This window comes from Hyla sarda, chromosome 1 (assembly GCF_029499605.1).
Source record: "Hyla sarda isolate aHylSar1 chromosome 1, aHylSar1.hap1, whole genome shotgun sequence".
Classification (NCBI taxonomy): domain Eukaryota; kingdom Metazoa; phylum Chordata; class Amphibia; order Anura; family Hylidae; genus Hyla; species Hyla sarda.
Genome location: NC_079189.1, coordinates 314,014,076 through 314,158,254, shown reverse-complemented (window position 1 = coordinate 314,158,254; position 144,179 = coordinate 314,014,076). Strand labels below are relative to the sequence as shown.

The 144,179-nt window shown below is 43.1% G+C and overlaps 1 long non-coding RNA gene across 1 annotated transcript; it reads right to left on the bottom strand.

The window, feature by feature from the left end:
* Positions 1–43,511: 43,511 nt before the first annotated feature.
* Positions 43,512–92,346, bottom strand: LOC130272007 (uncharacterized). The gene is made up of 3 exons (XR_008843572.1): positions 92,298–92,346; positions 44,127–44,342; positions 43,512–43,635 (listed from the first exon to the last, which is right to left on the bottom strand). It is a non-coding gene; the product is annotated as an uncharacterized LOC130272007 (long non-coding RNA).
* Positions 92,347–144,179: the final 51,833 nt, after the last annotated feature.

Below are 144,179 nucleotides of genomic sequence, written 5' to 3'. Positions count from 1 at the left end.
CTGACTTTCTATGCCAGCTTAAAGGGGTATTCCGCCCCTAGACATGTTATCCTCTAGCCAAAACATAGGGGATAACATGTCTGATGACATGGGTCCAGCCACTGGGACCCCTGTGATCTCCGAGTCAGCACTGTGGTTTTCCGAATACGGAAGCCTGGGGCTAGTACACAGCGATCACGCCCCCTCCCATAGACATGAATGGAGGGGGGCGTGGTGTGATCCAGGCTTCCATTTTTGGAACACCGCAGTGCTGGCCCAGAAATCGCAGGGGGTCCCATTGGCCGAATCCCCTGCCATCAGACATGTCATCCCCTATCTTTTTGCTAGGGGAAAACTTGTCTAGAGGCAGAGTACCCTTTTAATGGTCTTTCCAAAGAAGGCACATTTTCCCTCAGACTACATCAAAGGTCTCGCTCCCACCCAGCCAGCACCCTGCTTTCTACTGATAAAGAGCAAGAATTCCCAAAAAACTGATGGGTTGTTCTTTCTTTTAGAGGATATTTTGGTTTGACTGATTTGGCTTTTTAAAGTGTGTACCACTGACTTAAAGTGAAACAACTTTCTAGCGGCACTAGAAATCCAACTATTTTTCTTCAGGACGAAAAGTACTTTGTATATGTAACTTCTGAATGGACACATGGGGGGACATTTATCAATATTTGCTGATGTATTCCTCTTTTTAGTTATTTTTTCCTTACAATTTTTTTTGCTTATGTGTGACTTATTTATCAACTGGTTTCTGACAGTTGATAAATTTCTTTCATGTAAGCAATAAAATTTAGTACGTTTTTTCATGCGATGTGACTTTTTTGCGACTTTCGCACTTGATAAATCTGTGACCGGTGCAATCAAAAATCACTTTTTGCTTTGGAAAGCAAGTTTCTTTCCTTTTTTTTTTTTTTTGCTTAGGGCACTGCACAATCAAAAAGTCGCACAAAAAAATAGAGTAGTCGCACATGCAACTTTTTTGTGACAATTTTAAGCAAAAAAAACCCTACTAAATGCTTTGATAAAAGTTCAGGAGGGGACTAGCTGCCAGGAGGGGACTAGCTGTCATCATACGGCCACCCAGGTCATTTATCCCACATTAAGGATGGTATCTTAGGGTCTGAGTGGGTGGTCCCCACCTGACAGTACATCTGATATTCCACACTAACTGGCGGTTATTGTATTACAGCTGCATATCCTTGTTAAATTTCTTTCCTACATTTGTATCCCCTGATGAACCCCGCATTACTCCACACTATCTATTTTGGAGGGGGGGAAACGCGTCGGGATTAATTACGTTGTATTTGTGTATAGTGACACAGTTGATTCTCTGTAGGATTTTGTGCTCTAATAGGTGAAGTTTTGAGCCTTATACCATTTATCTGAGCTCCTCTTCACCTGTACTTTTTACTAATTATTTTTCGTACTTTGTGGACTATTTATCTTATTACTAAATACTATTAAAAGTTAAGTTTTAAGTGAGCTAACTATTCGTCTTCTGTGAAACACTGTCCATATAGCTCGAGTCGGAATCAAGCTTATTTACTTTCAGTGAATTTTTTGGTAAAAGTTCCCCTTAGACTATTTCAAAGCACCACATTAGGCTAACATGGTCCAAAGATGGTAACGAAAGTCTTGTGGGAAACATACATTATGCCTAACTCTTTACCAAGTCCAAATCCCTTTTCAGTTTGTAAAAAAGGAAGAACAGACTGTATGGGTACAAAATTCTTGACCTCACAGTGAAACTGTAAACTGGGATATAGGGCAGCACACAAACTGATTCAAATGCAATTGAAATTTATTCATGATAGTCCTAAACATATGCAAGTATATCAATTATTCATAGGAAATGCTTTCATGAATTCCATTCTTATGCTTTTTAAATTTGAATTAAGACACATAACTGTTAATAAATCCACCACTGAATAAGTCTCTATCCAATAGTGCAAATAAGCTTCCAGGGAAGGACGCAGGGGTGAATATATTTTATATATTTGCTTTCCTAGACTTGTTATGCTTATACAGGCATATCTTAAAGTGAGATAAACCCACTGTAGATAGGATCTCCTGAAACCTGTTCACACATGACTATGCTGACTTTTTCAAAAATAACACAAATTTTAATTTTATTTGCTGGACTGGAAATAAAGCATAGGTAGGTACCTAGGGGGTCATGTTTTAGAAGGGAGGTTTGGGTGCGACAGGGCGCATGTTTTTACACTTGTTGCGTGCATGTCACATCTGGACGGTCAGGTGTTCGCCTTTTTTTTTTATACATTCTGGCTAATGTTATTGTGCGACATTGACTGTGACACAGATTTGTGCAGTAGGCCTTAAAATATAGAGTTAGCCTGCCGCGCATGATAAATACACTCCATGAGCTCAGTGCTGAGTGCTTGGCTAAGGGAGTGTAAAGTGTTTTTATAAGGGGGATGTGGGGGTGGTTTATTGTAATATTATTTTTTGGTGTCTGTGTATTTTTTACAGTCATTTTACAGGCAAACAAGCAGTATTCACTACTAAGCTGGGGCTTAGTGTTAGCCTGTATTACCCCAGTACCCACCGCCAAACAGGGATATCGGGAAGACCTGGAGTGTAAACATTTTTAAAAATCTGTACACAATAATTTCTTTGCACAAGTCCTCTAAATGAAATTAGAATTTAAAGAATTATGTCATTACTTGTGTTAAAGGGGTACTCCGGTGAAAAACTTTTTTTTAAATCAACTGGTGCCAGAAAGTTAAACAGATTTGTAAATTACTGCTATAAAAAAACTTAATCCTTCCAGCACTTATTAGCTGCTGAATACTACAGAAGAAATACTTTTCTTTTTGGAACACAGAGCTCTCTGCTGACATCACGAGCACAGTGCTCTCTGCTGACATCTCTGTCCATTTTAAGAACTGTCCCGAGTAGGAGAAAATCCCCCTAGAATACATATGCTGCTCTGGACAGTTCCTAAAATGGACAGAGATGTCAGCAGAGAGCACTGTGCTCGCGATTCAGCAGACAGCACTGTGTTCCAAAAAAAAGAAAAAAAAGAATTTCCTCTGTAGTATTTAGCAGCTAATAAGTACTGGAAGGATTAAGATTTTTAAATAGAAGTAATTTACAAATCTGTTTAACTTTCTGGCACCAGTAGATAAAAAAAAAAAAAGTTTTCTACCAGAGTACCCCTTTAAAGAATTTCCTATTTGTGCACAAACTGTGTAAATATCATAAATATACATTGCAATTGTTACGCCTAGCGCTCCGGGTCCCCGCTCCTCCCCGGAGCGCTTACGGCGTCTCTCTCTCCGCAGCGCCCCGGTCGGTCCCGCTGACCGGGAGCGCTGCACTGTCATGGCCGTCGGGGATGCGATTCGCACAGCGGGACGCGCCCGCTCGCGAATCGCATCCCAGGTCACTTACCCGTCCCGGTCCCCTGCTGTCATGTGCTGGCGCGCGCGGCTCCGCTCTCTAGGGCGCGCGCGCGCCAGCTCCCTGAGACTTAAAGGGCCAGTGCACCAATGATTGGTGCCTGGCCCAATTAGCTTAATTGGCTTCCACCTGCTCCCAGCCTATATCTGTTCTCTGTCCCTGCACTTCCCTGCCGGATCTTGTTGCCTTAGAGCCTAGTGAAAGCGTTACTGTGTTGTCCTTACTGTGTACTTGACCTCCTGCTATTACCTTACTGACTACGATCCTTGCTGCCTGCCCCGACCTTCTGCTACGTCCGACCTTGCTTTTGTCTACTCCCTTGTACCGCGCCTATCTTCAGCAGTCAGAGAGGTTGAGCCGTTGCTAGTGGATACGACCTGGTCACTACCGCCGCAGCAAGACCATCCCGCTTTGCGGCGGGCTCTGGTGAAAACCAGTAGTGACTTAGAAACGGTCCACTAGCACGGTCCACACCAATCCCTCTCTGGCACAGAGGATCCACCTCCTGCCAGCCGGCATCGTGACAGTAGATCCGGCCATGGATCCCGCTGAGGTTCCCCTGCCTTCTATCTCTGATCTCACCACGGTGGTCGCCCAGCAATCCCGACAGATCGCCCATCTAACCCACCAGCTGTCGGAAGTGTCCACCACGGTGCAGCAACTTCAGTCGCAACTTCTGCCTCTGCTACAGCAGCAACCATCTCCTCCGCCAGCTCCTGCACCCCTTCCGCAGCGAGTGGCCACTCCTAGCCTCCGCTTGTCCTTGCCGGACAAATTTAATGGGGACTCTAAGTTTTGCCGTGGCTTTCTTTCGCAATGTTCCCTGCACTTGGAGATGATGTCGGACCAGTTTCCTACTGAAAGGTCTAAGGTGGCTTTCGTAGTCAGCCTTCTGTCTGGAAAAGCCCTGTCATGGGCCACACCGCTCTGGGACCGCAATGACCCCGTCACTGCCTCTGTACACTCCTTCTTCTCGGAAATTCGAAGTGTCTTTGAGGAACCTGCCCGAGCCTCTTCTGCTGAGACTGCCCTGCTGAACCTGGTCCAGGGTAATTCTTCCGTTGGCGAGTACGCCATACAATTCCGTACTCTTGCTTCTGAACTATCCTGGAATAATGAGGCCCTCTGCGCGACCTTTAAAAAAGGCCTATCCAGCAACATTAAAGATGTTCTGGCCGCACGAGAAACTCCTGCTAACTTGCATGAACTCATTCATCTAGCCACTCGCATTGACATGCGTTTTTCTGAGAGGCATCAAGAGCTCCGCCAGGAAAAAGACTTAGATCTCTGGACACCTCTCCCACAGTCTCCATTGCAATCTGCGCCTAGGCCTCCCGCCGAGGAGGCCATGCAAGTGGATCGGTCTCGCCTGACCCTGGAAGAGAGGAATCGCCGTAGGGAAGAGAATCTTTGTCTGTACTGTGCCAGTACCGAACATTTTTTGGTGGATTGCCCTATCCGTCCTCCACGTCTGGGAATCGCACGCTCGCACCCAGCTCTCGTGGGTGTGGCGTCTCTTGATGCTAAGTCGGCTTCTCCACGTCTCACGGTGCCTGTACGGATTTCTCCTTCAGCCAACTCTTCCCTCTCAGCCGTGGCCTGCCTGGACTCTGGTGCCTCTGGGAATTTTATTCGGGAGTCCTTGGTGAATAAATTCCGCATCCCGGTGACCCGTCTCGTCAAGCCACTCCACATTTCCGCGGTCAACGGAGTCAGGTTGGATTGCACCGTGCGTTACCGCACGGAGCCCCTCCTAATGTGCATCGGACCTCATCACGAGAGAATTGAGTTTTTGGTCCTCTCCAATTGCACTTCCGAAGTTCTCCTTGGACTACCCTGGCTTCAACACCATTCCCCAACCCTGGATTGGTCCACAGGGGAGATCAAGAGCTGGGGTTCCTCTTGTTTCAAGGACTGCCTTAAACCGGTTCCCAGTACTCCCTGCCGTGACCCTGTGGTTCCCCCTGTAACCGGTCTGCCGCCCTGCCATAAGAAGTGCCTCTCCCTCCCTCCCAGTCCAGTCAGGCAAGCCTCGGTGCCTCCCCATGGCCCCCGTCCTGGTGTCACACTGCCCCGTGCCAGGCCTCGCCCTCTGCCCTCCCTCCCCATTCCCACTCCTGCTGTACTGCCTGCCCTTGAGGAAACCCTCCATTCTTTCCCGGTCTCCTCATCCCAGGGGAGGCAGTTACCGGGCAAAGAGAAGGGGAGACCTAAGGGGGGGGGTACTGTTACGCCTAGCGCTCCGGGTCCCCGCTCCTCCCCGGAGCGCTTATGGCGTCTCTCTCTCCGCAGCGCCCCGGTCGGTCCCGCTGACCGGGAGCGCTGCACTGTCATGGCCGTCGGGGATGCGATTCGCACAGCGGGACGCGCCCGCTCGCGAATCGCATCCCAGGTCACTTACCCGTCCCGGTCCCCTGCTGTCATGTGCTGGCGCGCGCGGCTCCGCTCTCTAGGGCGCGCGCGCGCCAGCTCCCTGAGACTTAAAGGGCCAGTGCACCAATGATTGGTGCCTGGCCCAATTAGCTTAATTGGCTTCCACCTGCTCCCAGCCTATATCTGTTCTCTGTCCCTGCACTTCCCTGCCGGATCTTGTTGCCTTAGAGCCTAGTGAAAGTGTTACTGTGTTGTCCTTACTGTGTACTTGACCTCCTGCTATTACCTTACTGACTACGATCCTTGCTGCCTGCCCCGACCTTCTGCTACGTCCGACCTTGCTTTTGTCTACTCCCTTGTACCGCGCCTATCTTCAGCAGTCAGAGAGGTTGAGCCGTTGCTAGTGGATACGACCTGGTCACTACCGCCGCAGCAAGACCATCCCGCTTTGCGGCGGGCTCTGGTGAAAACCAGTAGTGACTTAGAACCGGTCCACTAGCACGGTCCACGCCAATCCCTCTCTGGCACAGAGGATCCACCTCCTGCCAGCCGGCATCGTGACAGCAATTTAGAATGTGCAGGAAATTTTTGCACAAAAGCAGTGTACTTTCATTTAAAACTCTGGCATAATCCAAGGAAAGCTAGAGGATACACCCGCTTAAACTATACAGTGTCCTTGGCACATAGTGCTGTGGATTAGAGATGAGCCAACTTACAGTAAATTCGATTTGTCACAAACTTCTCGGCTCGGCAGTTGATGACTTTTCCTGCATAAATTAGTTCAGCCTTCAGGTGCTCCGGTGGGCTGGAAAAGGTGGATATAATTCCTAGGAAAGAGTCTCCTAGGACTGTATCCACCTTTTCCAGCCCACCGGAGCACCGGAAGGCTGAACTAATTTATGCAGGAAAAGTCATCAACTGCCGAGCCGAGAAGTTCGTGACAAATCGAATTTACTGTAAGTTCGCTCATCTCTACTGTGGATTCTTGCTCCAAGACTTTGAAAATCTGGTATGAATCGCCTGTGAAAATTTTGTAATACAAAAACAAAGTAAAATGTTTTCACACTTAGTTTTATTAATTCTCTCCATGTTTTGTGTCCTATCAGTCTTTGTGCATTTGCTATAAAGTAAAAGGCTGGTAAATTAAATGGGGGGGGGAGATACCATTTTTCATCCCGGGGTTGTAAATGAACTATGTCAGTTTTATAAAACATTTACACTATTCGTGGATAAGATGTTCGTTCACTAGACATGACAATTAATGCCCATCTACATATTGACCAGTAGGTGGCAGCAATATTCCTAACTATAAAAACACAAGTAGGAAGCTGGATCCAATGGGTTGGCTGCATAAATGGAAGAGGACCTGATGCTTTATTCAGCTCAGTACAGGTCATGGCCTGAAATGTCAATGTGCCTTGTGAAAAGAAATGCACCACAAGTCTAACATTAATGAGTAATTTAGCAGGACATTGGTCTACTCCAGTAAAGCCTATTTGTCTTTGTTAGCTTTTTCATGTTTCTGGTATAGCACCTCAATGACATGAATTACACCCATTTTTCAGGTCATATCCAACATTCTACAGGTTGATAAACTGTATTTCCCACTGTCCAACAATTATTCATGTAGTTGTCAAGATAATCAATAAAGGTCAATTATAATTATTGTTATTATTATTCTTTTTATTTTTTTTAATCATTATTACTACTAGTCTTATCCATAAAAGAAGCACCAACACAGGTGTCAGTAGGAAATCTTTAAAGATCACATAGCGATCACTGAATGGCTTTTCTGCATTTTACACTTATTTATTTTATATCTGTTTTACGTTAGCTCACCATAGAGAAGGAATAGTGAGTCCATCACTGGTCTCTCAGTCTTAACCCTCTCCTAGCAGCAAGCAGATGATACATAGGCAGCAGACATATGGTGCACAATGAATAGACTTCTATATTTATTAAACCTTCTTAACTAAGCAGGTGTACGAGATCATTAACTGAGCGCACCTGCTGTAACTACGCAAGGTGCCAGGTTACAGTAAATTGCCTTGTCAGTTACTATACCTCCTGTTTACTCCATACAGTTGTCTAGAATTCTCTTAGGGTGCTTTCACACCACATTTTCAGTCTACAGCTGCCGAATCCGGCTGGGGGACGGGAAAACTGTGCGCTTCCATACCCTGTTTGACTTTGGTTGGCTCATTTCTGCCCCGTATCCAGTTTTGTGACCGGACCTAAAACCGTAGTATAGTTTTAGGTCCGGTCAGAAAATCGGATATGGGTCAAAAATGAGCCGACCAGAGTCAAATGGTGACTCCGGTCTGCTCATTAACGTCAGCACCTCCTGTCCGGCTGGGGTATGGGAGCGCATGGTTTTCCCTCCCCCAGCCGGATCCGGCAACCGTAGGCTGAAAACAAGGTGTGAAAGCACACTCAGTCCTATAAAATAACTTATAATGTAGAAGTGTACTACATAGAAATGTACGAATCTTTCCAGATATGCTCCATTGATCGTGGAAAGTATGAATCATTCCGATTCACTGCAAATCTCAAACCTGGCAAATTTATTCTACAACCTCTAGTTAAAACAAACTAGTTTTTTTACAGTATTGAATACTATTTGGGAGATAATAAAAAAAAGGTTTAATAGTAAAACTGTCTGTATTGTCCATAGCAACCAATCACAGCTCAGCTTTAAAGGGGTACTCCACTGGCCAGCGTTCAGAAGTAAATGTTCCAAATGCTGTTTTCACGCTGCAGGGGTTGGCCACGCCCCTCGGCCGTCCCGCCCCCTCCCACTGACTTTTATTGAGGGGGGCGTGCCCATGAGGGGCAGCGCGAAAACAGCGTTCGGAACATGTACTTCCGAACTCTGGCCAGTGGAGTACCCCTTTAATCTTACCAGAGCTCTTTAACCCCTAGAGGACATGTAGCATACTGGTTTGCCCTGGTTGCGGATGCAAGCTGATCACGCTTCATGCCTGGTATTGACTTAACACTAATACTGGGCATCGGTGAACTCACTGATATTCGGCATTAACTCTAAAGCTGCTGCAATTAAAGTTGATCTCGGCATCTAAAGTGGTTAACCCCTTAACCCCTTAAGGACCAGGCCATTTTGCACCTTAAGGACCAGAGCGTTTTTTGCAAATCTGACCACTGTCACTTTAAACATTAATAACTCTGGAATGCTTTTAGTTATCATTCTGATTTCGAGATTGTCGTGACATTTTGTACTTTAACTTAGTGGTAAAATTTTATGATAACTTGCATCCTTTCTTGGTGAAAAATCCCCAAATTTGATGAAAAAAATGAAAATTTTGCATTTTTCTAACTTTGAAGCTCTCTGCTTGTAAGGAAAATGGATATTCAAAATACATTTTTTGGGGGTTCACATATACAATGGGGGACATTAACTAATCTAGTCTATTCTGGGTATGCTTATAGACCAGCGTATGTGGTAGTCTCCTGTCTATTGTGCTCCTAATTTATCAAAGGTCTCACAGCCCTTGATAAATTCTGTGCTCAGACTTAAGGGTCTACAGCTTAAACTGCATTTAGACCTGCTCCAACATGGTCTGACATTTCAGCGTATTTTGGGCAGATGCGACTTGTCGCACAAAAGTCGCACTTGATAAATTCAGCACCAATGCATTTTCCAATGCATTTCCGTCTAAAATAGACTTGCATGCATCATGTTCTAAAAATCCTCTACAGCAAAAGTCACAGAAAAGTCGCACATATTTAGACTGCGACTTTTTGTGCGACAAATTTAGACAGGAAAATCCAGTCTAAATCCTTTGATAAATCTCCCCCAATATGTCTACTTTATGTTTGCATCATAAAATTTATGAGTTTTTACTTTTGGAAGACACCAGAGGGCTTCAAAGTTCAGCAGCAATTTTGAAATTTTTCACAACATTTTCAAACTCACTATTTTTCAGGGACCAGTTCAGTTTTGAAGTGGATTTGAAGGGTCTTCATATTAGAAATACCCCATAAAAGACCCCATTATAAAAACTACACCCCCAAAGTATTCAAAATGACATTCAGTAAGTGTATTAACCCTTTAGGTGTTTCACAGGAATAGCAGCAAAGTGAAGATTCAAAATCTTCATTTTTTACACCCGCATGTTCTTGTAGACCCAATTTTTGAATTTTTGCAAGGGGTAAAAAGGAGAAAATTTTTACTTGTATTTGTAGCCCAATTTCTCTCGAGTAAGCACATACCTCATATGTCTATGTTAATTGTTCAGTGGGTGCAGTAGAGGGCTCAGAAGGGAAGGAGCGACAAATGGTTTTTGGGGGGCATGTCACCTTTAGGAAGCCCCTATGGTGCCAGGACAGCAAAAAAAAAAACACATGGCATACCATTTTGGAAACTAGACCCCTCGGGGAACGTAACAAGGGGTAATGTGAACCTTAATACCCTACAGGTGTTTCACGACATTTGCATATGTAAAAAATATTTTTTTTTTACCTAATATGCTTGGTTTCCCAAAATTTTTACATTTTTAAAAAGGGTTAAAGCAGAAAATACCCCCAAAAATTTGAAGCCCAATTTCTCCCGATTCAAAAAACACCCCATATGGGGTGAAAAGTGCTCTGCTTGCGCACTACAGGTCTCAGAAGAGAAGGAGTCACATTTGGCTTTTTGAAAGCAAATTTTGCTCTGGGGGCATGCCGCATTTAGGAAGCCCCTATGGTGCCAGAACAGCAAAAAAAAAAAAAAAAACACATGGCATACCATTTTGGAAACTAGACCCTCGGGGAATGTAACAAGGGGTTAAGTGAACCTTTATACCCCACAGGTGTTTCATGACTTTTGTATATGTAGAAATTTTTTTTTTTTTTTACCCAAAATGCTTGATTTCCCAAAAATTTTTAATTTTTAAAAAGGGTAATAGCAGAAAATACCCCCCCAAAATTTGTAACACAATTTCTCCTGAGTACGGCGATACCCCATATGTGGCCCTAAACTGTTGCCTTGAAATATGGCAGGGCTCCAAAGTGAGAGCGCCATGCGCATTTGAGGCTTACATTAGGGACTTGCATAGGGGTGGACATAGGGGTATTGTACACCAGTGATACCCAAACAGGGTGCCTCCAGCTGTTGTAAAACTCCCAGCATGCCTAGACAGTCAGTGGCTATCTGGCAATACTGGGAGTAGTTGTTTTGCAACAGCTGGAGGCTCCGTTCTGGAAACAGTGGCGTACCAGATGCTTTCATTTTTATTGGGGAGGGGAGGGGGGCTGTGTAGGGGTATGTGTATATGTAGTGTTTTTTACTTTTTATTTTATTTTTTGTTAGTGTAGTGTTTTTAGGGTACAGTCGCACGGGCGGGGGTTCACAGTAGTTTCTTGCTGGCAGTTTGAGCTGCGGCAGAAAATTTGCCGCAGCTCAAACTTGCAGCCAGATACTAACTGTAATCCTCCGCCCATGTGAGTGTACCCTGTGCGTTCACATTGGGGGGGGGGGGGGGAGAAACATCCAGCTGTTGCAAAACTACAACTCCCAGCATGTACGGTCTATCAGTGCATGCTGGGAGTTGTAGTTTTGCAACAGCTGGAGGCACACAGGTTGTGAAACACCGAGTTTGGTAACAAACTCAGTGTTTTGCAACCAGTGTGCCTTCAGCTGTTGCAAAAGCTACAACCCCCAGCATGTACTGACAGCGGAAGGGCATGCTGGGTCTTGTAGTTATGCAACAGCCGGAGGCATACTACTTTGGCTGGGGATGCTGGGGATTGTAGTTGTGCAACAGCTGGAGACACACTGGTTTGCTACTTAACTCAGTGTGCCTTCAGCTGTTGCAAAACTACAACTCTCAGCAGTCACCGACAGCCAACGGGCATGCTGGGAGTTATAGTTATGCAACCACCATATGCACCACTACAACTCCCAGCATGCACTTTAGCTGATTGTGCAAGCTGGGAATTGTAGTTACACAACAGCTGAAGGTACACTTTTCCATAGAAAAATGTGCCTCCAGCTGTTGCAAAACTACAAGTCCCAGCATGCCCATAAGGGCATGCTGGGAGTTGTGGTGGTCTGCCTCCTGCTGTTGCATAACTACAGCTCCCAGCATACCCTTTTTGCATGCTGGGAGCTGTTGCTAAGTAACAGCAGGAGGCTGTCACTCACCTCCTGCTGCTGCTCCACGATGCCGCCTCACATGTCAGTCCCTCGCCGCCGCCGTCGCTCCTGGGGCCCCGATCCCAACAGGGACGCCGGGGATCGGGGTCCCCAGCACCCGGGGTCTTCTGCCCGCACCCTCTCACGTCCTCCAGAAGAGGGGCGGAGCGGGTTGCGGGAGTGACACCTGCAGCAGGCGTCCTGATTGGTCGGCCGGGAAACTGGCCGACGAATCAGGGCGATCGTGAGGTGGCACCAGTGCCACCTTACCCCTGCTGGCTATGGCTGTTCGGGGCCATCAGAGACGGCCCCGATCAGCCAGTAATTCCGGGTCATCGGGTCACTGGAGACCCGATTGACCCGGAATCCGCAGCAGATCGCTGGACTGAATTGTCCAGCGATCTGCGGCAATCGCCGACATGGGGGGACATAATGACCCCCCTGGGCGATATGCCGGGATGCCTGCTGAACGATTTTAGCGGCGGGGGACGATTTTAGCGGCGCGGGCCGGAAATGCTCAGGGCGTATCCATACGCCCTCGGTCCTTAAGGACTTGGAAACGGGGGCGTATGGATACGCCCTATGTCCTTAAGGGGTTAGGGACCCAGGGTTTTTCCCTTTTTGCATTTTCATTTTTTCCTCATGACTTTCAAAAAATCATAACGCTTTAAATTTTGCACCTAAAATTCCATATTATGGCTCATTATTTGCGCCACCAATTCTACTTTGTATGTAACATTAGTCATTTTACCGAAATATCCACGGCAAAGCAGAAAAAAAATTAATTGTGCGACAAAATTGAAGAAAAAATGCAATTTTGTAATTTTTGGGGGCTTCTGTTTTTACACAGTGCATTTTTTGTTACAAATTATATCTTATCTTTATTCTGTAGGTCCATACAGTTAAAATGATATCCTACTTATATAGGTTTGATTTTGTATTACTTCTAAAAAAAAAGTCATAACTACATGCAATAAAATTTACACGTTTAAAATTGTCATCTTCTGACCTCTATAACTTTTTTATTTTTCCACGTACGGGCCGGTATGAGGGCTAATTTTTTGCGCCGTGATCTGAGGTTTTTGTCGGTATCATTCTTATATTGATTAGACTTTTTTATCGCTTTTTATAAAAAATGTTATGATATAAAAAGTGACCAAAAATACGCTATTTTGGACTTTGGAATTTTTTTGCTCATACGCAATTGACCGTGCAGTTTAATTAACATTATATTTTTATAGTTCGGACATTTCCACACACGGCGATACCACAAATGTTCATTTTTATTTACACTGTTTTTTGTTTTTTTTAAATGGGAAAGGGGGGTGGTGATTCATATTTTCATTAGGGAAGAGGTAAAATTATCTTTATTAACTTTTTTTCACACTTTTTTTTGCGGTGTTATAGCCCTCCCTAGTGGCTATTACACCGAACATACCGATCTCGTACACAGATCATTTACGTGCATTGACACGGCAAAGATCAGTGTTATTGGCGGTCGATTGCTCAAACCTGGATTTCAGGGTTGGAGCAATCAATTGCCGATCAGACGTGATGGAGGCAGGTAAGGGGACCTCCGCTCGCGTTCTAGCTCATCTGGACATTGCGATTTCAGCCCGACTTGAGCTGCCGGAAAGCTTTCACTTTCATTTTAGACATGGTGATTAACTCTGAATTGATTGAGTTAATCGCCGCATCTAAAGGGTTAATAGCTCGCGGAACAATGATCGGTGCCGTATGTTGTTAGTCCAAGGTCCCGGCTTTCATTAGCTACCGGGACCGACCTGGTATGACACGGGGTCACGGCGTGATCGGTTTCCCTGTGGCACAATTGTGGGGTCCCAATCTGCCTGCATGATGGCTGGAAGGTCCTTACCTGCCTACATAACATCTGATCCTCTCTCTCCCTCTCCAGCCTACTTCTACAGGTTACAGGTTAGAGAAGCAAAGTGCTGATAACATTGATCAATGTTGTGCTATTGCATTGCAATGAACAATGTTTGCAAAAAATTGTGGAAAAAAGTGAATGTGAAAAAGCCCCTCCCCTAATTAAAATCACCCCCATGTTTTCAAGTAAAATAATGTAAACAAAAATAGACCTATGTAGTATTTCTGCATGCAGGTATGTCTTAACTATTAAAATATAATATAAATAAAAATGCACAGTGAATGGCATAAATGTAAAAAAAAGTCTGGCTTCATAATACATTGTATGATAAAATAAAGTACGCCAGTGAAAAGTACAACTTATTCCACCAAAAAAATGAGCCTAATACCACTGTGTCAGTGGAAAAATAAAAAAGTTACGGGACTTAGAAGATAAGGAGGAAGAAAAGCATCAAATCAAAAACAAATCTGATTGGTTGCTATGGGCAACAGCTCCACCCTTCCTATGCACAGGTTTTGATAAATCTCCTCCTAGGGTTTTATATGCCATGTGCACTACCTATGATTCACATTGCAACGCCCAGTTGGTAGAGAATTTTTAGGGCATGCAGCATAGCTCTGAAAAAGTGCGGGCAACTTTATCACCTGTTTACTTTACTTTTTCCAAAGTGGAGGAATCTGTTAAAATGCATTTTTTCCAAACAGTTTATTATAAGTCTTTACTTAACACTGAACATGCTATACATGTTTTTCTCTTTGTAGGTATTAACAGATGTAGCGAACTTTAACCTGACATTTAATGTGTTACATACCATGAAGCAGCAAAGTTTAAACTGACATTTACCATAGCACAGGTACTATATCATGTTATGAAATGCCTTAAATGTTACGCTAAAATTTACTTCATCCATAAGGCTAAGTTCAGACTGTGTAATATATACAGGCATATTCTATTCAGTTCTTAGTTGCTGTAGAAAAGCAAGTATTATTCACCTGAGAATGTTTCTGTAATGAAAAATCATCACAAAATGGTGGCTGCACTGTATATTAGTAGTGCAGAATTTAATGAAAATGTGTGTTTCAGGTATATATTAAAATATAGTCATAGGATCAAACCAAAAGGAAATGTTCATCTCTGTTTTTGTTTTGGCAGTTAAAAGATTTAGGTTCTAAATTGCTCAAATTCCTCCTAATATGCTTGTCTGCAAATAAGGGCAATTTAGTTTTCAGCACTTGAAGGGGTTATCCAGCATTAGAAAAACAGAGCCAATTTCTTCTAAAACAGCATCATGCTTGTCGTCAGGGTGTATGCTGTATTACAGCTAGGTTCCATTGAAGTAAATGAACCAAAGTTGAAATACTACATACAACCTGAGGAATGGCATGCTGTTTTTAGAAGAAATTATTTCTGTTTTTATATTCCTGGATAACTCCTTTAATAACCTGGCTGGCAGTGGGTATGGAGTCCGAAAGGTTTTAGACAGTAGGCTTTTTGGCCTAAAACTAAAACTTTAAAATTGAGGAGATGGATCAGTCAGGATGACAGAAAAAAACGGAGCACCCCTTCTCTAAGAATCACACCCACAGGCTTTTCTGTGATGAAAAAGATACAAAATGTTTAATTTGACCGAGCTTATATATGAAACCTTGCCTCTCAAAAAAATCTATTTGTGAATGAATTGCCTTAACGACTAATTAATTAATTACTATTAAGAGTTACAGTAAATAAATTAATTCTAAGGTATCACAATCAATTCATCTGCTGCATATAGTAAATTAGTTAAAATATTAATGGAAGATTAGTTAGTTTGTGTAATTGATGAATCTTAATAACAAATCAAATGCTTATTAATTAATAAACCTAACTAGAAGACCTATCTAAGCTATTATTAATGCACCATCAAAACCAATATTCATTACTTAGCCACACATAGCTAGCCTTTGGTATATTTAACACAATCAAAGTGATAAGATTTGTTAAATATGAAGAATAAAATAATGAAACCCTAACCCCGAGAGTACATGCAACATACATGTATGTTGTGTGCCCTGGGACTTAGCGTTCAGCAACGTCCATGTACATTGCGCAGTTTCGGCATTGCATTGCCCGACACAGTGTTCAGAACTGGCTGGCTGCTGATATCAGTAGCCGAGAACTCATGGATAATCGCGGATATCAGCGATCCCGCTGATGTCGGCCATTAACCCTACAGATTCTGTGATCAATACTGATTACAGCATCTGAAGTATTGCAGGGGTGTACAGACACACATCAGACCACCTGCAGTGAACCCGCGTGTGTTACTCACCTGCTCCAGATGGCTGCTGCACTCTTCTAGCAAACCAGAGAAATAGATCGCAGAATATACTGATTAGCGCTATGTCTATGCATAGCACTGTTTAGTATTTATAATCAAAAGATTGCAATAAATAATCCCCGGCCTATGGTGTCCAAAAAAAAGTGTGAAAAATAAAAGTGTGAAAAAATAAAAGTTAATAAGCCCCTACTGCCCAAAAAAGTAAATTCCCCTCTTTTCCCATTTTACCAAACAAAATGTAAAAAAATAAATCAACATATTTGGTATTGCCACATGTGTAAATGTCCAAACTATTAAAATGTTAATGGTCCTGTATGGTAAATGGCGTAAATGTAACAAAAAATAAAAAAATAAATCCTGCTTTTAGTCACATCAGAAATTTTTTAATAAAAAAGTGATCACAAAGTCACATACACGCAAACATGGCACATATAAAAACCTACAAATGGGCCCTTATACAGCCCCATATACGGAAAAATAAGAAAGTATGGGTCAGAATAGAGCAATTTTAAACATACAAACATACAGCTCCCCATCTGTCTCCAGTTTGGGTGTGGTTTTACAACTTGGCTCCATTCACTTCAATGGAACTTAGCTGCAGAACCACACCCAACCTGGAGACAGATGGGAAGCGGTTTCTGAAAGAAAGTAACTCTGTTTTTCTTTTTTTTTTTTTTTCAAAGTAAATGTTTTATTGAAGTTTAAACATTATCAGGTACAGGCTTAATATAGGAACAACAGAAATATAAAGTCTCCATCATCAGCCGGACAACAATGAACAAGTAACACATCACAATGAGGTCAAACCTCTGTATGCTTTAGGATGGAGCAAACAGAATTGTAGAGGAGGCTTGCAAAGAAGTGGTAAATCAGGGTCGAGGAGGTTTGAAAAGCCTAAAAGGTTAGAGCACAAGGGAAGAGGGAGGAAGGTGGAGGGAGAAACAAGAGCGGAGGGGATCAGGAGGGGAAGGTGAGAGAGGAGGGAGGGAGAAAAGAAGGGAGAAGAGAGGGTGCAGATTAACTACAGAGGTAATTCACTGTGTGGGTCAGTCGCGTCTCTCGCGCCCCAGAGCTATAGGGAAGGCTATGTGGAGAGGGCTCGGGTCGGGTCATGAAGGTGCAGAGAGAGGGGGTGAGAGGCGGGGGTGAAACAGTCCGCGGGCAGGGCTATTGGGAGTGTAGGATGTTAAAATCAGGGGATGAAATAAATTGCTGCCAAGGGGACCAGATCCTAAAGTGTTTGTCTACAATTCGTTCTGAGTCCGCCAGTAGTTCTTCCATTTTGTGGAGGTGGGCCACCTCCCGTAGCCAGGAGGAGATGGTGGGAGGAACTGTAGATTTTCACAGCCTGGGGACTACCAATCTAGCAGCTAAGAGAAGAAAGCGGATAAGGGTGCTAGTCTCTTTGGGCAAGGGAGAGGGAAGAATAAACAACAGGAGGGGTTTCGGTTCCAGAGGGATACATACGTTGGTTAACCTGAATATCACATCCAAGACATGAGACCAAAAGGGGGTAATGGATGGGCAGGATCCATCGCGGCGTTCTCCTCTCTGCAGCACCCCGGTCAGACCCACTGACCGGGAGCGCTGCACTGACACTGCCAACGGGGATGCGATTCGCATAGCGGGACGCGCCCGCTCGCGGATCGCATCCCAATCCACTTACCTGTCCCGGTCCCCGGCTGTCACGTCCTGGCGCGCGCGGCTCCGCTCTCTAGGGCGCGCGCGTGCCAGCTCTCTAAGATTTAAAGGGCCAGTGCACCACTAATTGGTGCCTGGCCCAATCAGTGTAATTAGCTCCCACCTGCTCCCCGCCTTTATAACCTCACTTCCCCTTCCCAGCATTGCCGGATCTTGTTGCCCTTGTGCCTAGCGAAAGCGTTTCCTGTGATTGCCTTACCAGTGTTTCCAGACCTTCTGCCGTTACCATTGACTACGAACCTTGCCGCCTGCCCTGACCTTCTGCTACGTCTGACCTCGCCTCCGTCTAGTCCTTTTGTCCCACGCCTTCTCAGCAGTCAGCGAGGTTGAGCCGTTACCGGTGGATACGACCTGGCTGCTACTGCCGCAGCAAGACCATCCCGCTTTGCGGCGGGCTCTGGTGAATACCAGTAGCAACTTAGAAATGGTCCACCAGTGCGGTCCACGCCAATCCCTCGCTGACACAGAGGATCCACATCCAGCCTGCCGAATCCTAACAGTAACTCTGTTTGTCTATTCCATTTTTCTATTTTTCTATTCCTGGTTAACTCTTTTAAAAAAAGACTTGAATTGCATGGGAGTGATCATGACATACCCCTATAAAGTTTTATTTATTTTAATTAATAGCTACATCTATTGGTCATTTAGCCACAAGACCCTGTGGTTTTTAAATTGACTACTTAAAGGGGTATTCCGGGAATAAAAAAACAGGCCTTTTTTCTTTCAAAGACAGTGCCCTCCTTGTCTCCATTTGGGTGTGGTATTACAACATGGCTCCATTCACTTCAATGGAACTGAGCTTCAGAACCACACCCAACCTGAAGACAAATAGGGAGAGGTCTTTGAAAGAAAAAAGGTCTGTTTTTTGATTCCTGGAATACCCCTTTAAGTGTATCAATTTTATTTTTATAGCATACATTTGATATTGTACTACATACACTACAAGAATAGGCTAAAACTGAGGAAAGTTCACACCACTATAATAAATACAAATGTGATATTTTATTGCACATGTAATTATCCAAAACAACACATCTTTAATGCATGACACAAATAACATCAGAGACATTTAAAATCATTGAAATCTGCTCACTAGTAGCATAGCACAACCCTGGAGAGGGGCCATGAACCCCCTCCCTCAGGAAGTGACCCTGTCCTCAATGACACACTGTATACCTTCTACCAGTATGGTGCAATATTGGTAATAAATATGTCCCTTTACCTATAGCATGAAAATGTCTACTATATAAATAGTAACGGTAACATAATACATAAATACAATGAATAAGATACTTAGGCAAGAGACAGAGATGTAAATCCAAACTGGTGAAAGTAATGGAGGTATGCAATGGACATGGTTACGCTGGAAACCCACGCGTTCTGTTGCCGAGCAACTTCCTCAGGGGTGCTGTGCTATAATGGTCCCCACACCACATATAAATACACAGCTTAATTACTATAATGAACCAGCAAGAAAAACACATAGCTGGCATTGCTACCCCCTCCAATTGTGTATACCTTGTGGTAACTCCGTAGCAATACTTCAATCTCCCAAAACTGGGTAAGGCTGGGTCCACACTACGTTTTGTCCCATACGGGAGCGCATACGGCAGGGGGGAGCTAAAAGCTCGCGCTCCCGTATGTCACCGTATGCGCTCCCGTATGCCATTCACTTCAATGAGCCGACCGGAGTGAAACGTTCGGTCCGGTCGGCTCATTTTTGCGCCGTATGCGCTTTTACAACCGGACCTAAAACCGTGGTCAACCACGGTTTTAGGTCCGGTTGTAAAAGCGCATACGGCGCAAAAATGAGCCGACCGGACCGAACGTTTCACTCCGGTCGGCTCATTGAAGTGAATGGCATACGGGAGCGCATACGGTGACATACGGGAGCGCGAGGTTTTAGCTCCCTCCTGCCGTATGCGCTCCCGTATGGGACAAAACGTAGTGTGAACCCACCCTAACACAGTTCCTTTATCGTGCTAGCAGGCACTATAACCTGAGCGGTTCCAAGTCCCTATAGACAGTGGCAATCTTGAAAATGCAATAACAAGCAAAAGCAGGGACGTCACTCACCAGGATGCTGTGCAATATTCTTTAATTTCAATGGTGCAGTAATATGGTGCACGGACAATACATGTAGGACTCAGCTCATCAGTGAAAGACTGGGTTACAGCTGTTGCGCGTGCGTATCACGCTTCTTCAGACCCTACCTGTTCCGTATCGCATGACCTTTTTGAGCCCTCCTCCTAGTGACGCGCACAGAAGCGTGCTCATTAGACAGTTTAGAAACACATAATAAATAATACAAAAATTAAAGACATCAAGCTAATTCGAAATAACAAATAAATTCTAGAAACAAACTATAGTCAACCCTTTCATTGAGCCCCAAATTGCCAGCAGCATTTAATTTTATTATCCATTTCGCTTCAATTTGGAGCAGTAATTTCTTTCTGTCTATATTCTCTATGCTGCGGGCAATTTCGAGCCCCTGGAAGAGTAGATCACTACATACCCCTCCATGTATCGAATTCATGTGCTCTATAAAATGCGGTGAGCCTTTCTTAGACCTTACTGAATAAACATGTTCTATGAAACGTGTATTCATAGTGCGTTTTGTGCACCCAATATAGAACCTACCACACGGGGAAATCATAGTGTACACGACCCATTGGGTTCTACAGGTTATTAACGTATTGATGTGTCATTTTACCTATCTTCATATTGGGACACCAAATACATGTACTGCATTTATGATTGCCCATGGAGCCGGTTCTTGTAAGCCAATCATTAGTTTTTTTTATTTCGAACAGAAGTTGCTACTGGTTACCACGTCTCTAAGATTTTTGCTTCGTTTGAACTTACTATAATACCTCGCAGATGATCTCCCCTTCACACACATTGTTCCATGGCTATCATGGCGTGCACACGCGCACTATGTTACTGGCGGTATCATTCCTATCATAATATCACATGCCGGGAGATGCGGGAACCGAGTCTCGGTCAAGTGGTCATTAGTGTTCCTCACCCATTGGTCAACCAGTAATTCTGTCAAATATCGCGAGATATCGATCATTCGCGCCTGCGCACATCAGTCACACACAATACATAGCTGTCTGAGTACCACTTCCTCATTGCGCATGCGCATTCTCACTCATCGGCGCATATTAAAAAGTATCTACCTCCACTGCGCATACACCAGCTATCCATTTTGGCCCCCAATGCACCTGCAGCAACTATTAATTTTTAGTCCCGGCGACTCAGTACATTGCGTCCGCACATGGTCTTTCAAAACGGTACACATGCGCATCCGTTTGTAATATTGGCAAGTATTGGTGACTGTAATGAGTACATAAATAGACATAAATCATAAACAATTGTAAATCACTGGTTATACATTCTCTCTTCCCAGCGACCAGATGGTACTTATTTCTATATGACGAGAGTTAGACTGCCAATATCACATGACTGTACCATATATATTATGTAAATTCCACAGTGCTAGTACATAGGATAAGCAACTTATATAAAAGATATAGATGTTATGCTACAGATTGTTCACCAGTAGAGTATGATACAATAATCTAAAACCAAAAGAAATGGTGAGAACCTAAATAAGTGATGTGTAGGAGTATACATGCACATGCATGTGACACCCATCATATGGTGCCATACATATACATATATATATATATATATATATATATATACATACATACACATGGGTATGTGATGCACATATGTACAGTCATGGCCGTAAATGTTGGCACCCCAGAAATTGTTCAAGAAAATTAAGTATTTCTCACAGAAAAGGATTGCAGTAACACATGTTTTGCTATACACATGTTTATTCCCTTTGTGTGTATTGGAACTAAACCAAAAAAGGAGGAAAAAAAGCAAATTGGACATAATGTCACACCAAACTCCAAAAATGGTCTGGACAAAATTATTGGCACCCTTAACTTAATATTTGGTTGCATACCCTTTTGAAAAAATAACTGAAATCACTTGCTTCCTATAACCATCAATAAGCTTCTTACACCTCTCAGCCAAAATGTTGGACCACTCTTTCTTTGCAAACTGCTTACGGTCTCTCTTATTGGAAGGGTACCACACATTCAATGCACCCAGTGCCAGAGGCACCCAGAGAACCCCAAAACATCTTTGAACCTCCACCATATTTCACTGTAGGTACTGTGTTCTTTTCTTTGTAGGCCTCATTCTGTTTTTGGTAGAATGATGTGCTTTACCAAAAAGCTCTATCTTTGTCTCATCTGTCCACAAGACAATTTCCCAGAAGGATTTTGGCTTACTCAAGTTTATGTTAGCAAAATGAACTCTTCCTTTTTTAATGTCTGTGTCAGCAGTGGGGTCCAGTGTTGACGGATAGTTCGCAATGACACTTATGCTCTCTGAGCCTGCAGAACAGCTTTAAAATCTTTGGAACTTGTTTGGGGCTGCTAATCCACCATCCGGACTATCCTGCATTGACACCTTTTATAAATGTTTCTCTTCCATCCACGCCCAGGGAGATTAGCTACAGTGCCATGGCTTGCAAACTTCTTGATAATGTTGCGCACTGTGGACAAAGGCAAATCTAGATCTCTGGAGATGGACTTGTAACCTTGAGATTGTTGATATTTTTCCACAACAATAGTTCTCAAGTCCTCAGACAGTTCTCTTCTCCTCTTTCTGTTGTCCATGTGTTGACACACACTGTGGCACACACAAACACACAATGCAAAGACTAAGTGAACTTCTCTCATTTTTGTCTGCTTTGAGGTGTGAATGTTATATTGCCCACACCTGTTACTTGCCTCGGATGAGTTTAAAGAAGCATTACATGCTTGAAACAATTTTAGTTTTCCACAATTTTGAAAGGGTGCAAATAATTTTGTCCAGACCATTTTTGGAGTTTGATGTGGCATTATGTCCAATTAGCTTTTTTTTCTCCCTCTTTGGTTTAGTTCCAATATACACAAAGGGAAAACATGTGTTACTGCAATCCTTTTCTGTGAGAAATACTTCATTTTCTTGAAAAATTTCAGGGGTGCCAACATTTACGGCCATGACTTGTATATAAGTGTAAACACCTACATCCCTTCCATCTAATAAACAAACCCTTTTCATATCTTCACTCACACATCCCTTCTACACATATAATACTGTAAATAGTACACCTTTTGGAGTATTTTATACTAATATCAATAATATGAGAGATACCTACAGTGTATTGAGTGTAAAGAAATATATACATTTATTATATTACGTGACACTCATATCAAGTTTAGAATATATAGTACGTGAAAGTTCTTGTATACATATAAACCTATGAGGGTTCACGTACACATATAATTTGAATATGCACATACCCACATGCATACACATGCATATTCCTACACCCCATGTGTCCCATAAACAAAATAATATATTTCTATAACCCAAACATCCCTATCACATATATTATACCAATGATCTCCCATTGACCTTAACCCTCATTTTAGATAATAATTGAGTATCTCAATACAGGGAGATTGGGCGATCACAAGGAATGCCCAAATACCCTGTACCATGTGCTCGAGTAAGATCATCCATTCCTGTTTCTTATTTGTTACTGTTTCTCAAAGTAGGATGAGGTCGAACAAATTATTTTCATCCTCAAAAATTGTCCTACAGGGATCCCAAACCCCTTATTGCTAAAATCCCTGTAGGACAATTTTTGAGGACGAAAATAATTTGTTCAATCTCATCCTACTTTGAGAAACAGTCTGATGATTTGAAACAACGCTTCAGAGAAAGGGGATACAAGAACTCGGACATCAATAGAGAGTATCTTTGAGCCAAAGAAACCCCCAGGATTAATCTACTCACCCAGTCGAAACAAACAATAAGTCAGGTGAGATTCATATCTGTTTACAAAACACGGTAGCGACAGATGCAAAGGGCGTTACAGAAGCATTGGTCCATTTTACAAATGGACCTGGTATTAATACAGTACCTTCCCACCAAAGCATCCATTACTTACCAAAGGGCCAAGAATCTGAAGGATTTGTTGGTACATAGTCATCACAGCAGCAGTACAAATAAACACATCTTTGGATTTAAGGGCCCTAAATAGGGCTGCAACCTTGTGTTGCCTGCCCCAATGTGGAATCTACTGAGGATTTTGTGGATTCTAGCAGTGGCAAGAGATATAAGATCACCCATACCATCAACTATTGTACCCCTGGTGTCTTCTATTATGCCATGTGTCCCTGTAATTTAATTTATTTTGGCCTAACCTCTAGGGAACTACGGAGAAGAGTATGTGAACATGTACTTGATATTGAAGCAGCAGTAAATGAAACTGATTGGATGAAGTTGAAATTTCTTCCCAGACACTTCACTTCTTTTCCCTTTTTTCTTTTCTTTTTTTCTTCTATTCTCAATTTTTCTTTTCATTTTACTCTTTTTCTCTTTTTTATTTGAGTTTTTGATTTATTTTTTCCCCTCCTTGCTTATTTGTTTTACAGGTGGATATTTAAGACTCAACAAGCAACATCATATACTGTATATATTCCTAATCGTCCCTAATACAAACTATGCACTTTACTAATTAAAGTGCAGTGCTTTACTTTTGCTATGCACTTTATTCAATAGGCTTTTCACTCATTTTAATCTTATTCTATTCTTATTCCCAAGAGTTTTGTTTGCAATATTAGTCTTTAGAAGTGGTACTTTGCATATTCTGCAACACATTCCTCACATGCCTGGTGCTGTGTTTACACTTTATAATACCATATTACACTCGTATATATCAGCATACACTTACACACTCACTTTGTATGATGAAAAGTATTTTAATATTTTTATCCCTTTACATTTATAATTTTTTTAGGTATACTTTTTTTCTTGGGTATAATTTGTTCATTTCACTTTCAATTGTGATATATTTTATGTGTGATGAGTTTGAGTAATTTTTGTCACCTGGTCACCTGGTGTGTTGATTTTTCTGCATGTCACGTTCACTTGCACTTTTGCACTCTAGCATATCTTACACTTACCTCCTTGCACTAGTCTTTATTATTTTTTGGTGTGCTGGGGATATCGACGTCTAATTGCATGTGTCTATTTATATATTGTGGAGTTGTTTTGTAGTTGCTATCCTCCTGTTGCACCTACTATCTGCTAGTCGGTACTGCTCTAAGTATTTGTGCAGACGCCTTTCATTTGTGATCGCAGCACTGTTCAACGCTCTATTTCCCTATATTTTTCTTATGAACTTGCGTGCAATTCCGGCTCGCCTTGCCTACACTGTGCCTGCACCAACTTTATGCGCATAGACATAGCCACGTATTGACGTAGGTACGTGTACATGCACAGTATGGAACAATATGGCACTGTGTATCAGAAATGGACAGCGGGACGCTGCAGCTGTCTCTGGAGGTATTAATGAGGTTTTAACTTTCATTGGTTGGTAATGGATATAAATAACTTCCCAGGACTTGTCCAAGACACTCCCTGAGGAAGTGTAAAGTAAAACGGCGTAGGGGTGATCACAGCTCCAGGCATGTAAGTACAGCATGTTGTCTGCTTGGCATATGTTAGTAAGATCTTTGTTAAGTAATTCCTGTGGTCTGGATGAGGCTCTTTAACAGCGACTGGGCCTCGTCAAAACTGAGCCCAGGTTTGCGGTGACAAACTTTTAGGCGTACAGAATCACCTGCTCAACCATCAGATTGACAAAGTCATTACTGAAATAATAACTAAAAAAGTCTATTTCAGTGAACCTGACGATGTCATTCTTGATTCCTGAATCACTGACAAACTCAGGAGTCACAGGCTCGTGATCCACTGGCTCAGTCCAGACAAGTTCACCGGTACGGGGCACCAGTAAACTTGGCTGGGGGGTTTGACTATTATAAGTGCCAGGGGGACTCAAACTAGCATAGGGCACAGGGTTAGGAGCAGAGGAGGTTTGTGGTCTCGAATGGCTGCCTTGGTGGCTCATCATCAGAAGATGATGAGGAGGACGAGGAATAAATAAGGAAGGTGGGGTCTTCCTCGTCCTCAGTGGCTCTTTCAGTGTCAGAGGCAAGAAAGGCATATGCCTCCTCCGCTGAAGATGCCCTGTGGGCCATTTCCCTACTCTACTGGGGGGGGGGGGAGTGTATGTATGTGTGGGAAAACTTTATTAGTGTGTGCTGTGTGTGGTGTGGTGCGATACTTCCTACCCTAACCCGCCCTAACATACTACCTAACCCGTCCTAAGAACAAAAATATAAAAATATAAAATAAAACTAAAATATGAAAAGAAAGTTTTTTTAGGTCTTTTTTTTTTTAAAGGACTTTTAGCGAAAAAAAGCCCTGTGCCAAGCCAAAAAAAGTGTTTACTTAATTAGTGGTGTGCACACTGATTAGCCATTGGTGGCGGTAAGGGGCACTGAAGCCAGTGGGGGGTCCGGCCACTCAGCCAAGGACAGTAGCTGGTGGCACGAACACAAACCCCCACACAAAAAACAAAAAAAACAAAAAACGTTAAAACCAGAAAAAAAGCACCTGTCTGAACCCAATAATGCTGATCAGTGATAAATCACCGACAGCGGTGGGGCAGGCCGCATACAGAGGTATGGTCCGTCCACACAGCACAGGCCTGCTACTGGTGGCGCAGACAACTATAGGTGCAAAAAATAAAAAAAGCACAAAAAGCACCTGATCAGCGGTGGGTGGGCGATTAGCTAACGGAGGCCGGCTGCTCTTTTATACCGAAGAGGGTCCACCCACACGATTAGCAGAAAAAAAAAGGTCTGCGCCAAAAAAAGAAGGCTGGGGGCCGACTGCAGCAACCCTGTAGGGCCCGAATCACGCAGCTAAAGGTGCTACGGTCCTGTGGTCACCTACAGATGGTAAGCTGAAAAAAAATGATCTACTCTTCTTTTTGACTTTTTGTATACTGAGGGGGAGAAGCAGCATGGGGCTCCATCCTGCTCAACACCTGGAACAAAATGGTGCTGAGCAAAGCGGAGCAAGAAGCTCCTCCCCTCCTCCCCCCTCCCATACTGCCGTTATTGGTGTGGTCACTCCCAGTACTGTACGAAGAATGATTGGTGGTGTATATTATACCACTGGTCACCCTTCTTTTCCAGGTCATTGAGTCACATGTGACCCGAATGACCTTGAATTGCCGCAGATCGCCGGTCTGAATTGACTCAGGACCCTCCTTCGGCGATGTGCCGGGATGCCTGCTGAGTGATTTCAGCAGGCATCCTGGTCCGGTCCTCACCGTTCGCCGTTTGCATCACCAATTCTTTGTAATGACATGAATCATTTCATAACAAAATCTACGGCAAAACCAAAAAGATTTGTGGGGTAAAATTGGAAAAAAAAACGTAGTGCACTTTTCAGTAAAAATGACACTTTATCTTTATTCTTTAGGTCCATATGGTTACAAGTATACTAAATTTATAAAGGTTTTATTTTATTTTACTACATTGAATAAATTATAACTACATGCACCAAAATTATGCTTAAAAATGTCCTCGTCTGAACTCTATAACTTTTTTATTTTTCCACATAATGAGCTATATGAGGGCTAATTTTTTCTGCGCCATTTTCTTTAGTTTTTATCAGTACCATTTTTGTTTTGATGGGACTTTTTGATAACTTTTTATGATGTATGAAGTGACTGTTACGCCTAGCGCTCCGGGTCCCCGCTCCTCCCCGGAGCGCTCACGGCGTCTCTTTCCCTGCAGCTCCCCGGTCAGTCCCGCTGACCGGGAGCACTGCTCTCTCATGGCCGTTGGGGATGCGATTCGCACAGCGGGACGCGCCCGCTCGCGAATCGCATCCCAGGTCACTTACCCGTTCCCGTCTCCTGCGGTCATGTGCTGGCGCGCGCGGCTCCGCTCTCTAGGGCGCGCGCGCGCCAGCTCCCTGAGACTTAAAGGGCCAGTGCACCAATGATTGGTGCCTGGCCCAATTAGCTTAATTGGTTCCCACCTGTTCCCTCCTTATATCTAGTCTCCTCCCTTGCACTCCCTTGCCGGATCTTGTTGCCCTAGAGCCTAGTGAAAGCGTTTTTGTGTGTTTATACCCTGTGTACCAGAACTTTGCTATCTCCCCTGACTACGAACCTTGCCGCCTGCCCCCGACCTTCTGCTACGTCCGACTTTGCTTCTGCCTACTCCCTTGTACCTCGCCTATCTTCAGTATCTTCAGCAGCCAGAGAGGTGAGCCGTTGCTAGTGGATACGACCTGGTCACTACCGCCGCAGCAAGACCATCCCGCTTTGCGGCGGGCTCTGGTGAAAACCAGTAGTGTCTTAGAACCGGTCCACTAGCACGGTCCTCGCTATCCCTCTCTGGCACAGAGGATCCACTACCTGCCAGCCGGCATCGTGACAGTAGATCCGGCCATGGATCCCGCTGAAGTTCCTCTGCCTGTTGTCGCCGACCTCCCCACACTGGTCGCCCAGCAAGCCCGACAGATTGCCCAACAAGATCACCAGCTGTCGTACTTGACCACCATGACTCAGCAACTCCAGTCGCAGCTACAGCAGATTCAGTCTCAGCTACAGCAGCAGCAACCATCTCCTCCGCCAGCTCCTGCACCTCTTCCGCAGCGAGTGGCCACTCCTAGCCTCCGCCTGTCTTTGCCGGACAAATTTAATGGGGACTCTAAGTTTTGCCGTGGCTTTCTTTCCCAATGTTCCCTGCATCTGGAGATGATGTCGGATCAGTTTCCTACTGAAAGGTCTAAGGTGGCTTTCGTAGTCAGCCTTCTGTCTGGAAAAGCCCTGTCATGGGCCACACCGCTCTGGGACCGTGATGACCCCGTCACTGCCTCTGTACACTCCTTCTTCTCGGAAATTCGAAGTGTCTTTGAGGAACCTGCCCGAGCCTCTTCTGCTGAGACTGCCCTGCTGAACCTGGTCCAGGGTAATTCCTCCGTTGGCGAGTACGCCATACAATTCCGTACTCTTGCTTCTGAACTTTCCTGGAATAATGAGGCTCTCTGCGCGACCTTTAAAAAAGGCCTATCCAGCAACATTAAAGATGTTCTGGCCGCACGAGAGACTCCTGCTAGCCTGCATGAACTCATTCATCTAGCCACTCGCATTGACATGCGTTTTTCTGAGAGGCATCAAGAGCTCCGCCAGGAAAAAGACTTAGATCTCTGGCCACCTCTCCCACAGTCTCCACTGCAATCTGCGCCTAGGCCTCCCGCCGAGGAGGCCATGCAAGTGGATCGGTCTCGCCTGACCCTGGAAGAGAGGAATCGCCGTAAGGAAGAGAATCTTTGTTTGTACTGTGCCAGTACTGAACATTTTCTGGTGGATTGCCCAATCCGTCCTCCACGTCTGGGAAACGCACGCTCACACTCAGCTCTCGTGGGTGTGGCGTCTCTTGATGCCAAGTCGGCTTCTCCACGTCTCACGGTACCTGTTCGGATTTCCACTTCAGCCAGCTCTCCCCTCTCAGCCGTGGCCTGTCTGGACTCTGGAGCTTCTGGAAATTTTATTCGGGAGTCCTTTGTGAATAAATTCCATATTCCGGTGACCCGTCTTGTCAAGCCACTCCGCATCTCCGCGGTCAACGGAGCCAGGTTGGACTGTACCATACGTTTCCGCACGGAGCCCCTTCTTATGAGCATCGGATCTCACCACGAGAGGATTGAACTTTTGGTCCTCCCCAATTGCACCTCGGAAATTCTCCTTGGACTTCCCTGGCTTCAACTTCATTCCCCAACCCTGGATTGGTCCACTGGGGAGATCAAGAGTTGGGGGTCCTCTTGTTCCAAGAACTGTCTAAAACCGGTTCCCAGTAACCCTTGCCGTAACTCTGTGGTTCCTCCTGTATCTGGTCCCCCTAAGGTCATTAAGGACTCTGCCTGCCACAGGAAATGCCCCTCCCCCCCTCCCAGTTCCATCAGGCAAGCTTCTGTGTCCCCTCATGGCCCTCCTCCTGGTGTCACACTGCCCCGTGCCAGGTCCCGCCCTCTGCCCTCTCTCCCCATTCCTACTCCTGCGGTTCTGCCTGCCGTTGAGGAATCCCTCCATCCTTTCCCGGTGTCCTCATCCCAGGGGAGGCAGTTACCCGATAAAGAGAAGGGGAGACCTAAGGGGGGGGGTACTGTTACGCCTAGCGCTCCGGGTCCCCGCTCCTCCCCGGAGCGCTCACGGCGTCTCTTTCCCTGCAGCTCCCCGGTCAGTCCCGCTGACCGGGAGCACTGCTCTCTCATGGCCGTTGGGGATGCGATTCGCACAGCGGGACGCGCCCGCTCGCGAATCGCATCCCAGGTCACTTACCCGTTCCCGTCTCCTGCGGTCATGTGCTGGCGCGCGCGGCTCCGCTCTCTAGGGCGCGCGCGCGCCAGCTCCCTGAGACTTAAAGGGCCAGTGCACCAATGATTGGTGCCTGGCCCAATTAGCTTAATTGGTTCCCACCTGTTCCCTCCTTATATCTAGTCTCCTCCCTTGCACTCCCTTGCCGGATCTTGTTGCCCTAGAGCCTAGTGAAAGCGTTTTTGTGTGTTTATACCCTGTGTACCAGAACTTTGCTATCTCCCCTGACTACGAACCTTGCCGCCTGCCCCCGACCTTCTGCTACGTCCGACTTTGCTTCTGCCTACTCCCTTGTACCTCGCCTATCTTCAGTATCTTCAGCAGCCAGAGAGGTGAGCCGTTGCTAGTGGATACGACCTGGTCACTACCGCCGCAGCAAGACCATCCCGCTTTGCGGCGGGCTCTGGTGAAAACCAGTAGTGTCTTAGAACCGGTCCACTAGCACGGTCCTCGCTATCCCTCTCTGGCACAGAGGATCCACTACCTGCCAGCCGGCATCGTGACAGTGACCAAAAATGCACAATTTTCAAGTGTACACCATCGACCGTATGGTTTAACTAACCTATTTTTTAAACTATTTTGATAGTTTGGAAATTTTAGCAAATGGCGGTACCACATATAATTATGTTTATTTTTTATTACATTATTTACTTTAAAAATAGGAAAAGGGGGTGATTCAAACTTTTATTAGGGAAGGGGTAATTTCACGTTTATTAACTTTAAAAAAAAAATTCTTATGATTTTCTTATGATTGCATACACTGTTCAATGCTGAGCAGTGCTCTGCTTCTCCAGCCTACCATGGCTTTCTTCGGATGGTGAAGAGGCAGGAAAGGCCCCCCCCCCCCATCCTCTCAGTTAATAAAAACATTGCGATTTCACTGTGATTGCCAAAATCGTTATTTTTTTACATTTCAGACGCCACAATCAACTTTGATTGTGGCGTCTAAAGGGTTAATGCTGGGCACCGGCATGAATGGCATTAACCCTGGGTCTTGGCTGCTCATAGCAACCAGGACCCACCGGGTCTGAAGTCTTATCAGCTCATATACACGCTTCAAACGCCGCTAACAGGACCAGGGCATAAAGGTATGCACATGGTCCTTAAGTGCCAGGATGCAAGGGCGCATCCATATGCCCCTCATCCTTAACAGGTTAATAGTGTGGACATTTCTGCAGGTGCTAATACCACATATTTGATTAATCTTATTAATTTTATTTATTATGATTTTTTTTCTGAGATATGGGAAGTTAATTTTTGTTAGGGAAATGGCTTATTTATATAACAAAACAATACTTTTTATTATTTTGTTTACACTTTTTAAGTCCCTATAAATAGCAAATAGCAATAGCAATGTTCAGATTGCTAACAATGTGATGCTATTGCAGCCTAAGCCTTGAACATGGTACCTGCACCGAGCAGGTAAGCAGACCTCCCGTGGGCATTAAAGCCATTCAGACTGCTGCTTACATGCTACGGGTGTGTCCATCGTTGACTGTGAGTGCATGGCTGCTGGTAGCAGCCAACACTCACGCTCACTTTAAATATGGCATTGGCGGGAGCATTCCAGGATATCTATAACAAACAGCTCTGCCCTGCTGACCTACCAGGAGCTGGAAGTGCCAGGTCAATCAGCTGTGGCGCTGTTGCTCACAGATAATGCATAGATCAACTAGCAGCTGCACTGCTGCTTTGCCCATGGTTTTCACCCTATATTAGTGTTTAGTTCCTTATTATTCTTATTGCTTTTCTGATCTATTGTATGTTACTGAGTTGGCTCCTGCCTTCTGATTTTGTTCTGCACTGCCCTGTGGGTTTGATCCATTGCTACTCTGACCTTATCTTGTGATTCTGATTGGGTACTTTGCTGCTCTCTTGGTTCTGACCCATTGGCTTGTCTCCTAATTAACCCTTTGTTTGACATGCCTTGGTACTGTATTGCCTGTTTGTTGCTAACCAGGACTGTCTGACTCTTCTGATGCTCTGTGCACTTAGTCCAGCTTAGGGACCATCAAGTAGGTAGGGACAGTGGTTTTGGCGAGATCCAGGTCTGCACTGATCCTGACCCCTGAAGTGATAGCCACATTTCAGAACCATAATGTTTCTATTTCTCTGTTGAAGGCTTGTTTTTTGCAGAACAAGTTGAACTTCCATTGGTGTCATCTTGGAAAACATGCAAATGTTTGATTACTTTCTATTCTATTTTTGACAGATGTAATGAACCAAAAAATGTAATTAACCTGTAAACGACCATGGACGTCTATACTCATCCATGTGCCATTAACGGAGTATGGCACGGGCTCCCGACCTGAGCCCGTATCATACCGGCCGGCCCCCAGCCTCCCGTAGGGGGCTGACGTTATTAGCCGACATGTGGCGATTGCCATGGCCTGCTATTAACCCTTTAGATCCCCGCTGTCAAAGCTGACAGCAGCATCTAAAAGTGCCTTTATCCCATCCCTGGTGGCCCAGTTGGGTGGATTGTAGGTGAAAAAATAAAGTTATAGGGGTCAGAAGAGGACAATTTTAAACATATACATTTTCCTGCATGTAGTTATGATTTTTTTCCAGGAGTACAAAAAAAAATCAAACCTATATAAGTAGGGTATCATTTTAATTGCATGGACCTACAGAATAAAGATAAAGTGTCATTTGTACCGAAAAATGTACTGCGTAGAAACGGAAGCCCCCAAAATTTACAAAATGGCGTTTTTTCTTCAATTTTGTATTACAATGATTTTTTTTTCTGTTCCATCGTAGATTTTTGGGTAAAATGACTGATGTCATTACAAAGTAGAATTGGTGGCGCAGAAAAAAATCCCTTATATGGTTTGCAAGGTGCAAAAATTTAAAGGGTTATGATTTTTAAAAGGTAAGGAGGAAAAAACGAAAGTTCAAAAACAGAAAGACGCTTGGTCCTTAAGTGATTAAGGCATTTTTCATTTCTTACAACACTCACCATGTAGAATAAATAACATGATAATTTTATAGTTCTGGTCATATTGGAGGCAGCAATACCAATGTGTCTTATTTATTTTTATTATTTGTTTTTGTAAAAATATTTAATATACAATGATAGCTCATGCAAGGGTATACAAGATGGCTGACAAGAGTCAAACCTAAAATGGATGCCATCACCTTTAAAACAGTTAAGCTATAGCTGAATACTATAGATAGATATTGCTTATCTAAAGCTATGCATAGTATACTATTCTAAGAATAGTCACATGGTCAGGTTGAGACTTAAAGACCTACCATATTTGTAAGGGTAGTAACGTCCAATCAGATTGCAAGTTAAGCATGACATAATGTATACACCCTTAAGGTAAATATATACACTCAAACCAACCCACTAGGAGGAGATATATAGAGACAAGTATATTTATGGATATAAGATTTAGTATAACCACGCCCACATATGTAAAGAACACACCCATAAGTATGGTATATAAGAAGACTGCGTCACCAGGGGGCAGCCTCACTCATTCATGGAGGACGAAGGAAGGCCATCACTCATTAAGTAACAAGGAAGCAAGACTGTTGAAGGAAGGCAAGCCAAGCTAAGAGGAAGGAGGCGGAGCCAAACCAGTCTGATGAAGGAGGAAGCCATCTTAGATGAACTTTCCATGATGGATCCAGCCCACACAAGTTCTAAGAACATGCCTACACTTCCTACTGTCATTATTGTAATACTTAACCTGTTATGGATCCAGGGTGTACCTGTATGCCCTGAGTCCTCTCCCGATCTATGACGCGGGCTGGCCCCGCGTCATAGTGGGTCGGGCCCGGCCTCTAACAACGGCCGGGACCCGTGGCTAATAGTGCGCGGCATTGATCGTACTGCAGCGTGCTATTAACCCTTTAGACGCGGCATTCAAAGTTGAACGCCGCGTCTAAGATGAAAGTGAAACCATGCCGGTTAGCTCAGGGAGCTGTTCGGGATAGCTGCGGTGGGTCCCTACCTGCCTCCTCGCTGTCCGATCGCCGAATGACTGCTCAGTGCCTGAGATCCAGGCATAAGCAGTCAAGCGGCAGAATCATTGATCACTGGTTTCTTATGAGAAACCAGTGATCAATGTGAAAGATCAGTGTGTGCAGTGTTATAGGTCCCTATGGGAGCTATAACACTGCAAAAAAAAGTGAATTAAGATCATTTAACACTTCCCCTATTAAAAGTTTGAATCACCCCCTTTTCCCATAAAAAAAAAAGTGTAAATAGAAATAAAAATAAACATATGTGGTATCGCCGCATGCGGAAATGTCCGAATTATAAAAAAATGACAATTTTAAACGTATAAATTTTTCTGCATGTAGTTTTGATTTTTTCCAGAAGTACGACAAAATCAAACCTACATAAGTAGGGTATCATTTTAACCGTATGGACCTACAGAATAAAAAGAAGGTATCATTTTTACCGAAAAATGTACTGTGCAGAAACGGAAGCCCCCAAAAGTTACACAATGGTGTTTTTTTTCAATTTTGTCTCACATTGATTTTTTTTCCCGTTTCACTGTAGATTTTTGGGTAAAATGACTGATGTCATTACAAAGTAGAATTGGTGGCGCAAAAAATAAGCCATCATATGGATTTTTAGGTGAAAGATTGAAAGAGTTATGATTTTTTAAAGGTAAGGAGGAAAAAACGAAAATGCAAAAACGGAAAACCCCCGGGTCCTTAAGGGGTTAAGCAAGGACTGTTATTTACATAAGATTTACTAGTTTGTTCTGTCTGCCATATTTGTCTACGAGCCTAATAATAAATATATAATTGTTTACTTAATTGAAGTAATGCGAGTAGTTTATTTCTCTCCAATGGTGACTGTGTCATTCAATATGACCAGTATAATTATGTAACAGTTTTGTTTTTAGTTTTTTTACCCTTTTGATAAACTTATTTTAACTTATTTTAACTTACTTATTTTCTGTCCTACTAGGGGACTTTTATGGATTCTTCTATAATACACATAAATACACTTGTATTGCAGTGTATTGTGCCTGTTAGAGAGGGCCAAAGAGTCTCTTACAGCTGACACATGCTTCTGATGTTGCAATGCCTTCACTGTACATTTACAGTGCTGTGTGGAAACAACCACACAATTTATTACATTATATAAAATATATATATACACTACAAAACTACGTGGTAACATGTACATTTTTGTAAACTATCATACATCACTATACTGTATATTAAATAAAAACAATTGCACAGCAATGAAAATGATTGCTAAACAGGTGCTAAATGTAGCCTTAATGTTGGTTGGGAATGAGTTAAATGAAATAGAGCAAAGAGAATTATAACACACTATTGGCAATTTGCTGCAGCTAATCTTCCAGTTTTGCTCCATGTCTCCATGTCATAAAATTTTTCTATGTCACGTCTCTATGGACAAGAATTCACCCTTCGTAGCTGTGGAGAATCCTCAACTTTGCACTATCTAGCGTTTTAATTAAGTAATCTCTTTGCATTGATCTCATATCACCACTTTATTTGAAAGATAAACCTTTGACAGGTGTGATCCATATTGACTGTTACATTTCACAACGAGAGCCCTGAATTTTCAATTAGTTATCCTTTAGTCCATGAGGATATATATGAGGATTTCTTTCCTTCCAATATACTGTCATATCTCTTAGGATAGCCTCTGGCAGTAAACCTATTAGCTTCTTTTTTTAGCCTCTGAAGAACATTCCCATCAGTGCAGCTATAAGGAATATCCTAATTAGTGCCAGAGGATGTTAAATACGTCCCAAAGAAAGGTCATTAGTGGCTGTAGGCTGTGTACTCTAAGATAGGGATAAGCCTGTTTAACTTCTAGCCTTATAGACTGTGAGGTACCTAAATATATACATTTTATCGGCAGGTAAAAGAGCGAAGGAAAACACTTCACAGACAGAAATAGAAATCACACAATTGAAATCATGCAATAGGTTATTTATTTAAGATCTCTAACGCTAAATTAAAGGGGTATTCCAGGCCAATATATATATATATCAACTGGCTCCAGAAAGTTAATGGAGTAGTCCAGTGGTGATTCAGTGGTGAGCAACTTATCCCCTATCCTAAGGATAGGGGATAAGTTGCAGATCGCGGGGGGTCCGACCGTTGGGGCCCCCCCGAGATCTCCTGTATGGAGCCCCGACAGCCGGCGGGAAGGGGGCGTGTCGACCTCCGCACGAGGCGGCGGCCGACACGCCCCCTCAATACAACTCTATGGCAGAGCCGAAGCGCTGCCTTCGGCAATCTCCGGCTCTGCCATAGAGATGTATTGAGGGGGCGTGTCGGCCGCCGCTTCGTGCGGGGGTCGACACCCGCTATCTCGGCGGAGAGCCGGGGCCCCGTACAGAGAGATCGCAGGGGGCCCCAGCGGTCGGACCCCCCGCGATCTCAAACTTATCCCCTATCCTTAGGATAGGAGATAAGTTTTTCACCACTGGACTACCCCTTTAAACAGATTTGTAAATTACTTTTATTAAAAAATCTTAATCCTTCCAATAGTTATTAGCTTCTGAAGTTGAGTTGTTGTTTTCTGTCTAACTGCTCTCTGATGACTGACGTCCCGGGAGCTGTGCAGTTCCTATGGGGATATTCTCCCATCATGCACAGCTCCCGGGACGTGACATCATCATTGAGCAGTTAGACAGAAAACTTCAGAAGTCAATAACTATTGGAAGTTTTGCCTGGAATATCCCTTTAAGAAACCCTATTAAAGGGATTGTCTACTTTTACATTTTTCTTTTTACTGGGTGGTAGGTCATGAAAAACGGGATACTGAGGATTTCCCTCTTTTGGCACCCCCAGTATTGATTGTGCGGTATCAGCTAAAAGCAATGGATACCTTTGCACTTACTTTTTATTATTCATATGTTTCCTGATTACAAAATAAAGCAACTTTCTAAATAGTCTTCATAAAAAAAAAAAAATCTAAGTCTATGTTATTCTGGGCCGGCCCACACTTTGGAAAATCATTTCCTCCTCCCTTTTTGGAGGAATTTCCTGAGCCTATTTGGTTTGGTTTTCATTTCCTGGTTGGTTTAGAGATTGTTGTGTTTGGTAGTGTCTCAGCTGTCGGTGTTATTGGACAGCTGATACATACCTACATGCCCACATCCATTTGACTGACATTCAGCTGGAAAATTTGGTGAATCGTCAAAGACTGTTCTTTACCGTTAACTTAATTTTGGCTGCTTTTGTAGTTATGTTTCTAGAAAATAAAATAAAAAGCTGTGGCCCATTGGTGAGTTAAAAATCAAAATAAGTTGTTTAGTTTACTTTTGTTTACTTTTTTCCTGGCTGCTTCAGAGATTGTTGTGTTTAATAATGTCTCAGCTGGCGGTGTTATTGGAAAGCTGATATGGGACATACATGACCACATCCATTTGGCTGGCATTCAGCTGAGAAATTTGGTGAATCTTCAAAGACTGTTTTTTTTACTGTTAACTTCATTTTTGCTACTTTTGTAGTTATGTTTCTAGAAACAAAAAAGCCATGGCCCATTGTGAGAAAAAAAAACTAAACAAAACCTCTTTGTTTACTTTTTGAGGGGGTTATCCAGGAAAAAAAGTTTTTTTTATATATCAACTGGCTCCAGAAAGTTAAACAGATTTGTAAATTACTTCTATTAAAAAATCTTAATCCTTTCAGTACTTTTTAGCTGCTGAAGTTGAGTTGTTCTTTTCTGGCTAAGTGTTCTCTGATGACACGTGTCTCGGGAACTGTCCAAAGTAGAAGCAAATCCCCATAGTAAACCTATTCTACTCTGTGCAGTTCCCAAGACAAGCAGAGATGTCAGCAGAGAGCACTGTTGCCAGACAGAAAAGAACAAGTCAACTTCAGCAGCTGATAATTATTGGAAGGATTGAGATGTTTTAATAGAAGTAATTTACAAATCTGTTTAACTTTCTGGAGCCAGTTGATATATAAAATAACGTTTTTTTCCTGGAATACCCCTTTAAGTTCTGCTATCAACTTAACCTCTTAAGGACCGAGCGTTATATGTCCAAAAATCACAGCACCAAGCAGACCATGGATCTTGTGCAAAAAAGCTGGAGCTCTATAGTATCCCCAAAATACAAGTGCAATGTTACGGCAGCAGTAGCCTTTGTCAAGCATGTTGCTTGACAAAAGCTACTGCTGCCGAAACATTGCACTTGTATTTTGGAGATAATAAAGAACTCCAGCTTTTTTGCACAAGATCCGTGGTCTGCTTGGTTCTGTGATTTTTAGACATATAACGCTCGGTCCTTAAGAGGTTAAGTTGATAGCAGAACTTAAAGGGGTATTCCAGGAAAAAAACTTTATTTTATATATCAACTGGCTCCAGAAAGTTAAACAGATTTGTAAATTACTTCTATTAAAACATCTCAATCCTTCTCTTTCTTTGCCTTATCACTAGTTTATATATATATATATATATATGTATATATATATATATATATATATATATATATATGTTGTGAGAAGGTGAAGGGGATAATAGTGGAAGGTCAATATGTATCACCAAGGCTCCTGGCCTTGGTGAATTATGCAGGTATTTATTCTGTGCTGCGATGCAGATTGACACTGTGGCCGTAGTATGGCTGGAAGGCCAATCCGGGACGGCTTTTACTGGGAATGGTCAAGTGTAGGATGGGGGCCATTCTCTACAATCCAGGCCGCCTTTGGTTGGCCTTAAAGGCAGCTTGCTTCACCAGCTGCGGGGGACTTGCATGTTGGAGCTCACTCTGCCAGAGTGGTGAGGTGGAATCTTCCCTGTGTTTGCTCCAAGTTTGGAAGCTGGTGAACAGCCTGCCTGGAGGCCTGGAAAAGACTTGCTTACTGCCGTATGGCATGGACTCAGGTGTGAACTAACACCTAAGGAACGCAGGTGGACTTTGTTACTTTTTCTTTGAACTGCATCTAAGACTGTTTTTGCTGTTTGCCAAGTGTGAATAAAACACTGAACTTTGATTTGAAAAGCACTGTTTCCTTGCCTCTATACTGCAACCGCACCTATCTGCAAGAGTGAGTCATCACAATATATATATACTTGCCTAGCCCCGCTTCCATGCAGCTCCCATGTATCTGCTTCCAGTCCTCTGATGCTCTTGTCATCTGCCTGCTTCCACTATAAGAGCTCGGAACAGGACCAGCCCACTTAGCCAATCACTGACCAAGACGGGACACCACTGTGGTCAGTGATGTATTTTCTCAGGGCTGGCTGCCTGGTTAATCACCTGCGTGGAGGCCTCCATCTTATGCTGTCTCACCTATGTTCTCTCTCTCTCTTTCTCGTTTTATATATATATATGATTTTTTGTTATTTATTTATTTATTTACTTATTCATAATTTTTTTTAACAACAGAATATTGTAACTAAATAAATAGTTTTCAAGAGTCAATGATTGTCCATAAAGTTTCTTCATGATGAATAAATATCATCCATCATTGTCCACAAAAGCCTGGGCTGTCACCTTTATCCAGTTTGTTTGTATTCTTTTTAAAGAAAAATCACAAAAAAAGCCTGTGTTGTTATATTATAACATTTCCTTAATGGCAAGTCTAGAGCCAACCCAGAAAACATACCAGGAGGTCAATTTGCATAGACTTTTTGAAAAAAAGATTTATATAATTTAACACTTCCTTTCCCTATATTTGATAACAGTCTCTCTGAATGTCATCTTTAACATCATAATTGTTTATTGTACTGTATTTCTATAATTTTGTGGGGGATTTTTATGGTCAGTTGTAAAAGGATCCATCAAAGAGGTAAGGAGTAACATTTGATAATGTATTATCCTTACAATACCTACATTATTTACGTTTAACAATGAGAGAAAATCTGTATTTTACTTAATTAGTTGTACATTTATTCTATAGTGATTCACAAGGGAATATTCTTTAATAATTGTGGCAATAGCAATCTCTACACATATGAAAATTAATATTTTTCCCAGGGCAACTTGACCAAAGAATTGTTAACCTTTTTATCTTTCATCATAATATTCTTCCTTATTCCTTCATGTTTCCTTTTATCTTTGTCTAAGAATTCAAATGACTGTACCGAATATAAATATTCTTAGATTCAAAAATGACTGACATAGACTGCACCATGGGGATATGAAATAAAGCTGTCATTCTCATTTGTAATAATTATATTTTCAGCTCAATGATTTTATAATGAACATTTCACATCTCACCTTTGGTTTTCTCTTTGTTATAGAAAGAGACATTTAAAATAGAAAGCCAAATCTCCAGCAAGGTTATACTGTTCTTGTGAAGGGTTATTGACCATTAAAAGCACAATGCTATTACTAAACTTTCACAGTCAAAATGAGAGAGAACAAATGTTTTATATCTTGTTATTCACAGCGTGATATAAATAACATAAGTAGACAATCTATTTATATCCTATAGCTACATAATGCACTCAGTGGTGTAACTAGTAAACGCGACTAAATCAATGCGCAATAATATAGCAGCATTACTTTGTTCATTTAAAGCTCTTTCCGGCACTACAATATTTCTGGCAATTCCTAAGGATATGCCATAAACCTCAGAATTGTGGGGTTATAATCCTATTACCCCCACAGACCAGCTGATTGAAAAGGCCTTTACGTTTCACAAAGCATAGCTCTGTACTTTTTGTAGTATATTTGTCTGGTATTGCAGCTCAAGTTAATGGGTCTAAGCTGTAATACCAGACACAACCACTACCAAAAGTATAGACATGGGCATGGCACGCATTGGACCTCAGTAGATCCTTCAGCCAACAAAACCCGTGGGTCTGTGAGTAGTTGGATCTCTAACTGTTATATACTTAATTTGCCTGGCTCTAGTGCTGCTTCCATTCTCATCTTGGTGGGCCCGGCGGCTTTACTCATCATCTCAATGGCCCTGAATGTACATCAGGGAATGAAGCACACACCTCCTGGTGGTGGTAGATTTTAGCTGATCTGCATGTCGGTCCCAAGTTTGTGACTGTGCTTTGTCCTGTAATTAACATTCCTGTTCCCTTTGTTCCTAAACTTTTTGACCTCTTTGCTCCTGTCTGCTGATTTTGTACTACACCTCCCGCTCTTGCTTACTCCTGGTAACTCACTGTCTTCTGACTTGGTAAAGCTTTTGCCCATGGGCAATTTTTTATGCCTTTTGATGTACCTGCACTAAGTTCAGCAAAGGGAAAGTCGCCCAGTTGGGGGCCGACTTTTTAGGGGATTGAAGTAAGTAGGGACAGTGGTTGGGGCTAAATTAAGGTCTGCACTAATCCTTATCCCTGGATGTGACCCTACCCATCTCATCTCCATGCAGTAAAATAAACAGCAAACATATACAGCATTTTATATGAATGTTGCTCTCTCTTAAAATCTTTAGTCATTAACCAAAGTAGTAAAATAAATGCTTCCTGAATCACTTTCACAAGCGGGACAGGCTTGTTGGGCACTTTGTTTATACCATACACAGTCAAGCTTTCGTCCCAATGTCTGAGATTTCGTAATTGTGCTGACATGTCTATTCCAGACAGAGTACTATCTGACTGCTTTTTTCCTAAATAGACCTTAAATACTATATCAGAGCTATTGGCCTTTCTCTTCTTGTAGCATGAAACTGGTTACTATTAAGCCAGGAGGTAGGATGCTGAGTAATATCCTTTCTTCTTAAAAGGGGTTGTCGAGCCCAAAAAAAATGTATCCCCTTTTCACAGGTTAGGGGATAAGTGTCTTATCACAGAAGGCCTGACCACTGGGACCCCCATGATCTGGGAAACTGTGAATTATTCTGATACACTTGGGAGTTTCAGAGTAATTATAGTTTTAAAATTCCACCAAGACCAAGGTAACTAGTTACAGGAAGTGGATCCCAAGGACTGCTTGCCACCTTGCAGGCCTCAGTGACATGTCTCTCTTTATCTGTGTATTGGGAGAGCAGCATCACTCAGGACTGGCAGAGAACAGTCATTGGGATCCAACCCCATGACTAAATACCCGGGTTCCAACTGCATTTATATACCATGATTACTCTGAAATGCTCGAACATTTCAGAGTTATTCACATTGGGGGAGATTTATCAAAACCAGTGCAAAAGTAAAAGTTGTCCAGTTGCCCATAGCAACCAATCAGATTGCTTCTTTCATTTTGCAGAGGCCTTGTTAAAAATGAAAGAAGTGATCTGATTGGTTGCTATGGGCAACTGGACAACTTTTCCTCTGGACAGGTTTTGATAAATCTCCCCCATTGTGTAGGAATCACAATGCCTGCACTAGTAATATGCTGCCTGCTGTTTGGGCAGCACAAAACTGATGACAGGTTCCCTTTAACTCCCATTTATATAAACACTATGGGAGAGATTTATCAAAACCTGTCCAGAGGAAAAGTTGCTGAGTTTCCCATAGCAACAAATCAGATCACTTCTTTTATTTTTTAAAAGACCTTTGAAAAATTGAAGAAGCGAGCTGATTGGTTGCTATGGGCAACTCAGCATCTTTTCCTCTGCACAGGTTTTGATGAATCTCCCCATAGGTCTTTTGCATATTGTTTTTGCATGCAAAGGCTTAGTAAACTTTCTTAATAAAGTTAAAACAAAGGTATATCCATGTATACTGGCTAAGTCTATGGCAAAATATTTCTGTCTATGAAAGCCTATGTTACGGGCAGCGCTCCGGTCACTCATTCTGACCGTGAGCACTCCCCTCCTCTTGTCTCCGGCTGCTCCAGGACTTGCTGTGCGGGACAAGCCCGCATGCGAGTCCCGGGCATCTCCATACCCCATGCCATTTCTGGCTCCTCTCTGCATGTGCATCGCCGGCACACGCATCCCCATCCCTTAGGGTGCATGCGCACCAGCACTGTGCGATTTAAAGGGCCAGTGCGCCCTTTATTATCAGTTGCACCTGTACCTCTGTTATAAGTATCTTCTCCTGTGTTTGTCCCGTCGTGTTCTGACCTTCTGCTCCATGACCTGACCTTGTTCCTGGACCATCTGCCTATTGACCTCCTGCCACGTTCCTGACCACGCACTTGTGCCGCCTGCCCTGACCTTCTGCTATCCTGACATCGAGTTGCCATATCCCTTCTGTGCTACGTTACATCTCAGCAACCTGTGTGGACGAGTTGTACCAGGGGTAGCGACCTGGGTGCTGCCTGCCACAGCAAGTCCATCCCATTTTGTGGTGGGCTCTGGTGAAAATCAGCGGCACCTTAGACTCCACTCCCTGGAACGGCCTACATCATCTTCCACACAGGTACTACTACAATGAGCGTTACAGCCTATTGGCACATTAGTTGAATATGTCAGAAGAATTTATTTATCTTTAATATACAGATACAGAAGCAGCATATATTCTGTATCCCATTGAGCAGCTATGTCCATTTCATTTTCAGCCTCCAAGAAACGTTAATCCACTGGCAAAGGAACAAGATTTAGCATGGTGGGAGAGTGAGACGAAACAAACTCTGACCTTCTTATTATCAGCGACACATCAGAAGCTCTAAAGTTAACTGCTGTGGCAACTGAAGGGAAAAATCAGGCAAATTTAAGGAACAGAATAGCAGGCTGTGAAGCATATTGCATTGAACTTTGAGCTTAGTTAATATAGTTGTGAGTGCTGTGATTTCACTTTAGCAAACATGTTTGAGAAAACGTTTTGTCTCATAAATTCATAAGACGCTCGTTTTGCATAGCAGGAAAATGTGGTATCTTCAAAGGCCCACATGTATTACTTGGCTGCTAGAAATCTTTACCTATTTTGCATTTTCCCACCTGAAACAGAGCTCTCTTTAGCATTGATTTTCCTTATACATCAAGCATTTCTTTGTGAATAAAAAGATCTTTCTGTTGCTTTCTTTATTTTAGGTTTTGCAAACGTTGCATAAAATATACCTTTGAAAAATAAAATGTATCTTAGGAAATAAGTGAAGGAAGCAAGGTTAAATGATTCAGCTTTAGAAAGACTATTATATCACAGGTTAGAAGAAAATACAATTTGCACAATATGGCATACCTTGAGAGAAGAATTTCCATATAAAGTGACAGCTATTTGTTGCGTCTTTTGATTACTTTCTGTCTTTTAATCTTCAAAACATAATCATTATAATCACCGTTCAGGTTTTCTCCTTCCATGGAAGGGAGAGATTGTGTAGGAATTGTCCATGCCTGTCTTCATTGTGACTGTCAGGTGCCCATTTTCATTGGGTTATATGTGCCACCATCTCATGTACTGTAAATAGTAAGGTGACAGAGAGAAAAAAGAAAATATGTTTACAATTCATGCATAGTAATGATCTAAATTAAATTGCACAATCCGCTACAATAACCCATCCATTCCTCTAGTCATACTATATAAAAATCATCACTGTGGGTGGGCCCCTAAATAAGCAAAATGTAGAATACTGCAGTATAATGAAACCTTTGTTTTTGCTCAGGATTACTTTGGGCCTCAAAGAGGACCTGTCACCCTCTCTAATGTATCCAATTTAGTAAATATGATTCTGGAGCACGTTTTTATAGAGCTATGTGTTGTACTTGTCACAGCGAGCGCTCCGGTCTTCACCTCTGGACCGGAGCGCCCGCTGCCTCTGTCCTCTGCTCCGGGGCCTCGGCGTCTCCCGGTCAGACGTACTGACCGGGAGCGCGGGTCTCACAGTGGCAGGGACGCGGCTAGCGTGGCGGCTGGTCTCAGCTCACGCGCCGTGTCCCTGTTCGACTTACCTGCTCCCCGCGCGGAGCTCTGCTCTCCTGGATCCCAGCGCGCGTGGCCCCGCTCTCTAGGGCGCGCGTGCCGGCTTCAGTAAATTTAAAGGGCCAGTGCACCGGTAATTGGTGCGATGGTTCCTCACCTCCCAATAAAAGGCACCTGCCCCTTACTGCCCTTGCCCGATCTTTGTGCCTAGTGCCTTTGAGAAAGCGTTCCCTACTGTGATATTGCCTTGCCAGTTGCCGAACCCATTGCTACCGTATACTCGCCTGTGAACCCTTGCTGCCTGCCCTGACCTCTGCTACGTCCGACTAAGCTCTTGCCCGCTCCCTGTGTGCCACGCTATATCAGCTGCCAGAGAGGTCGAGTTGTTACTGGGGGATACGACCGCAGCAAGTCCATCCCGCCTTGCGGCGGGCTCTGGTGAAGACCAGTAACTGCTTAGAACCGATCCTCCAGTACAACCCGTGCCATCGCCTCTCTGGTCCAGAGGATCCACTACCTATCCTGCCGGTATGTGACAGTAAGATCCGGCCATGGATCCCGCTGATGTTCCGCTGCCAAGTCTAGCGGACCTCACCTCCATTGTGGCCCAGCAAGGCCAGCAGCTGGCCCAGTTGACTGCCATGATGCAACAGCTCCTGCCTGCTCAGCAACAGCCTGCATCACCTCCACCCGCAGTTACCACTGAAGCCAGACAAATACGACGGAGATCCTAAACTATGGGTTCCTGTCTCAGTGCTCTCTTCATCTCAAGCTACTATCAGACCAGTTTGCGTCCGAGCGAGCCAAGGTAGCCTTCATCCTCAGTCTGCTCTCCCGGAGGGCCCTGGCCTGGGCTACACCGCTTTGGGACCGCGCTGATCCAGCCACCGCTTCTGTCCAGAGTTTTTGTCAGGAGTTTCGTAGTGTTTTTGAGGAACCTGACCGGGTAACCCCCGCAGAGACTGCTTTGCTAAACCTGTCCCAAGGAAATTCTACCGTGGGTGACTATGCCCTCCAGTTCCGCACCCTTGCTGAACTGGAATAATGAAGCTCTTTGTGCCACCTTTAAGAAGGGACTTAATTGTGACATTAAAGATGTCCTTGCTGCACGTGACCTGCCTACCACCCTGAGTGACCTCATCTTGCTAGCCACCAGGATTGACAAACGTTTCTCTGTGAGACAAGAGGAACTCCATCTTGAAAAGGAAAAAGCTTGTTCCAAACGCTGCCCTCGTCTGACTCCAGTGTTCCAGCGTCCACCTTTACCTGTCTCTGGGTCTTCCGCTGTGGAGGCCATGCAAGTGGACCAGTCTCGCCTGACCCCTCAAGAACGGAGTCGCCGTAGAGACGAGAACCTATGTTTGTACTGCGCAAGTACTGAGCACTTCCTTAAGGACTGTCCTCTTCGTCCTCCACGTTCGGGAAACGCTTGCACCTAGTGGATGTGGGAGAGGCATTACTAGGTGAGGATTCTTCCTCTCCACGCCTCATTATATCCGTGCAGTTGTTCCTTTCGGCCAAGTCCTTCTTCTCTGCTGCTGCTTTCTTGGATTCCGGCTCTGCCGGCAACTTCATCCACGCCTCCTTGGTCGACAAGTATCAAATTCCTATAACCCGTCTGCCCAAGCCATTCCTTATTTCTGCGGTCAACGGGGAGAAACTCTCTGCTACGGTACAATACCGCACACAGCCCCTGCGGATGGACATTGGGATATTCCATACCGAGACTCTGGAATTTCTTGTTCTTCCCTTCTGCTCCTCCAAACTCCTGCTGGGTTTACCACTCTCCTGTATTGAATTGGTCCACCGGTGAAATTCTGCTTTGGGGTTCCTCCTGCCCTGACCGATGCTTCAAGCCTGCTCCTATCAAACGGGTCCCGCCAGTTCCTCCACCACAAGGTCTCCCCAAGCCTTACCATCAATTTGCGGACATCTTCTGTAAAAAACAAGCGGAGACTCTTCCTCCTCACAGGCCTTATGATTGTTCCATTGACCTGTTACCGGGCTCTACTCCTCCTCGGGGCAGAATTTATCCTCTCACCCCTCTAGAGACTCAGGCCATGTCGGACTATGTACGTGAGAATTTACAGAGAGGCTTTATTAGGAAGTCCTCGTCTCCTGCTGGAGCCGGGTTTTTCTTTGTGTCTAAAAAGGATGGTTCTCTCCGACCCTGCATCGATTATAGAGGACTCAATAAAATTACCATTAAAAACCGTTACCCTCTGCCTCTAATCTCTGAGCTGTTTGACCGTCTCAGAGGAGCCAAGATTTTCACCAAGTTGGATCTCCGCGGGGCCTACAATTTGATCCGCATTCGTAAAGGAGACGAGTGGAAGACCGCATTTAACACCTGGGACGGTCACTTTGAGTACTCAGTGATGCCCTTTGGACTTTGTAACGCACCCGCAGTCTTCCAGGAGTTCGTGAATGACATCTTCCGGGACCTTCTCTACACTTGCGTTGTAGTATATCTGGATGATATCCTTATTTTTTCATCCAATCTGGATCAACATCGAGTCCATGTCCGACAAGTTCTCACCCGACTCAGAAGTAACCGCCTCTACGCCAAAATTGAGAAATGTCTGTTTAAGCGTACCTCCTTGCCATTCCTGGGGTATATCATCTCTGCCCAAGGTCTGCAAATGGATCCTGCCAAGCTATCTGCAGTTCTGGACTGGCCACGCCCCTCTTGTCTCCGAGCCATACAGAAATTCCTGGGTTTTGCTAATTACTACAGACAGTTTATTCCTCATTATTCCACCCTGGTGGCTCCTCTTGTGACTTTGACTAGAAAGGGTGCCAATCCCAAGACCTGGCCTCCTCACGCTGAAGAGGCCTTTCTGTGCCTGAAAGCTGCCTTCGCATCTGCAACTGTTCTCTCCCGGCCAGATTCTTCCAAGCCATTCTATCTTGAAGTGGATGCATCCTCGGTGGGAACTGGAGCTGTATTAACTCAAAAGTCTTCCAGGGGCAAGACCATAACTTGTGGCTTCTCCTCTAAAACCTTTTCTTCCACCGAGAAGAATTACGCTATTGGGGACAGAGAACTGTTGGCAATTAAATTGGCCTTGGAGGAGTGGAGACATCTTCTCGAGGGTGCTCCACACCCTGTGACCATTTTCTCGGACCATAAGAACCTAGTCTACCTTCAGTCTGCTCAGAGACTAAATCCCAGCCAAGCCCGTTGGTCCATCTTCTTTGCCCGCTTCAACTTCCAGATTCACTTCCGTTTTTCCGTTTTTCAAAGATGGCTCATTTTGTGTCCCTGCCTGGTCTCCCGTCTGCGTCTCAGTTGGCCAAACAGTTTTTCTTCACATCTTCCGCCTCCACGATCTTCCCAAACACATCATCTCAGACCGTGGGGTGCAGTTCGTTTCCAAGTTTTGGAGGGCTCTCTGTGGTCAACTCGGAGTCAAGCTGGATTTTTCTTCCTCGTATCACCCTCAGTCCAACGGCCAAGTAGAAAGGGTGAACCAGACTCTGGGAGATTATCTACGACATTTTGTGTCCTCCCGCCAAGATGATTGGTCGCATTTACTCCCTTGGGCAGAGTTCTCTTATAATTTCAAACAATCTTCCGCCACCAATAAGTCTCCATTTTTTGTGGTCTATGGCCGTCATCCTCTGCCTCGGACCTCCGCCCCCTCCTCTCTACCAGCTGTAGAGAACCTCCTTCTGGACTTCACTTCTATTTGGTGAGAGACCCACTCAGCCCTTCTCAAGGCCTCGACCCGTATGAAGCTCCAGGCCGACAAAAGTCGTAGAGCTCCTCCAGAATTCAGTCCCGGTGACAATGTGTGGCTCTCCTCGAACTACATCAGATTTAAGGTACCAAGTTACAAGCTGGGCCCTCATTACTTGGTTCCCTTCAGAGTCCAGAGCCGCATCAATCCGGTGTCCTACCAGCTCCATCTTCCTCCCTCCCTCAGAATTCATAACTCTTTTCTCCCTTCTCAAGCCTGCTATCTTTAATCGCTTCTCTCCTAAACTTCTTCTCCCACCCCTGTCACTGGTACCTCTGATATTTTTACTGTTAAAGAAATCCTAGACACCAAGATTGTTAGGGGGAAGAGATTTTTTTTGGTTGACTGGGAGGGCTGCGGTCCTGAGGAAAGGTCTTGGGAGCCTGAAAATAACATCTTGGAATGCAGTCTCACCCTCAACTTCCTTGGTGCCAAAAAGAGAGGGAGACCTAAGGGGGGGGGTACTGTCACAGCGAGCACTCCGGTCTTCACCTCCGGACCGGAGCGCCCGCTGCCTCTGTCCTCTGCTCCGGGGCCTCGGAGTCTCCCGGTCAGATGTACTGACCGGGAGCGCGGGTCTCACAGTGGCAGGGACGCGGCTAGCGTGGCGCCTGGTCCCCACTCACGCGCCGCATCCCTGTTCGACTTACCTGCTCACCACGCGGCACTCTGCTCTCCTGGATCCCGGCGCGCACGGCCCCGCTCTCTAGGGTGCGCGCGCCGGCTTCAGTAAATTTAAAGGGCCAGCGAATCGGTAATTGGTGCGATGGTTCCTTACCTCCCACTGGCTCTTCCCAATAAAAGGCACCTGCCCCTTCCTGCCCTTGCCGGATCTTTGTGCCTAGTGCCTTTGAGAAAGCATTCCCTACTGTGATATTGCCTTGCCAGTTGCCGAACCCATTGCTACCGTATACTCGCCTGTGAACCCTTGCTGCCTGCCCTGACCTCTGCTATGTCCGACTAAGCTCTTGCCCGCTCCCTGTGTGCCACGCTATATCAGCTGCCAGAGAGGTCGAGTTGTTACTGGGGGATACGACCTAGTAGTTACCGCCGCAGCAAGTCCATCCCGCCTTGCGGCGGGCTCTGGTGAAGACCAGTAACTGCTTAGAACCGGTCCTCCAGTACAACCTGTGCCATCGCCTCTCTGGTCCAGAGGATCCATTACCTATCCTGCCGGTACGTGACAGTACTGTTCTTTTGTTAATTCTCCTTAAAGGGGTATTCCAGGAATTATTTTATTTGACTATGCTTCAGGGGCTATAAAGTTAGTGTAGTTTATAATATAGTGTCTGTACCTGTGTGTGACGGTTTTCTCAAAATTCTGTGATTTTCACTCCAATATTTATTTTTAACAGCATACAAAATGACTGTTGTCTCAGATTTTTCCCAGCTTGCAATGCGGCCAAGAACTGACATCACTAATCAGCTGATGACAGGGAGCCTGTCTGCTTCAATGGGTGGAGGTGGGAGAGAGATCAATCTGCAACTAATGCAACATCTGTAGGCACCCTGATTGAAAACCACAGGTCTTTTGATGGATGCAGCTCATTTATGTTTCAATGGGTGGGGTGGCTGATGTGTGGGAGGGAGGAAAATGGAATTGTGGGATTTGTAGTCAACAAAAGAAAAGTCAAACAGGAAATACAAGTTCACAAAAAGCTAGCCACTGTATTATGGTAATCTCACAACATAGCCATTTAGCCCCAAGACAAGCACAGATCCTTCTTAAGCATGTCCATTACTGTCTGCCAGGTACGTACTAAAATCACCTTATGGTGGATAGCCCCTTCAACATGTGCAAATACATATACAGTCATGGCCGTAAATGTTGGCACCCCTGAAATATTTCATGAAAATGAAGTATCTCTCACAGAAAAGGATTTCAGTAACACATGTTTTGTTATACACATGTTTGTCTGTATTGGAACTAAACCAGAAGAGGGAGGAAAAAAAGCTAATTGGACATAATGTCACCAAAAACTCCAAAAATGGTCTGGACAAAATTATTGGCACCCTTTCAAAATTGGGGAACAATAAGATGGTTTCAAGCATGTGATGCTCCTTTAAACTCACCTGGGGCAAGTAACAAGTGTAGGCAATATCAAAATCACACCTGAAAGCAGATATAAAGAAGAGAAGTTCACTTAGTGATATAATGATATAGAGGATGGTATTAACAGCTCTGTTTCTATCTTTGCAGATGACACCAAGCTTTGTAGCACAGTACAGTCTATAGAGGATGTGCATAAGTTACAAGATGACTTGGGTAGACTAAGTGTCTGGGCATCCACTTGGCAAATGAGGTTCAATGTGGATAAATGTAAAGTTATGCATCTGGGTACTAATAACCTGCGTGCATCGTATGTCTTAGGGGGGATTAAACTGGCAGAGTCACTGGTAGAGAAGGATCTGGGTGTACTTGTAGATCACAGACTACAGAATAGCATGCAATGTCAGGCTGCTGCTTCCAAAGCCGGCAGGATATTGTCATGTATCAAAAGAGGCATGGACTCAAGGGACAGGGACATAATACTCCCCCTTTATAAATCATTGGTACGGCCTTACCTGGAATATGCTGTTCAGTTTTGGGCACCTGTCCATAAAAGGAACACTGCGGAGTTGGAAAGGGTGCAGAGACGCGCGACTAAACTAATATGGGGAATGGAACATCTTAGCTATGAGGAGCGATTAAAGGAGTTACAATTGTTTAGTCTTGAGAAGAGACGTTTAAGGGGGGATATGATAAACGTATATAAGTATATTAATGGCCCATACAAAAAATATGGAGAAAAACTGTTCCAGGTTAAACCCCCCCAAAGGACGAGGGGGCACTCCCTCCGTCTGGAGAAGAAAAAGTTTAGTCTCAAGGGGCGACACGCCTTCTTTACCATGAGAACTGTGAACTTATGGAACAGTCTACCTCAGGAACTGGTCACAGCAGGAACAATTAACAGCTTTAAAACAGGATTAGATACATTCCTGGAACAAAATAAGATTAATGCTTATGAAGAAATATAAAATCTCATCCCTTCCCCAATATCGCGCCGCACCCCTACCCCTTAATTCCCTGGTTGAACTTGATGGACATATGTCTTTTTTCGACCGTACTAACTATGTAACTATGTAACTATGTAACTATGTAGTCTTTGCATTGTGTGTCTGTGTGTGCCACACTAAGTATGGACAACAGAAAGAGGAGAAGAGAACTGTCTGAGGACTTGAGAACCAAAACTGTGGAAAAATATCAACAATCTTATGGTTACAAGTCCATCTCCAGAGATCTAGATTTGTCTTTCTTCACAGTGCGCAATATTATCAAGAAGTTTGCAACCCATGGCACTGTTGCTAATCTACCTGGGCGTGGACAAAAGAGAAAAATTCATTAAAGGAGTCAACACAGGATAGTTCGGATGGTTCAAGCTGTCCTGCAGGGTCAAGGAGCATCAGTGTCAGCACGAACTAGCCGTCAACATTTAAATGAAATTAAACGCTATGACAGGAGACCCAGAAGGACCCCACTGCTGACACAGAGACATAAAAAAGAAAGATTACATTTTGCCAAAATGAACTTGAGTAAGCCAAAATCCTTCTGGGAAAACATCCTGTGGACAGATGAGCAACCAAATTTTAAGTTAAGGGTGCCAATAATTTTGCCCAGCCCATTTTTGGAGTTTGGTGTGAAATTATGTCCAATTTGCTTTTTTTCCTCCCTTTTTTGGTTTAGTTCCGATACACACAAAAGGATTAAACATGTGTATAGCAAAACATGTGTTACTGCAATCCTTTCCTGTGAGAAATACTTAATTTTCTATAAAAATTTCAGGGGTGCCGACATTTACGGCCATGACTGTATGTACAAATTATATTGCAATGTTTAACACGCTAAAGCCCTGTAAGGCTGTGTTCACAGATTGGCCCTGATTTACTACTGTAAACCTGACATGTTTTGTCGGGTTGTGTGCACCAGAATGCAAAAAACCTGACTAACTCTCCATTTTACTGAGAAAACCCGAAAAAGGGGCGTGTCAATTGGAGAAAGTGGTCGTGGTTGCCAAAAAGGGACATGTACCTGACATTTTCACAAAAATTCAACATATTTAATAGAGATGAGCAAAATCCAATTTCATTACGAATCCAAATTCATTACGAATTTCATGAAAAATTTGATTTGCAACGAATGCGAATATCGCCACGAATTGCTTCATTAAACGCCATTCAGTGCGGTCCAGGCTCCAGGGCATCTAAAATGGCGGATTCCTATGTGAGAACATGGGGCAAGGAATCCTGGGAAGGCAGGAACAAGGGTAGGAGGGATGACCCTGAATCATATGCAGAATGCAGCCAGTCACCCCTGTGATGTCACAGTCCTATATAATTGGCAGCCATATTCTGGCTAGTCACTTCATCCTTTCACTGCAAAGAGATAGGACAGACAGCGCTGTGTGTTACACAGAAAAACTTTTTCCAGCAGCGTTTCACCTCCTAGTCACGTCAGCGTTGTGGTAGACAGAGAGCAGTGCGTTTTTCACAAATAATTTTTACTGCAGCGATTAACCTCCCAGTCACTCTCTATAGAATTGTATTACAGAAAGGGTCAGAGAGCAGTGTGTTGCCTCATACGTTTAAACAAGCTGGCTCAGCTGGAGAAACCTTAGCAGAGGAGGGAGGAATAAGGTTTTAGCGCAACTCTGTGTCTTTGTTCCACAACAAATGGTCTGCTGGTTATACTAGTCTGCAAATGGTATAATACATACCCAGCAGTCCACTCCTAACAGTCTTTGAGAGAGAAAGTGCAATTTTGTGTTTAGTACACAGCAACTGTGTGCTGCAGCACCGTTGTGTACTGCTGGTATTGGGCACAAATACTTATTTGTGTACTGTAGCACATTTCTCTGCCCTCCTAAGTGCATTCCACATACCTACATCTAAGTGGTGTACTATTTTGTACCTGTTAAACTCTCAAGGGCCTAGATTCTGTGAAAGTCCAGGCAAAAGTAATCACTGGCATGTGTTTTACTCAAACACTTTTTAAAGTGTACTGTAGCACATTTTTCTGCCCTCATAAGTGCATACCATATACCTACATCTAAGTGGTGTACTATTTTGTACCTGTTAAACTCCCAAGGGCCTAGATACTGAGAAAGGCTAAAGTATTCACCGGCTGGTGTTGTACTCAAATACTTTTTTAAGCGTACTGTAGCGCATTTTTTCCCCTCATAAGTGCATACCACATACATACATCTAAGTGGTGTACAATTTGGTACCTGTTAATCTCTCTAGGGCCTGGATACTGTGAAAGTCCAGGAAAAAGTCATTTCCGGCTCGTGTTTTACTCAACTACTTTTTTAAGTGTACTGTAGCGCATTTTCCTGCCCTCATAAGTAGTGTTGAGCGGCATAGGCCATATTCAAATTCGCGAATATTCGCGAATATATGGACGAATATTCGTGATATATTCGCGAATATTCGCATATTCGTTATATTCTCGTTTTATTTTCGCATATGCGAAAATTCGCGTATGCGAAAAATAACATATGTGAATATTAGCATATACAAAATTAGCATACGCAAATTTTCGCACGCCAGTCTCACACAGTAGTATTACAGCCTTCTTTACACCACACAAGCTGGAAGCAGAGAGGGGTGATCACTGTGATGTGTACTGTGAAAAAAAAAAAACGAATATTCATAATTACGTATATATAGCGCTATATTCACGAAATTCGCGAATTCGCGAATATGCGATATTCGCGAATAATATTCGAATTGCGAATATTCGTGAGCAACACTACTCATAAGTGCATACCACATACCTACAACTAAGTAGTGTACTATTTTGTACCTGTTAATCTGTCAAAGGTCTATGTACTGTGAAAGGAGTGGCAGAGGCCTAAATTCATCAGGGGCAGGCAGAGATCACAGCAGACTAGGAGCGAGTGGCAGCAGGAGTCACAGCGAGAGGCCTGATCAGCTAGCGGCTGTGTCTCAACCAGCAACCCATCTGCCGTCATCGATTGGTTAACACGGTCATCCACTTCATCACAAGGGACATCTGATATCCCCAGACAACAGTCGCTGGGTTCCTCAGACACAACCCTCAGTTGGCATGGCCCGTGAGCAGTCTATGTTCTCCCATTGCCTCTGTCCTGTGCTGTTCCCTCCCCTAAAGTAGTAACTGCTCAGCTCCACTATTTAGTGAGGACGATCTAATAGGGGACGGTCAGCAGCTACTGCCCAGCCAAGTAGTGGAGGTGACATCCGCCGCTTCCTCCACTAGGCAGGCAAGTAGTGATGAGGAGAGTTACGTGGGAGGTGGTGTTGCCAGTGTTCAGGGTCCTGAAGCAGACGCTGTTGATGAACATGAGGAGGACATCAGTGAGGTGCAGACACTTGTTGATGATGATGAAGCCGATCGCAATTAGGCCGGGTGCAGAAGGGGCTTCATCATCATCAGGAGAAGAGGGTTTCAAGTTGCCCATGAGGCAGCAGCTGAGCCAGCAAGGTGATAGCATGGTTGGCAGTCAGCATGGTGGCAGAAGTGGAAATTCTGGAGCCAAACGTGCCCAGGGGAGACCACTTGATTCCCGGGAGATAGTGGAACAGGGGTTCCTGGAGATGGCGGCAGTAGCAGTTAATTAGTGCGGACTGTTGGTGGGAAAATCAGCTACTCGGCGGTGTCGCAGTCTTTCATCAAGCATCCAGAGGAGGTTAACATAACCACATGCAAGATGTGTCGACAGAAGGGGAAGTGGGGCCAGGGTCCCATTGTTGGCACCACTGCCCTGTGTCAACATATGCTGTGTCACCATAAAGCGGCCTAGGAGAACCGTGGCTCCGATGTGGTGGTCCAGCCTGCTACACCACCCAGTGGCACGCTGCTCCCTCTTTTAGCCAGGGGAGCGGCTCAGCCGAAGGGAGCTGTGTGTCATACCCTCCTTCTGTCGCTCCAAATGCTCCTGCTCCTCCTACTTTGAGTCAGTCATTCCGCCATCAATCCATCGACGAAGCCATGTCCATTAAACAACAGTATGCGCCCACTCATCCAATGGCGCAGAAGCTGAATGTGTTCCTGTCCAAGTTGCTGGTACTGCAGCCCCTCCCTTTTCAAGTGGTGGACTCTGCACCTTTCAGAGAACTAATGGCTTGTTCCGAGCCGAGGTGGAGAGTCCCAAGCCGTCATTTCTTTGCGAAGAAGGCAGTACCAGACCTGCACAATTTTGTGGAAGAGAAGGTGGGCCAGTCCTTGATCCTGTTGGTGTGTACCAAAGTGCACGACAGCGCCGACGTCTGGAGCTGTAACTATGGTCAGGGACAATACATGTCCTTTACGTCATACTGGGTGAAAGTGGTTCCTGCACAGCAACAACCCCAACTTGGACACTTCCTCCTCCACGCTCTCAGGCCATTGGTCCTGTAACAGTGTGCGACTCGGCCTCCTCATCCTCCACTGTGTCCTCAGCCTCCACTGCACGGACAAGTCTCAGTGCCCCTTTAGCATACCATGTGTGCAGGGCACGGCGGGGTCACGCTGTCCTTCACATGGTTTGCATTGTCGAATGGAGTCACATGCGAGGAACTGCTAAAAGTCATTTATAAAGAAATCAGAGCATGGCTTACTCCACAAAAACAGGAAATGGGAACCATGTTGACTGACAACGGGAACAACATCTTGTCTACACTGCGACAAGGAAGGCTGAGCCATGTGCCCTTGCCCTGCATGGCACATGTGTTCAATCTGGTTGTTAAGCGGTTCCTGAAGTGTTCCCCCCATCTGCAAGACATCCCAACAATGGTAAGGAAACTTTGCATGCACTTCAGCCACTCGTACACTGCAAAGCACACCCTCCTTGAGCTGCAGCGTCAGAACAGTATCCCCCAACATAGTCTGATTTGCGAAGCTGCCACACGTTGGAATTCCACCCTCCATATGTTGGACCGACTATACGAAAAGAGAAAAGCCATCACCACCGATTTCTTGATGATCCAAGCGGATAGGGGTTCTCCCCTATGTAACTTCAATGTCAACCAGTGGCAGCTCATACGAGACACCTGCCGTTTGCTCAGGCCCTTTGAGGAAGCTACATTATTAGTCAGTCGCCAGGATTACGGGATGAATGACGTGATTCCAATGCATCATTTCCTACAACCCGTGTTGGAGTTGCTAGTGTGCCATCAGAGCGTGTGTTTAGTCCGGCGGGGGCCATTGTCACCCCAAGGAGAACTCGTCTGTCCACAAAAAATGTGGAGAGACTTACGTTTGTGAAGATGAATCAGGCATGGCTCAGCCAGGATTTCAACCCACCAATGCCTGATGCATCAGAGTAGATTGATTATGTTGCCAAACCAACACTTCACAAATATGTATAGTGCCAAACAGATTTAAGGCACTGCTCCCCAGTTATAGACATTCCTTCACATCAGACCTTTTTTCATACTCCTTCGTCACCAGGTACTGGTATTGCCACTCACTGCACCACTCTGTCACTGGGTCACTTTCAGGACTCCTGATGCTGCTGCTGCCACCTCCAGGCTGTCTTAACCCCTTAACGATGCAGGACGTATATTTACGTCCTGCGCCGGCTCCCGCGATATGAAGCGGGATCGCGCCGCGATCCTGCATCATATCGCGTCGGTCCCGGCGCTCATCAACGGCCGGGACCCGGGGCTAATACCACACATCGCCGATCGCGGCGATGTGCGGTATTAACCCTTTAGAAGCGGCGGTCAGCTTCTAAAGTGAAACTGAAAGTGACCCGGCAGCACAGTTAAAAATAATAATAATAACAAATAATGTTAAAAAATAAGTGTTAATAAAGGTCATTTAACCCCTTCCCTAATAAAAGTTTGAATCACCCCCCTTTTCCCATAAAAAAAATAAAACAGTGTAAAAAAATAAATAAATAAACATATGTGGTATCACCGCGTGCGTAAATGTCCCAGCAATAAAAATATATCATTAATTAAACCGCACGGTCAATGGCGTACGCGCAAAAAAATTCCAAAGTCCAAAAAAGCGTATTTTGGTCACTTTTTATACCATTAAAAAAATGAATAAAAAGTGATCAAAAAGTCCGATCAAAACAAAAATCATATCGATAAAAACTTCAGATCACGGCGCAAAAAAATAGTCCTCATACCGCCCTGTATGTGGAAAAATAAAAAAGTTATAGGGGTCAGAAGATGACATTTTTAAACGTATAAATTTTCCTGCATGTAGTTATGATTTTTTCCAGAAGTGCGAAAAATCAAACCTATATAAGTAGGGTATCATTTTAACCATATGGACCTACAGAATAATGATAAGGTGTCATTTTTACCGAAATATGCACTGCGTAGAAACGGAAGCCCCCAAAAGTTACAAAATGGCGTTTTTTTTTTCCGATTTTGTCGCACAATGATTTTTTTTCCCTTTCGCCGTGCATTTTTGGGTAAAATGACTAATGTCACTGCAAATTAGAATTGGTGACGCAAAAAATAAGCCATAATATGGATTTTTAGGTGGAAAATTGAAAGGGTTATGATTTTTAAAAGGTAAGGAGGAAAAAACGAAAGTGCAAAAACTGAAAAACCCTGAGTCCTTAAGGGGTTAATCTGCCGCCATATGGTCTCCTCATGCTTCCATAACCTCCACGCTGTGTCATTCAGCCACTATATCGTCTCCTCATGCTGCCGCCATTTCCACGCTGTGTCATTCAGCCACTATACTGTATGTTCTACTAATGCTGCCGCCAACTCCAGGCTGTGCCATTCAGCCACTATATGGTCTCATCATGCTTCCTCCACCTCCAGGCTGTGTAATTCTGCCACTATATGGTTTCCTGATGTTTCAGGGCCATCGGAAATTACCTAAAAAAATTTATGGTAGCGCTAGCTACCATAAATTTTCAATTTTAATTTGAAAATTCATCTTTTAATCTTAGGGATTGTGAGGCCCTATAGTCATGCTGCTGCCAACTCCAGGATGTGTCGTTCTGCCACTATATGGTCTCCTCATGCTTCTGCCACCTACAGGCTGTTCCATTCAGCCACTATATGGTCTCCTCATGCTTATGCCACCTCCAGGCTGTGTCATTTAGCCACTATATGGTTTACTGATGCTGCTGGGCCTGGGGCATTACCTAAAAAAAATTATGGTAGCACTAGCTGCCATAAATTTTTAATTTAAATTTGAAAATTCAACTTTTAATCTTAGGGATTGTGAGGCCCTATGGTCTCCTCATGCTGTCGCCAACTCCAGGCTGTGCCACTCAGCCACTATATGGTCTCCTCTTGGTGCTGCCAATTCCAGGCTGTGTAATTCTGCCAGATTATGGTCTCCTTATTCTGCTGCCACCTCTAGGCTCTGTCATTGTGCCGCCATGGGACTCCTTGTTAGATTGTTTTTTTGTGGTCATACAGTATTAGTTCAAAGTAAAAACAGGTACAATAAACTTGGGAATCTAATATAAATCTTAAATTTAAACAAAAAAAAAAAAAACCAATGTTTTCTTTTCAAGAGTGAGGCCCTATGGTCGTCGACATCATATCACCTGTGGAATTATCACAATAATCCAATGAAACAGCTTGGAGTGATAACAATGAACCATAACTGATTAAATGAAACATTCACACTTTCATAGTCAGGAGGGCGCTGAGAGGCAGGGGCTGGAACAGGTGGTATCTCGACCATTAGCTCGATGCTCACCAGAATGGGTAATCAAAAATTTTTAATAAATTCAAATAAAATAAAATAAAAATTACATAAAAAATCTGCCACATCCAGGCACTCTGTGGCAGTGATTCTAATAGCAATGCCTGTAATCCGCATATCCCCTATGTGCAACACCCCTATTGAGCCTCTCTGTAGGCCATAAACAGCCATTTTTAATAGTGATTCGCCGCAAATAAATTTCGGCAAATCGCCCAAATCGAATTTTTCAAAAATTCTCTCATCTCTAATATTTACAAAGGTTTCCACAGAAAATGTAGTGGATTTGCGCAGAGAAAAAATCCACAGATCAGAGCATGTGTAGAAAAAAAAGCAAAATGTAGGGAAAGGTGCAAAATACTGTGGAAAAAAATTTAGGGAAATAAAACCCACAAAGAAAACTACACTAATTTTTTGTAAATCAGGGCCATTGTGTCACAGCATCAAGGTACTGCTGTGTTTTAACACCAATGACCATAATCTGTAAAAGCAGAAATCACATATTATTTTTAGCGAATCGCAGCAAAAATATAAACTGGTTACTAAACATGTGGACACAGCCTTAATGATTTCATTTTACCCATCTTGTAATGATTTTATACTGTACTATTTTATGCAACACATCCCATGTTGTCTATGCCCCCTCTGGCGCATACAGTAGGAGCTTCTATTGCCATAGACAGGGATTCTTTACTGTAACAGGAGTGAGACAATGAAACTCTGCCACATGATGTTGTGTTGTGAGGTCTGGATGTTTTTCTGGAAAAAATTAAATATTACAGCTTATAAATACTAGATTTATGGGGCTAGAACATTGATCCAGGGATTAATTCTAATCACCATATTGGGGTGGAAAGGAATGTTTCCTCTGTCATGGGGCAATTGGCATTAGCTTAACAGTGTTTTTTTTTTTAGCCTTCCTATGGATCAACCCAGTAGGGTTTTAGGTTGAACCTTATAGACTCTTATATGACATCGTTAAGATTGTCTGAGGCTCACACAATACATACAGTATAGAATACTGATTCTATAAAGTATGGTTAACGTTTTAAATCCCCTTCCAGGAGACAACTACAATTTTCGCTTGTGTCCTATCCTGTATATTACTGTGGATTATGAGTTTCATGTTGTGTCATTCAATAAAATTGGTAGTTGATTGTGTCCAGACAACATGATGACAATATTGCCACCCCACACACCATGCTGCTTGTACCCATGCAAGAACTTGTAGCTCAGGGTATGGTCATTGCTTGTTTATACCACTGTCCCTCTAAAGGAAGAATGTTTAAGAGCTTTTAGAAATGGGTGTGCCACATGAGTGAACTGCATAGAAAAATGTGTGGTGTCCAGCTACCAAAGGCAGAGGGTTTCAAGAAGTGTTACTGAGACGTTGCTAATCACTAATGATGAGAGGTTGACACTGCTACTAGTACGTATGTTGGTGGGCAGAGTGAGACCAGAGCAGGTTGAGGGGAGCCTCGTTGAGTTGGCTGGTGCAAGACTTACATACGAGGGACAGGAATTATCAGCTGTTTTTCAACTTTTCTACTATTTGACTGATAAAAATATAATCTAAAATGTTCCGAAAAGCTTAAATAATATCAAAATTCTTAACTTTCAAATTGTTTACTATTCCTTCACTGAATGTCTGTGGAAATCGGACGGCTACATTTTGTCATTCAAGGTTCTTTTGAAATACTACTTGTTTCCCTGAAAAATCTCTATTTGTATTCCTTCACTGCACCTGCTTATACTCCTTTGTGAAGACCTGCCATGAGAGTAGACAAGGGAGTAGACAAGCCAATGCATGTGCCGCTGTACGGACCTGTCAATTATAGTGACGTTACTATAGTATGACTCACTGACCACTTATGACATGTGTAGACACTATGGACAAATGTCATAATGCAGAAGTGTAAACAGAGATATGGAGGGACTAAACCAAACAACGTCAGAGAGAGAAGAGGGAAGAATTCTACAGGATGATATATTGTGAATTTCAATAGTTTATCATTTTGTACTGTACAATGTAATCATTTAATTATTTCTAGAAACCTACTTTTATATACTGTGTAAGTTGAACATTAGATAAATCTCAGCGTTGACCTTGGTTGTATTTAAACAGAAAAAGGGTCTGAATACTTTTGCAAGAAACTGTATATGCAATACCCCGACCCTGTTTACACTACTAAAAGAAGTATACTATATAGAATCTCCAAAAAGAGGGGAGAGGGTCCAGCGCTATGCTCAGGTGAATGCATTTATTAGATCAACCAGACATGACCATTGCGCAAAACTATGCATTTCGGTCGTGTGCTGCTACCTTAGTCTTACCAAACACTATGTAGAATCTGGTATAAGATACCATAAAAAACTACTTTTTTATTTGTGCCCTTGAGGCAGTGTTGCAAACAGGCTTGGGAGACTGAATTGTGGACCCCATTTGGCACTAGAGTCTCAGTATTAGATAATGATGCAGACATACTGGATCAAACTGGTCTATTTTATTTTGCAGTTTTATTTTTTTCTATATTTTAGAGAACAGGCAGAACATTCTGTATATGTTTGATACAATACAAGGAAGTAAATCATGTTGAATGTATGAGAAGTATAGGATGCTGAAGTCTGTCAGGAGAGTATCTCAAATAAAAGTCATGTCCAACAGTTGTTGAAAGGAGACGAAATGTTAATAGCTATGGTCCAATTCTTTTAAGACAGAATGTAGGGCACTTCACAAGGGGCTGTCTTTTGCCTCTCTAGTTAATGGGGATCATTTTTTGATGGCTGTTAAATTATTTACATTTTTATGCACTTAGCCACAAACTTTTCCCTCGTCGAGTCACCCTATGGAACACATTGAACTGACAACAGATATTTCTGCGCAGGTGATTGCTTGGCAGGAAAGATCTTAATATACAAAGAAAACATTTATTTTTCTTAGATATCCTATTTTTACTTATGGAAAAAAGAATAAACATGTTGCTATTAAAAGTTTTATTTCTTTGTGCATACAATAGATATAGAATATTTTTTTTAAATATAGAAATCAGTCAGGAGTTCCCAAATGTTCCCAAATAATTTATTCTTGACTTTTATAATTTTATTAGCTGACTACCCGGCGTTGCCTATAATTTTACTAGCTGAGTACCCTAGCTGGTGCTTAAAATATGTGTCTTTGTGAGATGGGGTGTGGCTTGCAAGCCAGATTGACAGATTCACCAGGAGATGCAGAGCCGAGCTTGTGGAGTAAGGTACTGGAAGTCCCATATACCTGCATGGGACTTGAAACAAAAACCCATCTTTTATGTAAGGGTGTAGGTAAGGGTTAATTTAACTATCATATCTTTTTATTTGACATTTAAGTAATATGTGTACCAGGTATTGAAATATCTCCAGCCGTATGGAAGTTATGTGGGAATATACATTTCCCATTGATTTGCATGGGACTTAAAAAAAAAAACCCGACCCTCACAAATGGGGGTAGTTAAGGGTTAAATTAATTTTCCTATATTTTAAGGGGACATATAAGTAACATATGACCAAGTATTATCAAAAGATCTCCAGCCAAATGGAAGTTATGCAGTAACATATATTTTCCATAGACTTGTATGGGACTTTAAACAAAAACCCTGACCCTGGTAAATCACCTATCCTATGTTTGTTGTTGACATATAAGTAACATGTGTGCCAATTTTCATGTTAATATCTTTAGCGGTTTTGACGTGATGCTGGAACATACACACACAGGCATACTCACACACACACACACACACACACATTGGGGGACATGTATCATTATATGTCTATTGTAGACACAGATCTACCCCTTTACACTGTTTGTCTAATTTACACTCTTGCTCAAAATTTACAAAAGTTGTGCACGTCCTTTGATACATTTTGTGCAAATACAGAAAGCCCCCCCCCCCTCGCTCTACCGTGCACTCCTTCTCTACCTCACACTTCACAGAACTGTAGCATTTTCCAGCAGTACACTGCTAACATAGCTAGAAGTGCCGGAGCAGCAGTATGCGTCGAACAAAACTCTGCACAATAGTAAAATCATAAATATTTATAATGTACACAGAGGGGGAGAGTCTCAAAGAATTTTGCACCCAAAAAAAAATTTGGCGCTAAAAATATCGACCACATTTTCAAAAAGCTTTGTGCCGTGGTTTACACTGTTCACGTCAGTTTTGTAAAAGTGGGCGTGTCCACATATATTGTCTGTTTTACATGATATTTTCAAAGGGGTGAGAGTCCAGTTTACATCAAAAATTTCACGCCAGCTTTTTGAGTTTGTTTTGGGGGTTATTTCCTCTTTTTTGGGGGGCGGGAGGTGTTATGCAAGTAATTATTAAAAAAAAGAAATAATTATTATTGAAAAATGTTATTAAAAAAATAGAAATTTTTTTATTTTTATTTTTTTATCTTGGTCACTGCCCTCACATTTAAGCTCAGAAATGTATTTATTTATACAGTTATCGCTTGTATGGGCACTAGTAACCATGGAATATTTGCTGAGATGTTTCCACCAGAATTTTCTTGGATGTAAAAATTGGTGCAAAAATCAACAATTTGGGCAAAAAAATTGCCGATTTTGGAACCAAACTTGTCAATTTTGGCGCAAAAAAAAATCCAATATGGCCGCAACAAAAAAAATATTTTGGTGCAAAAAAAAACGAAAAGTTTTCAAATATTTTCAAAGCAGCAAATGAGACCTTTGAAAATGTGAGGAGAAAAATAAAAGGTGTGAATAACATCACTGGAACAGAAATTACAATTGTTTTTGAGAATCTCCCCCAGAACGTCTGGGTTTAAAAAATATGTAATTTTGCTGAACAATCTGTCCACTTCCCTCTGTATCAGTGTTTCCCAACCAGAATGCCTCCAAGTGTTGCAAAACTTGGCATGCTGGGAGTTGCAGTTTTGCAAAAGCTGGAGGAACCCTGGTAGCAGAAATTAGTGTGCGACATGGGTATGCAGCAGAGCTGAATGTGTGATTATGTGTAAACATAACCACGCACACACTCAACTCTGCTACAGACACCTGATCAGCCACTCACACTGCTACATACACACATTCACACACTCAGCTTTGCTACATACACCTGATTACACACTCAGCTCTACTACATACACATATACACTCAACTCTGTTACATACACACACTCACACACTCAACTCTGCTACATACACACACTTACACACTCAGCTCTGCTACATACACACACTCACACACTCAGCTCTGCTACATACAAACACACACACACTCAACTCTGTTACATACACACTCACACACTCAACTCTGCTACATACACACACTTACACACTCAGCTCTGCTACACACACACACTCACACACTCAGCTATACTGTATACACCTGATCACACACTCAGCTCTGCTACATACACACACTCACACACTCAGCTCTGCTACATACACACACTTACACAATCAGCTCTCCTACATACACACATTCACACACTCAGCCTGCTACATACACACATTCAGCTCTGCTAAATACACACATTCACACACTCAGCAATGCTACAAACACACACACACTCAACTCTGATACATACACACACTCACACACTCAACTCTGCTACATACACACACTGAGCTCTGCTACATGCACACATTTACACACTCAGCTCTGCTACATACACACACTTACACACTCAGCTCTACTACATACACACACACTCAACTCTGCTACATAAACACACTCACACACTCAGCTCTGCTACATACACACATTCACACACACAGCTCTGCTACATACACACACACACTCAACTCTGCTACATACACACACACTCAACCCTGTTACATACACACACTCACACACTCAACTTTGCTACATACACACACACTCAACTCTGCTACATACACACACATTTAACTCTGCTACACACTCACACACTCAGCTCTGCTACATGCACACATTCACACACTCAGCTCTGCTACATACACACATTTACACACTCAGCTCTGCTACATACACACACACACACTCAACTCTGTAATATACACACACTCACACACCCAACTCTGCTACATGCACACACTCAACTCTGCTACATACACACACTCACACACTCAGCTCTGCTACATACACACATTCACACACTCAACTCTGCTACATACACACACACATTTAACTCTGCTACATACGTACACACACACACACACACACTCAACTCTGCTACATACACACTCAGACACTCAGCACTGCTACTTACACATATTCACACACTCAGCTATGCTACATGCACACATTCACACACTCAGCTCTGCTACATACACACACACATTTAACCCTGCTACATACACACTCACACACTCAGCACTGCTACTTACACATATTCACACACTCAGCTTTGCTGCATACACACATTTACACACTCAGCTCTGCTAAATACACACACTTACACACTCAGCTCTGCTACATACACACACTTACACACTCAGCTCTGCTACATACATACACTCACACACTCAACTCTGCTACATACACACACTCACACACTCAGCTCTGCTACATACACACACACACACTCAACTCTGCTACATACACACACTCAACTCTGCTACATACACACTCACACACTCAGCACTGCTACTTACACATATTCACACACTCAGCTCTGCTACATGCACACATTCACACACTCAGCTCTGCTACATACACACATTCACACACTCAGCTCTGCTAAATACACACACTTACACACTCAGCTCTGCTACATACGCACACTCACACACTTAACTCTGCTACATACACACAATCACACACATACATAGACCTAACAGCTGTACCTCCTTCTCCCTCCCTGCACATTACAGTGGTATAGTCTTATTAAGTAGTATAGCATTCTTAAGATATTTTATAGTAGTGTTATTAGAATATTTTATATATGGAGCTGATATTTTGGCATCTATATGTCTACATTCCTTTAATTACTTTTCAAGTATAATAAGCCAGCATGCAAAGCATCGTTGTAATAAACCTTAACATTCTAATTAAATAAATTAAAAACTATAGAAAATGATGAGAGAGATTAATTAAAGGGCACAGGACAATCTATAAATATACAGTATATTGATATAGTAACCTGGTGAGTAGCTGGGGGGGGGGGGGAACTGATATGTTTTCTGGCTTCTGAATGCCAGTGCGGGCACCGTGCCACTCTGCTGTGGCCAGGTTAATTCAATACAGAATAGGGCCAGCAAACTGACAAGAGAGCGAAAATAACTAACAACAGTAAGAAGGCAATCCTGTGTAATATTTATTTTGTTTGTGGATAATCACACTGGATGATAGATTCTGCTGTTCACTCATTACAATTACTTATTATGAAGGTTTATCTGGTGAACACAATTAGAGAATTAGGTCATTGGGACATGACAAAGGAAAATCCCTTCCTTGTGACCCCTTCTATACTGTGTGCAGCTCCTGTGGACTGGAGTTGTCCTTCTATAACAGGACAGTCATTAAACTAACACTACATTACTCCTGTAGCGGCTGCTGCTGGGTTAATGCTTGGTTGGCCACAGCTTCCCGAGTCAACATCAGCAGTTTGTAACAGGTGCTGGTAGCAGGACCAAAGGCAATCAGCTATGTGCCCTGAAAGGGTTGTTTCTAAGGAGACAACCCTTTTAAATCTTATTTTTATTATTATTATCAGCATAATTAATATTATGAAGGCCACGGCTTGCACACATTATACATTGCTATTGAATCAAGATATACTTACAAAAATGAATGTCACTGTTGGAATCTTATGAACACAATGATTCTGGGATGAATTATATCCAATAAAATCCGACTACAAGAAGAAACTGCCTAAGGCAAAATGGCTGGGGAGAAGCAAGGATTCTCTGACAAGATAGTAGAGCACGAGGCAAGATATGTCGATTAGTGAGAATGACAAATAGATTTGCCAGCCAATCATCATGATCACATAAAAACTAATATGCAGAATGCAACACTTATAGAAAAACGATGGCATAATGCATGATATTCCCTATAACATTTGTCATACACATTACATTGAGTTTGCAGTAGAGGAAGATTTTCTCATAACCAAAAATATTCAACTTTTCAAAATACATTTTCTGCTGTTTAGTTACTAAGCATTTTGTCCTAATAGACACCATCTACCTAGAATCCATAGTTTACTGTAAAATAGCAGTACACTAGTTACTCCTAGATACTATTTGCCAGAATATAGAGAATTTTTTTTATTTTACTCATCCATTCAATATAAGATGTGTTACATACAGTTTTGGTAAACCTACCCTTATTTAAGGGCACTGTGGGACCATTACGTATAGTAGATAGCCACTGTATTATGTAGCAGATATTCCATCTTTAAATCCAGATAGAAAAACTGCAGCAAATACGCTATATGGGAACTTACCTTAAAGAAAATTTGTCAGCTCTATTTTCTGCTGAGAGCTGACAGAGTTGGAGAGCTGTTAGGGTATAAAACAAGCTGTTCCTTTTCTGGAGCTGATGATGGTTGTCAATCTTTTAAAATTGCCTTTTAATTTCCCAGCCAAGAGTCAAGGGGGTGGGGGCGACCTGCTCAAATGCCACATCCTGACACACTTCCGCACTTGTCCTCATCGTCTAGCCCCTCCTTCATTGATGTACATAACAGTCAGTGCGAGGCTGGGAGGTAGGAGCAAGTGAGGAGGCATGCCTGGCTGTGGCACTTCAGCAGCTCTGCACCGCACCCTTGTCACTTGGCTGAGAAACAAAAAGGGAATTTTTTAAGTTTGGCAATAACTTCATTCTGTAGGTCCATATGATTACAACAATATTTATAACTTTTTGCTAGAAATTTTTTCACATTTTTTGCACTGTGATCTGTAGTTTTTATGGATACCATTTTTGTTTTGATGGTTTGTTATTTATTCCTTTATTTATCTATTTATTTATTGTTATATAAAGTGACCAGAAATTGGCAATTTCGGACTTTGGTATTTTTAACATTTACGCAATTGACCATGTAGTTTCATTAACATTATATTTTAATTGTTTGTACATTTCTGCATGTGGCAATACCCCATAAATTTATGTTTATTTTTGTTTATTTTATTTAAAAAATAAGAAAGGGGGTGGGTGGGTTTATATATTATATAGTATTGGGCTGATTCACATTTATTAGCATTTTTTTTTACAATTTTTTTGTACACATGGCATTTTTTTTTACTGCTACTTCTAAATAAGGAAGTTCTTACTTTATATTTCCCAGTTTCAGTTTCACATATTTTAACACATTTTGCACTGCAGATTTGGCTACAGTGAATTTGCAATAAAAACTTGTGTGTCTAAGGCTGGGTTCACATATGTCCAGCATCTATCATAGGTGAACTCAGCCTAAATCTCATCGCAACTGATGCCGCAACTGATGACAACATGCATCAGTTGTCATCAGATGTATGGTATCCGGCGTCCATTGTTTCTGGCATAGGACAGAGCAACATAGCAAGCTGCGTTCCCCTGTCCCGTGCTGTCCGGCGTGTTTAACCATCCGGTGTCAAAATTGGGACGCTGGATGATTGTGAACTGTTCCATTCAAATGAATGGGATCAGTTCTAGCATCAGTTTTTCTCCGTTGCACGCCGGAGGGAAACTATGCTGGACAACTGATATATGTGAATCCAGCCTTACATTTGAATTGTGATCTGAATATTTCACAGCCTTGCTGCATATTCCACCCCATTTGGAATTTTCACTGGACAATATGCCACGTGTGAATTAGCCCTTACATTTTCCATTCAGCATATACCTCTAAATCTAAATCACACTCTATTGATAGCTATGTGACCTCAATGCCCCACTGATTTTCTTCCATTTCTAGCTTGATTTATGGGAAGCAATGTCTTAGTGTTGCATGAAGAGTCTGTTCACGAACACACACATTGATATTTCACTTGACTTTTGAAAGTGTCTATAGATTCATATACGTTTCTCCTTACATTTCTGTATTTGTTATCTAATAATCAGAAACTGGAAAAAGAGAGAAGATTTTTTTTTTTCTGGATGGAAAAGAAATGGAAGCGGTCCACATAATTTTTCTTTTGTTGCCAGGTCAATCCCTGGAGAAAAGCAGCCTGGGGACTGTATTATGTCTTGCTGTTAAAAAGGATGTTTCTGGGTCATGGATAAGGTCAAGCATAGGGCAGCGTTGAGAAGCCCATCCTGCAGCTGCTGCTACTGCTGTCTCTGGCATCAGTCTGGGGTAGATATACGATCTCAAGCTTTGGAATTGTTTTACAATGAATTATACAATAGGATGAAACAGGCTTCATCCTGAGATAAATAGGAATGGGGCTGTTATCAAAAACATCCACTTAAGCCAGTTATATGTTTGGTATTTTAAATCATTTTTGCTCTTTATATTTCACTGGTAACTATATAAAATGTTTTTATGCTATACTTATTGCAGATAATGCTTGTGATCATTTATTCCGCTTGCCACTTTGTTAAGATAGATTGTGGCTTCGGCAGGGCTCACACAATATTCACCCCCGTCTGCTCAGTGAAATTAATCACTGTCATTTGACCAAAGTCGGCTGTAATCTCTAAAAAGTGTGGGTCAGTGGGTTCAACAATGAAGTTCAACATTTTCATAATAACATTTACAGTACAGTACAACCCTCACATTTTTGTAAATATTTTATTATATATTTTTATGTGATAACACTGAAGAAATTACTTTCTGCTACAATGTGAAGTAGTGAGTGCTCAGCCTGTATAACAGTGTTTAATGTCGTGTCTCCGCAAAATAACTCAACACAGCCATTAATGTCTACACGGTGGCAACAAAAGTGAGTACACCCCTAAGTTGAAATGTTTAAATTGGGCTAAATTAGACATTTCCTATCCCAGTATCATGTGACTCATTAGTGTTATTACTGTAGGTCTCAGGAGTAAATAAGAAGATTGCCAAGACCCCAGAACTGTGCTGCAGCACAATGGGAAAGACTATACAGGGATTTCACAGGACAGGTCTAACTCATAACGGGCCTCTCCATGGTCGACAAAAGAAGTTATCCAGGGAAATTTTTTTTTATATATCATCTGGCTCCAAAAAGTTAAACAGATTTGTAAATGACTTCTATTGAGGTCATACATAGCATACTTCTATTAAGGTCATACAAATAATATTATAATAGCCCAAAACAAATGAAAGGAACTAATATTTCGGAACCAGAAGGAAATCTTGTTTCTAACCTGAGAATCCAAAAGGCTTTTAATTTAAAAACCACTTTTGACAAGTCACCTTTTCTTTCTGGTGGTGGTACACGTTCTATGCCTGTAATCTCCAGGTGGCATGGGTCACCATTGTGTTTCTCTAGTATGTGTCTAAATAGACCGGACATAGAATGGGAAACATTTGCCTCATTAGTGCTTGTATATGTGTTTTTTTGCATAGTGCAGCCTACATTTTTGTAGTGCAACCTACATATTGAAGGCTGCACATACTGCATGTAACCGAGTACACCAAATGGGTAGTTTCACAATTGATAAACATTTTTATAGGATAGGTGTCACGTATGGGGAGGCAAGGAGGGCAGCCCTGATGGCACCCATTCCCTCTGGCCCTGCCTACTTGCCTATCCACCCTAAACTGTGGATCGACAACCACGGTGACGGTCCCTTCCTAAGTAACTGATGGAAGTCACCGTCACCAAAATAAACTACAATAACAGACACAGTCAGGAAGCACTCAAACTAACAGAAATAATACTAACAAACACACACAATATGTCAAAGTCAACTAGCCGAGTCTGTACCAGGAAATGTCAAAGGTGCCAAGTCGCAAAAACAGGAGAAAGGTCAGAATGCCAAGCCAAGAAGTCAAAAATACCAGATGATCAGGATTACAGATACAAACGCTAGGTACGGGAGAAACTCTTTTACAGGCAATGCCTGGATGTGAGAGGCTTGCTTTAATACACCTGTGTATCTAGCAGGAGGACCCTGATAGGGAGACACTGATCACACCCAGAAGCACAGATGTTTAGCCTTAGCAATGAAAATAAACAAAGACTCTCACGGATGTTTAACCTCTTGGGTTCTTACAATAGGATTCACCATTAGCTGTAGATACAAAGGTTTTGGATGTGGTCATAAATTTACATAAATTACACCTGGATCTGGCACATTTGAAATTTTCCTTGGTTTTACAAACAACTAGTGGTTCTTTTCTCCCTAAAATCACTTGGGGATTACCGGTTCTGTAATATTTGACCTCTCTTAGGGATAACATTGAAACCATCTTTTAAGATGTCACATAATGTGTCATTATCATACAAAACATCAAGTGTTTGTAAATACTGTTTACTGTGTAAAAACTGTTTGATTGTGGGGAACTGTACACTATAAGGTGTAGTAAATGCAATAGCTCTGTTCACTTAGGTATTAAATTCAGCATCCAACACAATATTTTGATGTGATGTGTGTAAATAATCAGATCTTCTTTTGTGATTAACAATATTTTTAGCCCTCTTTAGTGTACTTTGGGGGTACCCATGGTCCCAGTATGTATTCTTATATGATTCTTCCTCCGACGAAGCCCTTTTTGCTTTAACTAGTTCCCCCACAGGGAGATTTCGTAACACTTACTGGGGATGACAACTGCTAGCAAGAAGAATGCTATTGCCAGATGTAGATTTTTGGTAAAATTCAATGTTAACACGACCAGAGCCCGGGTCACCTGTCAGACTGACATCCGAAAAAGGCATCAGGCATTGGTGGGTGGAAATCCTGGCTGATCCATGCCTGATTCATACCTCCCTTTCCCTCTGTGGAGATTCTCAGCTGAGTGTGACTGCAGGATGTGATGCTGGCATAGAGCTGTTCACATTGTCCAAATAATCATTTGTATCATAGAGTGTATAAGTTGAAATGCTGCCACTGTACTAACTGCCATGATTAGGGACCTATAGGTTTGAAGCACATTGGTGTTCTGCATCATTTTAGCATTCCTATTTTTCTACACTTTTTGGGGTGGAGCTGAATTGCAAATTTTTTTCTTTTCAATAGGTGTCTTGCCTACAGACAAGCATGGTGATGGGAGTGTCGTGGTCTGGGCCTGCATGAGTGCTGCTGACACTGGGGAGCTACAGTTCATTGAGGAAACCATGAAAGCCAACATGTACTTTGACATACTGAAGCAGAGCATGATGTTTATAGTGTTTTCCACTTTGTATAAACCCTATGATCAAAATAATCTATGATAAAGGGGCTATAATCTAAAAAATCGCATGTAATGGGAGAATCAATTCGCCTATATTTATATTAAAGGGGTTATAAAGGAAAAGAAAAATACAGATACTTTGTTCCAAAAACAGCACCACACCTGTCCTTTGGTTGGGTGTGGTATTGCAGCTAACTCCCATTAAAGGGAATGATGCCAAGATGCAATACCACACACAAAACCAATAACCAATTGGTGTTGTGACTAGGGATAAGCGAATCGAATCTGAATTCGTTATGAATTTCAGGAAAAATTTGATTTGCAACCAATGTGTAAGGGGCACAGAAGAAGTGGATCCACTAAACCAGTGTTGCCCTTTAAATTGCAAAGAGCCGGCGTTTGCACTAGTGTTGAGCGGTATAGGCCATATTCGAATTTGCGATATTTTGGGTATATATGGAAGAATATTCATCATATATTCGCAAAATGCACATATTCGTGGCTTTTTTTTACTATGCGCCATAAAATTTGCATGTGCATTCACCATAAAATTCGTATACGCAATATCGCGTGATAAAAGAGCTAAAAGAAGGGAGGGATCAATATTCGCATATGCGAATTCGGGCGCCCGCCAGTCTGACACAGTAACTAGTATTGAAGCCTTGTTTACACACCAAGCTTGAAGCAGGGAGGGATGATCACTGTGATGTGTACTGTGGAAAAAAAATACCGTATATACTCGAGTATAAGCCGAGTTTTTCAGCACGATTTTTCGTGCTGAAAACACCCCCCTCGGCTTATACTCGAGTGAACTCCCCCACCCGCAGTGGTCTTCAACCTGCGGACCTCCAGAGGTTTCAAAACTACAACTCCCAGCAAGCCCGGGCAGCCATCGTCTGTCCGGGCTTGCTGGGAGTTGTAGTTTTGAAACCTCCGGAGGTCCGCAGGTTGAAGACCACTGCGGCCTTCAACATCATCCAGCCCCCTCTCACCCCCCTTTAGTTCTGAGTACTCACCTCCGCTTGGCGCTGGTCCGGTCCTGCAGGGCTGTCCGGAGAGGAGGTGGTTCGGTGGGATAGTGGTTCCGGGCTGCTATCTTCACCGGGGAGGCCTCTTCTAAGCGCTTCGGGCCCGGCCTCAGAATAGTCACGTTGCCTTGACAACGACGCAGAGGTGCGTTCATTGCCAACGTACTTCTGCGTCATTGTCAAGGCAACGCCTCTATTCCGGGCCGGAAGCGCGGAAAAGAGGCGCCCCCGGTGAAGATAGCAGCCCGGAACCACTATCCCACCGGACCACCTCCTCTCCGGACAGCCCTGCAGGACCGGACCAGCGCCGAGCGGGGGTGAGTACTCAGAACTAAAGGGGGTGAGAGGGGGCTGGATGATGTCGAAGGCCGCAGTGGTCTTCAACCTGCGGACCTCCGGAGGTTTAAAAACTACAACTCCCAGCAAGCCCGGACAGCCGATGGCTGCCCGGGCTTGCTGAGAGTTGTAGTTTTGAAACCTCTGGAGGTCCGCAGGTTGAAGACCACTGAGGGCGAATGTTGAGAAGAGGATGATGAAGGGGGGGGTGTGTGGGATGATGACAAGAGGATGATGAAGAGGGGGGGGGTGGGATGATGAAGGGGGGATGTGTGGGATGATGAAGGGGGGATGTGTGGGATGATGACAAGGGGATGATGAAGGGGGGATGTGTGGGATGATGACAAGGGGATGATGAAGGGGGGATGTGTGGGATGATGACAAGGGGATGATGAAGGGGGGATGTGTGGGATGATAAGGGGATGATGAAGGGGGGATGTGTGGGATGATGAAAAGGGGATGATGATGAGGATGTTAATGATGGGTCTGGATGATGACAGGGGGTATGATGTATTTCCCACCCTAGGCTTATACTCGAGTCAATAACTTTTCCTGGGATTTTGGGTTGAAATTAGGGGTCTCGGCTTATACTCGGGTTGGCTTATACTCGAGTATATACGGTAATTTGAACATTCGTAATTGCGAATATTTAGCGCTATATTCACGATAAATATTTGCATTGCGAATATTCACACCCAACACTAGTGTGCACGCCCTAGAGGGCAGGTACACACACGACGGTGACCTTGGTCAGTGGAGGAAGCATGAGGCGAGTAACGGCCCGAAAGTTCGCATGCGAGCGTGTCCAGCAATGCGAACTGCGACACCGCCAGCAGAGGAGAACGGGGCAGGAGAGCGCTCGCGGCCAGTGTGTCTGTCCGGAGCGCTAGTTGTAACAGAATGCGAATATCGCCGCGATTCGATCGCGTGAATAGCTTCATTAAACTCGTGCGGTCCAGGGCATCTAAAATGGCATATCCACATGTGAGGACATGGGGCAAGGAATCCTGGGAAAGCAGGAACAAGGGTAGGCGGGATGACCATGAATCACATGCAGCCTATCAGCAGCCAGTTACCCCTGTGATATTACAGCCCTATATAATCGTCAGCAATATTGCGGCCAGTCACTTCAGCCTTTCAATGCAGAAAGATAGATAGGGACAGACAGCACTGTGTGTTGCACAGTAAAGCTTTTTTTCTTCAGCGAATCACCTCCTAGTCAAGTCAGCGTTCTGTTGCACACAGAGAGGGACAGAGAGCAGTGTGTGTAGCACAGAAAAGAATTCTTACTGTAGCAATTTACCTCCCATTCACTGTCTACAGCGTTCTATTACAGAGAGGGACAGAGAGCAGTGTGTTGCACAGAACAGCAGCGATTCAGCTCAAGCAAAAATCCTGCCTAGAAGCACTGATAGGGAAGGGAGTGAGATTGAGGGAGAAAGTGCAATTTTGGATGTAGTACACAGCGTGCTGCAGTACTGGTGTGTACTGCTGGTGTTGTGCACAAATACTTTTTTAAGGGTACTGTAGCGCACTATCCTCCTCTCATAAGTGCATACCACATATGTACATCTAAGTGGTGTAATATTTTGTACCTGTTAAAGTCTCAAGGGCCTAGATACTGTGAAAGGCCAGGCAAAAGTACTCACCGGTTGGTGTTGTACACGAATACTTTTTTAAGTGTACTGTAGCGCATTTTCCTCCCCTCAAAAGTGCATACCACATATGTACATCTAAGTGGTTTTAATATTTTGCACCTGTTAAAGTCCCAAGGACCTAGATACTGTGAAAGGCCATGCAAAAGTACTCACCAGCTGGTATACAGAAATACTTTTTTAAGCATAGTGGAGCGTATTGTACTCCCCTCACACTAAGTCAGGCAGAGAAGTGCCAGGAAGTACAGAGAGGAGTGGCAGAGTCCTAAATTCATCAGGCAGAGGTCACAGCAGACTATGGGCGAGTGGCAGCAGGAGTCGCAGAAAGAGGCCTAGGCTCCTGGTATCAGCTAGCGGTCATGTCTCCACCAGCAACCCATTTGCTGTCATCGATTGGTTAATATGGTCATCCCCCTCATCACAAGTGACATCTGACACCCCCAGTCAACAGTCGGTGGGTTCCTCAGACAGAACCCTCAGTTGCCTGTCCTATGCTGTACCCTCCCCACAGAAGTACCTTATGCTGTGGGATCAGCTCCACTATTTAGTGAGGATGATCTAGAGGACAGTCAGCAGCTACTGCCCATCCAAGAATTGGAGGAAATATCTGCCACTTTCTTTGCTTGGCAGGCAAGTAGTGATGAGGAGAGTAGCGTGGGAGGTGGTGTTGCGAGCATTCAGGCTCCTGAAGCAGACACTGTTGAGGAGCCTGAAGAGGACATTAGTGACATGCAGACACAAATCGATGATGATGATGATGATGAAGCCGATCATGCTAGCGAGCCGGGTGCAGAAGGGGCTTCATCATCATCAGGAGAAGAGGGGTGCAGTTTGCCCGTGAGGCAGCAGCTGAGTCAGCAAGGTGGTAGTATGGTCAGCATGGTGGCAGAAATGGAAAGTCTCAGTGCCCCTCCAGCATACCATATGTGCAGGGCACGGCGGTGTCACGCTGTTCTTCCCATGGTTTGCAGGAACTGCTAAAATTCATTCATCAAGAAATCGAATCATGGCTTACTCCACGAAAACTGGAAATGGGAACCATGGTGACCGACAATGGGAAAAACATCTTGTCTGCGTTGCGACAAGGAAGCCTGAGCCATGCGCCCTGCATGGCACACGTGTTCAATCTGGTTGTCAAGCGGTTCCTGAAGTGTTCCCCCCATCTGCAAAATTTCCTAACAATGGGAAGGAAACTTTGCATGACTTCAGCCACTCGTACACCGCAAAGCACACCCTCCTTGAGCTGCAGCTTCAGAACGGCATCCCCCAATATAATCTGATTTGCAACATTTCCTCACGTTGGAATTCCACCCTCCATATGTTGGCACGACTATATGAACAGAGAAAAGCCATCACCGATTTCTTAATTATCCAAGCGAATAAGGGGACTCCCCTGTGTAACTTCAATGTCAACCAGTGACAGCTCATACGTGACACCTACCATTTGCTCAAGCAATTTTGTGGAAGCCCCATTATTAGTCAGTAGCCAGGATTACGGGATGAACAACGCCATTCCACTGCTTTATCTACTACAACACGTGTAGGAAACAATGGCTAATCAGGGTACTGGAGACGTGGTGCCTCCATTTCACAGCCACATGAGCCCTGTAGGGGCTCAACTGGAGGAGGAGGAGGAGGAGGGGAAGGGGCATAGTGGAGCACAGTTTAGGTTTCGCGAGATGGTTTTTCTAGTCATCTGAAAAGAGAGGAGGAGCAGGAGCAGCTGGGGGGGCTAGAGGGTTATGAGGAAGGGGAGACAGAGGGCCCAGACACACCAAGGCAATATGCAGTGGAAATGGAGGCAGGCAGTCCCTCCGAGTCACTTGCACAAATGGCATAATGCATGGTCACTTGCTTGCGTAGTGACCGCTGAATTGTCACCATTCGGCAGCGGGATGACTTCTGGCTCTCCACCTGATTGGACCCCTGCTACCGGTACAAAATGGGGGCATTTTTCACACCCACTGGGAGGGAGGACTAACATCCTATGTAGTCAGAGACAGAAAGCCTTCTCAAATTGTAACCTATACAATTACGCAAATCAACATAAGGCTGAGCACAAACTCTAATCTATACAAGTTTACAAATTCACCGCAAGATGAGCACAAATTTTAATCTACACATTTCCACAGCAAGCTGAGCACATCATTATTCTGTAGACTGATCTTAGGAACCTCCTGTCCTGTTCTTTCCAGCATAAGTCTGTTTGTGCACTACAAATCCAAGCCAACAGTGATCCAGGCCATAACTAGTATCACAAACACATTTCTATATAAAACATAAAGGAACAGGAGCGCCTCTGTGTGGGACAGTCAAATATAGGAGAGAATGCAAAGGTAAGTATTACGCTCACCTTATATGGTTGTGCAATGACCGAGGCACAATGCTCAAAAGGCTTGTAGGGATCACACAATTTCAGTGCTGATGGCTGCTGCAGGACTGGCGTGTAATGGATACTGGATCAGGCACACTGGGGTTGTATGGAAATGATCCTGCGCTGACGATTCTCCCAAATGGATCAGGTAGGAGCCAAAACTAGATAGTTTCCAAACTTCATTGAAACATGCAACGCGTTCCAGGGCATGAGTAGCCCTTTCATCGGGCAGACGCCATCCCGGCCCTGAAACGCATTGCGCCTCTCCCATAGAGCTCTATGGAAGGAGGCGTGTCCCTTGAGCTCAGTGAGCTCAATGCTACGCTCATTAGCCGATGCACAGCCCGGCTATGCTGGGGCCCAGTTTGGGAGATCATCTGTGCAGATGTGATTTAACCTACCGTTTGGGCACCAGGTACCGGCCTCCATCTTCTCCCCCCTGTTCTGCACGACATCCAGGGTTGGGCAGAGCGGGGGGTTTCCATGGTAATCCCCTGTCTTCAACTGCCATTGGTCAGTAGTCATTGCTGACTAATGGCAGGGGATAGGAGGAGGTGACACCACTGCAACCTCGCTCCTATCCCTTAGGATGATCGGGGCTGTCACTGACAGCTCCGATCATCCCTATTTTCTGGGCGATCAGGTCACCAGTGGCCTGATCAGGCCAGAATAGCGGCAAATCGCAGATCTGAATTGATCAGCGATTTGCCGCGATCGACGACATGGGGGAGTCTCAGGACCTGGCGAGCGGTGGGGACCGGTATTCCCACGGGCGTATCCATACGCCCTACGTCCTTAAGGACTCAGGATGCAGGGTGTATGCATATGCCCTGCGTCCTGAAGAGGTTAAACAAGCTGTTTGTTACCATAGGTTACAGCATGTTGCAATAACTGAGCCTTAAAACCTTTTAAGGCTAAGTTTCTACTTGTTTTTTTGTCCTGCATTTTTTTGTTTGAAAAAAACGCAAGGAAAAATGCCTGCAAAAAACGGCAGTGCAATTTCCTGTGTCTGACGTTTTTTCTGGCATTTTTTCATTTGTGTGTAAATTGCACCCTGGCAGTTTTTTTTGGTACCCAAAATTTGTTGGGTACAAAAAAAAAAAAAAAAAAAGAATGTAGTAGTGATTGAAAATTTTTTATTTAACGAAATTTATATATTTTATAACAAAATTTTAATAAATTTTTAATAAAATGTGTGTGTTTCACTTTTTTTTCTCAATATTTTTTCTACATTTTTTAGGTAGTACTACTACTCCCAGCATGGAACAGACTGTTCCATGATGGGAGTAGTAGTACCTGTACTAATAGACATATCGCCCCGGGTGTCAGTCATGACACCCGATGTGATCGTCCATGATATAGCAGAGATGCAGAACGGCTCTATACAGCGCTCACATCTCTGCTCTATACTCCGGCCAGTGATGTGAATAGAACATCAATCATTCATATCTTCCGCCCAGAGTGGTGATTGGCTGGATGGTTGCAGCCAATCACCGCTCTCTGAGTGAGTGACCAGCTGGAGTATAGTGCAGAGATGCGAGCACAGGAGAAAGCCGCTCCACATCTCTTCTTTAGACAGGACGATCACAGCGGGTGTCAGTAGTGATACACGCAGTGATCTGTTCTTACCTGCAGGTACTACTACTCCCAACATGGAGCACACTCTGCTCCATGCTGGGAGCTGTAGTACCTGTATTAATAGACAGATCGCAGGGAGTGTAATTTCTGACACCTGTTGCGATCTGTCTAATAATACAGGTACTACAGCTCCCAGCATGGAGCAGAGTGTGCTCCATGTTGGGAGTTGTAGTACCTGCAGTTAAGGAAAGATCACAGTGGATGTCACTCCTCACACCCGCTGTGATCCTCTTGTATAATGTATAGATGCTGCTGGCCGCTCTTCTATGGTCTCCTGTACTGATGTATATATACACATGTTCATATTTCCCACAGAGAGCTGTGATTGGCTGGAACCATCTGGCGAATCACAGCTCTCTGCGGGAAATATGAATAGGTGTATATATATATATGGCACTGCAGGGGACCATAGAAGAGCGGCTGGCCGCATCTATACATTATACAGGAGGATCGCAAAGGGCGATCTGTCTATTAGTACAGGTACTACTACTCCCATCATGGAACAGTGTGTTGCATGCTGGGAGTAGTAGTACTACCTAAAATAAATGTTAAAAATAAACAAAAAAAAAAGTGAAAAAGTTACACACACTTCATTTTTATTATTGTCGGCTACATTGTTAGGTCCCTGTCCGCACACATAAATTGATCCCTGTTTTAAAAATTAATAAAAATTTTGTTATAAAAAAGATACATTTTGTTAGATACTATTTTCTCCTTCACTACTGTATCTTTTTTATTTTAATTTTTTAATGGTACCCTAAAACATTTTATGAAAAAAGGTATCTCCATCACTTTTGTGGAAGTCCAAAAAAGAATAAAAACCGCCTGAAAAAATGCCAAAGTTAAAACCCACTTATCTTTTTTCTTGGCCTTTTTTCACTCCCATAGACTTCTATGGGAGAAAAACATCACGATTTTGACAAAAAAATCGCCAGTGGCTCAACATGCTGCGATTTAGCAAAACTGCCAAGGAGCTGAAAAACGCCAACAAAGACCCTGCCTTTCCTGGGGTCTATAGCCCTGCTGCCGCCGCTTCTCTCCCGCTGTCTATCTGCGCCGCTGCCCGTTCTCTCCCCCTGACTATCGGTGCCGGGGTCAGGTCCGCGCTGCTTCAGGCCTCCGGTGTGCGTCCCCTGCGTCGTTGCTATGCACTGCACGGTGCGGCGCACTGCCGGCATGCGCCGCGCCGTGCAGCGCATTGCAACGACGCAGGGGACGCACACCGGAGGCCTGAAGCAGTGCGGACCCGACCCCGGCAACAGGTAATTATGCAACCGTGGATGGGGGGAGGCAACGGGCAGCGGCGCCGGCAATGGGTGTCGCTGCCCCTTCTCTCCCCCTGTCTGTTGGCACCGCTGCCCCATTGCCGGCGCCGCTTCTCTCTCCCTGGCTATCGGCGCCGGCAATGGGGCGCCGGCAACGATAGTCAGGGGGAGAGAAAGGGCAGCGGCGCCGATAGCCAGGGGGAGAGAAGGGCCGGCAGCAGGGCTCTAGACCCCAGGGCAGGCAGGGGCAGAGAAGCCGGCAGCGTTGGCTGTCTCTGCACCTGCAAAGCCACTGCAGTTCATTGATTTAAAGCACCTGCTTTAAATCATTGAACTGCAGTGGCTTATCGGCATATAACATGCACATAGACTTTAGGCTAAAATTTTTAGCCTAAAAAGTGCGTGTTATATGCCGATAAATACGGTACATTCAAGTAAAGTGTTTTACAGGGCTTTAGAGCTCTTAGGCAGTGACATATACACATGTTTTGGGGCTTATTTAATTGCCTGTTCGCAGTGAACAAGTTTGACCAAAACCGACCATTTTGTGACAGTACGGAAAGCACGGCAAATCGAGCCTTTAAAACTTTGCTCAAGTCTAATTATAAGTTTAACAATATTTTTTTTAATTCTCGATAAAATTTCTAACACCTACTTTCATTTTTATTACAGATTTAATTTAAATCAATTATTAACCCGTTAAGGACCAGGCCCATTTTGGCCTTAAAGGGGTACTCCGGTGCTTAGACATCTTATCCCCTATCCGCTGGGGACCCCCGTGATCTTGCACGCGGCACCCCGTTTGTAATCAGTCCCCGGAGCGTGTTCACTCCGGGTCTGATTACCGGCGACTACAGGGCGTGTGGCGTGTGACGTCACGCCCCCGCCCCCGTGTGATGTCACGCTCCGCCCCTCAATGCAAGTCTCCATTTAGGCTTGCATTGAGGGGTGGAGCGTAACGTCACATGGGGCGGAGGCGTGACGTCATACGCCGCCCGCCCTGTAGTCGCCGGTAATCAGACCCAGAGCGAACACACTCCGGGGATAGATTACAAACGGGGTGACGCGTGCAAGATCACGGGGGTCCCCAGCGGCGTGACTCCCGCGATCAGGCATCTTATCCCCTATCCTTTGGATAGGGGATAAGATGTCTAAGCACCGGAGTACCTCTTTAAGAGCATTTTTAGCACATCTGATCACTGTCACTTTAAGCATTAATAACTCTGGGATGCTTTGACTTTTCATTCTGATTCCGAGAAAGTTTTTTCGTGACATATTCTACTTTATGTTAGTGGTAGATTTTTGTCTATACTTGCATCATTTCTTGGTGAAAAATTCTAAAATTTGATGAAAACATTTAAAATTTCGCATTTTTCTAACTTTGAAGCTCTCTGCTTGTAAGGAAAATAGACATTCCAAATAAATTATATATTGATTCACAAATACAATATGTCTACTTTATGTTTGCATCATAAAGTTGACATGTTTTTACTTTTGGAAGACATCAGAGGGCTTAAAAGTATAGCAGCAATTTTCCAATTTTTGAAAAAATTTTAAAAATCGAAATTTTTCAGGGACCAGTTCAGTTTTGAAGTGGATTTGAATGGCCTTCATATTAGAAATACCCCATAAATGACCCCATTATAAAAACTGCACCCCTCAAAGTATTCAAAATGAAATTCAGTAAGTGTGTTAACCCTTTGGGTGTTTCACAGGAATAGCAGCAAAGTGAAGGAGAAAATTCAAAATTTCCATTTTTTACACTCGCATGTTCTTGTAGACCCAGTTTTTGAATTTTTACAAGGGGTAACAGGAGAAAAAAATTTGTAAACCAATTTCTCTTAAGTAAGGAAATACCTCATATGTGTATGTCAAGTGTTCGGCGGGTGCAGTAGAGGGCTCAGAAGGGAAGGAGCAACAATGGGATTTTGGAGAGTGAATTTTTCTGAAATGGTTTTTGGGGGGCATGTCGCATTTAGGAAACCCCTATGGTGCCAGAACAGCAGAATAAAAACCACATGGCATATCATTTTGGAAACTACACCCCTCAAGGCACGTAACAAGGGGTTCAGTGAGCCTTTACACCCCACAAGTGTTTTTGATTACTTTTCGTTAAAGTCGGATGTATAAATGGAAACACTTTTTCCCCTAATTCAGTTTTTTTTCCCCTAATTCACCATTTTTAATGGGAGAAAATGCCCCCCAAAATTTTTAACCCCATCTCTTCTGAGTATGGAAATACCCCATGTTAGGATGTAAAATGCTCTGCGGGCGCACTACAATGCTCAGAAGAGAAGGAGTCACATTTGGCTTTTGGAAAGCAAATTTTGCTGAAATGGTTTTTGGAGGGCATGTCGCATTTAGGAAGCCCCTATGGTGCCAGAACAGAAAAAAAAAACACATGGCATACTATTTTGGAAACTACACCCCTCAAGGAACATAGCAAGGGATACGGGAACCCATAACACCTGACATGTGTTGATGACTTTTTGTTAAAGTTGAATGTGTACATGGAAAAACATTTTCACTAAAATGCTGTTTCCCCCCCCCCCCAAATTTGACATTTCTACAAGAGGTAATAGGAGAAAATGACCCCCAAAATGTGTAATCCCCTTTCTTCATTGAGCTTTTGGAAAGATAACTTGTTTGGAATGGAAGTCAGGGGCCATGTGCGTTTACAAAGCCCCCCCCCCCCCCCCCATGGTGCCAGAACAGTGGAACCCCCACATGTGACCCCATTTTGGAAACAACACCCCACACAGAATTTAATAAGGGGTGCAGTGCGTATTGACACCCCACTGGCGTTTGACAGATCTTTGAAACAGTAGGCTGTGCAAAGGAAAAATAACATTTTTCATTTTCAGGGACCACTGTCCCAAAAATCTGCCAGACACCTGTGGGGCGTAAATGCTCACTGTATCCCTTATTACATTACATGAGGGGTGTAGTTTCCAAAATGGGGTCACATGTGGGGGGGTCCTTTGTTCTGGCACTATGGGGACTTTGTAAACAAATGTGGCCTTCAATTCCGGACACATTTTCTCTCCAAAAGCCCAATGGCGCTCCTTCTCTTCTGAGCATTGTAGTGCACCAGCAGAGCACTTTACATCCACATATGGGGCATGTTCTTACTCAGAAGAAATGGGGTTACAAATTTTGGGGGGCTTTTTTCCTATTGTCCTTTGTGAAAATGAAAAATTTAGGGTAACACCAGCATTTTTGTGAAAACATTTTTTTTTTCATTTTCCCATCCAACTTTAATGAAAATTCTTCAAACAACTGTGGTGTGTTAAGGCTCACTATACCCCTTGTTACGTTTCGTGAGGGGTGTAGTCTCCAAAATGGGGTCACATATGGGTATTAACTTTTTTGCGTTTATGTCAGAACCGCTGTAAAATCAGCCACCCCTGTGCAAATCACCAATTTAGGCCTCAAATGTACATAGTGTGCTCTCACTCCTGAGCCTTGTTGTGTGCCCGCAGAGCATTTTATGCTTGGTTTTGTTGTTTTGCAACAGTTGGAGGCTCTGTTTTGGAAACACTGCCGTACAATAAGTTTTTCATTTTATTGGGGGGGGGGGGGGGGGGGACAGTGTAAGGGGGTCTATATGTAGTGTTTTACCCTTTATTATGTGTTAGTGTAGTGTAGTGTAGTGTTTTTAGGGTACATTCACACAGGCAGAGGTTTAAAGTGAGTTTCCCACTAGGAGTTTGCGCTGCGGCGAAAAATTTGCCTCAGCTCATACTTGAAGCAGGAAACTCACTGTAAACCCGCCCGTGTGAATGTACCCTGTACATTAACATGGGGGGGGGGGGCAAACCTCCGGCTGTTTCAAAACTGCAACTCCCAACATATACTGACAGACCGTGCATGCTTGGAGTTGTACGTTTGCCACAGCTGGAGGCACACTGGTTGGAAAACCTTGAGTTAGGTTCTGTTACCTAACTCAGTATTTTCCAACCAGGGTGCCTCCAGCTGTTGCAAAACTACAACTCCCAGCATGTACTGATTGTCAAAGCCGCCCGCTGCCGTTGCCGATGGGTAAGTGGACTTTGTTGGTTTCCCCTTTCTGCCCGACCTACTATGGGTGGGCAGAATGGGGGAATCAAATGTTAACCCCCCCTCTGCCCCCGATCTGCTATTGGTCCTCACTTGTGAATGACCAAAAGCAGGGATAGGAGGGGTGGCACCCCTGCCACCTCACTCTATCCCTTCCGGGGGATCGTGGGTGTCTTGGACAACCCTGATCCCCCTTATTTTCCGGGTCACCGGAGACCCATATGACCCAGAATCGCCGCCAATCGCTGGTGAATTCACAGCGATCGCTGACATGGGGGGTCCCAGGACCCCCCTGGGCATTTGCACGGGATGCCTGCTAATAGATATCAGCAGTCATCCCGGTCCGGCCCCTGCCTACGTACATCCATGGTCCTTAAGTGGTTAAGCAGGTGATAACATAGAAATGTCAAATGTGTTATTGTTAAGCAGCACAGCTCTATAAACTACACCAAAGACAGAAAAGATAAGCACTTTTAAGATGCACACCCAAAATTAACAATGATATTAGTTAAATATATAACATATAAATGTTTTAAACATATAAATAATATTTGTCACCATACCTGTGATCCCTGCGGGGGAAATTGTATGTCTTGTTCCCTAGCATTTATTATTCAATAATTTATATCTTTTTATACTCCTTTTATCGGTGTGTATCTCGATAGTTTGTGTCTTTTCTATCCTTGGTGTAGTTTTGTATTTTTACAGCACTGAGATAGCACCCTCCTTGTACTTTTTAGGCTGAGCACCCACATATCTACTAATTTAGCACAACTCTATTAGGCATGATGGTTAGGGTATCAGACTCGGGTAGTTCACCTCCTTACTGCCATGTAAAAACTTTTAGCATACTGTAAAGGGTTGTTATATGAGTTGAAGTGCAAATGTGCTTTATTATTTTAATGTTAGTAACCAGAACATTTCGGGAGAAACCCTTCATCAGACAAAAGGGCTGGCAGGAAATTAGCACAGTGACAGCAGCAGTCAGAGACAGGGACACAGGCATATAGTTTAAACAGAGCTTCACCTGTCTTTATTTTTCATCATAAAACAAATACAGCCTTTACCTTCAGGCATAAAATAAGTACATAAATCTTGCTCATCAAAGCACTAACTATACAGAATATAGAAGTCTCTGGCTATCCAGGTGACATCCTACCAGCCAGCAGAGCAAAACAGCATACATACATGAAAAAATATTACGTACACATTATTTAAGGGTCTCACAAGAGCCTTGTAGGCCTCAGTCATTTATTCTCCCTGCAGGGATCAAGTTTCCTCACTTTCCAATCAAGACTTGGTTACCTCTTTTGTAGGCCTCGTATTAATCAGTCTAAGCACCTAAGATGACTTGGGCCAACCTGAAAATCTGAACTGGCCCAGGAAGGGAATAAAGGGCCCACTACCAAACCTACCTTTCATCCCATAAATCTCCAGGCCTGATCACAGGACTAAGCAAAATTCCTCGCCAGGGATTTTAACTATTTCTTAGATATCTCACCTAGCTTTTTCTTTATTGGATATAAGATTGCTTAAAGGCTTGTGTCCACAAACAACATGTACCTTGGGAAAATATAGAGATCTTCGACCACCGTTCCTGCCCCTGTCTCTGTGGGAACAAACACTTTTAGCCAACATACAATGGAGGAGATTTCTCATTCTTTTCAAATGTATGGCTTTTATATGACAGTTTTTTTAAACTTACTTTTGCTTACATGCGACCTATTTATCAAAATGTCGCATGACCTTGATAAATAAATCGCACGTAAGCAAAACCCGGGAAACCCGCTTACAAAAGCATTTTTGTGCAGTTTTCCCTTATGTTAATAGCCGAAGTTCTTTATTTACCCTTTATTACCAGTAGCGTTGCTAGAGAGTGACGGGGAGGGGGGGGGGAGGGAGGCATACCGCATCGGGTGACACCCTGATTGGCCTGCCTGGCACTAAATAGCTGCACTCCGCAACTATCCGCAACAACCCATCCACCTCCTCAGAAATAAAAAATTATTAACCCCTTAAGGACTGAGCGATTTCACGTTTTAGCATTTTCGTTTTTTCCTCCTTGCCTTTAGAAAATCATAACCCTTTCAATTTTGCAGCAAAAAATCTGTATTATGGCTTATTTTTTGCGCCACCAATTCTACTTTACAGTGACATTAGTCATTTTACCGAAAAATCCACGGCAAAACAGATAAAAAAATTCATTGTGCGATCAACTTGAAGAAAAAATGCCATTTTGTTAATTTTGCTGGCTTCCGTTTCTATGCAGTACATTTTTCGGTAGAAATGACACCTTATCTTTATTCTGTAGGTCCATACGGTTAAAATGATACCCTACTTGTATAAGTTTGATTTTGTATTACTTCAGAAAAAAATCATCAATACATGCAGGAAAATTTATACTTTTAAAATTGTAATTTTCTGAGCCCTATAATTTTTCTATTTTTCTGTGTTCAGGGGGCTATGAGGGCTCATTTTTTTACGCCGTGATCAGAAGTTTTTAGCAGTAGCATTTTTTTTTCTGATCAAACTTTTTCACCACTTTTTTTGTGGTATAAAAAGTGATCAAAAATGCGCTATTTTGGACTTTGGAATTTTTTTGCGCGTACGCCATTGAACGTGCTGTTTTAACCCCTTCATGACCCAGCCCATTTTCACCTTCATGACCTGGGCATTTTTTGAAAATCTGACCACTGTCACTTTAAACATTAATAACTTTGGAATGCTTTTACTTATCATTCTGATTCCGAGATTGTTTTTTCGTGACATATTCTACTTTATGTTATCGGTAAAATTTCACTGATATTTGTATCCTTTCTCTGTAAAAAATCTAAAAATTTCATGAAAATTTTGAAAATTTTGCATTTTTCTAACTTTGAAAGTCTCTGCTTGAAAGGAAAATGGATATTCCAAATAAATTACATATTGATTCACATATACAATATGTCTACTTTGTGTTTGCATTAAAAAATTGACAAGTTTTTACTTTTGGAAGACACCAGAGGGCTTCAAAGTTCCGCGGCAATTTTCCAATTTTTCACAAAATTTTGAAACTCGCTTTTTTTCAGGGACCAGTTCAGGTTTGAAGTGGATTTGAAGGGTCTTCATATTAGAAATACCCCATAAATGACCCCATTATAAAAACTGCACCCCCGAAAGTATTCAAAATGACATTCAGTAAGCGTTTTAACCCTTTATGGGTTTCACAGGAATAGCAGCAAAGTGAAGGAGAAAATTCTAAATCTTCATTTTTTACACTCGCATTTTCTTGTAGACCCAATTTTTGAATTTTTACAAGGGGTAAAAGGAGAGAAATCACCCTAAAATTTGTAACCCAATTTCTCTCGAGTAAGGAAACACCTCATATGTGTATGTAAAGTGTTCGGCGGGTGCACTACAGGGCTCAGAAGGGAAGGAGCGACAATGGGATTTTGGAGAGTGAGTTTTTCTGAAAGGGTTTTTGGGGGGCATGTCCCATTTAGGAAGCCCCTATGGTGCCAGAACAGTGGACCCCCCCCACATGTGACCCCATTTTGGAAACTATACCCCTCATGGAATTTAATAAGGGGTGCAGTGAGCATTTACACCCCACTGGCGTTTGACAGATATTTGAAACAGTGGACTGTGCAAATCAAAAATTTAATTTTTCATTTTCACAGACCACTGTTCCAAAAATCTGTCATACACCAGTGGGGTGTAAATGCTCACTGCACCCCTTATTACATTCCGTGAGGGGTGTAGTTTCCAAAATGGGGTCACATGTGGATATTTATTGTTTTGCGTTTGTCAGAACTGCTGTAACAATCAGCCACCCCTGTGCAAATCGCCTCAAATGTACATGGTGCACTCTCCCTTCTGGGCCTTGTTGTGCGCCCCCAGAGCACTTTGCGCCCACATATGGGGTATCTCTCTACTCAGGAGAAATTGCGTTACAAATTTAGAGGGTCTTTTTTCCCTTTTACCTCTTGTGAAAATGAAAAGTATGGGGCAACACCAGCATGTCAGTGTAAAAAATTTATTTTTTTACACTAACATGCTGGTGTAGACCCCAACTTCACCTTTTCATAAGGGGTTAAAGAAGAAAAAGCCCACCAAAATTTGTAAGGCAATTTCTCCCGAGTACGGCGATACCCCATATGTGTCCCAAAACTGTTGCTCTGAAATACGACAGGGCTCCAAAGTGAGAGAGCACCATGCGCATTTGAGGCCTGAATTAGGGATTTGCATAGGGGTGGACATAGGGGTATTCTACGCCAGTGATTCCCAAACAGGGTGCCTCCAGCTGTTGCAAAACTCCCAGCATGCCTGGACAGTCAATGGCTGTCCGGCAATACTGGGAGTTATTATTTTGCAACAGCTGGAGGCTCCGTTTTGGAAACAGTAGCGTACCAGACGTTTTTCATTTTTTGGGGGGAGGGGGGCTGTGTAGGGGTATGTGTATATGTAGTGTTTTTTACTTTTTATTTTAGGTTAGTGTCAGTGTAGTGTAGTGTAGTGTTTTTAGGGTACAGTCGCATGGGCAGAGGTTCACAGCAAGTTTGCCGCTGGAAGTTTGAGCTGCAGCGCAAAATTTGCGCCATCTCAAACTTGCAGCACTCACTGTAAACCTCCGCCCATGTGAGTGTACCCTGTACATTCACATTGGGGGGAGGGGGCAAACATCCAGCTGTTGCAAACTCCGAGCATGCCCTTGAGCTGTCCGTGCATGCTGGGAGTTGTAGTTTTGCAACAGCTGGAGGAACACTGGTTTGGAAACACTAAGTTAAGTAATAAACTTTCAAGTGTTTTGCAACCAAACTTAGTGTTTCCAAACCAGTGTGCCTCCAGCTGTTGCAAAACTACAACTCCCAGCATGCATGGTCTGTCAGTGCATGCTGGGAGTTATAGTTTAGCAACAATTGCAACAGCTGGAGGCACTGAGGTAGGAAACGGACAATGTTTCCCAACTAGTGTGCCTCCAGTTGTTGCAAAACTACAACTCCCAGCATGCCCAGACTGCCAAGGCATGCTGGAAGTTGTAGTTCGGCAATATCTGAAGGATCAGATGTTGCCGAACTACAACTTCCAGCATGCTTGGGCAGTCTGGGCATGCTGGGAGTTGTAGTTTTGCAACATCTGGAGGTCCACAGTTTGGAGACCACTGTATAATGGTCTCCAATCTGTGGTCTTCCAGATGTTAGAGAACTACAACTCCCAGCATGCCTGGACAGACTGAGCATGCTGAGATTTGTAGTTTTGCAACATCTGGAAGAGCACAGATTGGAGACCATTATACAGTGGTCTCCAAACTGTGGACCTCCAGATGTTGCAAAACTACAACTCCCAGCATGCCCAGAAAGCCAAAGGCTGTCTGGGCATGCTGGGAGTTGCAGTTTTGAAACTCTCAGAGGCAGCAGTGAGATCGCTTTACGGCGATCTCACTGCTGCCAATGAAGATGCCGCCCTGCTGCCGGAAACTCACCTCCGGGACGCAGCGCAGCCGGGACCGCATGGAGGATGTCGGGACCGCACGGAGGACGCCGGGACCGCTCGGGACACCGCTCGGACGGGTAAGTGATGCCGGGGGACGGGTCAGGGACACTTAGCAGAGTGGTGTGTGTCCCGATCCCCGTGATCGGAACTCACACACCGCGCTGCTAAGTGTTTTCATAGCGAAACGCTGCTATCAGCTAGTCAGATTTGACCAGCTGATAGCAGCGATCGCTGGGGGGGGTGGGGGACGAAACCCCCCGTGGTCGCACGGTAAGATGGCTGGCTATCACTGATAGCCACCATCTTTCCGGGCGCTGCGGGGTGCCGCGAGTAGCGGCAGTAATGTCCATGACGTACCTGTATGTCATGGGTCGGGAACGCCTTGCCACCCATGACGTACAGGTATGTCATAGGTCGGGAAGGGGTTAAAAGTGGTATATTTTTTATAATTCGGACATTTCCACACGCAGTGATACCACATATGTTTATTTTAATTTTTGTTTACACTGTTTTATTTTGTTACTAGGAAATGCCAGGTGATTTAAACTTTTAATTCAGAAGGGAATACCTGAAAGGGTTAACTTTTTTTTTTACACTTTTTTTTTGCGAGCTCATAGCTCCTATAGGGACCTATGAGCTTGCAATGGCTGACACATTGCATACACAGATTGTTGCCTTGCTGTTGCATGGCAACAAGCTGTGTAATCGGCGGTTGATTGCTCCAGCCTGTAACTGGAGCAATCAATCAGAGCCGGGACGCCGACGGAAGAAGGTAGGGACCTTCTTGTCTCCAGGTAGCTGATCAGGGCATCGCGATTTCTAGGTAGCTAATCGCCGCATCGGAAGGGTTAATAGCGCGTGGCTGAACGATCGTGGCCGCGTGCTATTAGCCGCGGGTCCCGGCTGTGAATAGGCGGCGGGACCATCCCGCTATGACGCGCATTATAGACAGAGACCGGACTTAGGATGTACTCCTAAGTCCTTAAGGGGTTAAAAACATACTATGCCGCACCATGAATAGCCATATTCAGGAGGCTTTTATGTTTAATTTTGAGCCCGCATTTTGTGACGTTGGTGGGCGGAGTCTTGCGTCACTGCGCTGAGGCCGGAGTTTACATCAGGAAGGAAGACAACACAGCACCAACAGGCACATAAACAAAAGTGAAGCCACACACAAAAATTTTTTTTTTAAATGGCTCGGTATGTTACGCACCCCAAAATGTGCATGAAGCTGTATTACTATGGATGTTTCTTTTTTTTTAAGGAAAAATGTTAGTGCCACATGTGGGTTATTTACGTAGTGTGTAAAAATCCTTACAAAATAATTTTGCGCCTTAATCTATTTTAACCCAACGTTAATTTTAAAATTTAGTGGGTACGCCAGCATGTACGTGTCCTAACATTAACACTGTGTGCAGTGTGTATTTTCAACCTTAAAATTAATAGAGTTATTAGTTATATAACAATTTTTTTCTATAATTAACATTAATATAGTAGCTTTTTTCATGATGCAGAACAAGAACAGTTGTTATAGTGGGTGTTAATGCCCTTTTCTGCACTTTCTGTAAGCCAGGTTGGACCTGGAATACATATGCCACTTTTAAATAGAGATGCAACTTTTTTTCTTGATAAATAGCGACTATCGCATTTGATAAATACATGACCACTGCAAAGTAAAAAAAATAAAAAATCACTACGTCCGCAGATTTCAGAAATGTGCTTTGGAATAAGCAAAAAAAGCCGCAGCATGTATAGAAAAGTCACACAAGCGCAAGTATTATGTTGTGTGCAACCAACATACCTACGAATTGTTTAAAAAATTTGCATATCTTCTATATTAATGAAGGACAGCCCATTCTCTGTTAGATCAATTGAACTCTAGACCAATGTTGGATATTTCTATTTCTGAATATTGTAAGGTTTTTATCATTTGCAATTATTTTTTTCTTAATAAACATACCTATGCATATATACAATAAGACAGAAAGGGGAGGGCAACTGGAAGGCAACTTCACCTGTATCAGATGCGTGGCTCAGTCCCGGCAACCTAATTCAATACCTCCTGCAGGGTGCATATACTAGAGATCAATAAAGAAAATGCAAAAGAAGAGTATGTGCACTCACCGCTCAGTGGAGGTAGATACGTCCTGGGGTCCGGATCACAGGGTGCTGGATCTCAGCATCGACGTGTGTTGGTAGCACTCGGAGGCAACGCCGGCAGTTTCGCACGTGAGTGCGTGCTTCTTCCGGCCTCACGTGCGAAACTGCCGGCGTTGCCTCCAAGCGCTACCAACACACGCCGATGCTGAGATCCAGCACCCTGTGATCCGGACCCCAGGAAGTATCTACCTCAGCTGAGCGGTGAGTGCACATACACTTCTTTTGCATTTTATACCTATGCATATATTGCACTGAAAATTGTGAGACATGTCGATTACTACTTTTTAACTTTTTATTGATTGCATATAAAACTTCATATACGACGTGGAATAAACTCGGCCACCAACTAAGTGCTCTATAGATAAAGTGCAAACGGGGAAAGACTGTAGGGGAGATTTATCAAAACCTGTGCAGAGGAAAACTTTCCCAGTTGCCCATAGCAACCAATCAGATTGCTTCTTTCATTTTTCACAGGCCTTCATAAAAATGAAAGCAGCAAGTTGATTGGTTGCTACTGGCAACTGGGCAAGTTTTCCTCTGCACAGGTTTTGATAAATCTCCCCCTGTGTCCTTTAACGTCCTGTGGAGGGCTGTGCCTGATACAGTCCACAGATGGCATATTCAACATTAAAAGGCTCCATCAATAAATGGCATATATAGATAACACAGTATGTGCAAAATGTTCGGGATATAGGGGGAGATTTATCAAAACCTGTACTGAGGAAAATTTGCCCAGTTGCCCATAGCAACCAATCAGATTGCTTCTTTAATTTTACAGAGGCCTTGTTAAAAATGAAAGAAGCAAGCTGATTGGTTGCTATGGGCAACTAGGCAACTTTTCCTTTGCACAGGTTTTGAGAAATCTCCCCAGTCCACAGAAAAAGGGGGTCCCCAACGGTGGGACCCCCGGGATCAGACATCTTATCCCCAATCCTTTGAATAGGGTATACGATGTTTAGTACCCGTTTAAGTCAAAATCTTGGGTGAGTTCCCACACTTTTTTTTTCTAGGATTTGACCCCTGTGTGTGACCTACCTTACATTAGGTTATCTTAGACCAGAGATTATAAAAAACTTTTGTAAACGTTATCATAAAAAACACGCAAAGGAGATGAAATCATTTAACCCCAGTGGTCTCACCGATTGTAATTGGTACGTCCATTCCGCTTCCCTTTGTAAAAAGAGGTGATCCCACTTCCACCTCTCTGAGGGGGCTTGACCACTTCAATAACTTGTGCTTTTAAATCTGTACACCTGCTGTAGTGGTATTGTTTGAAGTGGTTGGCTATCGGGGTGTTACGTTCATGTACAATGTCGCTTATATGTTCCTGCAATCTTTTTTTAAAAGGGCAAAAGCACTTTGTTGGCGGCCGAGTTTATGTCCCATCATATATGAAGTTTTATATGCAATCAATAAAATGTTAAAAAGTAGTAATTGACATGTCTCACAATTTTCAGTGCAATATATAAAAAAAAGCAGTGAGCCACTACAAGAAGTTTATCTACTATGTTGATACACAGATCAGTGCAATAAACATACCTATCCAGCCACCAATTCCATGTTATTTAGTCATACTTTTTAACATAAACTTCAATTCTGCAGGTTAACTGTATAACATCCAATCTATACGTAGCTCCATAAATAAGATGAAGTGAGTTAGCCTTTATTTAATGCCCCAAATTTTTTTTTTTTGTACATAGATCTGTACAGTAAATCCCTTTCTGTTGATTACTTCCAATGTGTTAGTCTACAGCTGGATATTACAGTCATTTAACAATTTCTAACGGCCATAACACAGGTCACATCTGCAACTCTCAGCACTACAGTGCTCAAGCAAATCCATACCAATATACCCATCCAGTAAAATGACATTTCTCATCAATTGTTTGTATTATTTCTGCTTAATGTACATAGAGTTATGCATTGTTTATATAGCCACATGCTGGGTTAAACTGACATCTCCAACTAATTTAGCAAATTACATCTCAGTTTGATACAATGTGTATAATGGAGTGTGGAAGAAAAATTCTACTCTAGAGTGTTGACTGCAAAAAAAAAATGTTTCTGTTACTAAACAGCCTTATGTACTCATTAAAATGATAGAAGGCAGGAAGCACATGCTCATAAGTCACTGAATGTTGGTGCTATTTGGGGCTCGTTTCTCCGAAATTAGCTGAAAGGTCTAACTGATGTGTTTTGTAGATTATCTGGATTTATTCACTGCTGTATATGTAAGCATGGTTAATGTGCCCATTATACATTTCCTGGGCTTCTATTCCTGAAATGAATGATCTGGCTCATCAAGAACAAATATCGTTAGAACACAAAAAGTATAAAATAGACATTACTGATACAGAAAATATTTTTGAACAGTTGGTAAAAGGTGTACGTTTAATCTCTTCCCATCAATCACAATGGTATATAATAGATGAATCTTTCCAGGAATCATAGATTCTAACCTAAGAATACACATACACAATACAATAAAACAGTAGAACAGCAATTATCATTATAGAAAAGAACTAAACCTTAAGGTTTCAAGTCTAAATTTAATAAAACATACTCAGCAGTGAAAATTCCTCAAAAGCCAAAGAACAAAATGGTCTTGACAATAAATGAGACAAGGCAAAAAACAGAATTATCAGGGTGAAAAGATAATAAAGGCAATAAATAAAATTCATGTCAGTGGAGGCTTTGTCTTTTATCATGTTCAGAACACTATGGAGGCATTTGTCATGCCTGCGCTTGGCAAAACATTTTAAAAAGTTGCATAATTTTGGCGCAAGCACCCACTTTTCAGGAAAAGGATTAAACTTTTTCACTTTCTCCACCGAGCTCGCTGAGTGGGTGGGGCTTGTGGTTAGAGGGGGGGGGGGGGGACAGGGTCTCGCCAAAAGAGGGCGCCCAGCATATCAAATTTACTACAATTTATTTCTGTAACATGCGTAAACTGTATTTGAAATCTGTGGCATCTCGGAGATTTCAGTGACGGTGCACACGCAGCTTCAGATGTGCTGGGATTTATGTAGAGCCCTGCGATTCTACATAAATCCAATATGCCCATACGCTGGCAAGGAATGAATTTAGACTGGCATGTGAGATGTTAGTCTTAGTAAGTCCCCCCTTTTGTTTTCTTATAGAAATTTCTTAATCCTTAGTTGGCGAAAACAATGGTCCTCATTTACTAAGCTAAAACTGACGAGCTTTTGTTGGGTTATTTTGGTGCAAAGTGTCTGCGGCATGTCTGCGCCAGTCTGTGCCAGGAAAATCCGACAAACCCAACATTGCACTGTGAAAAGCCGATAAAAGGGGCGTGGTCTGTTGCAAAGGGGGCGGGGTCAGCACAACCCGACCTATTTACTATTGAATTCACAGAAAATGCTGTGGATAAATGGCTGAAAATTTTCACCTAGAAAAAGTTGGTCAGAAAATTTTCACGACTTGTAAATCTATGAATCCCTATAGTAAATAAGGTGGAATCCTGCAAGTCTGAAACAACATTTCACACTAGTAAAACACCACTCCAACACTCTTAGTAAATGAGGCCCATTTTGTGAAATAAATACTCTTTCTTCTTATAGTGAATGTAATAATGGATAAACCATGACTCCTCCTCTGTAGAGAAAATTGTTATAACTTGCTGTATAAAAGTTTCAGATCAATGTCACCTTTGTATCCTTCCACACATATATGTCTTGTGTTTATTTTTCCTTCTTTACCAAGCAAAAGTGCTGTTCTGAAGAGCACCAATTTACTATAGTGTCTCACCCTATTTTTGCCACTATTGTAAATTTCAATTTTCAATTTTTTTAAGTTTTAAGTTTGCCATATCATTGTGACCCATTTCCATGTAAACAAAATCTCCAAGAATAACTGCTCATCATAATATTTTATAAGATAAAACAAAAATCAAACTTTAACATTTTCAATCCACAAGAAGGCAGGTGAAACTGTCTGTACTGCTCTTTAGTGGAATCTTATGGAACCCCTATTGTAGCATTGTGATGAAAGAGTTTTATTTGTCCACATTACCTTCACCACTTCAGGTCTTCTAAAAATAATAAAAGGCAAACTTGAAGATTAATCAAAACCTGTGCAGAGGAAAATAATTGACAGTTACCCATAATAACCAATCAGATTGCTACCTGTTTTAAAGAGGTATTCCAGGATTTATTTTTTTATTTGACTATGCTACAGGGGCTGTAAAGTAAGGTTGCTTTCACACTATGAAGTTCACCCGTTAATAAACGTACATTTGAAAAATAATTATTAACGCCTGTTAAACAAACCCATTCAAGTCAATGGGTTTTTTTGTTCACCCATTATAGCCCGTCATGACTAACGGACGTTAGTTGGGACGGGACAAATAACGGGACATGCACAAATTTTTCGCCCGTCACAAGAAACGGGTAAATTAACGGACGTTATTTTTAACATTGAAGTCTATGGCCGAGGGACGTTACTGAATACAACCGTTAATGCCCATCATTATAACGGACATTATTTTTACTTAGCATGCTCAGAAGAGGTGACATCAGCTGACTCCTGCAGTGCTGAGGGACTACTATTACTCCCATCATGGAACAGACTTTTTTCCATGATGGGAGTAGTAATTTCCCACTGCAGGAGTCTGCCGATGGCTGGGGAGGTTACATTAGTGTTTGTATTACTACCCCCATCATGGAACAGACTTTGTTCCATGATGGGGGTTGTAGTACAGGAGCTGAGGGATTGATCGCACCGGGTCTTACTTCTGACACCCGATGCGATCAGAAGTTATTAAGCAGGGGAGCGGGCGGCATGGTCCGGAACCCTGCGATCACGATGTATTTTTTACTCTCATTTTTAAATTCCCTGCTAGGAGCCCTGAATGGCCGGTACTGAAGAGCCAATAAGGGATCCCAGCAGGGTTTTTCAAATGAACATTGTTAGGGGACATATGTATATTAAAAGTGTTGTGGAGGGGCAAGATATATAGCGCTGCAGGGTTGGGGCATAGAGCGCTATATATCTAGCTCCCCAGCGCATTTATAATATGCCTCCTGCTGGTGCATTTATAAAAATATGACCCCCGCCAGCGCATTAATAAAAATATGACCCCCGCCAGCACATTAATAAAATTATGACCCCGCCAGCGCATTACTAAAAATATGACCCCCGCCAGCGCATTAATAAAAATATGACCCCATCCAGCACATTTATATGTATATATCTATACCCCCCGCCAGCGCATAATGTGACCCCGCCAGCGCATTTATATGTATACATCTATACCCCCATCAGCGCATTTGTCTTTCCATTGCAGCACTATATGTGAATGGTATATCTATCAGAACGCATCCAGCACCCGCCGGCCAGAAGATACTGACAGATATACTATTCATTCATAGCGCCGGCGGCTGCATATGTATATAGATGTGCTGGGGGGCAGACATGTAGCGTTATCTGCCCCCCACAGTGCTTCTATATACAGTGTACATATGCAGCTGCTGCTCTATGAATTAATAGATATCACATATAGCGCTGCACAAATGCGCTATATGTGACAAGTATATCTGTCAGCAGCGCATCCAGCAGCCACCCGGCCGATGATGCTGACAGATATACTATTCATTCATAGAGCGACGACTGCATGTATATATGGAAGCGCTGTGGGGGGCAGACAACGCTGTATGTCTGCCCCCCAGCACATCTATATACATATGCAGCCGCTGGCACTATGCATGAATAGTATATCTATCAGGATCATCGGCAGGGGCGGCTGCTGGATGCGTTCTGATAGATATACCATTCACATATAGCGCTGCAATGGAAAATTAAGATTAATGCACCGGCGGGGTCACATTATGCGCTGGCAGGGGTATAGATATATTCATATAAATGCGCTGGTGGGGGTCATATCTTTATTAATGCGCTGGCGGGGTTCAAATTTTTATTAATGCGCTGGCAGGGGTCATAATTTTATTAATGTGCTGGTGGAGTTCATATTTTTATTAATGCGCTGGCAGGGATCATATTTTTCTTAATGCACTGGGGGGCTAGATATATAGCGCTCTATGCCCCCCCCCACAACACTTTAAATATACATATGTCCCCTCACAATGTTAATTTTAAAAACCCCGCTGGGATCCCTGATTGGCTCCTCAGTACCGGCCATTCAGGGCTCTCAGTGGGGAATTTAAAAATGAGAGTGAAAAATACATTGTGTACATCGCAGGGTTGCGGACCATGCCGCCCGCTCCCCTGCTTAATAACTTCTCATAGGATTGGTTGTAAGAAGTGAGACCCGCGGTGCGATCAATCCCTCCGCCCCTGTACTACAACCCCCATAATGGAACAAACTCTGTTCCATGATGGGGGTAGTAGTACAAACACTAATGTAACCTCCCCAGCCACCAGCAGACTCCCGCAGCCGGGGAACTACTACTCCCATCATGGAAACAAGTCTGTTCCAAGATGGGAGTAGTAGGAGTCCTGGCTGTGGGAGTCTGTAGGCAGAGGTGTTAAAACGTCCGTACATGATGGATGTTATAATGGGTCTTAACGAGTGAATATGCCCGTTATTTGGACAGACATTATTCAGCCGTTAGCATCCTTTAATTCACCTGTTATTAAACGTCCGTTAACAATACATTATAACGGGTGAACTTCATAGTTTGAAAGCAGCCTTAGTGTAGTTCATAATATAGTGTCTGTACCTGTGTGTGACGGTTTTCTCACAATTCTTATGTGATTTTCCCCCCAATATTTATTTTTACCAGCATACAAAATTACTGTTGTCTCAGATTTTTCCCAGGTTGCAATGCGGCCGAGACCTGACTCAGTGGTCAGCTGATGACAGGGAACCTGCCTGCTTCAATTGTTAGAGCGATCACTTGGTGGGAGAGGGATCAATCTGCAACTAATGCAACAGCTGTAGGTGCCCTGATTGAAAACCACAGGTCTTTTTAATGGATGCAGCTCATTTATGTTTCAATGGGTGGGGTGGCTGATGTGGGGGAGGGAGGAAAATGGAATTATGGGATTTGTAGTCAAAAAAAGAAAACTCAAACAGAAAATACCAGTTCACAAAATTTAGCCCCAAGACAAGTACAGACCCATCCTAAGCATGTCTATTACTGCCTGCCAGGTACATACTAAAATCACCTTATGGTGGATAACCCCTTTAACAGATAATATCTGAAGATACTGGTTATCATGAATAAATAGTTAAAGAGGACCGGTGGCTACCCCAAAAAGCAGAGTTCCTATGCTATCATTAAATAGCATAGGGTGCCTTTATTATATACCCTTTTACCATTTATTGATATACCTTTCCATTCCTGAGATATGTGGGTTTATAGTTCATCAGAAGATCAGGAAATGAGTCAGATGGACAGGAAGTTGAATTATAATTATGGGAGTGAATATCAGGTGATGGACAGTTATAGTTAGAGGGTATATATTAGGCATTCATGCAACATTCACACCTCCTGAGTGTATAATCAAGCCCATCACCGGATAGTACCCCCCATTAATAAAATTAGGTTCATGGCAATCTGACTGATTTCCTAAATTGACAAACTATAAACCTATATATTACTAGATCAGGAGAACATATGAAAAAAACTATTAAAAGATGATAGTAATTGATCGCCTGTGGGGGCATTGGTGTTCCTCCCCCTTGACCCAATGCTCATACAACAAGGCCAATCACATGCCTCCCTCTCTGCCCTGATTATGTGCTTCTTGATGGAGTTTAGTTAAGGGAGCTCGTTCTGTCCGGTGGTAGCAGCCTTTACCCATCCCTACAGATTGAGACGGAGATCCTGAGTTACGTTATCTGTTATCTAAATTGTTTGTCCTTTGTCTTTTTCTTTTGTTATCCTTTTCCCATGTTTCTTTCTATTGATATCGGCTAGTTTCGTGACTGATTGTATAATATGTAGTAGTAGTAGTATCTGTACTACTCACACTGTTTATGTTACTCTGATAATGTAATACATGAGTATACGAATGCTCTTCTTTATGGACTGCCTGTACTGCAAATGTTTTTTTTTCCTTTAAAGAAAAATAATAATAAAAAAAGGTAATAGTAAATTCTCATCTTTCTGGTGTTGGCCAAAGGTCCTGTTTAATTGAAGTTTAACCAATTTTTTAAATCATATACTATACCCTGGCAACAATATTGGTAACCGACTGGGGCAGGTCTACAAACATGCTATTCTATCAAATTTTTTACCTGAAAATTAAAAAATGCAACAGAAAAAGGTAATATTTTTAATAAACCCAATGTGGTTTTACATAAGGATGTTGAGTGCAATTGCAGTAAAAAAAAGAAGTCAATAATAATACTTAGAATGATGCTGGGAAAACTGCCAGGGGGAAGGGAGCCTTCAACACAATATCATAGAATTATAGACTTGATCATACATGCTTCTGGCAGCACTATTATTGTAGCTATTCTTTCATTTTTTACTAAAATTTGAAATATATTCTACCAGAAAATAAGAAGGAAAATCTTTTATTTAGGAATATTATTCCTGGAAAGAAATTTGTGTTCATCCTTAGCTGAAAAGAAGTGAAGGTGAGCTCAGGAAGACTTGCATTAAAGGGGTTATCCAGGGAATTTTATATATATATATATATATATATATATATATATATATATATATATCAACTGGCTCCAGAAAGCTAAACAGATTTGTAAATCACTTCTATTAAAAAATCTTAATCCTTTCAGTACTTATGAGCTGCTGAAGTTGAGTTGTTCTTTTCTATTTAAGTGCTCTCTGATGACACCTGTCTCGGGAACTGTCCAGAGTAGAAGCAAATCCCCATAGCAAATCCCTTGTACTCTGTGCAATTCCCGAGACAAGCAGAGATATCAGAGGAGGACTGTTGCCAGACAGAAAAGAACAACTCAACCTTAGCAGCTCATAATTATTGGAAGAATTAACACATTTTAATAGAAGTTATTTACAAATCTATTTAACTTTCTGGAGCCAGTTGATATAAATAATTTTTTTCCTGGAATACCCCTTTAATGAAAGGGCTTTAAAGGGATTGTCCATTGAAAAACAGCATATCCCCTATACACAAGGATAGGGGATAAGTGTCTGATTGCAAGGGGTCGTATCACTAGGACCACCATTGATCTCCAGAACTGGACCCCGGCTCTTAGGGAGATAAGGTGCTGCAGACACTGCATCATCCATTAATTTCTATGGGCGCGCTAGAGATGCTCCACTCTATTATCTTTAGCTGCCCCAATAAAAAGAATGTAGCATGTGAAGTCTGCAGCACTTGCTCTCCCTGAGAGCCAGGCCCTGTTCTGCAGACCGTTGGGGGGGCCCATCAGTTGCAGCGCTGGCCACAATTGTACAATCACTTCTACACATAAGCCTAAGAGCCTTACCAGATGGAGCCCCACTGCACAGTGATAGAGTATTCTCCACAAATCTGCCCATACATTTTTTTTGGTTGAGCCATACATTTAAAAGAATGTGAAAGATTCAAAACTTGCTGTGTCCTTAAAGGGGTACAAAGGATAGGGGATAAGATGGGGACCGTGATCTCCGCTGCGGCACCGCGCTAACATTACTGCACAGAGCGAGTTCGCTCTGTGCATAATGACGGGCGATACAGGGGACGGAGCAGTGTGACGCCATGGCTCCGCCCCTTGTGACATCATGGCCCGTCCCCTTAATGCAAGTCTATAGCAGGGGGCATGATGACCGCCACGCCCCCTCCCATACTCTTGTATTGAGGGGGCAGGCCATGACATCACGAGGGGTGGAGCAGTGACATAATGATGCTCCGGCCCATGTATTGCCCGTCATTACGTGCAGAGCGAACTCGCTCTGTGCAGTAATGATAGCGGGGTGCCGAAGCGGAGATCCTGGGGGTCCCCAGCAGTGGGACCCCGGCGATCTGGGATAAGATGTCTAGGGTCGGAGTACCCCTTTAAGGTTAGGACTTTAACCTTTAACTTAATTCTTCTTTGCAACTTTATGGTGAAACAATATGTGTCGTAGGGTTGTTGTCTTCATGCATGATACACATTCTCATGACACATATGTGTGGTATCCCGGTATAGGACATGCTTCTGCACCATCTCTTGGTCCCCTCCGGAAAAGTCCCTGCAGTCCATGGGGCTCTCCTGCAGGGCTCACCCCTTGCTCACCTTCTGTTAATGCATTGTAAATGTGTTGTGTACATATTGTTCATTATACATAAAGTTGTACAAATGTATAGAGGTTAGTCATGTGAACCACTGTCATGTGACACTACCCAGAGTGCCATGGGCACAGGAACCACAGGCTTAGCAACCAATGGGCTTTAGTCAAGCCTCCTTAGTATATAAGGGGCTGTATTCTCTAAATTCACTCTCTTAGTTCCTGGCTACAAAGCAAGCACAATCTCTGCATCTACTAAATTCATCTCATCTCATCTAGCCAAAGCCTAAAGAACCTGCAGCCACTTCAAAACGTGAGTTATCAAGCTCTATCTACAATTCTAGTGACTACTACTCAACTCAAGAATAATATTAGTAGTGCAGTGGCCTACATAGATATTCTCAATACTACAAGTCCCAGCAAGCCTGCAAGGTATCCTGTGTCCCGGTTGCCTCTAGAGGAACTGCATAACTGTAAAGACTGTTTCTTAAGAATTACAAGTAAAAGTTCCAGTTCTTGCATAATTCCTGTTGTGGACATTCCTTTATTGAAGACCGTTATTAGGTTGGTTGATGGCAGTTACCATACCGGAATAACCACATCCTGGCATCACGAACTTTAAGGAGTTAACAACATCTTGCTCCCCCAGGGTTAATACCACCAGACCCTGCTACACTATTGCAACACGAGGCACCACACATGTTCTAACATTCTCCTTTAGAATTTGCAAATATGTAAAAAAATGTATTGTTCCATTGATGATAGCAAGCTGTCCTGGCCTAGATGCAACCAAACAGGCCCAAAATGTATTAAACAGTACCTGTCACCATCTATAAAAAAAAAAAAAAAATTCTGTCCCTACCTGTTCCCCAACTATCCCTAACTAAATGTCTACCTTTTTTTTTTTTTTTACCTTATTGCTCACTGTGGCCGGGGCTTCAGGCCGAGAAAGTGGGCGTTACCCAGCAGGTGCAACGTCATTGAAGCCTGCTGGTGGCCTTCTTCCCTCTGCTCATCTATGCTGCACTGTCCCTCGGGGCGCAAATAGATGAGCGCTCAATAGCCCGGCAGGCTGCTCCAGGGTCTCCTCCTCCCTGTTTAGCACTGCATGTGCTATCCAGGGAGGAGGAGAATAAGAGAATCGTCAGACCTGCTGTGCTGCACATAGAGTCTGAACTCTACAGGAGACTTGCGCCCGGGACATCTAGGGAGACCCCCTAGTGGTCATTTCAAAGAAAGCTTTAAATAGACTTTTTTTTTTTTTTTTTTTTTTTAACAGCAATGCTATTCAAAAGTTGTTTACTACAATGTAATGAATAACATGTGAAAAATAATTTGGTGACAGGTACTCTTTAGGTCATGTCAAAAAAGAAGAATGACAAAATGGGGTCTAAAAATGCAACAGAATGCCACTGGACTTCGAACCACACCATTTTTTATGATGGCATCATGATTTTTTTTTATACATGTCTGTATCTGATCTTTAGCAAACTGCACACAAGAGGCAATGTTCTTTTTGGAAAGCAAAGCAGCAGCTTTATTCTTGCAATCCTGCCCTGCCCACCATTGTTGTCAGGAATGGCGTAGCTATAGAGGTCGCAACGGTCGCCCAACCGGGCCCGCATGCCAGGGGGGGGGAGCGAAGGGCATGAATAAGCCCCCCTCTGACCTCCTTTTCCAATACCCCCCATGGAGGACGGGGGGGGGGGAGCGGGGGCATGAATAAGCCCCCCTCTGACCTCCTTTTCCAATACCCCCCTGAAAAAGGAGAATGGAGGAGGGGAGGGGGTTGGAAAAGGAGCATGGAGGAGGACGGGAAGGGGGGGGGGTGTTGGAAAAAGGAGCATGGAGGAGGACAGGGGGGTGGAAAAAAGGAGCATGGAGGAGGACGGGGGTTTGAAAAGGAGCATGAAGCGCCATTCATTTACGGCATGGTTATGAAGTTAGCACAGGAACTCATGAGCTCACTTCATAGTAGTTGCGCATAGTGACATCCTCTAACCTCAGAAGCCAGTGTTTTCCAACCATGGTGCCTCCAGCTGTTGTAAAACTACAACTCTCAGCATGCCTGGACAGCCAAAGGCTGTCTGGGCATGATGGGAGTTATATTTTTGCAACAGCTGGAGGTTCCATGGTTAGAAAACACTGGCTTACAGAAAATATCTTAAAGGAGTACTCCAGGATGCAAAAATTTTCATTCAGACTGCCGGTAGTAAAATAATAAATATACATACCTGCTGTCGCTCCCCTGGTGCCTCCAGGGGAGCGGCTTCTGCCGCGATCCTTTTCCTGGTTGCCGGTGGTTGGTGAGGCATACGCAGCGAAGTCCTGTCTTGACGGGCGATAGGCTGAGCGGCAGTGTGACTCACCGACCACTGGCAACCAGGAAAAGGATTGCGGCGGAGGCCGATCCCCTGGTGTGTATATATATATATATATATATATATATATATATTTATATTTATTATTTTACTGCCGGCAGTCTGAATGAAAATTTTTGCATCCTGGAGTACTCCTTTAAGTTAGAGAAAAAAAATTATATATTGTGGAAGCATCTCTTATCATAAATCCTCCTGTACAGATTAACATTAGGGTAGGGTTACATGTCTGCGGATCCGCTAATGACTTGACTCTATAGAGTGCCTCCTGCTGTCTCCCCCCCCCCCCCCCCCCCCCCCCCCCGTGTGCTGCTCACAGCAGCAATCTGCCACTAACAAGCAGCCACACAGGGACCTGCGAGTCACCGTGGGCACATGCAGTGTACTCTGAGACATCGTGTAGAGGCAGATTGCTGCTGCAAGCAGGACTTGGGGGAAAACAGCTGTAGGCACACTATAGGGTCAAGTCATTGACGGATCAGCAGAGTAACATACACTATTGATCTGTTACATGTGACCCTACCCTAAGGGTGCGTTCACATGTGCGTATTTTTGCTGCATATTTGCTTCAGCAGATTTTGCTGATGTGTGTGCATGTATGATGTGTATATGTACTGTATGTATGATGTATGAATGATGTGTGTATGTATGATGTATGAATGATGTGTGTGTATGTACTGTATGTATGATTTATGAATGATGTGTGTATGTACTGTATGTATGATGTATGAATGATGTGTGTATGTACTGTATGTATGATGTATGAATGATGTGTGTGTATGTACTGTATGTATGATGTATGAATGATGTGTGTGTATGTATTGTATGTATGAATTATGTGTGTATGAATGATAGATGTGTGTAAACAAGATGTATGTATGATGTGTGGAGATGCATCCTGTGGGGGGGGGGGGGGGATCTGGAGGCGGCGGGTGTATTTTTATGTGTGTGTATGTACTGTATGTATGAATGATGTGTGTATGTAATGTATGTGGCAGTATTCAGGGGATACAGTGTGTGGCAGTATTATATTCAGGGGTACAGTAGGTGCCAATATTATATTCAGGGGGTACAGTAGGAGGCAGTATTATATTCTGGGGGTACAGTAGGAGGCAGTATTATATTCAGGGGATACAGTGTGTGGAAGTATTATATTCAGGGGTACAGTAGGAGGCAGTATTATATTCAGGGGATACAGTGTGTGTAAGTATTATATTTAGGGGGTACAGTACATGGCAGTATTATATTTAGGGGTATAGTCGGTGGCAGTATTATTTTCAGGGGGTACAGTGTGTGGCAGTATTATATTCAGGGGGTACAGTAGGTGGCAGTAATATATGCAGGTGGTACAGTGGATGATAGTTTTATATTCAGGGGATACAGTATTTGGCAGTATTATATTCAGGGGATACAGTGTGTGGCAGTATTTTATTCAGGGGGGTACAGTGTGTGGCAGTATAATATTCAGGGGGTACAGTGTGTGGCAGTATTATATTCAGGGGTACAGTAGGTGGCAGTATTATATTCAGGGGTACAGTAGATGGCAGTATTATATGCAGGAGGTACAGTGAATGGTAGTTTTACATTCAGGGGAATATAAGGATTATTGTCTTCATACACAGGATGAGAATCTACTGACAAAGTGAGAACCTATGATGTCCGGGTGTCAGACTCTGCAGAGAAGATGGAGCTGGAAGAAGACCTGACGTCTGGACAAGATGAGGAAGAAAAGAAAAGACAACAGAGAAGACGTCACTCAGGTCATTCATATCATTGTGTATTCTCCTGACTGTCCCATCAAAGCTGGAGTCACTTGTAAGTTCCGCAGTGATGATGGGCGATGTTGTACCCTAATCTGTGGCTCTCCATCTGTTGCAAAACTACAACTCCTATAATGCCTGAGGTTCTCCAGACATGATGGGAGTTATAGCTTTATAACAACTGGAGAGCAACTGGAACCAAGGTGATTGGTGGGGGTCCCAGCAGTTGGACCCCTCCAGACAAATGGGCTGCTTATTCTTAAATGTCTGTTTTGTCTGTCCGGCCCTGCCTGTTAGTCACTTATATCATTGTGTATTCTGACTGTGTCCCATCAGTGCTGTAGTCACTGATATCTTTGTGCGGCTGAGTAAGGGGTCATCCGGGATTGGGGAAGTGGGTCATCGGGTGGTAGGGGGGGGGGGGGGGGGCAGGGCAATTTTTCGCACCGGGGCCCTGGGGTTTCTAGCTACGCCCCTGGTTGTCAGGGTCCTCCTGATAACGGACTATAATACGCCTTGTTCTTGGCATGATCTTTGTTGGCCAACCACTCTCGAGGAGGATAATAACAGTCCTAAATGTCTTCTATTTGTACACATTGGCCCAGATTCATCTATCTGCCTGAAACTGCCTACCTACCTGCCTTAACTGTCTGGTTTTGCCCATAGCAACCAATCACAGATCATCCTTCATCTCATAACGAGCTCTGTACATTTTACACTGCTCAGTGCTGCTCTGCAATGCCCTTTACATTTCTGCAGCCTCTGAATTATAGAGACATAGTGGGAGAGTTATCAAAACCTGTCCAGAGGAAAAGTTGCTGAGTTGTCCATAGCAACCAATCAGATCCCTTCTTTCATTTTGCAGAGGCCTTGTTAAAAATAAAAAAAAAGCAAAGTAAGTGAGCAACAGATAAATGCTATTTGCTCTGGATATATAGGTCCTATACATTAAAAATATATGTACATGATCAGGATTAGGTACTGAGTAACATATCGTTTTTTTTTTTTGCACTATTTTTGCACTATGACAGGTATGCTTTAAGAATGAAAACTCTCCCATTGAAGGGATCAATAATCTTTATGTTGTTACTTTTTCAAATCTATCCAAAGAGATTTTCTTTTTTATAACAATTTTTTTTCAGTTCCACAATCAATACAGTCTTTCATTTATGTTGATGTATCTATTGATCAGTTTTGGGAACTATTTTTATTTGGTTCAGGAATTATTACTACAGGTAAATTTATGTTGAACATTTTTTCCAAGGTTCTCCTTGGTTTTAAGAATAATTTAGAAGTATCCTATGGACTACAGCAGTCACTGCCAATGTGGTCATTTCAATCGCAAGAGAGCAATTTACAGGAAAAATTACTTCCACATGAATGTCCAAGTAGATTGGTAAAGCTCTACGTGATGGAGAGTGAGTTTTACATACCTAGTAAATGTACAGGGGAAAATTCAGGATATCTATACTGTCTTGAGTATGAAGCCATTATAACATTTAAGGGGGAATTTATCATTAGTGCAGAATTTTGCACAATATGAAACCTGCTGCGTAAGGGTGAGATTTTCCAAGTTGCTGTATTATATTACCCATGTCATAAATTTTTACAAATGACAGGAAGCCCTTGGTTGAAAAGCTCACACACATTCCTCTTTAGTATATTTGTGCAAAAATATTTTTTTGCGCAAGTGATAAATTCAGCACACCAACCAGTTTATCTGCTAACCAAGCCCCTTAAAACTGCTCAGCCATTATAAAACCAGTATAGACAACATGAAAATAGAACAGAATTAGATGATAATTGTGTTGTAAGTCAATGAGCATAATAAGAACACACTGCACACACAATTTTGACTTTAATGTTAACAGGGTCTCACATGGCCTTAAAGGTCTACTCCGGGGACAACAAAATAGTGTGCAATCAATGCATCAGGGCAGGTTATGGATATAACTAGTATAGTTTATTTGAGCTGGTATAACCTCATTCATATTTAAAGTCCCTTTCCCCACCAGAAGTTCAGCCCTTTAAAGGGGTACTCCGCCCCTGGCATCTTATCCCCATCCGAGTGCCGGATGTGGCAGGAAAATTTCAAAACCATCTGCAGCCATACCCCTTTCAGATCCATGCCATACCTCATGCAATTCAATTAGCTGAAAAGAGTCAGCTAGTGACTCCAGTCTCTAGTGACTCCAATTTTTTGACCATATCTGCCTCCATATCTGGATTGAAAAACCCAGTCTGCTACACTCCAGGCCAAAAGCTGGATACGACCGACTCCTTTTAGCTCATTGGATTGAATGGGTAGGGCATGGGTATACCACGGATATGGCAGTAGGGATTTTTGAAATTCTGTGAATGCCCATTTAGCAGAATATTTTATGGTATAGGTTTACAATGCAGGTATTGGTGATTTATAGTATAGGAATTAAAGGGGTTATCCAGGAATAGAAAAACAAAGCTAATTTCTTTCATAAACAGCTCCATGTATGTCCCCAGGTTGTATGTGCGATTACATCTTGGTTCCATTCACTTCAATGGAACTGAGCTGCAGAACCACACCCAGTCTGGAGACAGATGAAGAGCAGTTTCTGAAATAAATTAGCTCTGTTTTTCTATTCTTGGATAACCCCCTTAATACCGTAATTATATATATGTCAATGAGCAAAATAAAAACACACTGCACACACAATTTTGACTTTAACGTTAACAGGGTCTCACATGGCCTTATAAGGATAACCCCCTTAATACCGTAATTATATATATGTCAATGAGCAAAATAAAAACACATTTCAAAATAAGTATTTTAAAAATAAGACCAAGATGTTGAAATTAATTCTGGACACATACAGATCATTTTAAGAATTTTTTGAAAAGTCTGACAAACTGCAACTCATCATCAGATTGGTAGGCCATATGCATAAATAAATGCCTTAATAAATCCCGCACATCTGTGGCTATCCGTGCCTCATCCTTACAAATCTATGCCAGTTGGGAGCTGGCATACATTTCAACTACAGTTAAAACCTGTTAGCAGGCACACAATAAATGTTAGTAAATTCGTACCCTCAGATCCAACAAAAAAATATTTTTTTAAATATATCACTCAGTACCTAATCCTTACCATGTACATCTAATTTTTATGTGTCTACCACCTTTATTCATTTTTTTATTACACTTTTAATTTAGTGCAGATAAGATGAAGACCAGCTCACCCCGCCTCGGACAGCAGAGCACGGATCCAGGTGCTGGACGGCACCAGCTAATCAGAAGAACAAAGAGAGATGGATCCAGCTCGATGCAGATAAAAAGATTTTAAACCATAAGACAAGGAGGATACAAGTAACTTTTAATTTAGCTCATTAGTCTGAATTCCTCTCAAAGGGAGGGGGCGTGGCCTCACTGTGCAGGTCTCTGCTGTCTGCTCACATCTCCTCTAGCATTAGCAAAACTACAACTCCCAGCTTGTCCTCACTGACAGTAGCGGGACACAAGCTGACAGTGGGAGGTTTTTTCCTCTAGCTGTGAGCCCTGCGCTTACAGCTGTCAATCAAGGAAGTGTGTCCATGACATAGGTTATGACGCATGGACACAGTAGGACTAGTATGTGTTCAAGCAGGCAGGGGGGGGGGCAGTTGTATGACTGGCTTTTTCAGTATGAAATACAGAAAATTTTCTAATGAAAGCAATTGCAAAACCTATTGGTTTTGCATGCTTTACAAAATATCAAAAGTTTTCATATCTGACAGTGCCCATGTAAGGACCAGGGTTTTTTCAGTTTTTGCACTTTCATTTTTTCCTCCTTACCTTTAAAAAGTCATAACTCTTTCAATTTTGCACCTAAAAATCCATATGAGGGCTTATATTTTGCGCCACCAATTCTACTTTGTAATCACATCAGTAATTTTACCCCAAAATCTACGATAAAATGGGGAAAAAAAATCATTGTGACAAAATTGAAGAAAAAACACAATTTTGTAAATTTTGGGGGTTTCCATTTCTACACAGTACATTTTTCGGTAAAAATGACACCCTATATATTTATTCTGTAGGTCCATACGGTTAAAATGATACCCTACTTATATAGGTTTGCTTTTGTCATACTTCTGGAAAATGTATACGTTTAAAATTCTCACCCTTATAACTTTTTTATTTTTCTCGTATGGGGCTGTATGAGGGATCATTTTTTGCACCGTGACCATTTTTGTATTGATCGGACTTATTGATCGCTTTTTATTCATTTTTTAATGATATAAAAAGTGACCAAAAATACACTATTTTGGAATTTTGAATTTTTTTGCGCTTCCGCCATTGACCGTGCAGCTTAATTAATGATATATTTTTATAATTCGGACATTTCCGCACATGGCGATACCACTTATGTTTATCTTTATTTACACAGTTTTTTTTTTTTTATGGGAAAAGGGATTAAAGGATCTTTATTCACTGCCTGGATCTCAGGCACTGAGCAGTCATTCGGCGATTGGACACCAGGAGGCAGGTAAGGGGACCCTCCTGCTGTCCTACAGCTGTTTGGGATGCTGTGATGTCACCGTGGCGAACCCGAAGAGCCAGCTGAGCTAGCCGGGGGTAGTTTAGTTTCACTTTAGACGCGGCGATCAACTTTGAACGCTGCATCTAAAGGGTTAATAGCACGCAGCACCGTGATCAGTGCAGCGCGCTATTAGCCACAGGTCCCGGCCATTGTTAGAGGCTGGGCCCAACCCGCTATGACAAAGGGCCACGCCGTGGCCCCACGTTATAGAACGGGAGCGGACTTAGGGTGTACAGGTACGCCCTTGGTTCTTAAGGGGTTAAGGGAGTTCATGCCCCTTTAAACAAATTCTCCCACTTAACAACAAATTTGGCACAAATAGCAGAATGTCACAAGATTTTTGTAAAAACTTATGGATTGTGGGAAAAAAATTATGCTACTTTTTGCCACTTTGGACAAGGCACAGGCTGAATAAATTCCCCCTAAATTGTATATACAGTTATAGAATTAAATTACATTAAAGAGAATCTGACAGCTAATTCACTCGCACTAAACTCAGTATCCTTGGTTATAGTATGAGTAAAAGGCTTTAAAAAGTGGGGTCACTTATCAGTTTCATGTGTTCTGTGTTCTGGCTGTTTATTCATCCATGGCTATTGAGCTCCAGCATGCAATGGAGGCGAGAAGCCAGCTTGCCCACCTTCCCTGCCTCATCAATATTCCGCCCCCGGCCTACCCCCTTTGCTAAATTTTTCTAACAAACTTCTTTGCGGTGAGTGCACTCTGCTCCTTGCTACACCAAATTTCCAGGTTAAGCAAAGCCCCTCTCACATCATGGAGTAAAGATGTTTGTCTGCATATTAAGTAAGGGAGTGGGCTGGGGCAGAATATTGCTGAGGCAGGAGAGCTGGGGGATCCATCTCCCTGCCTTCATTGCTCATTGGAGTGCAATAGCCATGCATAGATAAATGACCAGAACACAGGACATATTTAACTAATAAAAGTAAGTTACCCCCCTTTTTAAAGCTGTGTTTAGTGCATGTGAATTAGCTGTCAGATTCTCTCTAAAACCTCCATCATATCCTCTTTCTTTGCATATCACAACCAGGATATATGACAAATAAAATTTTTATTGAAACTATTCTTTTTATCACATCTTTCTTTTTCCTCTTTCATGTGCCTTTGGTACTATGCTGATAAATTGTAACAGAAACACTCTGTGACTCAAACTACCTATTGATTTTCTTCTCTCTGGAGCATGGCAAGAGCAATGTACAGGCTGCTGTGCAATTGTTTCTCTATATGGTTCCCTATCCACTAATTCATTGCATTTTAATTGTGTATTAGAGGCCATGGGGGAACCATTATATGTACAATATTACCTAAAGTGAAAGAAGACTTTCAAATAGATGAGATTTTTTTTCCTGTTTATAAATGTAAGATTAACTTTTATTCAACCTTAGCTATTTCTTTTTAACTTGAACTATTTAGCAACAGAAAAGTAATAAGCAGTTTATTTGTCATAATAAATACCATATCTAACAAGGGTTTTCATATGTGCCTCCATTATTCTGAATGCACTTATTGTGTCTGTGTGGTTCTTAAACCATTTGCAGAATACTGGAGTAAAAAATGAATGATATGTTAAAATTAACCTTAGTGCAAGCAATAGAGCAGCAGTACAATATTTGATTGTATTCTATATGTGAATTGATTGTATTACAAGTCATTTTATTCATCACTTTTGTTTTTTTCTACTGATCTTATATTTAAAGAGCAAACATAATAGGTGCAATTACAGTAACAAATCTTTATAAATAATCTTAATATAGAACTGAAATGACTGTTTCATACAGAAACATTGTAAATGAAAGACATTTGTAGGTATCATGTATAAATTCATTGACTTTAGTCCATAGAGAGAAATAAAAATGTGCCATGATGTGAGTAGAAGTACCTGTACTAATCGACAGATTGTCCCAGGTCCGTTGCGATCCTTCTGTATATTATAATTTATAGATGTGTCCGGCCACTCTTCTATGGTCCCCTGCACTGCTGTATATATACACCTACTCATATTTCCCGCAGAGAGCTGTGATTGGCCAGATGATTCCAGCCAATCACAACTTTCTGTGGGAAATATGAATAGGTGTATATATATACATCTGTGCAGGTAACCATAGAAGAGCGGCCGGCCGCATCTATACATTATACAGGAGGATCACAGCTGGTGTCAGGAGTGACACTCGCTGTAATATTTCCTTAAAGAGTAGCTCCCACCACCACTTTTTTTTTCTGTCCCTGCCTATTACCCATCTATCCCTAACCCCCTCCCTGCCTTAATTTTTTTTTTTACATATTAAAAATGCCTTTTGTCTGCCTGGCAGTGTGCTCACTACCAGGCAGACTTCCCCAGCAGGCACCACGTCACTGATGCCTGCTGGGGCCAACACTTCTGCCCGTAGTTCACCTACACAGGGTGCCTCCAGCTGTTTCCCCACTGCAACTCCCAGCTTGCCCTGACATCTATTGGCTGTCAGGGCATGCTGGAAGTTGTAGTGGGGAAACAACTGGAGGCACCCTGTATAGGTGAACACCGGATCTGTGATGGCCGCACATACCGCTCCATGCCGCGCAGCCTGCAACCCCCCCGGCCCCGTCGCGCCGCTCAACCCACAGTCACAGCAGCCCACAACCGCCCCGGCAAAAGAACAGTGACAGCAGCCCGCAACCCCCCCCCCCCGGCCCCGCCGCTCCACTCAACCCACTCCCCCTCCCCACCCCCCTTAGTTCACCTATTCAGTGTCCCTCCAGCTATTTCCCCACTACAACTCCCAGCTTGCCCTGACATCTATTGGCTGTCAGGGCATGCTGGGAGTTGTAGTGGGGAAACTGGAGGCATACTGTATAGGTGAACACTCAAACCCCCCCCCCCCCCCCCCTCATATAATACTTTACCTTGTCCCCGGGAGCCTGCGCGCATCCACTTCCTGCAAAGCAAGCACCGCAGTGACTGAATTTCGACTCGTTGCCAGTCTTCAATGAGTCGAAATTCTGTAGTGACGTCACTGCAGAATGCATTCGGCCACTAGGAGGGTGACCCCTAGTGGCCGAATTTAAAAGTGATTTTAAACTGGTTTAAAATCACTTTTTTAAATTAAAGTATATTAGAGATATGTTGTAGTACTTAAGTACTACAACATATCAATTTTTTTATTTCATGACAGTGCCCATTTAACTGCAGGTACTACAGCTCCCAACATGGAGCAGAGCATGCTCCATGATGGGAGTACAGTGGTCCCTCAGCATACGATGGTAATTTGCTCCAAATGGACCATCGTTAGTAGAAATCATCGTATGTTGAGGGATCCGTGCAATGTAAAGTATAGGAAGATATACTCACCTGTCCCCGCCGCTCCGGACAGTCATTGCTGCCCTGGATGTCGCCCTCCATCGCTGTTGCCGCGTCCCCGGGGTGTCCCCACTGCTCCGGACCGTCTCTGCTGCCTGGGATCGTCGCTCTCCATCTCCGTCACCACGTTGCTGCGCACGCCGCTCCTATTGGATGACGGGACGGTGTGCGTGGCGATGTGATGACGATGAAGGAGAGCGACAGCCATGCAGGGGATCCTGAAGAGAACAGTCCGGAGCGCTGGGGACAAGTGAGTGATCATCACCGGACCACACGGGGCTCCTTAAACTGCTATCCGGTGGCAGCTGAAGCAGTCTGCGCTGCCGGATAGCCGTTTATGCGATGGCCCAGACATACAAAAGCATTGTATGTTGATGCTGCCTTCAAAATGCGATGGCCTCTGAGATCGTCCTTTCTATTGCAGAGATGTGGAGAGGCTCTATACAGCGCTCGCATATCAGCACTGTACTCCGGCCAGTGATGTGAATAGAACATCACTCATTCATATTTCCCGCTGAGAGCTGTGATTGGCTGCAACCATCCGGCCAATCCACACTCTGGGCAGAAAAACGAATGAGTGATGTTCTATTCACATCACTGTCCGAAGTACAGTGCAGAGATGCGAGCGCTGTATAGAGCCGCTCCGCATCTCTACTATATTATGGACGATCGCATCAGGCGATATGTCTATTAGTACAGGTACTACTACTCCCATCATAAAACAGTCTGTTCCATGCTGGGAGTAGTAGTACTACCTCAAAAAAAAGAGAGAGAAAAAAAAGTGAAAACACACACACTTTATTAAAAATATATAAAAATGTATATTTTTTCTTGCATTTTTTTCAAACCAAAAAACGCAGGACAAAAAACTAGTAGAAACTTAGCCTAAGGAAGCACTATAATGTAAGGGGTTTAGGGGATCTGATTATAAGATAAGTTTCTTACTGACCCTATATAAAGTTTGCAATATATTGCATTGTTTATGTTAATGGATGGTCCGGAAATTGAACTTACACCAAAGAAATAGAATAGGATAATAAGTACAATATTAGTAAGTTAAGAATGAGATAGTATTATCATAATACAGAATATGCAATGCAAAATTAGGTTAAACACTAGCACAAAATAACTAGTATTGAGAACCTCACATTAAGCTGATCAAAACAACTCAATTTTATATTATCCACCAATCTCATACCAACACGTTGTGATGTGTCCAACCAGGGTTCTCCAGGGATATCAATTGTTGTGGCTGCTCAAATTGAAATGGACAAACAATTATACATTGGTATACAAAAGGTATACATTGGTCTCTGCTAACATCATGAACTCAGTGTTCTCTGCTGACATCTCTGTCCATTTAAAAAACTCTCCAGAGTAGGAGAAAATCTCCATAGCAAACATATGCTGCTCTGGACAGTTCCTAAAATGGATGTCAGCAGAGAGCTCTTTGTTTCAGAAAGAAAAGAATTTCCTCTGTAGTATTCAGCAGCTAATGTGACACTCACCGGAGAGGACTGGAGGTGGATTCGCTGAGCACCGCGTGGCAGATGTAGAGAGCCGCACCAGGGAGCGGAATCTAAGACGCCGCTGGTCTTCACCAGAGCCCGCCGCGAAGCAGGATGGACTTGCTGCTGCAGGCGACGTCCAGGTCGCTTCCGCTGGTACGACTCGACCACTCGGGCAGCCGAGGTGGTACTTGGCACAGAGAGGAGTCACCGGGAGGTAGGGAGCGGGCAACCTGTCGGGCTGGTGGTAGGTCGTGGGCTGGGTCAACCTAAGGTCTGAGGCTGGAGACTGGGTGCGTAGTCAGGGACGTAGCAGAAGGTCAAGGGCATGGCAGCCAAGGTACGAAGTCAGGGACGTAGCTAAAAGGTCAGGTAGCACAGGTAGTCAAACAGTAGTGGTACGCTTTCTCTAGGGCAATAGCACAAAGATCCGGCAGGGAACAAGGGAAGTGACATGCTTAAATAAGGTGGGACCAACTAGGTGACAAATAGAAAGGGCACTGCCCCTTTAAATCTCACAGAGTGGCGCGCGCGCCCTGGGGGAGAGACGCTCGCGCACCAGCACTGCAGGAGGATGCACTGGAGACGCGCCGAGAGAAGTCTAAGGACGCGGCTCCCGTGCGAGCGGGGCGAGGATGCTGCCCAGCGGGAGTGACAGAGGAGGAAGGTAAGTGGCGGGGAGGAGAATGCCGGGTCACGGGCACACAGGAGCGGGGGAGAAGGTGCAGACGGCCCTGCGCAGGGCACCGGGACACGGCGCGGGCCGTGACAGCTAATAAGTACTGGAAGGATTAAGATTTTTTTTTTAATAGAAGTAATATACAAATCTAAAAAGATAAAGTGTACCAGTCCTCAGTACATTAACTCTTCAAAAAGTTAAGTGGCAGCTGTCTTGTATCACCAAGAAAATAATTCGATATAATGTACCAATTAGTATAGATTTATTATATAAAAAAAGTATATGAGAATGAAATATTGTTATCAAAAATCAATAAAATACAATTAAGAAATGATAATATTGTGCCTTACATGGGGCCCCACGTGGGCACCAATAAAATGATAAAACACGGATGCCACGAATTCATATAATATTTTGCAGAATCAGTATGATTCCATATGGTCACCAATTCACACAAGAATAATAGAAATTGAATAAATCACAGTATCTCAAATCAGACCTGAATGAATTATGTCCTCGGTGACAAAAATAAACCTGTAATAAAGAAACAACCTGCAATGGAAAACAACCTGCAAATACAAATGCAAAATTTTGATGCTGTTGGTTTCAAATGGCTGTTGTTTCCAATAGTAACTGTAAGTTCTATCCTATAGATGAATAGATCGCGATCTTAATATATAGTCCTGTGTGAAGATGTGATCACATTCATGTGTCCCGCAATATTGAAACAATCTTTCAATTACAGCTTTGCCAATTACATCCACTTTGTATAAACACTGTATCAGTGTTGTTATATTTGTTCCTTATGTTGCGTGCAGCGTTATGGCTGTGAATAGAGTTATCGGCACTTTCGTGCCACTCACCACTCCTGGGGTCTGGCTGTCTGTGTCGCGCTCAAGCTGGGGTGGCGATGTGCGGTCACGTCTCCCTCAGCAAGCTCCGAGGATGGCAGTACTCGGCCGATCAGCGTGTTTCCCAGTGGCGTCTGACGTCAGCAGTCAGCTGATTGCAGGTCAGCTGACTGGTTGTAAACGTTTATTCTGAGAAAACGTAGTCTTTTTCTTTTTCAATAGAGTACGGTCAGCATACGGTCAGTGTTCCTGGGTGGATGTATGGCAATTTCTTTCTTTCCTAAGGCATAGTAATAGATAGATCCTCATAGGTAGAAAACGCACCGAGGTAGGTGCTAGGTGGGAATAAGGTTCAGTGGGATCCGGCTTCCAAATGTACACCAGACGCGTTTAGGGGTATAGCAGATTAACACCACTTCTTCAGTGGTGTATATAGCAATAGTGGGGCCACTAGCCTTTTATATAGTCACTTCAGATAAAAACTTAATTGGATCATACAGAGACTCTGAAAACCGGGAATGGATTTCTCTAGTGTATTTTCATCTCAAAAGTCCGAAATGGATTGATCATATTATCAGTCTGAGTTCACACATGGTTCCCAATATACAGTAGGTTTAGAATATGTATAGTGTATTGTAACCACTATATCACATAATACACTATGATTGAAGGTATATGAATGCATAATCATCATTTTAACTAAGATGAAAAAATAAAAAATTAAAATAATTATAAAAAATGTGTAAATAAAAATATAATTAAAATCAAATGCAAATGAGAATAATAAAAAATGAACATAAATAGAAATCAAATATTGATAAAGAGACATTGGACAATTGGATAGTGATTGAAATTAACCCTAGTACTATAACCGTAAAGGAAAAGGGGTACTGAATATGATATATGTGGTGAGGGAGGCAAGATAGTAGTCCTAACATGATTTACAAGAACCCAAAGAGTTCCAAGGTGGAGTTCAAGCCTTTTGGCTCTAGACTATCAAATTCAAAAATCTTTTGGCTCTCAGCCTTGGACAGCCTAACAAAAAAACTACCCCCTCGCCAGTCCTGACTAATTGTTTGGATGCCTATGAATGACAAACCGGAAGGGTCCCTATTGTGAAACTGGGCAAAGTGTTGTGACAAAGGATGTTTTGGGCAGCCCTTTATGATATTCGAGACGTGCTCGGAAATTCTAACTTTGAGGGGTCTCTTAGTCCTACCAATATATTGTTTTTGGCACCCACATTGTAATATATAAATTACTCCCTTTGTATTGCATGTTATCAAATTGGGAATCTTCCATACAAACTGATTGACTGTGGAACAAATTTCTTGTACATTTTTTGGACCTCCTAACAGATGACAGGTGGGACAAGATCCACACCGGAAGAAGCCTTTCATAGTCAACCATGTAGATGTTTTAGTATGGTTAATCGGTTTCTTCACTGATGGAGCCACGGTTATCCCCAAATTTGGGGTCCTAGTGTATACGATCTGAGGTTTAGGCGGAAGTAACCTGCCTACAACTTTATCTCCCTGTATACGAAATGCCAATATTTGGTGATTATACGTTCTACTCTTTTATAGTCCCTATTAAAGGGTAACACTATTTTCGGTTGCGTTTCTTCCATATCCGAGCTACGTCTCGTACCATCAAAGAAGGCTGCCCTATCCATCCCGTTCACTTACAAAGATTTTTGTAAAATTTGAGGTGGATATTGTTTATCCAGAAACTGTGAAGTCAATTGTTTGGACTCATTCTGAAAATCTGAGTCCAATGAACAATTACGTTTAAGTCTTCTATATTGACTTTTGGGGACATTAGTCAGCCATCTTGGTAGATGGCAACTGTTACGCCTAGCGCTCCGGGTCCCCGCTCCTCCCCGGAGCGCTCACGGCGTCTTTCTCCCTGCAGCTCCCCGGTCAGTCCCGCTGACCGGGAGCGCTGCACTGTCATGGCCGTCGGGGATGCGATTCGCACAGCGGGACGCGCCCGCTCGCGAATCGCATCCCAGGTCACTTACCCGTCCCGGTCCCCTGCTGTCATGTGCTGGCGCGCGCGGCTCCGCTCTCTAGGGCGCGCGCGCGCCAGCTCTCTGAGACTTAAAGGGCCAGTGCACCAATGATTGGTGCCTGGCCCAATTAGCTTAATTGGCTTCCACCTGCTCCCTGGCTATATCTGATCTCCTCCCATGCACTCCCTTGCCGGATCTTGTTGCCTTGTGCCAGTGAAAGCGTTTAGTGTGTCCAAAGCCTGTGTACCTGAACTTCTGCTATCCATCCTGACTACGAACCTTGCCGCCTGCCCCCGACCTTCTGCTACGTCTGACCTTGCCTCTGCCTAGTCCTTCTGTCCCACGCCTTCTCAGCAGTCAGTGAGGTTGAGCCGTTGCTAGTGGATACGACCTGGTTGCTACTGCCGCAGCAAGACCATCCCGCTTTGCGGCGGGCTCTGGTGAAAACCAGTAGCCTCTTAGAACCGGTCCACTAGCACGGTCTCCCCAATCCCTCGCTGACACAGCGGATCCACAACCCGTAAGCCGAATCGTGACAGTAGATCCGGCCATGGATCCCGCTGAGGTGCCGCTGCCAAGTCTCGCTGATCTTCCCACGGTGGTCGCTCAGCAATCGCAGCAGATTGCCCAACAAGGACAGCAGCTGTCGCAGTTGACCGCCATGTTACAGCAACTTCTGCCTCTGCTACAGCAGCAACCATCTCCTCCGCCAGCTCCTGCACCTCCTCCGCAGCGAGTGGCCGCTCCTAACCTCCGCTTGTCCCTGCCGGACAAATTTGATGGGGACTCTAAACTCTGCCGTGGATTTTTGTCTCAGTGTTCCCTGCATATGGAGATGTTGTCGGACTTGTTTCCTTCAGAACGGTCTAAGGTGGCGTTCGTAGTAAGCCTTCTTTCAGGAAAGGCCTTGTCTTGGGCTACACCGCTCTGGGACCGCAATGATCCTGCCACAGCCACAGTCCAGGCCTTCTTCGCTGAACTCCGGAGTGTCTTCGAGGAGCCAGCCCGAGCTTCTTCTGCCGAGACTGCCCTGTTGAACCTGGTCCAGGGTAATTCTTCAGTGGGCGAGTACGCCATCCAATTTCGTACTCTTGCTTCCGAGTTATCATGGAATAACGAGGCTCTCTGCGCGACCTTTAAAAAAGGCCTATCCAGTCGCATCAAGGATGTGCTGGCCGCACGAGAGATTCCTGCCAACCTCCAAGAACTCATCCATTTGGCTACCCGCATTGACATGCGTTTTTCTGAGCGACACCAAGAGCTCCGCCAGGAAAAAGACTTAGATCTCTGGGCACCTCTCCCACAGCATCCTTTGCAGTCTACGCCTGGGCCTCCCGCCGAGGAGGCCATGCAAGTGGATCGGTCTCGCCTGACCCAGGAAGAAAGGAATCGCCGTAGAGAAGAAAATCTCTGTCTGTACTGTGCCAGTACCGAGCATTTCTTGGTGGATTGCCCTATCCGTCCTCCACGCCTGGGAAACGCACGCACGCACCCAGCTCACGTGGGTGTGGCGTCTCTTGGCTCTAAGTCTGCTTCTCCACGTCTCACGGTGCCCGTGCGGATCTCTTCTTCAGCCAACTCCTCCCTCTCAGCCGTGGCCTGCTTGGACTCTGGTGCCTCTGGAAATTTTATATTGGAGTCCTTTGTGAATAAATTCAGCATTCCGGTGACCCGTCTCGTCAAGCCGCTCTACATTTCCGCGGTCAACGGAGCCAGATTGGACTGCACCGTGCGTTACCGCACAGAACCCCTCCTCATGTCTATTGGACCCCACCTCGAGAGGATTGAGCTCTTCGTTCTCCCCGGCTGTACCTCTGAGGTCCTCCTCGGTCTGCCATGGCTCCGGCTTCATTCGCCCACCCTTGATTGGACCACCGGGGAGATCAAGTACTGGGACTCTGCCTGCCACAGGAAGTGCCTCTCCCCCCCTCCCAGTCCCGTCAGGCAAGCCTCTGTGCCTCCTCATGGCTCCCGTCCTTGTGTCTCCCTGCCCCGTGCCAAGCTTCACCCTCTGCCCTCCCTCCCCATTCCTACTCCTGCTGTACTGCCTGCCATTGAGGAAACCATCCATTCTTTCCCGGTGTCCTCATCCCAGGGAAGGCAGTCACCGGACAAAAAAAAGGGGAGACCTAAGGGGGGGGGTACTGTTACGCCTAGCGCTCCGGGTCCCCGCTCCTCCCCGGAGCGCTCACGGCGTCTTTCTCCCTGCAGCCGTCGGGGATGCGATTCGCACAGCGGGACGCGCCCGCTCGCGAATCGCATCCCAGGTCACTTACCCGTCCCGGTCCCCTGCTGTCATGTGCTGGCGCACGCGGCTCCGCTCTCTAGGGCGCGCGCGCGCCAGCTCTCTGAGACTTAAAGGGCCAGTGCACCAATGATTGGTGCCTGGCCCAATTAGCTTAATTGGCTTCCACCTGCTCCCTGGCTATATCTGATCTCCTCCCATGCACTCCCTTGCCGGATCTTGTTGCCTTGTGCCAGTGAAAGCGTTTAGTGTGTCCAAAGCCTGTGTACCTGAACTTCTGCTATCCATCCTGACTACGAACCTTGCCGCCTGCCCCCGACCTTCTGCTACGTCTGACCTTGCCTCTGCCTAGTCCTTCTGTCCCACGCCTTCTCAGCAGTCAGTGAGGTTGAGCCGTTGCTAGTGGATACGACCTGGTTGCTACTGCCGCAGCAAGACCATCCCGCTTTGCGGCGGGCTCTGGTGAAAACCAGTAGCCTCTTAGAACCGGTCCACTAGCACGGTCTCCCCAATCCCTCGCTGACATAGCGGATCCACAACCCGTAAGCCGAATCGTGACAGCAACTTTGTAGATGGCTGCGCGCAACATACGGAACAAATATAACAACACTGATACAGTGTATATACAAAGTGGATGTAATTGGCAAAACTGCAATTGAAAGATTGTTTCAATATTGCGGAACATATGAATGTGATCACATCTTCACACAGGACTATATATTAAGATCTTACGGTTACTATTGGAAACCACAGCCATTTGAAACCAATTTGTATTTGCAGGTTGTTTTCCATTGCAGGTTGTTTCTTTATTGCAGGTTTATTTTTGTCACCGAAGACATAATTCATTCAGGTCTGATTTGAGATACTGTGATTTATTCAATTTCTATCATTCTTGTGTGAATTGGTGACCATATGGAATCATACTGATTCTGCAAAATATTATATGAATTCGTGGCATCCGTGTTTTATCATTTTATTTGTGCCCACGTGGGGCCCCACGTAAGGCACAGTATTATCATTTCTTAATTGTATTTTATTGATTTTTGATAATAATATTTCATTCTCATATACTGAGTTTTATATATAATAAATATATATATATACTCATTGGTACATTATATCGAATTATTTTCTTGGTGATACCAGACAGCTGCCACTTAACTTTTTGAAGAGTTAATGTACTGAGGACTGGTACACTTTATCTTTTTTGATTAATTCCCTTTTTTCCTCTGTTGGGCGAGAGGTATCCAGTTAACCTCGTACATTTTATGTTGTAGAGCTACCCATCCACATTTCTCTTAATTTACAAATCTGTTTAACTTTCTGGCACCAGTTGATTTAAAAAAAAAAAGGTTTTCCACCAGAGTACCCCTTTAAGTGAATATATTTTACTGCTAAAAACAGAATATAACCAATATTGACCATACACTACTATAACACTCCAAGCGCATACCAAGCGAATAGCGGACACAGCCCCTTAATGTTCCTTCTTATCTACTGTCACTAGATATATGTTGAATTAATAGGGTATTTAATGACAACTTCCCGGGACATGATCTGATGAGACTACCTGCTTCCACATGCAATGCCATTACCAGGATCAGTCTGGTCCTGTCATGACAAACTCAGGATCAGAAAGTGTGTTCCCTGCCAACCTCTTCTGCTCCAGAAAATAAAGTAAATTGTAAATAAATAGAGAGAGAGAGAGAGAGATGAGCGAATTTCTGAAAAGTTAGATTCGGACGATTCGCCAATTTGCCATTTGGTTTGATCTGAATTTATTTGCAACAAATTGCTATTAAAAATGGCTATTTACAGGCTACAGAGAGCCTGAATATGGGTGTAGAACACTTTGCCTTGTCGTAACACGTATAGGGAGTGTGCTGTGTTAGTGAAATAATACTGTTATTCAGTATGACATGCAGACTACAGGTGTCGCTATTAGAGTCACTGCCGCAGAGCACTACAGTGACAGAGCCTGGTAATTGGAATGAGAAAACTTTAAATCCTTTTTTGAGGACCCATTGGTGGGCTAGTCTGGTGCCAGCAGCCGTGGTAATTCCAGCTCCAATAGTGTAAAATTGCTGCAGTGTATAAGTTGCTGCAGGGAAAAAGCTCGTACTTGTATCTTAAAAGAGAGCAGTGGTCCGCCGCAAGGCCAGCCACCACCTGTTCCAGCCCCTGCCTTTCAGCACACCCCCATGCTCATGACTGAGTGTCCACTTGAAAAGGGAGGGACTGCAGCACCAGCAAGTTTGACAGGAGCACATTCAGCTTCTGTGCCATTGGATAAGTGGGTTCATACTGTTGTCTCTTGGACATGACTTCGCCGATGGATTGCTGCTGGAATGGCTGATGAGAAGTAGGAGGGACAGGAGTATCTGGAGCAAAAGAAAATGTGTATGACTCTCTTCGGCTGAGGTGTTGAAGCCTCGGCTGGCTGAAACAGGGAGCGGCGTGCCACTGGGTGATGCAGCAGGCTGGACCACCACATAGAAGCCATGGTTCTCCCAGGCCGCTTTATGGTGACGCTGCATGTGTTGACAAAGGGCCGTGGTGCCAACATTGGCACCCTGGCCACGCTTCACCGTCTGCCGACACATCTTACATGTGGCCATGTGAACATCCTCCGGATGCTTGATGAAAAACTTCCACACCGCTGAGTAGCTGATTTTTCCCCCCAACAGTCCGCACTGACTGACTACTACTCCAATTCTTGGCTGGGCAGTAGCTGCTGACTGTCCTCTATTAGATCATCCTCACTAAATAGTGGATCTGAACCCACAGCATAAGATACTTCTGTGGAGGAGGGAAAAGCATAGGAGAGAGGCAATGGGAGTACAGGGACTGCTCCCAGGCCATGCCAACTGAGGATTGTGTCTGGGGAACCCACTGACTGTTGACTGGGGGTGTCAGATGTCACTTGGGATGAAGTGGATGACCGAGTTAACCAGTCAATGACAGCAGATGGGTTGCTGGTCGAGACACGACCGTTAGCTGATATCTGGAGTTCAGGCGCCCCTAGTCTTCTGCAACCTCTGCCTGTGCCTGATGAATTTAGGCCTCTGCCACTCCTCTGTGCAAGTCCTGGCATTTCTCTGCCTGACATATGTGGTACCCAGGAGGGTAATGGTTTCTGGGGTGTTGCGGTGATAGTGTAGGGTATATAGGTATTAACCCTCAATTGTCGTGACACCAGGGTGTGGATTCCTCAATGTAATAATCCTACCGCCAACCGTCCCACAAATGGCAGGGAGAAATAACGGAATGTCCACAGCAGATTTTATGAAGTAAACTTGAAGTAACTTTACTGCATATTTTATGCATCGGCATGGAACATAACAGTCTTTGCGAGAGAGAACCGCGGTACAGGTTCCTCACAGGTTTGCTGGGACTCTGGGATCAAAAAGCTTTGGTGCTGGCAACTGTGCTACTATTTTAAGGAGATTTGAGTTTCTAGTAGTCACACAGAATTTGTAGGATTGAGCTTGGAGTAACTCACGGTTTTGTGGCTGCTGGACTTTAGGCTTGAGGCCTAGCTTCATTTGAATTGATGCTGATGAGATGATGAGATGCGCTTGCTTTCATGTACAGGTCTCAAGAGAGTGAATTTAGTGGCTGCAGCCCCTTATATATAAAGGGGGTGGGACAAAGCTCATTGGTCAGCAGACCTATAAATCCTGATCCTGGTCCTTAAACCATAGTAAAATTTAATGAAAGGAACGTGACCTCTAAGGTCCTATACAGAGGTATTCCTACATAGCATATAAAATATATATATATATATATATATATATATATATATATATATATATACAAGAAATTGTGGCTGCCAAATTGCAAGCTAAGTATATCACTATTTCATTACTGCACCATAGTTGAATAGCTTCTCATGTTGTATCTATATACTCATGTTTTATCTATATCTTTGTGCTAGCAGTGTACTACTGTATTCTCCTGTTGCTATATATATATATATATATATATATATATATACATTAAATACCATTTATATGAGGCGACTAGGGGTAAATCCTATAGGAGAGCACCATTGACATGGAGGGGCTCTGGCTGAGGGGACTTTAGACAAAGGGACAGGACCAGGTCCTGTACCGGGACACCACACATACTTATACACCAGCTGAGTGCGTATATGTTACACTTATGAGAGAACACTATGCTCCACTACACTTACAACTGTATTAGGCTATAAAACCAGGTGTGTAGTTTTGGCTGGCCTTTCAGAGTAACTAGGCCCTTAGGACTTTAAAAGGAACAAAATCGTATACCACATGCAGGTTACACTTATGGGAGGACAATACACTCAACTATGCTTACAACCTGTATTGGGCCCTAAATGCAGGTGACTATGGCTTTTAGTGCTCACCATAACTGGCCCCTATTAGCTTTAGAGTTGTAGTACACCCCCAGTGCAGCAGTACAGAGTTGCAGTGTAGTACTGTCCAATACAGCAACAGAAAAATAGTGTACTTTCTCTCTCTCTCCTGTCCCTTTTCTGCAGTGATTTGGGCTTGTGGTGAATCGCTGCTGTAAAGCTTTTTTTTCTGTGGAACACACGCACTGTCTGCTCTCTCTCTACAATAAAATGCTGAAACACTTTTCTGCAGCAATGGTGCCAATTATATAGGGCTGTGACATCACTGGGGCTGGCTGCTGATGGGCTGCAAGCCACTATGTGATTCAGGGTCATCCCTCCATCCCACCTTCCCATAATTCATTGGCTCACGTGAATCCGCCATTTTATCCCCCCCCCCACCCACCTGCATATGACACATCCGAATCGTGGCTATATTCGGATTCGTTACGAATCAAATTTTTTATGAAATTAAGAACGAATTCGGATGTGTCATATTCAATTCGCTTATCTCTATATATACATTGTTCAAAAAAAAAGGGAACGCTTAAAGGGGTACTCCGGTGAAAACCTTTTTTCTTTTAAATCAACTGGTGCCAGAAAGTTAAACAGATTTGTAAATTTCTTCTATTAAAAAATCTTAATCCTTCCAGTACTTATTAGCTGCTGAATACTACAGAGGAAATTCTTTTCTTTTTGGAATTCTCTCTGATGACATCACGAGCACAGTGCTCTTTGCTGACGTTATTATAATAATAACTCTTTATTTAATGTTGCCCTTAGTGAGATTTCAACCCAAGGCCCCAGCACTGCAAGGCAGCAGTGCTAACCACTGAGCCACCATGCTGCCCTTAGCATACATCTGCTATGCACGGCTGCTACAATGGACAGAGATGTCAGCAGAGAGCACTGTGCTCGTGATGTCATCAGTGTTCCAAAAAGAAAGGAATTTCCTCTGTAGCATTCAGCAGCTAATAAGTTCTGGAAGGATTAAAATTTTTTAATAGAAGTAATTTACAAATATGTTTAACTTTCTGGCACCAGTTGATTTAAAAGAAAAAAGGTTTTCACCGGAGTACCCCTTTAAAGGAGTAGTCTGGCGTGCACTTTTCTCATTTTATCCCGTCCGGGCTGCAAAATAAAAGAAAACAAACTTTCTCTTACCTGCCAACGAGCCCCCGGAGCTCCGGTACACTCCGGTACAGGTGTTCGGTCCCCGGGCTGTATTCTTCTTATTTCCTGTTAGCCTGGCATGTCACACGGAGCTTCAGCCAATCACCAGCCGAAGCGGGACATCGCTGTGGCCGGTGATAGGCTGAAGCTCTGTGTGACGTGCCGGGCTAACAGGAAGTAAGAAGAATACAGCGCGGGGACCGAACACCTGTACCGGAGCTCCGGGAAGCCCGGATGGGATAAAATGAGAAAAGTGCGCGCCGGACTACTCCTTTAAACAACACAATGTAACTCCAAGTCAATCACACGTCTGTGAAATCACACTGTCCACTCAGGAAGCAACACTGATTGACAATCAATTTCACATGCTGTTGTGCAAATGGAACAGACAACAGGAGGAAATTATAGGCAATTAGCAAGACATACAAGTGGCTCAGGTAGTGCAGCTCATCCAACAAGTGAGCTGTGGCAAGAAGGTTTTCTGTGACTGCTAGTGTAGTGTCCAGAGCATGAAGGCGCTACCAGGAGACAGGCCAGTATGGAGGAGATCATAGAAGGGCAACAACCAAGCAACAAAACCACTACCTCCGCCTTTGTGCAAGGCGGAGCAGGAGGAGCACTGCCAGAGCTCTGCAAAATGATCTCCAGCAGGCCACAGATGTGCATGTGTCCACTCAAACGGTCAGAAACAGACTCCATGAGGGTGGTATGAGGGCCCGACCTCCACAGGTGGGGGTTGTGCTTACAGCCCAACACCGTGCTGGACATTTGGCATTTGCCAGAGAACACCAAGATAGGCAAATCCGCCGCTGGCGCCCTGTGCTCTTCACATATGAAAGCAGGTTCACACTGAGCACATGTGGCAGACTTGACAGAGTCTGGAGATACCATGGAGAACATTCTGCTGCCTGCAACATCCTCCAGCATGATCGATTTGGCGGTGGGTCACTAATGGTGTGGGGAAACATTTCTTTTGGGGGGGGGGGGGGGGGGCCCGCACAGCCCTCCATGTACTTGCCAGAGGTAGCCTGACTGCCATTAGGTACTGAGATATAGATCCTCAGACCCCTTATGAGATCATATGCTGGTGCGGTTTGCCCTGGGTTCCTCCTAATGCAAGACAATGCTAGACCTCATGTGGCTGGAGTCTCAGCAGTTCCTGCAAGAGGAGGGCATTGATGCTATGGACTTGCCCGCCCATTCCCCAGGCCTGAATCCGATTGAGCACATCTGGGACATCATGTCTCACTCCATCCACCAACGCCACGTTGCACCACAGACTGTCCAGGAGTTGGCAGAGGCTTTAGTCCCAGTTTGGAAGGACATCCCTCAGGAGAACATCCCCCCTCAGCAGGAGCATGCCCAGGCATTGTAGGGAGGTCATACGGGCACGTGGAGGCCACACACACTACTGAGCCTCATTTTGATTTGTTTTAAGGACATTACATCAAAGTTAGATCAGCCTGTAGTGTGGTTTTCCACTTTGATTTTGAGTGTGACTCCATATCCAGACCTCCATGGGTTGATAAATTTGATTTCCATTGATAATTTTGTGTGATTTTGTTGTCAGCACATTCAACTATGTAAAGACGAAAGTATTTCATACGATAAGTTCATTCATTCAGATCTAGGATGTGTTATCTTAGTGTTCCCTTTATTTTTTGAGCAGTGTATATATATATATATATATATATATATATATATATATATATATTCTAAAATATAATATATTACTATATAATCCTCATTTTAATATCAAAATAAAGTACAGAAGAATAATATGCTAAGAGTTTCCATTGACTCTTTAACAATTCAGTGCACTCAAACTTCAGATCTGTGGCATACATGTCATTTGACACCCCTGTGCTACTACTTTTGTTCAATGCTTGGTACAATGATGTTCTATTCCCCATATACAGAAGGTAATCCTTGATTAAGAGTGATCAGATGATATGCATTGTCCATGCTGCCAGATCAAGCTCTTTCTCAACACTGTCATTAGTAATAATGTTCATGGAACTGTAGTAAAAGATACATTTCCATTGATATTGTTATCAGCAGAATGCAGACCAGCTTAACGTCTACTGAATAATACTGTTGTGAGATTTTTTTTTTATTATTATTTTGATCAAAGCATTGTTAAAATACAGAAAATGGAATTACAGAATTAGGAAGACTTTTCTGTCTGGTATTAAACTTGTGCTTGGATGTAAAATGTGTTATTATAAGAAGCAAACCTGCTAAGTGGAAAAATAAGAAATCAACAGATGCCCTATGGTGGTGCTGCTAAAGATATACATTTTAGCAAGCACCAAGCACAACCTTGAAGGAAATGAGTGCATTTATTCACTTTGTTTACATAGACCTATATGTGTGTGTGTGTGTGTGTGTGTGTGTGTGTATATATATATATATATATTTGTCAACACAAGGCGTTTTGAAACTGTAATCATTTTCTCCCCTTAGGCTAGGTTTCAGCTTGTTTCTTTTTTTCTGAATAAAAACACCAGAAAAATTTGCCAGAACAAGTGCCACTGCTTTTTGCAGCATTTTTGCAGCATTTTTACATTTTTTGTGAAAACACCAAATTTTTACACTGGCAGTTTCTCACTGCCTTCAGATTACCCCTCCAAGGGTCAGATGCAGGGCACCTGGGTCACGGAGTGTAAGGAGGTAAGTAGTGATGCATATAGCATCACTACTTACCTCAACAGGCCATGCAAAATACAAGGGGTGCATAGCGCACCCCTGTTTACTGTACTGGAGCCCAGACTTCTATTACTCCCATATACTGACAGGAGTCCTTGCTCCTAGTAGGGCTGAGCTGTAACAGCAGTTATACAACCAGGGGTACAACTCAGGCTCGGGACATACAGTATCATTGCTTTACTGTATGTTCTTGCTGGGGCAAGAGGTATACAATGTATACTTCCTGCACAGCCTGAGCTGTACCCGCCACTGTATAGTTGCTGGCACAGCTCAGTCAGTTCCACTAGGAGCAGGGACAGAATACAGTGGTGTATACAAAAAGAAGACGAAAAGATGACAACTATAAGCAGTTGATATACACCAAAAATTACTATGATATATAGGAACATGAATTTTATTGGAAACAAAAAGAAATATACAGATATTTAAAATCACTTAAAAATACATATGAACATGTGGAGGAATGTAATACTCTTAAACTATACCCCCTATTCTGGCTTACATAGCCTAGGGGGAGGGTCCCATAAATGAAACACATAGACAACATCAGCTGCCAAACCAATCTCCAGACAACTAAATAATAAATCTCCTGATACAATTCCAAGATACTAAAGTGCACAGTGCAAACGGTACACAATTGCTCCTAGATACACACTTGTAAATAATGCATAGTACCATGTACACTGCTCAAAAAGGGAACACTAAGATAACACATCCTGGATCTGAATGAATGAACTAGTAGTATGAAATACTTTCGTCTTTACATAGTTGAATGTGCTGACAACAAAATCACATAAAAATTATCAATGGAAATCAAATTTATCAACCCATGGAGGTCTGCATATGGATTCACACTCAAAATCAAAGTGGAAAACCACACTACAGGCTGATCCAACATTGATGTAATGTCCATAAAACAAGTCATAATGAGGCTCAGTAGTGTATGTGGCCTCCACGTGCCCGTATGACCTCCCTAAAATGCCTGGGCATGCTCCTGATAAGGTGGTGGATGGTCTCCTGAGGGATGTCCTCCCAGACCTTGACTAAAGCATCCGCCAACTCCTGGACAGTCTGTGGTGCAGAGTGGCATTTGTGGATGGAGCGAGACATGATGTCCCAGATGTGCGCAATTGGATTTAGGTCTGGGGAACTCACAGGCCAGTCCATAGCATCAATGCCTTCCTCTTGCAGGAACTGCTGACACACTCCAGCCACATGAGGTCTAGCATTGTCTTGCATTAAAAGGAACCCAGGGCCAACTGCACCAGCATATGGTCTCACAAGGGGTCTGAGGATCTAATTTCGGTACCTAATGGCAGTCAGGCTACCTCTGGAAAGCACATGGAGGGCTGTGCGGCCTCCCAAAGAAATGCCACCCCACACCATTACTGACCCACCGCCAAACCGGTCATGTTGGAGGATGTTGAATGCAGCAGAATGTTCTCCATGGCGTCTCCAGACTCTGTCATGTCTGTCACATGTGCTCAGTGTGAACCTGCTTTCATATGTGAAGAGCACAGGGTGCCAGTGTCGAATTTGCCCATCTTGGTGTTCTCTGGCAAATGCCAAATGTCCTGCACGGTGTTGGCCTGTAAGCACAACCCCCACCTGTGGACGTCGGGCCCTCATACCACCCTCATGTAGTCTGTTTCTGACAGTTTGAGTGGACACATGCACATTTATGGCCTGCTGGAGGTCATTTTGCAGGGATCTGGCAGTGCTCCTCCTGCTCCTTCTTGCACAAAGGCGGAGGTAGTGGTCCTGTTGCTGGGTTGTTGCCCTCTTACGGACTCCTCCACGTCTCCTGATGTACTGGCCTTTCTCCTAGAAGCGTCTCCATGCTCTGGACAAATTGCTGACAGACACAGCAAACCTTCTTGCCACAGCTAACATTGATGTGCCATCCTGGACGAGCTGCACTACCTGAGCCACTTGTGTGGGTTGTAGACTACGTCTCATGCTACCACTAGAGTGAAAGCACCGCCAGCATTAAAAAGTGACCAAAACATCAGCCAGGAAGCATACAAACTGAGAAGTGGTCTGTGGTCACCTCCTGCAGAACCACTCCTTTATTGGGGGCGTCTTGCTAATTGCCTATTATTTCCACCTGTTGTCTGTTCCATTTGCACAACAGCATGTGAAATTAATTGTCAATCCGTGTTACTTCCTGAGTGGACAGTGTGAATTCACAGAAGTGTGATTGGCTTGGAGTTACATTGTGTTGTTTAAGTGTTCCCCTTATTTTTTGAGCAGTGTATATCTAATGTAGATGCCATACCAAACCCTAAGTGTAAGGAAAATAAACTGGATGTCTGTGAGATATGGGTGGCTGACTGACTCCTGAGGAAGCCACCTTTGCCAGGGGTGGAACGTTTGGAGTCTTTCTTTTTTCCCTGTATTTAGGAGATAGATATGTGTGTATTTGGAGCAATTGTGTACCATTTGCAATGTGCACTTTAGTATCTTGCAATTGTATTAGGACATTTATTATTTAGTTGTCTGGAGATTGGTTTGGCAGCTGATGTTGTATATGTGCTACGTTCTGTGATTTTGGGAAAGTGGGAAGTGGGTTTTGGGTTTCCTAATTCCATATTGACTCCCTGCCAACATCTGGTCACAACATCTGGCCTTAGTGGTATTTTTGGCTTAGTAGTTTTTTGAAAATCACTACAAGATTTGGCATTTGCTTTTTCCCCCATGATTTTGTAGCATTTTTCCTCCCATAAACCGCTATGGGTTTAAGGGGAGTTTTTTTCCTCACATTGTTCAACAGGAATCGTTGAATTATGTGATGAAAGAATTACATGACTTGTAATGAGAAAAATGCAGGTACAATCGTATGCAAAAGTTTAAGCACCCCTAACAATTTTCCTCATTTTCATTTATATATAGAAGAATCCTTCTGCACACAGAGTCACTTGAGGTATCCAAACGCACATTTGGACAAGCCAGCTTCATTTTGAAACAAGGTGCTGTGCACTGATGAAACAAAGTTGGAGTTATTTGGTTAATAATTTGGTTAACATTGTGGGGCTGTGTGGCCTGTGTTGGTACTGGGAGTCTTGTTAAAGTTGAGGGTCTCATGGATTCCACTCTATATCAGCAGATACTTGAGAATAATGTAGAGGAATCAGTCACAAAGTTGAAATTATGCCAAGCTGGATTTTTCAGCAAGACAATGACCCAAAACACTGCTTAAAATTTACTTTTGCATTTATGCAGAGGAACCAGTACAATGTTCTGGAATGGCCATCCATGAATTGTAGATCTGTGCTGTGATGTCAAGCGGCTGTCCATGCTCGGCAACCATCAAACCTACTGAACTGGAGATGTTTTACAAGGAGAAATGGTCCAAATCACTTCATCCAGAATCCAAACCCTCATTACAGTCTAGAGGCCATTATTTCTGCTAAAGGAGGCTCAACTAAATATTCATGTGATATTTCTGTTGGGGGGCCCAAATTTATGCACCTGTCTTCTTTTGTTTTGATGCAGATTGCACATTTGTCCATCCAATAAACCTCATTTCACTACTGAAATATTTCTGTGTCCTTCAGATATTTAATGGGGTGCCTAAACATTTACATACGACTGTAAATAAAATCCACAAAAGAAAGGACGTTTTTCTGTAACTGTAAAAATAGACGTGGTCAAGTAATAAACATATTAGCCTTACTGTATACTTATTTAGTATAAAATGATGAATTATAATGTATTAGCAGAAAAGCTATGAACAGCCTTTGGCTGCTGGTTGAAAGGGATACTGCTCATATATTGGCTGGAGTGGAGACAGGTAGACTTATCCCAGCAATTTAGAAAACCCTCAGTGGTGGAACTAGGCCTCTATCTGGTGCCCAGCCAGCAGCTGAGTTTGGCGATCCACCATACCTTGTTGTTTTTGCATTATATTTTCCTTGCTAGTTTGTTATGCAACATATTTAATACACAAAAAGTTGGATATCTGATGCATTTTATGTGTTCTACATGCTTAATAAGGCAAAAAAGGAACCATGTTAGTGTTTGTCTTGCATTCAGGTAGTAAGGTGAGCCTTGGGATGAGGTACTGGATGTTGGGATGGTCCATGCTGCCCATGTATGTATATATATATATATATATATATATATATATATATATACAGTATATGTATGTGTGTGTGTGCATGTGAATATGAAAGCGACCAGAATCACCTTTTACTGTTTTAGAGCAATTACCATATATATCAGGACCACATACAAGCTTAACAATGCCCTAGAAAAGTACCCAAAACAGAAAAAAAAAGAGTTCTAGACAGCCCAGGCTTTTACATCCACTTCATCTTCAGCGTAATAATTCACTGTATAATGAACAAAAGACAAACATACAATGTCCTGTCAAAATAAATTCATATTCTAGCCTTGTATGTAATAACGGGTTGTAAGAATGTAAAAACTGTAACAATGGTCACATGTGGTGCAAAACATTTACTGTAAGTCTGCACTATTATTACCTATAAAAGAAGAATGAAATGATGTGTTTTCATGCAGCAATGTAGTGCAGTGGTTCTTTGTTAATTTAATTGAGAATATTAAATCTGACCACTACATTTATGCTCCTAAATCATAGCCCTTGGCGCATACATGTACCTAGAAGTATCCATTCAGATTTATTTGGCCATTTGGTTGTCCCTTTCATCCTACAAGGCAGGTCACTGCACTAAATATAGACTTAAGAATGTTACAACCTAACAACATGTAGGATTTTTTTTTCCAAATAAAAGCACATAAAGTCAAAGGAAAAATAACCGAGAATGTGACTGTATTTCATTACTCTTGTGTAACATGACTGACTTCTCTAATCCTATTATTTCCCCCTTAGATTAGATAAGCCTTAGATAAGATAAGACACGTATGATTTTCTGGGAAAGCAGTAGGAACAGGCATGTTTAATGCTTTCTCAACTGTAGTCCTTGGGTGAAGGTTTGCAAACTCTTGAGACATTAAAATGGCATTGGATCTAGCTAATATCGGCAAAAGCACCCATTAGCAACCATTTAGATGAAAGGCCATCCATGTAATAAATTGATAGTTCCAGATCTCCATTCTGCCTCATAGAGGGGCTTCCTTACCCCATCTTCACCTCATCAACCTATTGGGCCATAAGGATAAGGGATTTTCTGCATAAGACAACCCACTTAATAGGCAGCCGACAAGTATAACAAAGCACTTCAATAAAGTCAACACATGCTTCAGTATAAAAGGTCCCACATTCAGGGGAACACTGTATAAGACAAAGGACCCAGCATTGCATACATGGAAGATCCATTGATTTCAATAAGTCCTGCATTGTCCTGCAGATGAAACAACCCCTTTCCTCTGGGTTCCCATACAGATTTCAATGCATTGCTGTGGGTCCCAACAGTCGGATACCCTTTGGTTAGCTAATCTTCAAGATAATCTTCAGGAGCGCCCAAAGTAGACATCCCCTTTAAGTCTGAGCAGAGTGTGTTAGGTGGTTAGCATTCAATTCTCCAGAAAGACAGAAATATTTCATAGTGATTTTTGAATTTATTGTTCAAGTTCCAAGTTCAGCCAAATAATTATTCAAAATACACTGTGAACTATTAATATAATTCTGTTATCTTGTAATAGAGTGTATAATGGAATATTTGCATAAATAATATGATCTCAGATTTGCTCTTATTAATTCTTAATATATGCAAAATACTATTTTTATTACAAATGACTGCAGTGGACATGGCAGGATTAACATTTATACTGATTGCTAGCAGCATTTTCTGCTTCTAAATATAACCTGAGCTGTGTTTTTTCTATGTTTTCTTCTATGTGTTATTGTTTAATACTGCTCACAATTCTAAACTATTTCAAATGTCCAAAATCATGGCTCCACTTGTTTAGTAACATGGACTAAGGGGTCAATAGAAATATAGAGTTGCTTTTTTTCTCAATAAATTATAATATATATATATTTATTATTAGTATAATATTCATACATTAGTAAAACAGTTAAAGAAACGATGGAAACAATTGCTTTGTCACCACCAGGGGGGGGGGGGGATAGGTGTTTTAAAAGCTTAGTGCATACAGCCGACACATGAAATGCATTAGGGTTGTGGTGTCCCGGTACAGGACCTGGTCCTGTCCCTGTCTAAAGTCCCCTCAGCCAGAGTCCCCCCATTTCCATAGGGCTCTCCTGCAGGGCTTACCCCTGGTCGCCTCGTATAAATTATATTGATATATTATTTAATGTATAGGAAATATAAATGTATAGGATGTTTCCCGGGTCATGTGATGTACAGTTGTGATGTATAATTGTTTAAAGACCTTACTGGGTCATGTGATGTACCCAGAGTTCACTGGGTTCAGGACTTACAGGTTTGCATACCAATGAGCTTAGTCCAGCCTCCTTCATATGTAAGGGGCTGTAGCCACTAAATTCACTCTCTTATCTCCTGGATATCAAGCAAGCGCAATCAGCATAACTTCATTCAATTCATCTAGGCCAAAGCCTGAAAGAACCAGCAGCCAGAGTTATCCAGCTCAACCTATCAAATCCTGTGTGACTACTACCAGCTAAAATCTTCTAATTAGTAGCACAGTGGCCTGCATAAACAGCTCATTATTTCAAGTCCCAGCAAAACCTGTGAGAAACCTGCATCCCGGTTCTCTCCGAAAGACTGCATCATTGTAAAGACTGTTGCATACCAGTTAAAGTAAATTTTTCCCGTTACTTCATAAAATCTGCTGTGGACATTCCGTTTATTATCCCTGCCGTTTGAGGGCCAGTTGGTTGCAGGAACATTGCTGTCAAGCAAACCTCACCCTGGCGTCACGACAACTAAGGATTAATACCATCAGACCCTTCATTCACCATTGCAACACCCCAGACACCATAGGGTCTTAAACTCTCTCCCTCTCTCCCTCTCTCTCTCTCTCTCTCTCTCTCTCTCTCTCTCTCTCTCTCAAGGGGCAGCTGCAGCTAGAAATGTTTAAATTTTTTTAGGATAGGGTCACATGTGCCGTATTTTTCTGCTACATATTTTTCTACGCATTGAAGTCAATGGGTAGTAAAATCAGCTGCAGAAAATATGCAGCAAAATACAGCACGTGACCCTACCCAAAAGGGAACTTGTTTATACTGCCCTTTTTGAGAAAGGATAGGTTCACACATAGCAGCTTTATCACAGAATGTTTCCTCTGAATCATCAGGATTTTGGTGCAAATTTTATCTGTGTATTTAGGTACCCGAGAGACAAAAAACAAAACAAAAAAAGCACAAAACAAAAGGAAAACAGTATACTCACTTACTGATCCATTCGCGTCTCATTGCTCTCTGTTTATCACCCTCCAGTGATAATGTGTTAAACTTTCACCGAACTGAAGACTAATATTGCCATAATGACTAATGAGGGGGTGTACAGAGACCAGCTTTGGCCAGGAAAGCATTACCATGGGGGTAGCCAAAGAACTGGTAAGATGAATATAGTATTTTTATTTTAAAACTTTTTTGCATTTGTGGATTTTTCTTCCCTATTGAAGTCAATGGGAAACAACCTCACCAAATCCTAGCCCTTTCAGCAGAAGAAATTGACATGTAGTTATTTAACAATCAGCAGCACAGATTCATTTCCACTTGGACATTTTCTACAGTGCGTAGATATTTTGCCACTATTGTACATCACTGCACATTTTATGGCTGTAAATATTGACCGACAGCAGATCCACTGTGCCTGGACCTAACTTAAAGTAGTGACATACGCATATTACCGTAGGCTTCTTCTGCTTACTCACTACTGATTTAGTAGTTTTTGGGGGGAGGGGGGGGGGGCAAATTATGAATACTCCAGATTTTTTTTTTGTTCACGGAGATTGCATTGAGAATGAATTAAACCACAACATATTTACAGGTCAATGGCACACTGATGGAACTATTAGGTATGTCACTACTTTAAGTTCCTTTGTAGCAAATGAGAGAAGATTGATCCAGAACTGCATCAATGCAGTGTTTAGACCATGGCACGAAGCTGTGGCCGATGCCCTCTTCATGCATCTCTATGGGAGAGCCGGAGATACCCGAATGCTGCATCTACAGCTCTCCTATAGAGATGCATGAAGGGAGCATGTTGGTCATAGCTTCGTGCCATGGTCGACACAACTTATTCATGAGGAGAGCAGGGGCACCGCACGGGAGATCGCAGGGAGTCCCAGCAGTTGGACCCTCCGCAATCTGACACTGCGGATAGGAGATACATTTTGTTATACTCTATAACTCTTTTAAGTATCTTCATCATTAACTGCTCATACCTTTTTGATAAAGGTCCACGAGGACCAAATGCCTAATTTGGCATCTCTCTAAATCTAATATCCTATATTAATATCTAACTTCTAACTGATGTGATATCTATAAAAAGTGTTGTCGATTTCAATACTTGTGAGTAACTTTATGTGGCATTGAATTGTTGATGTGGAAGAATAAAAATGATCTAGGCATGTAAGAAACTGTTTTAAAATTGTTGCTTTACTTTCACTACCATAACCATACCATAGGTGCAGACAGAGATACTGTACACTGATGAATCTATGTTGGCTAGATTTCTTCTTTAAGGAAATAAAATATTAAAATAAATAAGTTTGGGGTTGTATACCGTATGTAAATAAAATAAAATAAGCTTACAGTTGTATATGTAAAGGTCAAGGCAAATGTAATTAATAATAAGGTTATACCATTTTTGATTTTATATATATATATATATATATATATATATATATATATATATATTTACTATTACTAATTATGTGATAGTACATACCATGTGGACATATTTACATGTACATTTTTAATATGCTCAGTCAAAGCCAATGTGATTTGTTTACAGTGGGTTATGTTGCAAAAGTCATAAATCCATACTAAGTTTTGCCTGTAGCTGGGAAAACTTTAACATGCCATATTATGTTCAGTTAAAGAGGCTTTGCAGAAAAGGGAAGCTTTCTATGCTGAATTATTTCCATGGTTATGAGGAATAATGTCAGAATATTAAAAACCCATGAGTCTGAGAATGCCATGGATTACAGTGTATTATGCAAGCTGAAGCCAAAATCAATAGCGAGTAAAGGTAAAGTGTCATGAATGAAATCTGAAGACACAATGGGCTCTATTTAATGAGGTTTTGTGCCAGATATTCTCTTGAGGAAATTTCAGTCTCAGTACACAAACTGCATTCTGAAATAAGGCCAGTTCTGTTTAATCTGGCCTGCCTGAAGTATCAATCACAATTGGGACAATGAATTAATGCCAGATTTCCATTTACGACATTTTCCAATTTGTTCAATAGTGTTCACATGGTATAATAGATTTTACATAGCATTATCTATGCTGTTCTATTAATTATTAACAATTTTCAGTGAAAAGGAGGGTAAACACAGCCAATGCCGCATGGTATTGACTGTCACATCCGCATTCGTCGTAATAGGTGCAACTCTGAGGGTTTAACCTACTTCTATTCTCCCAACCATAATAACACCCAACACAGTGTGTACACCCCAAAAACACAACTCGCTGCCATCACTTACCTAATTCTGGGCTGATAGCAGCAGTCAGGATGACTAAACTTATGTTTTATGCTTTAAAAAAAGAAGGGTAGGGGAACAAGATCAAGTGGTAGACAACCCTACCCCTACATTGTTTATCAGTTGTTATTTTCTAAGTAAAATGTTCTATGCTTTGTCCCTGTCTCAGGTTTCCATAGGCACCAAGCATCATTAGGGAAATGAGCTGCTTGAGAATAGACAGTCTGCTGATAAGGGGAGAAGATCATGAATATTAAACAGGTCATTGTCTGCTTCTTCTCACCACTATGATTCCTTAGCCTGAGAGAGGAGATGTCCTTTTATTCATCTTTAGAACTTGCAGAAACCAGGTCAAAATATAAACCATGGTCCAGCACATCAAAATCCTTTTCTAACAACACATCAGCAGGTATTTCACTGGATACTCCCAGTTCTCTGAAACCTTTACCAGTACTGTGATCAAGATAAGGTTCCTTGCGCTCCTGCGTGGCATCTGTCCACCCCTTCATAGGCAAGGTCTTGCCAGGAGGCATTTTCTAGGGTTCATCTTTGCTCAAAACAAAGCACAATTCACACCTAAATAACACAATCCCTGTGTCATTTTACTCATAACCAGAGTCAAACATTACGGGCAGATGTAATAGTCACCCTCTCTCTGGAAGACCTCACGTGACCCATTTTGTTATACTTAAAACATCTATATGAACCCACGAACTATAGTTTTTCTAAAGGAAGATTCTTATCTGGCATACTAATCTTTACATTACATTTGTGCCCTCTGTGGCACAGATAATTCATCGAATAATTGATGACAAAATAAGATGCCAGCGTATATGTGCGTGGACAGGCACAGGCCACCTTGATTTCAATTGCCCGAACGTAGTCAGCTAATGACTATTTTCAGGTCATTTTCTTAATGTATACATGTATTACTCAAAAGCGTGTTCTGCCTCACTTTTTAGTCAAAACCTGTATACACTGTATACACAGAAAATGGCTTGAACTGCTTGAATTGCTGACTGTGTTCGGGTCACAGGGTTGCCCCTCTGTAGACAGCTGATTTCTGCTCCTTGTCAGTACAGAGCAGTGTGCTGGTAGGTAAGAGTGATATGGAGTATGGATTCTTTATGATATGAAGTGCAGTAAGGAGACTTGTTTTTAGCTAATGCTTCTTGAAAAACAAATATGTTCTTCTTTTGGAGAATAGATAATTTGTATCACAGATCTTGGTGTCTTTGTTAGGCCCCTGGCTGCCAAAGTAACCATGAATAATGTCACATGTTGCCAATGAGCTGATGGAGGGAGCTCTGTCAAAGACCTTAGATTCAGAATCACAATTGATAATGAAATTTAAGGGGTTAAATGTCTGGAAACAGAGTTTTTTTTCTGATTCTGTCTGGTATAAGAGGAGCTTCTGTGCTTCACAATTAATAGTCCCTGCCATAACAGAAAACATTAACGTACAAAAGCTCTACATGATAAAAGTAGGGACCATAAATTAACACTTTAAAAAAGTCATAAAATATAGAGCTGAACTTCATTACTAATATATGAATCGTGCACAGAAATACTACTAGGGAAAATATGGTTCTTAATTGGCTTTTTGTAATTTTTATACTATAATAGAGTTGTGATTGTAATAGATTTCTATGCAGCAAGACATCTCATGATCATAATTAGGACAATTCTGTTTATTTCATTATTTATGTCCTTATTTCTAGTTGGATGTGTAGCAAAGCACATAGAATAAATGATCAGATGTTGATTAAAAATAACTAATTAATATTCATTAATTACACTCCCAAAACCATGCCACATGGCTCCTCTGCTATAACTCAGTTGTCTTTGTATTGTGCGTTTGCTGGCCTCCTTCTTGGGAAGGCTGGGAATACTTGTCAGAAAAATCAAACAAAATATCTCAGCAATTGATCAGAAACTGGAAAATAAAATGTGGAGGGAGCAATATGGACAGGGAACAACCTGTTTACTTATTTAATAGAAATGTAATAAATATGAAATTAACACTTAAGTTACTTGGAAATGCTAAATTCATAAAGTCATATCCATTTTGCAACCACTACATAAATACTGTACAGCCGTAATTGATTCCTTTTTTTTGTTTGTTTGTTTTTTCCATTTTTGTCCTCAGCTCAAAATTTTCTAAATTTTTTCACAGTTTTTTATATTCTGTGAGATATGATAATTTGTCTAGTTGCCAATTATTGGGGTGTACATGAGACAAAATAATCCTGGTAATGTTCAAAGCACTAAAGAGTCATAGATCATAATGTTCAGTGATGTATTTATCACTTTTTGAGACAGTAAAGATCCATATAGAAATGCAGTGCAGATTTTAAACCTGCAACATTTATCTTGTCGAAACAACACAAATTTGCAGAATTTACTATAGACTTACGTAGAAAATCTAAATCTGCAATAAAAAATATTGTTGTTCATTTTAAAGCAGATTATCTTGCAAATGTTTGTTCTTATTTGAAACCACTGGATTTAGTGCAAATTTAAACTCCGTCCCAAAACTGCTTCCATCATGCAAAGGAAGAGCCAGAAAATTCTGGAGAATGCCCAAACACTGATTAAACCTAGGGGGTTGGTGCAGCCCCCTTTTACAGGACTGTTTTAACTATGGTTTCATATTGTGCACACAAATAGAAAATCCGCTGCAAATCTAAACAATGTGAACATCACTATGGGGGACATGTATCAAAGATTTTACCCCTGTTTCGTGTGTATTTTTTTGCGCAAAATTTTGCGCAAGCCCTTTTTTTGCACACGTTTTGGTAGAGCATGTCCTCCAGATGTGGCCGAATCAGGGTACCTTGGAGTGACATCTATAGTACACATGGATTTATTAACTGCGTACTTTTCCTTTACACCAAAAATTTTGCCACAAGAGCGTTTTTTTTTGCGCAAATATAAGCCATCTTGGACTTAACATAGCAAGATGCTCTAAATCATCGATTCTATTTTCCAAAGAGTGGATTGAGGAGATTACTATATTTACCTGCAATTTATGAAACTCATTGCGCTTGATTGATAAATTTTGCACTTCTGCGCATAATTTAGAATTTGGGAAAAGGGGTAAACTGCTTCTACCATACACAAATAATGATACATGTCCCCCTATGTGTGCACACCTTGAATATTTTTTCAGCACTTTTAGTTGTCTGAACTGCACTGTAAACTATAGAACAATGTTATGAATGAGATTTTACTCAGGGAAAGCAATATACACTGTGGATTGGAGTAAGTGTTACATTCACTGCAGTTTTAAAGTGTACCTGTTGTTAACAAAAAACGTTTTATATAATGTATACAATACCATTACGTGTATATTTTTAATTTATTGGTTAAAAATGTGTATATTTTTGTCCCTGCAGCTATTGTCTGTGTGTCTCTGTGAGGCGTCCAAATACAGGGAGTGTGGGTGGACAAGCAGGGCTCTGTACACTGAGGACAAGCAGGGCTCTGTACATTGAGGACAAGCAGGGCTCTGTACACTGAGGACAAGCAGGGCTCTGTACACTGAGGACAAGTAGGGCTCTGTACACTGAGGACAAGCAGGGCTCTGTACATTGAGGACAAGCAGGGCTCTGTACACTGAGGACAAGCAGGGCTCTGTGCAGTGAAGACAAGCAGGGCTCTGTGCACTGAGGACAAGCAGGGCTCTGTACACTGAGGACAAGCAGGGCTCTGTACACTGAGGACAAGCAGGGCTCTGTGCAGTGAAGACAAGCAGGGCTCTGTGCAGTGAGGACAAGCAGGGCTCTGTGCAGTGAGGAGAAGCAGGGCTCTGTGCACTGAGGACAAGCAGGTATCTGTGCACTGAGGACAAGCAGGGCACTGTGCACTGAGGACAAGCAGGGCTTTCTACACTCAGGACAAATGGGGCTCTGTGCATTGAGGACAAGCAGGGCTCTGTACACTGAGGACAAGCAGGGCTCTGTGCACTGAGGACAAGCAGGGCTCTGCACACTAAGGACAAGCAGGGCTCTGAACACTAAGGACAAGCAGGGCTCTGAACACTGAGGACAAGCAGGGCTCTGTGCAGTGAGGACAAGCAGAGCTCTGTGCACTGAGGACAAGCAGGGCTCTGTACATTGAGGACAAGCAGGGCACTGTACACTGAGGACAAGTAGGGCTCTGTACACTGAGGACAAGTAGGGCTCTGTGCAGTGAGGTATAGTGGGGCTCTGTGCAGTGAGGACAAGCAGGGCTCTGTGCAGTGAGGTATAGTGGGGCTCTGTGCAGTGAGCACAAGCAGGGCTCTGTACACTGAGGACAAGCAGAGCACTGTACACTGAGGACAAGCAGGGATCTGTGCAGTGAGGTAAAGTGGGGCTCTGTACAGTGAGGACAAGCAGGGCTCTGTACAGTGAGGACAAGCAGGGCTCTGTAC